This window comes from Ovis canadensis, chromosome 5, assembly GCF_042477335.2.
Source record: "Ovis canadensis isolate MfBH-ARS-UI-01 breed Bighorn chromosome 5, ARS-UI_OviCan_v2, whole genome shotgun sequence".
In the NCBI taxonomy this organism is placed as follows: domain Eukaryota; kingdom Metazoa; phylum Chordata; class Mammalia; order Artiodactyla; family Bovidae; genus Ovis; species Ovis canadensis.
The window spans coordinates 52,640,072-52,784,250 of record NC_091249.1 but is presented as its reverse complement, the minus strand read 5'-3'; the positions used below and the strand labels follow the sequence as shown (position 1 = coordinate 52,784,250).

Sequence of the window (144,179 nt, the reverse complement as noted above, 5' to 3'; positions counted from 1 at the left end):
ACAACCTGCTCTACTCAGTCTACCAATTCAAATCTCGTTCAGGGATAAAGAAAATGGGACATATAATTATAATGGAATGCTGCTGCTGCTGCTGCTGCTGCTGCTTAATTGCTTCAATTGTGACCAACTTAGTGTGACCCTATGGACTGCAGCCTGCCAGGTTCCTCTGTCCATGGGATTCTCTAGGCAAGAGTACTGGAGTGAGTTGCCATGACCTCCTCCAGGGGGTCTTCCCAACCCAGGGATCAAATCCTGGTCTTCTGCATTGCAGGCAGAGTCTTTACCACGGAGTCTCCAGGGAGGCCCAGTGGAATGCTGCTGCTGCTGCTGCTGCTGCTGCTGCTAAGTCGCTTCAATCATGTCCAACTCTGTGTGACCTATGGACAGCAGCCCACCAGGCTCCTCTGTCTATGGGATTCTCTAGTCAAGAATACTGGAGTGGGTTGCCATTTCCTTATCCAAATGGAATGCTACTCAGCCATAAAAATGAATAAAATGTTGCCATTTGCAATGACATGGATGGACTTGGAGGATATTAAGCTAAGTGAATTAAGTTAGACAAATACTATATGATATCGCTTATATGTAGAATCTAAAAAATAAAGCAAACTAGTGACTATAACAAAAAAAAAAGAGACTCACAGATATAGGGAACAAACTAGTGGTTACTAGTGGGAAAGGAGAACGGGGGAAAGACAGTATAAGGATAGGGAATTAAAAAGTATGAACTATTATGTATAAAATAAGCTACAAGAATATATTGTAGAGGGCTTCCCACGTGGCACTAGTGTTAAAGAACCTGCCTCCCAAAGCAGGATTCCTAAGAGATATGGGTTCAGTCCTTGGGTTGGGAAGATTCCCTGGCAGAGGGCATGGCAACCTACTCCAGCATTCTTGCTTGGAGAATCCCATGGACAGAGGAGCCTGGCAGGCTACCCCTGTCCATAGGGTTCCAAGCAGTCGGACACAACTGAAGTGACATAGCATGCATAGAATGTAAACCACCAAGAACGGACCCTAAATTAAACTATGGCCTCTGGATGATAATGATATATCAACATAGATTGTATAGAGACATATAACTAGAGTTAATCATGACGATCATTTTGAAATGTATAGCAATACCAGGGTTACACAGCTATGTAGAAACCCAGAGCCCAAAACTGATCCAAGAGAAATATCAATACCCTGGATCAGGGTTTTATTCCCTAAGAGTTGGCCCTCCAAATTAAGGAAGCACACAGCTCCTTTGATTTTTAACTCCCCCAAGGCCTTATGCTACTGTGAGTTAACACATATGTACAACAGGAAATCCAATTCTCTTATCTTTTAAAAACAATACCTGGGACTTCCTTGATGGCCCATGAGCAACAATTGGAGAAAAATAGTATCTCCAATAGGAGACTAGGCAGCTGGGCTTGGACCAGCAGGTGTCAAAGATGTTTTCAGGACAGAATGTCAAAGACCTTAGCTTCAGAACTGCCCAGCTATACATTCTTGGGTGATTTGCTTACTCTCTCTGTTTTCTCATCTAGAATATAGGGAGATATATACAGTGCCTTCATCGGTTGATGGGAAATTTTAATATATTAATGTATGTAAAGTACTTAGAACAGTACCTAGAACAAAAATACACACCATAAAAGTTCTCACTATTGTTGATTATCACTGAAGATACAAGTTTTAGCCAGGACTTCTAGAAAAAAAGACACATCTACTTTTGCCCCAAAATGAGAGTGGTGAGAGGGTTACTGTTGCTTCCAGATCTTTCCCCAGGGATTGTGAGTTATCCCTTAAGTCTCTGATATCTCAGGTTTCTGCAGATTCATCCCTGTCCTGCAGCTCCAAAGTACCACCTGCCACAAATGAAACTTCACATCCACTTAAAGCTTCCATGTGTGAAAGGAAATCATGTATATTAAAAGGCAAAAAGTGAAGACAACAGCAAAATGTATGGCAAATTCAAAAGGTACATTTCTTTAATACAGAACATATTCCTGCAACGTACAAAAATTCCACAAAGGGTGTCAAGATGATACTTGATCTAAGTAGGGCCAGTGGTCAGGGGAGGAAATGGTAAGGTACAATTACAATGGTAAAGGTAAAAAATTAAACAATATATGACTTTTTTTGCCTGAAAATTTAGAGGAAAAACAAACCTGCTAAAACCTAATCCTGGGGAGATGAGTGTGTAAATGACTCTGTATTTATGGTTGGGGGCTGCGTTAATTGAAATAATCCTTCCTGAAAGCAGTTTGGCAGTCTGATTCCATTTAGACTTCATTGTGCTTAAATTAAAATTTTAAATAAATAGTACACTCTCATAGTTCAAAATGTAACAAGTATACAAAGGATATGCACTGAAAATTCTCCTTCCCAACCTTCTCTGCCAGCAACCCAGTTACCTACCCACAAACAGCCAATGTTAGTGGTTTCTGGTGCAAATTTTCAGGGAAATTTTTATGAGCATATACTAATTTGTACATATTCTTTCCATCCTTTCTTAAACAAAGTATAGCATAAAATAACTTGAAACATTTACTTCTTTGCATCTTAGAGATTTTTCCCACACCATTTTATAAAGAGCTCTTCCTTTTTATGCATTAATGTTAGTTGTTTCTTGGTGCTACAGGTTGTATTGTATCCCCTTAAAAGTTCTAACCCTGAGTACCTCATAATGTAATGTTATTTGGAAATAGGGTCATTGCAGACAGAATTAAGATGGAGTCATATTGGAATGGGTGTTACCAAGTCCAAGCTCATACTGCTCACTGTACAACATGCCAGTAAATTGAGAGATGAGTTGTGGGGGCAAGGAATAGGGACTTTATTTGAAAAGCCATCAGAGCAAGAGGGGGTGGACTAGTGTCCCAAAGGACCATCTTAGAGATTTCAGACTTCCTTTATACTAAAAGGATGGAGTGTGGCTAATTGTTGCAAACTTCTTGGTGGTGAAATCCTTTGCTTTTGTACCTGTCCAAATAGGTCTGCTTACAATGTTCCTATAAACCTCCAATAAGACAAACGTTATCCTCTGTTCTGAAACTTTCTGGATGGAAAAGTGTTATACCTTTAAAGGTCAGAGCCTTGAGAATGGGCTATCCTGTATATGTCAGGCTATAGACAACATTCTTTTGCGAAAGGTGCAGGGCCAGCATGACTAAGAATGAAAGTCGCTCCGTCGTGTCCGATTCTTTGCAACCTCATGGGCGGTAGCCTGCCAGACTTCTCTGTACATGGAATTTTCCAGGCAAGAATACTGGAGTGGGTAGCCATTCCCTTCTCCAGGGACTCTTCCCAACCCAGGGATTGAACCCAGGTCTCCAGCATTGCAGGCAGATTCTTTACCATCTGAGCCACCAGGAGCACAAGGGTTAGAGCTAAAGCAATAGATTCAGTGTGGAAACAGATGTGTTCTGATGAAGGCAAAGAAAGAGTGATGTGCCTGCAAGCCAAGGAACACCAACTATTTACCAGAAAACCATGAGAAGCTAGGTGAGACACATGGAAGAGATTCTTTCACAGCTCATAGAAGGAATCAACCTTTTTGCTGACATTGATCTTGGACTTCTAGCCTCCAGAATTGTTGAGACAATAGATTTCTGTTGTTCAAGGCTCTCAGTTTGTGGTACTTTGTTATGGTAGCCCTAGCAAACTAGTACATGTGGAGGTACAAAAATTTATTTAATCGCTTTCCTATTTTGGACTTTTAAGGCCTTTCTTCAGTCTCTTACTTTTAAAAATGCTGCAGTGAATGCCTTTTGCACACACTATTCACTACTCTAGCATGGTGAATTTCTAGACCAAAACTGCCAAGGCAAAGGATGTATAATACTGTATGATATCACTTATATGTGGAATCTAAAAAGTAAAACAAACTAGTGAATATAACAAAAAGAAACAGACTTATACAAACTGAGAACAAACCAGTGGTTACCAGTGAGAGAAGAAAAGGGGAAGGGCAAAATATGGGTGGAGGATTGGAGGTACAAACTATTATATATATATATTTTTAGAAAGCTACATAATATATTGTATAGCACAAGGAATATAGTCAATATTTTATAATAACTGTAAATGGAATATGCAAGCATGCATGCTAAGTCGCTTCAGTTGTGTCCGACTCTTCAAGACCCTATGGACCATAGCCCACCAGACTGTTCTGTCAATGGGATTCTTCCAGGCAAGAATACTAGAGTGGGTTTCTATGTCCTCCTCCAGGGAATCTTCCTCAGCCAGGGCTCAAACCCTTGACTCTCGCAGCTCCTGCATTGGCAGGCAGGTTCTTTACCACTGGCACCACCTGGGAAGCGAATTGTGAATCACTATATTGTACACCTATGACATACAGTGTTGTACATGAGCTATAGTTTAATTAAAAGACTAAAAAGATGTATGTGTGGGGATCCATACTGCCAAGTGCCTTCCCTGGACTTGGGAGAGTCTGCATCCCCTCCAACATGCAGGAGAAGGGCTGCTTCCCCCATTTCCATCACCACAGTGTGTTATCAAAATTTTGAATCTTTGGGACTTTCCTGGTGTTCCAGTGGTTAGGGGACATGATTTCGATCCCTGATCCAGGAAGATTCCACATGCCTCAGAGTAACCAAGCCCATGTGCCCCCAACTACTGAGCCTGTGCTCTAGAGCCCATGATCTAGAGCCCATGTTCTGCAACGAGAGAAGCCACTGCAGTGAGAAGCCCATGCATATAAGTACACAGTGGCTCCACCTGCTCCCGCTAGAGAAAGCCCAGGCATAGCAATGAAGACTCAGCACAGCCAAATAATAAAGAAAAAACTCTTATAACATCGAAATGCAGAATTAAAAAAAATATTTTTGTTTAAAATTTTGGATCTTTGCCATTCTGATAAGAGAAAAATAGTATCTCTATGCAGTTTAGTTTCGTGTTTATTATTATGAATCACTTGTCCATACTTTCCTGTGAATCCATTTCTCTATCAGATTGTTGATCTTTCTTGCCAGTTTTGGAGGAGTTTTTTGTGTACCAGGGAAATTTACCCTTTGTGATATAAGATGCAAATACTTTTCCCAGTTAGCTGTTTGATTTTTCACTGTTCTCATGGTGGTTTTAAAAACAAAGTGTTTTTGTGTATTTGAATTGATCACTTTACTTTAATGGTTTCTGGGTTTTGTGTTAAACAACAGAGAATTGCTCATGCTGGAATTGCCCCATTCCAGTATGATCTAAGAAATATCCTGTGGTTCTTTCTTATGGAGATGATAGCAGCAGTGGTGGTGAAGGTTAGTGTGGGCATGTTTTATATTTAAGTCTTCGATGCATCTGGAGTTTATCTTGATATAAAGCAGTGGTTTGAATCCAAAGTTATGTTTTTCTAATACTTGACAGTTGTCCCCACACCGCGTTTTCCCCACTGATTTGAAGTGAAACCTTTGTCAGATACGAAGTACCCATGACTCTTTGTGTCTACTTTTAGACTTTATGTCTCATAATTACACCAGTTTAATTATTAATATATTATAATAGTGTTCTCTCATCACTTTTTTTTCAGGCATTTCCTGGTTAGAAACAAGCAAGAGCTTGTTCATTTTTTCACATGGACTTTAGAATCAATTGTGTGTTGCTAAAGAAAATTTTGTTGCTATTTTTAATTGGGATTATTAGTTACAGATAAATTTAAATAACATACATTTAGAAATAACATTGTTCTGATGCTGAATCCACACCAGTGAACTGTGCTTTGGAGAATCGTCCCATAAAGTGAGTTAATCTTTTGTGACCCCTGAAGCAATGTAACTATTCTTCTCATAGGGTCTTGTATGTATCTTGTTAATTTCTGGGTATTTGTCCTTTTGAGTATTTGTTTCTACTGTAAGTATATAATCTTTCCTTCCGCTATTCTAATTCTAGTTTGTATATAAGAAAACTATTGGTTTCTGTATGTTAATTTGGAATCACACCCCTTACAGAATTCTTTTACTATTTATTCTAGTTTAGTTTTTTTTTTTTAGCTGAATCTCTAGGGATTTCAAAAGTGAAATATTTTTATCTACAAATAGGATAATTATACCCCTGCTTTCCAACATTTATATTTTGCTTTTCTTTATCCAGCTGCAGTGGGAAATGATGGTAGGAGGGCTGACATGCTTCTCTGGTTCTCTTATCTGATTGCTTCCTATGTTTCTTGACTGTTCTTGCCAACTATTTCAAGAAAAAGATACAAAAAGCACACTACTATGTATTATAACACTGACTTTTTTTTTTTTTTAAGGAGGCTTAGTAAGAACTTAAATTATTAACAACAGAAAAGTTGAGGAGATTATAGTTCAAGGGGCTTCCCTGGTGGCTCAGATGGTAAAGAATGCGCCTGCAATGCAGGAGATCCAGGTTCAATCCCTGGGTTGGGAAGACCCCCTGGGAGAAGGAAATGGCTACCCACTCCAGTATTCTTGTCTGGAGAATCCCATGGACAGAAGATCCTGGAGGGCTACAGTCCATGGAGTCACAAAGAGTCTGACACAACTGAGGAACTAACACTTTCAGAATATCACAAATATCAACATGGAAATGATAATGTATAAAATCATTTGTGGGCTTCCCTGGTGGCTTGGCTGGTAAACAATTTGCCTGCAATCCAGGAGACCTGGGTTTGATCCCTGGGTTGGGAAGATACCCTGGAGAAGGGAACAGCTATCCACTCCAGTACTCTGACCTGGAGAATTCCATGGGCTGTATAGTCCATTGGGTTGCAAAGAGTCAGGCATGACTGAGTGACTTTCACTTTCAAAATTATCTGTAAAAAGCACTACCTAAAACTTGTAGATAGAATATTTATAACTATCTGAAAAATATCTGAAAAGTGGCAATAGAAAGAAAAAGAACTTTGCTAATATGTGATTAACAGTGATTGTCACTAGGTAACAAGATTAAAAGTGATTGCTTTTCCTAATTTTTCTATTTTCCAATTTCACATAATGAGCTGACATTATGTCATAGTGGGAGAAGGAGTTTTATTTTAAATTTTTGTAACCAAATTTAATGATTAAAAGTGTAATTGGAAGCCAGCCCCTTTGGGCATCAGTTCAGTTCAGTTCAGTCGCTCAGTCGTGTCTGACTCTTCGCGATCCCATGAATCGCAGCACGCCAGGCCTCCCTGTCCATCACCATCTCCCAGAGTTCACTCAGACTCATGTCCATCGAGTCCATGATGCCATCCAGCCATCTCATCCTCTGTCGTCCCCTTCTCCTCCTGCCCCCAATCCCTCCCAGCATCAGAGTCTTTTCCAATGAGTCAACTCTTCGCATCAGGTGGCCAAAGTACTGGAGCTTCAGCTTTAGCATCATTCCTTCCAAAGAAATCCCAGGGCTGATCTCCTTCAGAATGGACTGATTGGATCTCCTTGCAGTCCAAGGGACTCTCAAGAGTCTTCTCCAACACTACAGTTCAAAAGCATCAATTCGTCGGCACTCAGCCTTTTTCACAGTCCAACTCTCACATCCATACATGACCACAGGAAAAACCATAGCCTTGACTAGATGGATCTTAGTCGGCAAAGTAATGTCTCTGCTTTTGGATATACTACCTAGGTTGTTCATAACTTTCTTCCAAGCAGTAAGCGTCTTTTAATTTCATGGCTGCAGTCACCATTTGCAGTGATTTTGGAGCCCAAAAAAATAAAGTCTGACACTGTTTCTACTGTTTCCCCATCTATTTCCAATGAAGTGACAGGACCGGATGCCATGATCTTCGTTTTCTGAATGTTGAGCTTTAAGCCAACTTTTTCACTCTCCTCTTTCACTTTCATCAAGAGGCTTTTGAGTTCCTCTTCACTTTCTGCCATAAGGGTGGTGTCATCTGCATATCTGAGGTGATTGATATTTCTCCCGGCAGTCTTGATTCCAGCTTGTGTTTCTTCTAGTCCAGCGTTTCTCATGATGTACTCTGCATAGAAGTTAAATAAGCAGGGTGACAATATACAGCCTTGACATACACCTTTTCCTATTTGGAATCATTCTGTTGTTCCATGTCCAGTTCTAACTGTTGCTTCCTGACCTGCATATAGGTTTCTCAAGAGGCAGGTTAGGTGGTCTGGTATTCCCATCTCTTTCAGAATTTTCCACAGTTTATTGTGATCCACACAGTCAAAGGCTTTGGCATAGTCAATAAAGCAGAACTAGATGTTTTTCTGGAACTCTCTTGCTTTTTCCATGATCCAGCGGATGTTGGCAATTTGATCTCTGGTTCCTCTGCCTTTTCTAAAACCAGCTTGAATATCAGGGAGTTCACGGTTCACGTAAAACTACTCCAAAGGGGCAGATGAACCCTAAAAGGTGAATTCTGGGCAACATCAGCACTACATCTTTTGTCTTTCTAATGTGAGCAATAGGGAGCAGCTGTAAATACAGATGAAGCTCTGCTTGCTCTCCCGCTGCTCACCTCCTACTGTGAGGCCCAGTTCCTAACAGGACATGGACAGGTAATGGTCCATGAGCCCAGAGGTTGGGGACCCCGGTTCTTGGCTACTTTGTGGGGAAGCTCAAAAATCCCAATTTTCAACACATGTGTGTGCTTTTGCCTAAAACCACAAGACCTGAGAAAGTCCTGGGACTCTGTTCCTCCCTAGGGTTTGAAGCTGCCTGGTCTCCTCTATGAGAAATCACATCTCATACTAGTATGGTGCCAAATGGATCAAAAACCAATTGCTTCAAAGAAACCCCTTCTATTCCTTCTATTTACTTGCATCTATAAAAAATGTAAAGAAGTATAGAAATTATGCCAAACATTTTCTCACTCTGTTAGAACAGGCAGATATCTAGAAATGAGCAAAGAAAGGAGGGACATAGGCCAAATGGTAGGAAGCCACACATCCTGTAAACAATGAGGGTCCTTGGACAAACAAAGAAAAGCAAGAACCTCCAGACTGATAGGAAACCACACATTCTGGGGTGATAAGTGTAAGCAGATAAAGCTGGGAATCTCTGGGGGTACAAATATAACCTGTTTCTCATTATGCCTTCATTACAATAAAATTAGCCTTACAGGTAAGAAGTTCCCGTCATGCACCTATGCCATGACACTTCTGATCAAGGCTTCTGCATGCATGTATATGAAATTGCTTCAGTCATGTCCAACTCTTTGGGACCCTGTGGACTGTGGCCCACCAGACTCCTCTGTCCATGGGATTCTCCAGGCAAGGATACTGGAGTGAGTTCTGATCAAGGCTAAATAAGGACAAAAATCCCTCCTTTCCCTCTGGAAAATGGAGCTGTGATGAAAATCAGGAAATATGACCCCAAACCCCTTCCTCCCCAGTGAATATTCTGTCCATTCATTTTGCCACCCCATATCACGAGCTTAGTAAAGAAACTCGGCAGATACTCACCTAAGTCTGCCTGCTCTTCCTTTGAGCATGTACTGTGGCTTTGGCTCAGATGTAAGTATCTGCCTGCAATGCAGGAGACTGGGGGTTGATCCTTGGGTTGGGAAGATCCCCTGGATGAAGGGAATGGCTATCCATTCTCCAGTATTCTTGCCTGGAGAATTTCGTGGACAGAGGAACCCGGTGGACTACAGTCCATGGGGTTGCAAAAGCCTGGCACTCTATGGCTTAAATCCCTGCTTTGCTTTCTTGACTTCCTTATCTCATCTCTGAACTTTTTCTTCCAAAGGCAAGAAACCACTCTCCCATAACAACTCTAGATAAGTAAAATCCATCCAATTAATTTTCATATATCATTGAATTGTTTAAAAATCCATCTTAGTGTTTCCCTGGTGGCTCAGCGGTAAAGAATTTGCCTGCCAACATAGGAGATATGGTTCAATCCCTGGTCTGGGAAGATCCCACATGCCAGGGAGCAACTAAGTCCATGTGCCACAACTATTGAGTCTGCGCTCTGGAGCCTGGACCCACGCACCGCCAGCTACTAAAGCCCGCTCTCCTTAGAGCCCATTCTCCACAAGAGAAGACACCGAAATGAGAAAACCCAGGACTGCAACTAGAGATTAGCCCTGGCTCCCTGCAACTAAAGAAATGCCCAGGCAGAAAAGAAAATGGAGCACAGACAAAAAAAGCATTTCACTTTTTGTCCAAGAACTGATAGTAGTATTTTGCAATATGTATGCTTTTATTAATAATCCAGAAAATACTTAGCATGAGAAAAAATTGTAAATTTCTAATTTTGTTACAGAAATGCACAATAGGGTGAACAATAAAACTTGCAAAAAAATTTTTACAATAGGATCAAATTCAATGATGTACGTAGAATGAAAATATTTTAGATTAGGATAAAAACTGTGAGGGACATAAAAATACAAGTTCGAGAATAAAAACCAAAAAGACGTAAAATTTTTGATTGTTTAAAGTGGATGGTAGTATCAAGTCGTCAGTTGTCTAGAGTCCGATGGATGCCTCTTAAAGAACGGAAAGTAGTTTTGTGTGTATCAGTATTCACAATGTGGCCTCAAAAATGCCTTTTGTAATTACTTAAACTTAAGATAAAAGGTATTTAGATGTTACTGCAAAAAGAAAGCATCGCTTTTCAGTCATCTCAAGCTGGGGTTTCAGGAGCCGACATCAGGGGTCACTGCTCGGCTTGAGCCACTGAAGGGTTGGGATCAGGTTTGATTCAGGGCTGCCCAGCCGGTAGCGCTTCTCTGCGGGTCTCTGTGGGTAGGAGCACTCCGGCCACTGCGCCAGCCCCTCGAACATAGTCGGGCTCCTAAGTCCCCTTGTGCTCCTCCGCCCTCCCTCGTCCCTCCCCGCGGTACGTTAAGTACCCCCTGTGTACTTGAACCGACTTAACTTCAAGTACATAGGTTCTTAGGTGTTTTTTCTACTGAGTCACACATTTGCTTTATTGTCCGCCCTACGCCGCAAGTTGAAGTCCTAGAAAACTGTAATCTTCGTGGGTTCGTCTCCAACGCGCGCCACGATGAGCACTTCACATTAATTTATAAATTAAATATATATGTTATAACTGTAAAGGAACAAGTCCTCTCTAGCCGCGGATGCCGTCGCAGAGTACCACTGGTCACGTGCCCGAAAAAATAGCTATCAGCGAGTCAGTCCTCCAGCCTCGTAGAGAGGACTCGGAAGTGCCCCAGAGCGGACCTGGGTTTTTCCGGCCGGGCCGTCCGCGCTTTTGTCCCGCCGGCGGCCGGGCTCCCGCGGCGCCGCCACAACCAGTACGTGAGTCCGAGGCCGCCCGCGCTCCCGCCCTCGGCCCTAGCCTGCCACGCCCTTGCCTTCTTGGCCGGGTCTCGGCTATTCCTCGGATCTTGGGAGGGGTCGGGGAGGAAGCGCGCCCTCTCGCTACAGACCCCTTAGGAAGCGCATGGGGGACGTAGAGGGGAGGGAAGACCTCGGGTCGGCCTAGAGGTGTAGGGCCCACCCCTGGAACATATCGGGTTCCTTGTGGGCCCCAACTTCGGCTGTCCGAGCGGGCCAGGGTTGGGGTGGGGCTGCCAGGTGTGTGGAGGACTGGGGGCCCCATACCCGTGTTTCTCAGCTCTTCGCTGCTGTCTCGGGCGAAAGGGGAACCCAGAAAATCAGTGCTTTAAAGAAAGCCCCCAGTTCTGCGCCCGTGGCAGTTAAGTTTGTCCCTGGGATTTGAGAGTGAATACGAGCTTTGGAAGGATCCCGAGGGGTCATGTTATTTGACCTCCTCGCCCCACACCCTTTTTGTTTTGTTTGGTGGGGCCGTGATGTTGAGACTACTGCCGCAGGTGTTGATCGAATCGCTGGGAGGCGCTGCCCGGCCTTCGCCCTAGGAGAGTTCACCTTCTGTACAGACGAGAGATACGGGAAGAGGCTGTCTGTCGCTGCCTCTCACAAAGAGAAGGAATTGACTAGGTAGGGAGAAATAGGTCGAGGAGGCTTCTAGGGAATCCAGGCGTGGGGATGTGAAAGAGGAATGGAAGGCCTGGGCCGGGTGTGCTGCTCTAAAACGTTTGGATTAGGAGGCCGCAGGAGTGTTTCCTTTTTGAAAGCAGGAGGGTATTTCCTTAAATAAGTTTTTGACTATGTAATGTATTCATATGGTTCAGATATTAAAAATGTGAAAAGATATCAATGAAAAGATCTCCCTCTGTTCAGCCATCTTTCTAGGCCCAATCCCTTTAGAAAACCAACCGCATTTGATAGATAATTTGAGTGTATCCAGTTTCTTTATGCAAACATATTGGTAAATTTGAATGTACTCAGTCCCTCCTTTTTTTCATACAGGTAGTAAGGTACTGTTCAAAATTCTGCACCTTGCTTCTTTTACTTAATCTGTGTTAGAGGTCATCAGAACACAAAGCTTTCTTTCTTTCTTTCTTTCTCTTTTTAAATACAGCACTGCAGTATTGGAGTGGCATGGCCACTGTTTGGATGTTTTTGTTGTTGTTCAGTCACTCACTCTTGTCTCTTTGTGACCACATGGACTGCAGCACGCCAGGCTTCCCCGTCCTTCACCATCTCTGGAGCATGCTCAAACTTATGTCCATTGAATCAGTGATGCCATCCAACCATCTCATCCTCTGTCATCCTCTTCTCCTGCCTTCAATCTTCCCCAGCATCAGGGTCTTTTTTAATGAGTTGGCTCTTTCCATCAGGTGGCCAAAGTATTGGAGCTTCAGCATCAGTCCTTCCAATGAATATTCAGGACTGATTTCCTTTAGGATTGACTGGTTGGATCTCCTTGCAGTGCAAGGGATTCTCAAGAGTCTTCTTCAACACCACAGTTCAAAAGTAGCAGTTCTTCTGCATTCAGCCTTCGTGATCCAACTCTCACATCCACACATGACTATTGGAAAAACCATAGCTTTGACTAGACGAACCTTCGTCGGCAAAGTAATGTCTCTGCTTTTGAATATGCTGTCTAGGTTTCTCATAGTTTTTCTTCCAAGGAGCAATCATCTTTTAATTTCATGGCTGCAGTCACCATCTGCAGTGATTTTGGAGCCCCAAAAAATAAAGTCCGTCACTGTTTCCATTGTTTCCCCATCTATTTGCCATGAAGTAATGGGACTGGATGCTATGATCTTTGTTTTTTGAATGTTAAGTTTTAAGCCAGCTTTTTCACTCTTCTCTTTCACTTTCATCAAGAGACTCTTTAGTTCCTCTTTACTTTCTGCCATAAGGGTGGTGTCATCTGCATATCTGAGATTATTGGTATGTCTCCCAGCAATCTTGAGTCCAGCTTCTGGTTTATCTAGTCCAGTATTTCACATGATCTACTCTGCATATAAGTTAAATAAACAGGGTGACAATATACAGCCTTGATGTATTCCTTTCCCATTTTTGAACCAGTCCTTTGTTCCATGTCTGGTTCTAACTTGCTTCTTGACCTGCATACAGATTTCTCAGGAGGCAGGTCAGGTGGTCTGCTTTTCCCATCTCTTGAAGAATTTTCCACAGTTTGTTGTGATCCACATAGTCAAAGGCTTTAGCATAGTCAAAGGCACATAGCATAGTGAAGCAGAAGTAGATGTTTTTCTGGAATTCCCTTTTTCTATGATCTAACAGATGTTGGCAATTTGATCTCTGGTTCCTCTGCCTTTTCTAAATCAAGCTTGAACATCTGGAAGTTCTCGGTTCACGCACTCTTGAAGTCTAACTTGGAGAATTTTGAGCGTTACTTTGCTAGCATGTGAAATGAGTGCAGTTGTGTGGTAGTTTGAACATTCTTTATCATTGCCTTTCTTTGGAATTGGAATGAAAACTGACCTTTTCCGGTCCTGTGGCCTTGGATGTTTTGGATGTACCATCATTTTTTAAGATCTAGTTAGGCCATTTGGGTTGTTTCCAGTTTCTTTGTTAACTTCAAACTACGGAACACCCAGTGACTTTGTCCCAGGGCATATCTGAGCAAGAATTTTTAAAGAAGGGATTGACATGTCATACAGTGTTTGAAGAACAAATAAAACCAAGTAGCTTTTCTCTCCTGATACTTGTGTTTATGATACTTAGCCTTACAGTAGCACAAACAACTGTCTATTAATGATACTCTTCAAGCCAGTCTTGCCCTTTTAGCTTCAGAAAATCTCTCAGTCCCCCTTTCAAAATCTCCTTTGCTTACCTTATTCCTTAGGATGACTAGGATTCTCTTCCCCATTACTAGGTATGAGAATGTTCTATTTCATTTTTTACTTTAAGGAAAAAAATCACCCTTAATCATAAAGATTAAGCAGTAGAACCAACTTATGTTAACCATTTACAATTCCAATACTTAAAAACTAAATGCAGTAACTAAAGCAGAAACCATACTTTCTTCCCATCTGCATAACCCTTTTCTCACACACTCCTTAGTCTCATCTTTCATTTGTCCTATCCTTTCACTTCTGAGTCTGTAAGCATTTTGTGCTCATATTCGCTCTTATTTTCTCTGTTTCTTTCTTTTGTTCGTCACCTTCAAGTCCAGTATAATATCCAGCAACTTAAGACACAGAATCCAGATGGTAGATGGATTTGTGGAATATGGTTGGTACTCTGAAAATCCTCAGTAGCTGCAGATGTGTTGTACCTGTTGTTTGTTGAAGTCTGTTGTTAAGGCGGGAATTTTCAGCCAGAGTAAGCCACAATTCCTCTCTTCTGAGTTGTCTAGTCTCTTAAAGAAGTGGCTCCTGACTTTCTTGGGCAGGGATAGCAAAAATTAAGGACAGATTCTTACTCTCTGCGTGAGCTTTTCCAGGCATTGGTGGTAGAACATGAATAATGTGAAGCACAGAAGTGCCCAGATGTTGTGGGTCCTATGTAATTTAGAAGGAGTGAATGGCTTACTATTGCTTAAACTTTTAACTGATATAACTAGGCTATATGGATAGAACTAGTTTTCTCTCTGTTGAGAACTGATTCAAGAGGAGTTCCCCTATAGTGTTGAGAACTTTTAAGAAGTTAAACCCATCTGGCTTTCTTTCTGTGTAGGAATTGTGATTTTGAAGTGATTCCTTTCTTGTGTCATAGGGGACACATGAGTTAGCAACCACATCAGTATTGATTGGCTTATAATAATCTTCCAGACTCTAGTACTAAGTTCTCCTCCTCAATCCATTCTCCCATTGCAACTAGAATGAGTAATCTTTCTTTTAATTTTATATTATGAAAAAAATGTAAACATAATAGGAAAGTAGAATAGTATAATGAACTTGGTACATCCATCATTCAGATTCAACAATTATTAGGATTCTGCTATATTTGTTTCCTTTTCTCCATTTTATATTTCTTTGTTGAAGTATTTTAAAGGAAATTCCAGACATTATGCCATTTCACCTAGCATAGTCTTAAAAAAAAGACACTTCAAATGTAGCCAAAATGCCATTATCTCACACCATCCTAAATTAATTCTGATTCCTTGATTTTGTCTAGCAGGAATTGGCAGACTTCTGGATCTCTGATCTGTTTTTATATGGCCTGCAAGCAGAGAATGGTTTTTACATTTTAAAAGAAATGCTTAAAAGCAAGCCAAAAAGAAAAACAACTGATAGAATTGTATGTGCCCCACAAAGCCTAAAATGTTTCCTATCTAGCCCCTTTAACCTCCTGATTTGATAGAATAAGTGATCTTCCAAAATGTATATCTGAGTTTTCCACTCCACCTAAAACTCCTCTGAATCAAGCCTGGACTCCTTAGTATGATGGGCAGACCCTGCTGCAGCCCTTATTTTTGCCCACCTATCCAGTTGTGCCTGCCATCATCTGTTCCATATGTCCAGGGCATGGTGAACACCAACCCTTTGCATCTGCTCTTCTGTCCACTGGAACTAGACCTTTCTTCCTGAAGCTTTTCTTAGTTCTTTGAAGCAGAGTATGTCCCTTCCCCTTCTTCCCTCATCCATGCTTTATGTCTGCCATTATTATCATATATTGGCTATATTCCTGCTAGACCCTTCTACTAGTTTGCAAGTCTCCTAGTACTATCATTATGTTTTTTAGCTTTTCTGCTTCTGTTTTTGACTGACCTTTTCTTAGTCATCAGTTTTGTTTAGTCAATTCGTAATATGAATTCCATTGCCGACCATCTGCTTTCAGTGAAGATGCACATGTATATTGCCCTGTTTTGATTTCAGCCGTTAAGTGGATTGGGTGGACTACGTCAGATGATAGGAAAATCTGCTTCTCCCCAAACAGGTGGTTAAGCAGGGCTAGAACGGGGAGACTCCTGGAGTCTGTCTAGGCCAGAGGTGTAAACAGTGAAGTACTTACGATTTCATGCAGACCAGGCCAGGCCACAGCCAATCAAACAAGGAATCCCAGAGGACATGAAGGGAATTGAGAATTAGTCTATTAGAGGGGAAAGGGTCCAACCATCTGGGCCAAGGATTCTAAGTGTGGTGTCAGCAAGGGGTGAATTAGTATGGCCCCAGCAAGTTGCTCCAGCTGGTGAGATGCAGAAAGCTTCAGGCACCACACTGCTGCTGCTGCTGCTGCTGCTAAGTCACTTCAGTCGTGTCTGACTCTGTACGACCCCATAGATGGCAGCCCACCAGGCTCCCCCGTTCCTGGGATTCTCTAGGCAAGAACACTGGAGTGGGTTGCCATTTCCTTCTCCAATGCATGGAAGTGAAAAGTGAAAGTGAAGTCGCTCAGTCATGTCCAACTCTCAGTGACCCCATGGACTGCAGCCCACCAGGCTCCTCCATCCATGGAATTTTCCAGGCAAGAGTACTGGAGTGGGGTGCCATTGCCTTCTCTGCAAGCACCACACTAGATAGCCTTTAAACACTTATTGGGGAGGGCTCACAATTCTTGATAGTGTTGCAAGAAAAATTGCACAGGGTTAAGAATGAAGGTAGGGAGACTATGGCAGAAGTTTGGAAGGGAATTTAGGAGGGCTTAAACTAAATTCTTAGCAGTGGGAATGGGGTTGGGGATGAGAACTTGAGAACTGTATAGGTGGTCTTAAATGGTCTTTTGGATGTGGAGTGGTGAGGGAAAGGGGAGAGCCCACTTCTGATTTATTCAGAAGAAAAGATGGGTGGATATGAGACTCTGTAATTGAAGAGGGGGTCTGGGCCAGAGATGAGGCTCTGCAAGACAGCTTATAGGAGCCACACATATAGATGGGACTGCCTAGGAAGGTTATGTAGAGTCAGAAGAGGAGAGGTTTCAGATGCAACAGGGGGCCAGAACATCCAAGGGTCAGCAAACTCAGGAGTCAGCACCTGGCCCTGAAGAAGCTAATGCAGCATGGCCTGAGTGGCATAAATCAGATTGAATAGATGCGGCATGTGGGGAGATGGGACTTGAAGACCACTTTTTCAATATGCAACTGTGGACAGGAGGCAGGATGGCAAAAGCAGTATCTGAAGGGGAAGGAATAGTTGAGACAATTTTAAATTTACACTTTAACTTTTTTTTCGTTGGGAAGATCCCCTGGAGAAGGAAATGGCAACCCAATCCAGTATTCTTGCCTGGAAAAATTCCATAGACAGAGGAGCCTGGCAGGCTATCGTCCATGGAGTCACAAAGAGTCGGACACTAGTGAGCGCACACACACACACAAACTTTTTATTGGGACTAATTTCCAATATACAGAAAATTTTCAATAATAATGCAGCAGAAACAACATTTTAAATCAGCTGTATTCCAATAAAAATTTTTAAAAGGTAAAGAATGAAAAATAAATCCTAACAATTATCACATTTTTAATATATTTAAAACACTAAAAAATAGTGAAAAAAATACCCTTTATTCATTCACCTTTGGTTAACTTTTTACTTCATTTTACCTTCCTTCTCTTATGTTTCATGCATATCTATCTATTTTTCTAAACCATTTGAGGGTAACATACACATCATGGCCCTTTATCCATAACACTTCAGTGTGTATTTATAGGGATATTCTCTTGCATAATTACAGTGCAGTTGTCAGCTTCAGTAAACTTAAAAGTTGTTAATGACTTTTGCCTGACTTAACATGCGTATTCGAGTTCCATCCGTTGACACTGTTATTTTTTATAACAGTCTTTACCTGCAGTACAGATCCAGTTGATAGCACGTATTGAATTTAGTGGTCAAATCTCTTCAGCCTGCTTTAATATGAAGCATTTCTGTAGCTTTTGTATTTTATGACAATGATACTTTTGAAGAATATAAATACCTTTTAGTAGAATGTTCTTTTTTTGGATCTATCTGATCTACCTGATATTTATTTTTCAGTTCAGGTAATGCATTCTGTAGGTGATGTGTCCTTCTCAGGGTGTCACTTCTAGAATCACATGATGTTTATCTGCCCCCATTGGTGATACTAATTTAAGAGGACCAGCCAAGCCATGGTTTAATCTCTTTACTATGTGATTACTATTTTTTCCCTTGCAGTCTGTGAAGGAGTATTTTAAGACCTTGCATATATACTGCTTCTCGTGAGAATTCCCCTAGACTTAGAATCCTTTGATAATTCTCCCCTGATCCAATCTTTACTCTGATAATTGCAGAATGCTGATTTTTTTTTTTTCTTCCAACTCTGTTCCCTCCACATTTACCAACCAGCCCTGGCATTCTCCTGTAAACAGGAGGCCTCCCTTTCTCCCGTTTATACCTGTATGAACTCATGTAATCCTATTTTCAGTGGTTTATAATTCTTGACATAATTGCTATGGAGCATAAATTCAGTGTTGAAGCTGGCTCTTGTGGTCTTGTCATATGCTCACATCATCTTTTTGTCGTTGTTGAGCATTTTTTTAATTTGCTGTCATAACGATGTCTCAGCTCATCTTATACCTATCCTGGCCCCAGCCTGGAATCCTCCAGGTTCATTTTAGTAGATAATGGTAGTAGAGTCCAAGAACAAGGTGCTGGATTGTGCTCATTAACTCAGATATTTTTGATTCTTAGCTTTTCAGCAGACAAAGCTAGCAAGTATATGTACATTTACACATATATACATACAAATATTGGAGAAAGAAATGGCAACCCACTCCAGTATCCTTGCCTGGAAAATCCCATGGGCAGAAGAAGCTGGTGGGCTACAGTCCATGGGGTCTCAAGAGTCAGACATGACTTATTGACTACACCACCACCACCACATACAAATATACATACATATGAATGTACATTTATATAATGTGCACATTTGTATATAATTTAGAAACCATAAGTTCACAGTAATACCTCTGATTTGTCCCCACAGGGTCTTTCATGTCTTCCCCTATTCCATATTATTATGTTCCTTCTTCCTCTAGGAGAGCTCTGGCTCCCAACTAAATCAACACATTTACTCAGTCTAGTAATAGATCTAAAATTGTTTCTGAATTGCTTTGCCCATAACACTACAGGAAACAAACCTTCCCAAACTAGTTAAGTTGTTTGCAGCTCTTCCCCGCTGCTCACTCCAGCCTTCCCCAAACTGAGAGTATATATTACAAAGTTATATATTATGTACCCAAGTGACATGAGTTAGTTCTTCCTGTTTTTTTGTTTTAGTCTTACATTTACCAAATTCATGTAAAACACAAATGAGTTCATTGGTTCCCATTCACTTTATAGTTTAGTGGCTTTCCCCCTTTCCCAGTCTTATTGATGTAATTTTATTTTTTGAATCTGCAAAACATTATCATGCTTCCATGAGTAAAAGCTATACAGAAAGCTGTAATCAGAATGTCTCTCTCCCCTCTCTCTTCTGTTCTATTCCCCCACTCTATACTTAATAGGAAACAGCCTTCACTGTTTTGTGGATTTTCTCATTACTAAAAAGATAAATAGTTATATATGCTTATTTTTTATTTTCCTTCTTACATAAGATGTAGCATATATGCTCTCTTTTGCTTTACAGCATATCCTGGAAATTGCTCCCTAACAATTTATAGAAATGTTACTCTTCTTTTTAGTACTCCATTGTGTATATGTGCCATATACACCAGTCTTCTACGCTTGGACATGTAGATGATTTTCTAGATTCTGTAATTAAAAATAATGCTATGATGAATAACTTTGTGCACATATGCTTTTGTGTTGTTGGAAGTATATCTTCAGTGTAAATTCCTAGATGGGATTTCTGGATTGGAGTATAATGCATACATGTTTGTGTAGGTATTGGCAAACTTCCTTCAACAGAGGTTATGCCAATTTGCATTCTCAGTAATGTATGAGACTGTCTCCACAGCCTCGCCCAAAGAGTATATTTTTAAGCTTCCGAATATTTGCCAATCTAACATGTGAGAAAGGGGATCTCAGTATAGTTCTCATTTGCATTTCTCTTACTACGAGTGAAATTGAAAACATGTTTAAGGACCACTTTAGTATTTCTTTATATGAATTGTTTGTTCATATTCTTTACCCATTTTCTGTAGGATTCTTAGTCTCTTTAACTTTAAAACATTGTATATTAGAGATATTAGCCTTTGTATATAATATATGTTGCAGATATTTTCTTCCACTTTGTCATTTATTTTTTTGGTTTTGCTAATGGTATTTTTTGCCATGCAAGTTTACTTTTATTTCTATGTAATCAGCTTTGTTAATCTTTTATTGCATCTGGGTCATAAAAAACTTCTTCTGTACTCAGGTTGTAGAGGCATTCACCCATGTTTTTTTCTGGTGTCACTTTTTAATATTTAGAGTTCTGCTACATTTGGAGAGGGCTTCCCTGATAGCTCAGTTGGTGAAGAATCTGCCTACAATGCTGGAGACCCCAGTTTGATTCCTGGGTCAGGAAGATCGTCTGGAGAAGGGATTGGCTACCCACTCCAGTATTCTTGGGCTTCCCTTGTGGCTTAGCTGGTAAAAAATCCGCAATGCAGGAGATCTGGGTTTGATCCCTGGGTTGAGAAGATCCCCTAGAGAAGGGATAGGCTACCCACTCCAGTTTTCTGGCCTAGAGAATTCCATGGACTGTATAGTCCATGGGGTCGCAAAGAGCTGGACACGATTGAACAACTTTCACTTCACTTCACTTACATTTAGAGTTTATTCCTGTGAATGATGTAAAGAATGGATCTACTTCCAACACTGTTAAAGAGACCGTTTTTGCTTCATTAATTTGAAATACCACCTTTATTGTATACTTGATTCTGTGTATAATTGGAACTATTCTGGATTTTTATCCTATTCTGTTTTTTTATATATCAGTACCACACTGGGCTTCCCTGTTTGGCTGTTTGGTTCAGACAGTAGAGAATCCATCTGCAATGCCGCAGACCCAGGTTTGATCCCTTGGTCAGGAAGATCCCCTGGAGAAAGGAATGGCTACCCACTCCAGTATTCTTGCCTAGAGAATTCTGTGGACAGAAGAGCTTGGTGGGCTACAGTCCATGGGCTTCCAAAGAGTTGGACATAACTGAGCAATTAACACTTTCACTTTTCACCACACTATTTTAGTTATAACAGCCTTTGGAATATTTAAATAGTATGAGTAGTTCTCCTCCCTTACAGTTTTTCCTTTTCTCTTTTTCCACTCTGACAAATTTTGTGTTTCCCTGGCAATTTCTGGAGATTTGATTTTGTGTTGCAGAAAGTTGAACATATTTCTCTTCTCAGAGCTGAGGGTGAGTAGAGCTGGAAGGGCCCAGATCAAAGGGAATGGGTGGAGCAGGGTCCCTCATGTGATGGGAGCAGGATTCAGAGCACAGATAAAAGGTGTGTTGCTATTGATGGTCTGGATTTCCAGTGACCACTCAGTAGCCTTCACATTTTAAATGGCATGACTGTTCTGCCCAAGGTTGTTCATGCCCAAGAAAGGGAGCATGGAACTAGGGTTGTGCCACCATTCTTCAGTGACTTCTAATGATCTCCTACCTGATATTACTTAATAGTCATTTTGTGAAGCCTTCTCAGATGAACTACCTTTTCATCTTCATTTTTTAAAATGTCTACCAAGTGATTCTTTATTTTAGCTTCCTGGTGATATTCTGAGTTCCTAGCTCCTCCTGTTCTGTAAATGTTAATTCAGAGTACATTATTCACTCCTGTAAGCGTAAATTGGATCATGAGTGCAGGTGTTTATATGTGTCCACTCCAGAGTATATATCTTACTTTTCTGCTTTCTTATCACATGTTCACATAGAGTTTCTAAGTAGAATTACAGAGTATTGACCAAGGTGGGGTCTGATACCCAGGTAAGAGGGAGGTCTGAATTTTAACTAAGTCTAATTACAGATGTCTAATTGTCTAAGGCTGGGAGACAACTAAGTTAGAACTGTTGCTTCTGTTCTCAAGAGTCAGTCTTTTAGCAGGTGCATGCTGACAGAGTGCCAGCTGTGTGTAGAGTGCCTTCAAGGGAATAAGGAGTCACTGCCTGGGCCTTAAAATCTGCTTTGAGAAGGAGTTTGCCTTTCCTGAGTCCTGTGGTTTATCCCCAGGTTCCAACCCTTATCCGATAACTTGATCTTGATTAAATAATGAATTAGTTGCTATAGCATATAGAATTAACCAAGTGACTGGCAGTGTTCTCCATACCTTATATATGTTATTTAATACATCAGTTCACAGTATCATTTCCTTTGCTTGACAGTTTGTATTTTAGCTTCTGATCTTTGATATGCTCTGACTGCAGTTAGCCTGTTCATAAAGTGGGAATGAGTGCCTCTGCCTGGCAAGCCAGAGTGTGTTCTTCCATGTAGAGTTCTTCCCTGACTAAACCACTCTCCAGGGTCAGTGTTTTCCTTGGAGAGGAAATCCAGGAGGCTATACCAACAACAGGCATCTGCAGCTTGTTTTCTTTCTCATCTCTGGCATGACTGTCCTCATGATTTCATAACCAACTCCCCATTACCTCCACTCATGTACTGATTTCTCTTTTAGTTTTGCCAACCCTCTGCTGATTATGACTTCTTAGCTTTTGTCTTATTAATCTTTCTGTCTCCTATTCTTCAGAGACTCTTTCGACCCTCTGTTTGATTTTCAGAGACTAGGTGGCATTTTAACAAATGGTCAATGTTGCCCTTGATTCTGTGCATCATTCCAATCCATTTCAACTTGCCATCATGCTAAGCTGTTATGCAGGAATAGAAAACGTCTCTGTTCTATTGGCAACCCAGGGCTCTAGCATTTTAACATTACTTCACAGGGGTAGAAATTTTGGCATGTCCATGATTGTATCCCTAGCAGTTAAAAATGATATCTATCACACCATAAGTGGTCAGTAAACATTTGTGGAGTAAATGAGTGAATTTGGATATTAATTCCTTCAGTTTTTCTAAAGTGAAGGTATCATTTTCATTTTCTTGGTTTAGTGTCACATTTGAAGACGAGGGGCACTGAGGATGAGGAATCAACTGAAAAGTATGAAAATATTCGAAATGCACAATCTGTGTGGCCAAAAGTGGAAGGTCTTCACAAGGATCATATGCAGGAGTCTAAGGTTGGTGAAACTTGTGATTGGGATAGCAAGGTAGAAAATCAGATGGACAAGCCTGAGGGAAAAAGAATGAAGGAAGACAAAAGTGGCTTCAGGGAAAAGATTGGCAAAGCCAGGAATACAGCAAATATAAAGACAGAACAGGAAGATGAGGCATCTGAGAAAAGCTTACATCTGAGCTCAAAATATGTTACACACCAGACTGTCCCTATAGAACAGAAAAACAGTGAACAAGTCAAATGTGTGGAGAGCATTAATGGAAACTCTCATCCCAGTCTACAGCAAAAAGCCAGTGCTGTTAAGAAGTCACATAAATGTGATGACTGTGGGAAATCCTTCAAATATAATTCCCGACTTGTTCAACATAAAATTATGCACACTGGTGAAAAACGCTATGAGTGCGATGACTGTGGAGGGACTTTTCGAAGCAGCTCAAGCCTTCGAGTCCACAAGAGGATCCATACTGGGGAGAAGCCGTACAAATGTGAGGAATGTGGGAAAGCCTACATGTCCTATTCCAGCCTTATAAACCACAAAAGCACCCATTCTGGGGAAAAGAACTGTAAGTGTGATGAGTGTGGAAAATCCTTCAATTATAGCTCAGTTTTGGATCAGCATAAGAGAATTCACACTGGGGAGAAGCCCTATGAGTGTGGTGAGTGTGGGAAGGCCTTCAGGAACAGCTCTGGCCTCAGAGTCCACAAAAGGATCCACACAGGTGAGAAGCCCTATGAATGTGACATCTGTGGGAAAACCTTCAGTAATAGCTCTGGACTTAGAGTCCACAAAAGGATTCATACAGGAGAGAAACCCTATGAATGTGATGAGTGTGGGAAGGCCTTCATTACCTGCAGAACACTTCTAAATCATAAAAGCATCCACTTTGGAGATAAACCTTATAAATGTGATGAGTGTGAAAAATCATTTAATTATAGCTCTCTCCTCATTCAGCATAAAGTTATCCACACTGGAGAGAAACCTTATGAATGTGATGAATGTGGGAAGGCTTTTAGGAACAGTTCAGGCCTTATTGTGCATAAAAGGATCCACACAGGAGAGAAACCTTACAAGTGTGATGTCTGTGGCAAAGCATTCAGCTATAGCTCAGGCCTGGCAGTCCATAAAAGCATTCACCCTGGGAAGAAAGCCCATGAATGTAAGGAGTGTGGAAAATCATTTAGCTATAACTCACTTCTTCTTCAGCATAGAACAATTCACACTGGAGAGAGACCTTATGTATGTGATGTCTGTGGAAAAACTTTCAGAAACAATTCAGGACTCAAAGTCCACAGGCGACTCCATACTGGGGAAAAACCATATAAGTGTGATGTGTGTGGAAAAGCCTATATCTCACGCTCTAGCCTTAAAAATCACAAAGGAATCCATCTTGGGGAGAAGCCCTATAAATGTAGCTATTGTGAAAAATCCTTCAATTACAGCTCTGCCCTTGAACAACATAAAAGGATTCATACAAGGGAAAAACCCTTTGGGTGTGATGAGTGTGGAAAAGCCTTCAGAAATAATTCAGGCCTTAAAGTCCATAAACGAATCCACACTGGGGAGAGACCTTACAAATGTGAAGAATGTGGGAAGGCCTACATCTCACTTTCAAGCCTTATAAATCATAAAAGTGTACACCCTGGGGAAAAGCCCTATAAGTGTGATGAGTGTGAGAAAGCCTTTATCACATACCGAACCCTTGTAAATCACAAAAAAATTCATCTTGGGGAGAAGCCCTACAAATGTGATGTGTGTGAGAAATCTTTTAACTACACCTCACTTCTTTCTCAACACAGAAGGGTCCATACTAGAGAGAAACCCTATGAATGTGACAGGTGTGAAAAGGTCTTCAGAAACAACTCAAGCCTTAAAGTGCATAAAAGAATTCATACTGGTGAGAAGCCCTATAAATGTGATGTGTGTGGAAAAGCCTACATCTCACACTCAAGCCTTATCAACCATAAAAGTACCCACCCTGGCAAGACTCCCTACACATGTGATGAATGTGGAAAAGCTTTTTTCTCAAACAGAACTCTTATAAGCCATAAAAGAGTCCATCTTGGGGAGAAACCCTTCAAATGTGTTGAATGTGGGAAGTCTTTCAGTTATAGCTCGCTCCTTTCCCAACACAAGAGGATTCATACAGGGGAAAAACCCTATGTGTGTGATGGCTGTGGGAAGGCATTCAGGAACAGCTCAGGCCTCACAGTGCATAAAAGGATACACACAGGTGAGAAACCCTATGGATGTGATGAGTGTGGGAAAGCGTACATCTCACACTCGAGTCTTATCAACCATAAAAGTGTCCATAGTGGGCAGCAGCCCTATAATTGTGAATGTGGGAAATCCTTCAATTATAGATCAGTCCTTGACCAACACAAAAGGATCCATACTGGAAAGAAGCTATACCAATGTAACGAGTGTGGGAAGGCTTTCAATATCAGATCAAATCTCACCAAGCATAGAAGAATCCATACTGGAGGGGAATATTTAAATGTGACAAATATGGGAAGTCATAGTGGCACATCACAGAAGAGAACTCATGAGGGAGGGAATGCTCTGGATGGGACCAGGATGAGCATGTCTCTATAGGAGGCAGAGTTTACCAAGTATCAGGGAACGCAAATGGAAGAAAAACTTTATAAGAGTATTTGAGGTCCTTGTTCATGGCTTATAATTTACCCAGTATAAATGAAACCATGAGTAATTTCTTTTCTCTGTGATTTTCAGTCATAGGCAGCAAGGAAGGTTCCAGTGTTGAAGTAGGTGAGCCCTTTTGGAATATGAAATATTTAGTTCAGGCTGGGAATAAAACCTATCAAAGTGATGGAGTATGAAAAAAGCCTTCAAAATAAGTAGACATTTCTGGACATAAGAAATACAGATGAGAAAAAGACTTCATTTAGAAGTCACATAGTCACAACAGAAAGTTCATATATGGGTAAATTCTTTGAGTAGAAATGTAGGAAATTCAGGAATAGCTTTGAATTCCAGTTATCCGTTGGTCAGTGGACAAGATCCAAGAAGGACCTCCAATAGGCTAATTCAGGGAAAGGAAACAGGCTTCAGGGAATATAAATTAATATAGTAGTAGTCATGAAGAATAACTTTGATATAACTGATTTGGGGGAGTGATGGCAACTTGTGAAAATTTGGATTTCATTGTAGGAAATGTAAAACATATAGACTTATAAATCTTACAGAAAACAGGAGAGTCACTCATAAATAAATCAAGTTGAATGGACTGTACTGTTGTAATGTTGTGATATACACTATTGAATGGGTGAAACTTTAAAAATTTTCAAATACACTTAATGAATCATGAATGTGTGATAAGTGAAAATATCACACATTATGCTACAAATGAAGGTTCTACCATGGACAGAAATTTAGCACATTTAATAACTAATGGAACACATCCTCAACATGCAGAAAGAATTGATTCAGGGATTCCTATGAATAGGAATTCTGAGCAGGAGGGCATTTTATTGCAGGACCTGAAAAGCTAAGTAGCTACCTGTTATTGGGGGATAGGAGAAAATTCCTGCTTCTTAACAATCCTGTTAAATGATTGTTTGTGTTATTATTGTAACGATTTCATGCACTACATGTGTTTATTGTCTATTGTAAAATGTTATGAATTTCTGTCAGTGCTCATTCTCAGCCATGAAGAGCCAGATAGTTGTGGCAAGGTAAGGTGAAACTCCAATAAAGGAATTCTTCAAAAGTAAACAGGCTGTGACATACTTTAGGTGGAAGAACACACAGAGAGCCATTTGTGTGTCTTGTCTTGGTGGGGTAAGTTATACCAGATGCAGGCCAAGGAGGGCAGCAGGGGACTCATCCCTCAGGGCTAGTAACTCAGATTTCATGAGAAACTCGGTAGTACCTCCACCAGAAGTAAAGATTGGATTGATCCTCATACTGGGGCTGGATAATAACCACTAGGAGTGGACAGGTTGGGCGAGTGGTCAGTCACAAAATAGACTGTATGTTAACTATATGTAAGACTGGAGATTTCCCAGGTGGCACTAGTCATAAAGAACCCACCTGCCAATGCAGGAGACATGGGTTTGATCCCTAGGAAGATCCCCTGGAGGAGGGCATGGCAACCCACTCCAGTATTCTTGCCTAGAGAATCCCATGGACAGAGGAGCCTGGTGGGCTACAGTCTGAAGGGTTGCAAAGAGCTGGACACGACTGAAGCAACTTAGCATACATATATAAGACTATTAACTAGGTAACTCAAAGAATGAAAAGTGAGTCTTTTGAGAATTAAGTAACCTGTCGAGGAATTTTCCTGGTGGGGCTTATCAGTAGAGGCCAAATTCTAAGTCAAGTTTCTCTGGCTCCAAACTCCACTCTTTACAAGAGGACAGTGTTTAGTCAGATAGTTTCTTGGTTCTCTCTAGGATTCCTGTTTTTATACACATAGTTTCCATGCCTCTCTTTAGAAGTATTTCTTCTACTTGCTTCCAAACAAGGTAAGTTTTGATGGTGGTGGGAGGGAGGGATGGTGGTAGGAAAGGGAGAAGGAAAGAGCATTTATGTCACTCATTTCCACTTTGGAATGTCACAACCACACTTGCTTTTTGTCCTCTACCTGCAGCACTGACAAACCTGACCCTGTCCATAGACTTGGATTAGTTTATTCAGCAAATACTTGTTAAGGATCTGCTAGACACATCCATTGTCTCATGTGCTAGGCAGCAGTAGATAGAGGACAGTGGCCACAGCAAAACCACCCTAATGGATGCTGAACTAAACCTTGGGCTTTGCGAGGAAAGTGATCTCCACCTACTGGGAAACGAGGCACTAGTGACATCTGAGCAGGATATTGAGTTGGGTCTTTTATTTAAGAGAATGGGAGATAGGATGGCCTGGTCAGAAGCAGCATTGGAAATGCCTGCATTGTCCAGAGGGGGCCAGTCCCTAGAGGTCTGGTGTACGGTGGCAGAAAGGAAAGAGGCCATGGAGTATTGATTCCCAGTAGTCACTGAGCATCTACCAGTCTTTCATTTGCTGGATATAGGGCCAGCTCTGTTTGATCAGGTTACTTAAGGTGGCCAGGGCTGTTGGTGTGCCTGTGGCCTGAAGTTCCCAACCCCCTCACGCATACACACACACATACTCCTACATGAGTTCACGTGGACCTAATGCATCACCTACTTTCAAAAGAGACATGGGTTAAATAACAAGGGAGAAGACATGTAATGCACGAGTGGGGATTCTGAATGCCCCAGCCTACTGAGCACCGACGTGCTCCTGCTACAAACTCTGTTGACTCAGGCACATGGAGAATGAGCCACAGTCTACCTAGGGCCAGATATGTACTGCTTGGACTGATCCCAAAGAGAAGGGAGTCTTTGGGTCTCCAGCCATAACAGGCAGACTGTGTAGAACAGATCCAACAAGCTGGTGCAGCTGCATCTACTTAAGCCCACATCAGGACTTGAGCTAGTTTAGGGATCACTAACCCCCACTTCTCCCAAAGAACATCTGATATCCAAGAAGAAAAAATTGCCAATGTGTAGGTAAATTGAAACACTGTATTTTTAAAAGTGCCATGACTAATTCTCAAGGCTAAAAAATAAATGGAATTTGGACAATAGTAGGTAAATTGGAGGCTGGAACATCTGTGTGAAAGTGGGTTAAGCACTTGAATTATTTGACAGGGTGGTCAAGATGCTGTTTAAAATGGTAAAATGTCATGGGCAAGCACTAGAAGGATAGAAACAAAGTATAATTTGAAAAATCTGAACTGGAAAATGTCAAAGGCTAGAAAAGGAAAAATGATATCAAAGGTGAGACAGTACTTTGTTTATGGTGAAGATTGTCTAGGTTATTTGGATCAGTTTCCCAGAAAAAACACTGAAAAGTGATTTCTTACAAAAAATATATTTTTAGAATATTCAGCTGCCTCTGGTCCTGTTTGTAGCAAGTGGATCTCTGCTGCATCATGCAGAATCTTTCATTGCAGCATGTGGATTCTGGAGTATACTGGCTCAGTAGTTGCAGTGAGCAGGATTAGTTGCTCTGCAGCTTGTGGGATCTTAGTTCCTGACCAGGAATTGAACCCACGTCCTCTGCATGCCAAGGCAGATCCTTAACCACTAGACCACCAGGAAAGTCCCTAAAAAAGTTTTTAAAAATGCAGATGGCATGCCTTCCCTTCCCCTTAAAAGAGCCTGGAGTCTGAAAAGACTGCAGTTTAAACAGGCAGAGCTGTTTTAAGATGGGGTCTTGTCATCAGAGATAACACCAAAGCGGCTTAGGCCCCAGACTGTGCTGATGCTATAGAAGAGTTAGGCCCCACTTCACCAGCCACAAAGAGTGAGAGAAATAGAAGGATGATAGGGCCAGGCTCACCCAGGGTGATGAATTTTACAGGTGACTTCCAAAGTTAGGTTGGGTTACCAGAGTGCTACACCCTCTGGACCAGATAAACCAAATCTAGACCCATCCCCCTCCCCACCCCCAGGGTACTTTTGTTGCCAAGCACAGCAGTAGAAGAAAAAGAACATCCCTGGCAGATTGTGGTCCCTGACCAACCCTTACAACCCAGGTAAACACAACCAGAAGCAAACAAAACTTCATTGGAAGAGGACTCCTTCAATCTAGACCTCAGGTAACAATTTTTCAGGGGTAATAACCAGAAATAATAAACAGGCACAAGGGAAAAAGCATGACTGAAAACCAGCAGAAAAGAACAGACCCACGTAGACTTCACATTAGAATTAATGGGTACGTTTGTAAGAACAACTGCTTAAAATATTTAAAGATGTATTTGGCAACAGATGGTGAAATAGGGGGAATAAGAATTGGTGAGCTGGAAGATATGATTGAAGTTTTATCCAGAATGCACCATGGAGATAGAGGAATATGGGAAAACACAGAAAAATGGGAAGGTCTCACTGGAAAGTTTATATTTAATCACAATCTTAAAAGGCAAAGATGGAAGAAAGGCAAAGGTAATTGGGCTGAGGATATTCCAGAACTGATGAAAAATAACAAGTCTATAGATTTAAAGCCCAAAGAATACAAATTAGGATAAGTTTATCAAATCATATCTACATGCATCATAGTGCAACTGCAGGAAATCAAGAAAATTAACAAAGATCTAAAAATTACCTTCAAAGGAACAAACAGCAACAACAGAATCCAACAGCAACAACAGAATCCAAATGAGTAGAATGAAAATGTCAGTATAATGGTAGAAAATCACTGTCAAATTAGAATTTTGTACCCAATGAAGATACCTTTTATGAATGAGAACAAAATAAGCACATAAGACAATTTTGTTTCATTTATCCCCTGCTGACCCTTACTAAAGGAAATTTTAAAGAATGTACTATAGAAGGAAACTGATCTCAGATTGGACTTTTAGATGTGAAAAGGAATGAAGAGCAAAATATGTATAAAATGTAACAGTTTTATACCAAACAATAAAAATGTACAGTTGTTAAGATAGATGTAAAATACCAGAAAACAGTGATATATAAATCACAAGAGTAAAATGGATTGAAGTATTAGGGTGAAGGTTTCGGTTACTCTCATTAATATTGTAAAATCTAGAGGAATCATAAAAATAGAACATAAAAATTCAATGCTAGTAGAAAAATGTGTAATTAAAAATATGAATGAAAAAGAGACCAAAAAAAAAAAAGATGGTAAATCTTAAGCCATAAAAACCCCACAATATTTACATGTAATTTAATTCACTAAATGACAAAGATTGTCAGGGAGTGTCTTAGTTTGGGCTGCTACAACAAAACACCATATGCTAGGTGGCTTATAAATAACAAAAAATGTATTAATAGTTCTTAATTCTGGAGGCTGGAAGTCCAGAGTTATTAGAGATCAGCATGGTTCGGTGCAGACTTTCTTCAGGGTTATAACTTCTTGTATCCTCACATGGCAGAAAGGGATTAGGGAATCTTGTGGGGTGTCTTGTATAAGTGCACCAATCCTATTCATGAGAGCCCAACCCTGATGACCTAATCACCTTCAAAGGCCCCCACCTCCTAACACCATTACACTGGGCATTAGGATTCCAACCTGTAAATTCTGGGGGAACACACATAGACCTAAAACCCCACTATATTACTACTTACAAGACACTCAAATATAAGGACACTAAGTTTGAAAGTAAAAGAATGGAAAGAAGTTATATGAAGCCAAAATAAAATTGATGTGCTGCTGCTGCTAAGTCACTTCAGTCGTGTCCGACTCTGTGCGACTCAATAGAGGGCAGCCCACCAGGCTCCCCCATCCCTGGGATTCTCCAGGCAAGAACACTGGAGTGGGTTGCCATTTCCTTCTCCAATGCATGAAAGTGAAAGTGAAGTCGCTCAGTCGTGTCCGACTCTTAGCCACCCCATGGACTGCCGCCTACCAGGCTCCCCAGTCCATGGGATTTTCCAGGCAAGAGGACTGGAGTTGGGGGCCACTGCCTTCTCCATAAAACTGATGTAGCTCTACTAATATTAGATAAAGCAGGGACTTCAAGGCACAAACCATTCTTAGAGAACGATTAAGACAAAACGTTCAGGAAAGAAAAGACACTGAAAAGATAGAACAGTTATAAGTTAGTATCTACCTAAAAAGTATTCAGAACACAAAGAAAAAAAATAAGATCCACAGTTATGATTTTTTTTACCTCTCTAATTAATAGGACAAACAGACTAAAATTTGGTAAAAATACAGATTTAAACAATAAGGTTAAAAGCATTCTAATGCATATGTGTGGGACACTGCACCAGTGTATCAAGGATGCATATATTTTGTCAAGAACACATGAAATATTTTCAAAAATACCTACACAATGTTCTGTGTCAATTATACTTCGGTAAAGCTGGGGTGGGGAGCTTGACAAATATGCTGGACCAGAAAGTAAATCTGAACAAAATTTAAATAACTGAAATTAGAAATTAATTTAAAAAATGTATAAAGCATGTCTATTCAGAAATTTGCATAAACATTTTAAAATCACAGTTCAAAGAAGAAAGTATTTTCAACTGAATGATAATGAAAATACTACATATCAAAAACTGGAGAGATATTTCTTAGTGCTTAGAAATTTATAGCTTAAAAGATATTTCAGAAAATCAGAAAACCTGGTAATTAATCACCTAGGCAACACTTCAAAAAGAAAATCAAATCCTAATGGAAGTTACAACAAGGAAGTAATAAAAAGCAGAAACTAACAAAATAGAAAAACATTATAGAGACGAGCGGAGAAGACAATGGCACCCCACTCTAGTCCTCTTGCCTGGAAAATCCCATGGACGGAGGAGCCTGGTAGGCGGCAGTCCATGGGGTGGCTAAGAGTCGGACACGACTGAGCGACTTCACTTTCACTTTCATGCATTGGAGAAGGAAATGGCAACCCACTCCAGTGTTCTTGCCTGGAGAATCCCAGGGACGGGGGAGCCTGATGGGCTGCCGTCTACCGAGTCGCACAGAGTCGGACACGACTGAAGTGACTTGGCAGCAGCAGCAGCGTAGAGACCAGAGCCAAATGTCTGTGTGTTTTGTCAGTTTTAACTGACAAACCTCTGGGGAGACTGATCAAGAAAAAAAAGAGAAAGCCTGAATAAGCAAAGTCAGGGATAAAAAGAGAATACAGAGAACTGTAAATTTTTCTTCTCTGAACATACACTGACCTCCTTGCTCTCTGCTATTCTGAGAATAGCTCACTCCTAAATTCCTGACTCAACAATTCTGGGAACAGGAATGTAACAGTCATGATGAGCCAGATCAGAAAGAAACACAACTCATTTCTGTAAGACTGCAATACAAAAAAAAAAAAAGCGCAATACCTACCTTACAAAACCCACCAAAACTGCAGTATTCAGTGCTGCTTTTGTTTCTTTCCCCTATAAAACCTCTCTCATTCCTCATGTTTGGGGAGACATTCCCTTTAAATCTTTCCCTGTAACAACAGTGTGAATAAATTCCCTTGAAGTCTCAGCAGATTTCTAGTTTTGTGTTACAAATGCTACAGACATTAAAATAATAAGATATTATATCACAGTTTTGAGCCAATAAATTAGAAATTTTATTTGAACTGAGAAAATTCCTAGGGGGGAAGAAACAAAACTTACTAAAGGTCTCACAGTTGGGAGGAGTCTGGGAAAGATTCTGAAGTGAGTTCAGTCCTTATGGAACTCTTAGGAGGAGTGAGTGGAGAGAGAAGCAATAATAGAGAGGGAAGGGAAAACCTTAATAAACAGTGAGTTTGAAAAAGCTTTCCACAGGAGTACACTCCATTTCTAGCTAATTTGTCTGAAAGCAAAAGCCTGAAAAATAATTTCATCAGGGTTTATGTACAGAGACACTATGGGTAAGAAGTACTGAATATCAGTCATGAAATGCAAGGGAAATTTTCCCTCATGAGATTAAAAAACAAGAAATGGTCACCTAAGGATCAACTAGCTGAGGACAGACAGTTGGGACCCGAAGTCTGTCTGCATCAGGACCTTAAGGTTTCCTAGGGAATTCCCTGGCCTGGGAAGTCTCTCCATGCCTCTTCCCCAACCTCAGCGGAGGGCCTTGACTGGATACATGCAGAAGGAAGTCAGAATATTTAACTCCATTTTTCTTTCCATTGAGTGTTCCCATTTAGACCTGGCAGTTCTTCTCAGGCTGTGAATAGTATCAGTTATGCTCAGGAAGGAGTTTGTGTGAATCCCACGCAGAGAGGCAACACAGAATAGTAGCCAAGAGCAGTCTCTCCACCGTGAAGCTGGGGTTCAAGTAAGGACTCTCACTTATTCCCAGATGACTAAGCAAGTAACTAAACCTTCTGGGTTTTTTGCTCATGTGTCCTCATCTACCTCTTTTTGGGATAATAATGGTAACAACCTCAGAGGTTGTAATGAGGGTTGGGGAGGTTAGTGTTATTAGAGCCCTTAGAAATGTGCTTGGAATGAGAAGCATTTGTAGAAGGGTGTAGGGAGTAAGTCTGACAGTGTGGTGGCCCCTGTCCAAGGATTTATACATCTAGATGGACACTCAGGAATACAGCCCCATCTTTAAGCCAAGAAAATCCCCCAAGGACCACCCCACAAATTTGAGAAGAAATATTTTTTTGGATATGTTTACTCTGTGGTATTTGCTTCTAAGCAAGCAATCCATTGTTTCTAAGCAAATATGCTTTTTTCTGGAAAAGGGGTCAACAAGAAGAGCCTCCAGCTCTAGTCCAGTGACCCAGAGTGTTAGGTTGATCAAGGGCTGCTTCACACTTGCTTTTCTGGCTAGGCAGCCTGCCCACTCATGCTGTATACAGTTTTCTCCCCACTCCCTCCCCATCCCTCTGTTTTCTTGGTAATAGGCATGCTGGAGACTACTGAAGGAAGGATTGGTGAGAGCTAAGCTTCTACAATCTTAACCATGGCTGTTTTGGTTAAGTGTTCCTGAAGACCTCAGAGAATAAAAGGAGGCCCTGGAATGGCAGAAGTTCCTCTGATCTGGGGTCAGTATTCTGGTGAATGTGATGTTTATCTATAATTTCCCCATCTGTGAAAATAAAGGAAAAGACCCAGCTCACAAGGTTGCTTTGAGGATTAATGAGAAAGCACTTTGTATTTTATAAAACTTCACATAAACATTATTGTTAAGTTGATTAATATCTGTATTATTTTTAAAAGTTAAAGGAGATAAAGAAGATGAGAGTAAAAATCAATGAAACTGTAACACAACAGAGAGGATCAAAAGTCAAGGTTGGTACTTTGAAAAGAGAATTAAAATTCTCTTCTGGTATGATAAGAAAGAACAAAACACAGATAATTATAACAGATACCCTAGGTTATTTGGAAGTGTATTTTTATTTTTTTATTTATTTATTTTTTTTTATTTTTGCTCTTGTTTTATTTTGTTCAGTAATGATGATAACAAGAGTAACCTTTGTTTGAAGCATTCTCTGAGCATGGCAGTCTTCTCTCAGTGCCTTGGGACACAAGGATGCAAAAACAATTGTCCGTTAGAGCTCTCCTAGACGGCAACTCAGCAATATCTGTTTACATTTTGTTACAGTCTCTGCAGAAATATTTTATTTACATAATTTTATGTATTCCTTTCAACAGCTGTACAGTGTTTCTAATCATCTACCCTTCAAAGAGCACCAAGAGATAAAAGTCTGAGTATTGTCATGCCAGGACTTGAAATTTCCTAAGTTCTCAACTGTACACACATACAACTTCCTGATGTTGTATAAACATGCTTTTGTGATGTATTTTGAAAAAACAGTCTAAATCTATTCATAAGCATGAGAGCTAATATTTTATGCACTGGAAACTTTGTTAAACGACTTATATGCATCATCAGTTCTTTGAATTTTCCTAAACTATGAGATAGGAAGTCTCAATTTCATTTTAAGCAGGAGCAACCAATGATTAAATAGCATGATTCAGGAGAAATTTAGCTAGCAAAAGGCAGAACAAGGACCTGAACTAGAAGAATCTGCTTCCAAAGCATGCATGTTTAATAAGTGATGCAATTCTGCTTCTCTGGAAAAGTTCTAATTTCTGGGATGGACCACTTTTGGTTAATATGTAGAGACAAATCTTCAACAGCAATAAAACTCAATAAGTTCCATTCCAAACATCACTTCTTCCAAAAGAATGTTTAAGCAAATGATTTTCCAAGCTTTGACAGTTATCCTTTAAGAATCTAAATAAGTTTGCATACAGTTCTTTGTATATCCTCTACATACAAAGCCAAGCTCTCCCTGTTCTGATTTCCAACAAAACCTCAAGCTGACAGCTGCATTTAGAACTTAATCTCCATCTAAATAACATTGGCCCTGCTGGAACTTCCAATGCAACCAGGTCCAGAATTTGCCATGGAAAGCAGAAATCACACTTCTCTACCCAACCCTGGGAGCAGCCAGTGAAGTTCATGTTCTTGGTAAAATTGATTCCTGATCTTTTGCCCCAGAGAGCTGCCTATTCAGGCTTTGGCTTCACAGAAAAACTAATGCCTGTGATATGCAGTGTGTCCCATGTTAGTATGCGAGCCATTGGAGGGAAATTAGGTCTCTTCCAGGTTCGAGAAGGACACGTTTGACTACATATAGTAGTGCAACCAATCAGAATGCTCCATTTCTTTTGAAAGAGTCATAAAATTATTTTAAATCTACATTGTTGTCGTTGTTTTGTCACTAAACCATGTCCAACTCTTTGCTACTGCATGGACGCTAGCTTGGCAGGCACCTCTGTCCATGGGATTTTCCAGGCAAGAATACTGGAGTGGGTTGCCGTTTCCTTCTCCAGCAGGAAGTGTATTTTTAAATTTTGAAACATACAGGAAATTCCTAGTTATAATTTTGTTATTGCATTTTGGTTAGAAATCATACTGTATATGGTTGCTATCCTTTTATGTTTGTAGAGATTTGTTTATGGCCCAGTGTGTGTTTGACCTTAATGAAGATTCCACGAGCACTGGAAAAGAACATGTGTTCTGCAGACTCTGGGTGCAGTCACCTAGATAAAGACATTAGGTCAATTTTGTAATGTATTGTTCAAATCTTCTCTACTCCTTATGAATATTTATCCACTTGCCCTATCAATTAATAAGATAATTGTTATCTATTTCTACTTACAGTTATGTGGGTTTTGCATAATATATTTGAGGCCATGTCATTAGGTACATGCAATTACAGACTTGCTGCATCTTCCTTAACTAGAGAAGTAAAACTCTATCTGTAGTAATGCCTTTGGCTTACTTATTTTTTTCCTGGTATTAGTAACATCAGCTTTTTTTTGATTATTGTTATCTAGCATAGCTCTTCCCATCCTTTCACTTTCAACCTTTTCTGTATCCTTGGGTATTTTGTTTTGGGGGTGGGTGTTGGCCACTCTGTGCCACTTGTGGGATGGGATTGAACCCCCAGCCATGGCAGTGAAAGTACTGAGTCCAGTGGACTTTCACTGGACCACCAGAGAATTCCCTCTGTATCCTTGTTTTAAATGTGCCTCTTGGAAATAGCATATAGTTGTTGTTTTAAATCAGTTTGACAACTTTTTTATCATGGGTATTAGGTCTTTAATATATAACTTCTGATATGTTTGGGTTTCAGTCTTATTCACTGCTTACTATACTTTAAATAGTTTTATTCGTTTATTCACTTTGCTTTTGGCTGGGTTGGGTCTTTGCTGCTGTGTGGGCTTCTCTCTAGTTGCAGTGACAGGTGCTAATCTTCATTGCAGTGCACAGGCTTCTGCTTATAGTGACTTTTTGTGCTGCAGTGCATGGGCTCTAGAGTGCATGGGCTTTGGTAGTGCAACTCCTGGACTCTAGAGCACAGGCTCAATAGTCGTGGCACATGGACTTAGTTGCTCTGTGGCATGTGGGATTTTTCCCGATCAGGGATCGAACCAGTCTCCTGTTTGGCAGGTGGATTCTTTACTACTGAGCCACCAGGGAAGCCCCACACTGCTTATTATTTATCCCACCTGATTTAAATTCTGTTATCTCTTTTATTTCTTTTAGATTAGATTAGAATCATTCTATTTCCCTCTTTTGATTTGGAAGTTTGTGCCTTTCTTTTAATGGACAAGAAAATAAACAATCCATTCTTGACTTAATGAAAGCCTAGTTTTGTCTTCATCCTAGATAATGAAAGAATCTTAAATACTTTAACTATTTATCTCCTGTCTTATATGCTATTATTTTGTGATTATTAATTATGTGTATGTACATATATATAGATGAAACCATACTCACAGAAAACTAGTCAATCTTATCACACTAGGACCACAGCCTTGTCTAACCCAATGAAACCAAGCCATGCCTATGGGGCAACCCAAGAAGGGCGGGTCATGGTGGAGAGGCCTGACAGAATGCAGTCCACTGGAGAAGGGAATGGCAAGCCACTTCAGTATTCTTGCCTTGAGAACCCCATGAACAGTATGAAAAGGCAAAATGACAGGATACCAAAAGAGGAACTCCCTAGGTCAGTAGGTGCCCAATATGCTACTGGAGATCAGTGGAGAAATAACTCCAGAAAGAATGAAGGGATGGAGCCAAAGCAAAAACAATACCCAGTGGTGGATGTGACTGGTGATAGAAGCAAGGTCCAATGCTGTAAAGAGCAATATTGCATAGGAACCTGGAATGTCAGGTCCATGAATCAAGGCAAATTGGGAGTGGTCAAACGAGATGGCAAGGGTGAACATCGACATTCTAGGAATCAGTGAACTAAAATGGACTGGAATGGGTGAATTTAACTCAGATGACCATTACATCTACTACTGCGGGCAGGAATCCTTTAGAAGAAATGGAGTAGCCATCATGGTCAACAAAAGAGTCTGAAATGCAGTACTTGGATGCAATCTCAAAAATGACAGAATGATCTCTGTACATCTCCAAGGCAAACCATTCAATATCACAGTTATCCAAGTCTATGCCCCAACCAGTAACGCTGAAGAAACTGAAGTTGAACGGTTTTATGAAGACCTACAAGACCTTTTAGAACTAACACCCCCAAAATATGTCCTTTTCATTATAGGGGACTGGAATGCAAAAGCAGGAAGTCAAGAAACCCCTGGAGTAACAGGCAAATTTGGCCTTGGAATGCGGAATGAAGCAGGGCAAAGACTAATAGAGTTTTGCCAAGAAAATGCACTGGTCATAGCAAACACCCTCTTCCAGCAACACAAGAGAAGACTCTACACATGGACATCACCAGATGGTCAACACCAAAATCAGATTGATTATATTCTATGCAGCCAAAGATGGAGAAGCTCTATACAGTCAACAAAAACAAGACCAGGAGCTGACTGTGGCTCAGATCATGAGCTCCTTATTGCCAAATTCAGACTGAAATTGAAGAAAGTAGGGAAAACCGCTAGACCATTCAGGTATGACCTAAATCAAATCCCTTATGATTGTACAGTGGAAGTGAGAAATAGATTTAAGGGTCTAGATCTGATAGATAGAGTGCCTGATGAACTATGGAATGAGGTTCGTGACATTGTACAGGAGACAGGGATCAAGACCATCCCCATGGAAAAGAAATGCAAAAAAGCAAAATGGCTGTCTGGGGAGGCTTTACAAATAGCTGTGAAAAGAAGAGAGGCAAAAAGCAAAGGAGAAAAGGAAAGATATAAGCATCTGAATGCAGAGTTCCAGAGAATAGCAAGAAGAGATAAGAAAGCTTTCTTCAGCGATCAATGCAAAGAAATAGAGGGAAAAAACAGAATGGGAAAGACTAGAGATCTCTTCAAGAAAATTAGAGATACCAAGGGAACATTTCATGGAAAGATGGGCTCGATAAAGGACAGAAATGGTCTGGACCTAACAAAAGCAGAAGATATTAAGAAGAGGTGGCAAGAATACATGGAAGAACTGTACAAAAAAGATCTTCCTGACCCAGATAATCATGATGATGTGATCACTAATCTAGAGCCAGACATCTTGGAATGTGAAGTCAAGTGGGCCTTAGAAAGCATCACTATGAACAAAGCTAGTGGAGGTGATGGAATTCCAGTTGAGCTGTTTCAAATCCTGAAAGATGATGCTGTGAAAGTGCTGCACTCAATATGCCAACAAATTTGGAAAATTCAGCAGTGGCCACAGGACTGGAAAAGGTCAGTTTTCATTCCAATTCCAAAGAAAGGCAATGCCAAAGAATGCTCAAACTACCGCACAATTGCACTCATCTCACATGCTAGTAGAGTAATGCTCAAAATTCTCCAAGCCAGACTTCAGCAATATGTGAACCGTGAAGTTCCTGAGGTTCAAGCTGGTTTTTGAAAAGGCAGAGGAACCAGAGATCAAACTGCCAACATCCGCTGGATCATGGAAAAAGCAAAAGAGTTCCAGAAAAACATCTAGTTCTGCTTTATTGACTATGCCAAAGCCTCTGACTGTGTGGATCACAATAAACTGTGGAAAATTCTGAAAGAGATGGGAATACCAGACCACCTAACCTGCCTCTTGAGAAACCTATATGCAGGTCAGGAAGCAACAGTTAGAACTGGACATGGAACAACAGACTGGTTCCAAATAGGAAAAGGAGTACGTCAAGGCTGTATACTGTCACCCTGCTTATTTAACTTCTATGCAGAGTACATCATGAGAAACGCTGGACTGGAAGAAACACAAGCTGGAATCAAGATTGCTGGGAGAAATATCAATCACCTCAGATATGCAGATGACACCACCCTTATGGCAGAAAGTGAAGAGGAACTCAAAAGCCTCTTGATGAAAGTGAAAGGGGAGAGTGAAAAAGTTGGCTTAAAGCTCAACATTCAGAAAACTAAGATCATGGCATCTGGTCCCATCACTTCATGGGAAATAGATGGGGAAACAGTAGAAACAGTGTCAGACTTTATTTTTGGGAGGCTCCAAAATCACTGCAAATGGTGACTGCAGCCATGAAATTAAAAGACGCTTACTCCTTGGAAGAAAAGTTATGACCAACCTAGATAGTATATTCAAAAGCAGAGACATTACTTTGCCGACTAAGGTCCATCTAGTCAAGGCTATGGTTTTTCCTGTGGTCATGTATGGATGTGAGAGTTGGACTGTGAAGAAGGCTGAGCACCGAAGAATTGATGCTTTTGAACTGTGGTGTTGGAGAAGACTCTTGAGAGTCCCTTGGACTGCAAGGAGATCCAACCAGTCCATTCTGAAGGAGATCAACCCTGGGATTTCTTTGGAAGGAATGATGCTAAAGCTGAAGCTCCAGTACTTTGGCCACCTGATGCGAAGAGTTGACTCATTGGAAAAGACTCTGATGCTGGGAGGGATTGGGGGCAGGAGGAGAAGGGGACGACCCAGGATGAGATGGCTGGATGGCATCACGGACTCGATGGACGTGAGTCTGAGTGAGCTCCGGGAGATGGCGATGGACAGGGAGGCCTGGCGTGCTGCGATTCATGGGGTCGCAAAGAGTCGGACACGACTGAGCGACTGAACTGAACTGAACATATATAAAGATATGTAATAAAAATACATTATTTTCTACATCAAATGTTTATTTACATTTATCCACATATTTAGTTATTTTAATTACTTTCATATTGCTCTTCATTCTTCTTTCCCTCCCTCTTTCCTTGTGAGGTCATTTTCCTTATGTTTGAAAAACATCATTTAAAACATTCTGTCCTGTTAGTCTACCTTCATTCTTCTTTTCCCTTAAACTTTTTATTTTATATCAGAGTATTGGGCTTCCCTAATGGCTCAAACAGTAAAAAAAAAAAAATCTGCCTATAATAGGGGAGACCCAGGTTTGATCCTTGGGTTGGTAAGATCGCCTGGAGAAGGGAATGTCAACCCACACCCAGTATTGTTGCCTGGAGAATTCCATGGACAGGGGAGCCTGGCAGAACAGTCCAAGGGGTCACAAAGAGTAAGACATGACTGAGCAATAAATATGTATATATAGCTGATTAATGATGTTGTGATATTTTCAGTTTCCACCTTCATTTTTAAGAAACTTTTTTTTCTAGAAATAGAATTCTAGGTTGAGCATGATATGCTCTTGTCACACTGGAGGCACCAAGCCACCAGTTTCTGACTTGGTGAGAAGTCACCTGGTGAGCAGTCAACTGTTCATCTGTCTGTATAATATATTCGTTAATGGCTTAAGATTTTTTTCCTCTGTCTTTGGTTTATCCCAGTTTTACTATGATATGTATAGATATGGACTTTTTTTTTTTTAAGTAAGTAATCCTTGGGATTCTTTGGGCTGTTAAATTGGTAGATATGTGTCTTTCTTTACTTTTGGTAAATTTTCAGCCATTGTGTGCTCGAATATTAGTTATATATCATTTTCTTTCTAATTTCCTTCTGAGACTCCAACTAAAGGTATGTTAGACCTTCTCATTGCATCACTTATGCCTCTTAATCTCTTGTTCCCATCCCTTTGTCCCCTTACTTCGTACCTGGCTTCATTCTGGATATAACTTACCTTCCAATTCACTGTGTAATCTGCTTTTATGTGTATATCCTATTTTTAAGTTATAGAATTTCCATCTGCCTCCTTTCTTATAACATGCCAAATTCTCAAATTTGTCTTTTATGTCCTTGAGCATTGTTATTTTAAAAGCTGTATCTGTACCAGCTTTCTCTGATGCCGATCCCTGAGTATGTCACCAGTCTCTCGCATTAGATTCCCTCCATCCAAATACTTAAGAATGGTTTATATGTTCCTGATTGGAACCTGACTGTTACTGCAAAGGGGAAGTTGGTTCAAGACCTACAGAAGTTGTGGTCTAAAGCCAGGTAACTCATTGCATATGTTATACCATAATTTATTTAACCAATCACCTAATGATAAATACTTCAGTTGTTTCCAGTCTTTTTCTAGTATAAATACATTTCCTTATACATTTGCAATAAAATGTATTTCTTTACCCTCAGCACAATTTCTGAGACAAATTTTGCTTTTAAGTTTTTGATAGATATTGTAAAATTGCCCTCTCCAAATATTACAGCATATAATTCCAACAATGGTGTGTGAAACTGTTTCCCTATACCTTCACCACATTTTTCATGCTTGCCAAGCTGATATTTGAAAAATGATATCATGCTGGCTTTGTTTGTTTGTTTCAAAAACTTCTAAAAATCTTGAAATAGCCTCAAAGAAAAATGGAAAGTAGAGTTTAAAACTCCCCCCCAAAAAAGATCCAGCTTATAATCATGCCTTGTTAATTCATTTTTGCTTTTTAGTTTCTTTCAATCTAGAATAGTCCCTTAGTCCTAGAATAGTGGTTCCCAAACTTGAGCAAGTGTCTCAAACTGAACACAGCCTGCTGGGCCTCAGAGGGCTTGTTAAATACAGACTGCTGGACCCCATATTCTGTGATTTAGTAAGGCTGAGATGGCTGAGGATTTCCATTTCTACAAGTTCTTAGACAGATTATGTTGGTCTGGGGATCCCATTTTGAGAACTGCTGTTCTGGAACCTCTCCACGTTAAAGTTCTTCAGCCCTGACTAATCCCTGAGAGTTTATAAGGCAGTCAATAGGCTTCTGCAAAAAGTGGAAAATGAACATAGTCTTGTCTTAAATTTTAACATAATGCTTCATACCACTAATAAGTAATTTTTTAAAAAAGGAATTACCATATGTGGTTGTATTAGTTTCTGCTTGCTGCAGAAATCACCATAATTTGGTGGTTTAAAATGATATAAACATATTATCTTAGAGTTCTAGAGATCAAGAATCTGAAATGAGTCTCACTGGGCTAAAGTCAAGGTGTCAGCAGGAGTTGCATATATTCTGGAGGCTTTAGAGAAGAACCTGTTCTTTTGGGTTTTTTTCTGGCTTCTACAGGGTGCCCAAATTTCTTCGTTCATGGTTCTCTTCCATCTTCAAAGTCAACAGTGGCCATGCTAGTCTTTCTATGCTGCATCCGTCTGATACCGACTGATTCTCCTGCCTCCCTCTTTGATTTATAATGCCCCAGGGGAATAATGCAGAATAACTACCTCATTTCAAGATCGTAAATATCTTCAAAATCCCTTTTACCACATGAGGTAACATATTCACGGGTTCTAGAGATTAGGATGTGGACATCTTTGGGGTCCATTTTTCTGCCTACCACAGTGATGAAAACCACTAGCTGTCTACCAAACGCTGTTCTCTCCTGTGAGCACACAGCTAGAATAACATCTTCTAGTCCTTTTCACCGTTGGTTGACAGCACATGATCAATGTCCCTCCAAAGGGATGTGAGCAGAAATGTGTGTGTTCCTTCCATGCCAGATCTGTGAGAACCTCCTTTGCATGCTCTGCATGTTCCTCCCATTTTCTCCAGACTTTAGAGAATGGCAGAGCCTGTGTGCCTAAATGATCACCAAGGAAGGGAACTGCCCGCTGATCTGAACACCCATCCTGGACTGCTAAGGGTGGGTGCAAGAAATAAATTTCTATGGCTTAGAGATTATACTGTAGAGCCATTGCATTTTGAGTCTACCTGTTATAGCTCTTAGTCCTAACTAATACTGCGCTAACAAATGAGAATATATTTTGATTTTATTCCCAATGCCCATTTTTCATAAGACCTAACTTCCTATTTCCCTAAGAAGACTGAGGTCATCTGAAATAGCCAACCACAATTTTTCACCTCTCCCCTCTAAATGAAAAACAGTTACACAGGAGGTAGACTACTAAGACCTGTGATGCCTGCTTTTTGTTGTTGCTGTTGTCTCTTTGAGCATACTTCCCTTCCTTTCGTGTTGCCTTTTCTAAACCAGATCCCCTCCTTCAGCTCTGCTGCATCCTCACCTTCTCAAGTGCTCTTGCCACTGGCTCCTTAGCTTCCCCTTTTAAACATGCTGGCTTTTACCCCAGTGTTGAGTTGGCTTTCCTTTACTCTGTTGTACCCTGAAGCTTCCCTGGTGGCTCAGATGGTAAAGAATCTGTCTGCAAAGCAGGAGACCCAGGTTCAATCCCTGGGTCAGGAAGATCCCCTGGAGAAGGGACTGGCTATGCACTTCAGTATTCCTGCCTGGAAAATTCCATGGACAGAGGTGTTTGGGGGCTACAGCCTGGCTGGGGGGTCCCAAAGAGTTGGACATGAATGAGTGACTAACACTTTCACCTTCACTTTTTTTTACCCTGAAGCTACTTCTCTTTTTGTCTGCCTCTTTGTACTTCCTTCCTAGAAATCTGGAGGTAGAAGGGAGTGGAGACTGACCTGGTTTGGAAGTTCAGAAAGATAAAACGAAAAGGCAGTGTTCAAGCTGACAGCTGAGGGCTAAGGCCTGAGGCTGAGTAGGCATTAGCCAAGCAAAGGAGGAGGAAGACATTTACAGGGAGATAGACACACAGCTGGAAAAAGACTGAATTTGGAAGGCAAACACACGATAACTGGGGTCAAGGATGTATGTGAAACAGGAGAATGCTCTGGGGATGGGGTGCAAGATGGGAGTTAGGAGTTAGAGGTGGGCTAGGGAGAGGAGCTGTTAAGGAGCAAGGTGAGGCATGGAGGATGGGTGTGTGGAGGGTGTCTCCAAGGTCCTAGCTCAGACCCCAATCCTTGCCACTGCTCTGGAGTTGCCAGAAGTGTGACCTGGACCCCCCTGCTCCCTGCTGTATGGCTGTAGGAAGCAGGGGGACTCAGATTTTGACTAAAGGCCTATTGTAACTTATAAAAACATGAAAGAAACCAAAAAGTTGGATGACAACTGTGGCTCCTCTACTCCTGGCTTATTTTGCAATGATTTTTTCACCCTAGCTACCCTGTCTCCTGCAGAGGAGAGGGCCTGTGTGTACAGGGTTGCTAGCCAGAAAGTCCTGGATCTGATTCGTTCTCTTGTGGTCCTAAGGGCCAAGCTATCCTAGGCTGCCTCACAAAGATCCCAGATATTGGAGTGGGGTGGACTGTGAGCACTGCAGAGAGCTCTTGGCAAAGAACAACTCCACCCATGTCCTGCATTTAGAGATGTAAACAAACACTAGCATAGATTTTAACAGCTGAAGGCCACGTCCCCTAGGATGACTACTCCAGCCCACTGAAGTTCCTGCCTGGGAAAACTCAAAGGAATGTTTTGTTTGTTCCAGCCAACATTTGAAGATAGGATCCCTGTCTCCCAGTCTCTGTAGGAGGGTAGGAGCCTCGCTTCTATAAATGTCAGTTAGCAAATCCCAATAGCTCAATCACATTTTTTTATTTCTATTTCCCTGACTCTGCTCCCACTCCTCATTTCCTCCTCCCTACTCTCTCATTCTCCCTTTAAAAGGCTCAGGTTTATACAAATTGAATTAGAGTTTAGTTCACACTGGACCCTGTTCCCTACTGCAACAGTTATCCAATAAAATCTAATTAAAGCAGTAGTTTTAATTAGTGTCTAGCTTTACCTTTGACAGCTGGAAAGTAGTATTCCATCCACACCCACATCACCACCATTACGATGACTGATGCTTTAAGTGAGACCCTAAATGAAGGTAGCTTAGACAAGTTGAAAGTTGGAAACAGTAGCCCAGGGCTGCTATGGTGGCTCTGTAATTATCAGGGACTCAGGTTCCCATTATCTTGTTACTCAGCCTTCTCTTATGCTGCTTCCTTCCCATGGGCCAAGGAGGCTTCCCTAGATCCAGCCATCTGATCTGTGTTCCAGTCAACAGGAGCTTCTTGAAGGAGCATGATGTGACAGGCACACTTAGGATACATACCACTCAAGATATATACCACTGATCAGAACTTGACTTGAGGAAAGTCTGGAAACTGGGGTAGGGACAGCCATGTTTTATCAGGTAGACCTGACAAATACCATCTTCATGCCAGACGAGGCCAAATATCGAGATAACTAGCTCCCATTCCCATCCCACCTCACCTAGTACCTTCAAGAACTCTGGGTGAAAGGAGACTTTGGTGGTGATTACTGGAGGAGAGTGAAGAGGCAGCACAACCGTTGTGAAGACATTCCATGAGGAAATCTAGAAACTGCACTCAGAGCAAAATGGAGTTTTTCAATCTTGGGATTCTTATTTTCTCCTGAGATTGAGAACTATCAGGTATGAGTGTGGAAGAGGGACTTGGTGAGGGGAGGGTGGGAAAGCAGATGAACTTCTTATGTGAGGAGGCCTGGCCCCTCACCTCAAGCTCCCTTGTACCAGAATGGCCATGGCTAGGGGTTCAGGTATGACTCCAAGGTGTAACAAGTGCTTTTGACTGAGTCACCTCACTGATTTGAGCTTCTCTTTTTAAGCAGAAAAACTTATTTCTCAGAAATCGAGATGGAAACCTCAAATAAGGTGGAAAGTGGAGCTTCTCAGGTAGAGAATGGAAAATTGGGGTGTTGCCCACTGGATCAGACTCTCATGAGGGATTCGAATCACCTCCAAAGAACTAGCTAGGGCAGAGACTGCAAGCTATTCAGAGGATCCAGTCTTGCCTTCTTCCATTTAGTAATCAGACCCCTCCCAGCAGGTTTTGGCAGGGCATGTGCCCAGCTTCCCTTCAAGCCTCTGGACAAAGGAATATGAGTAGAAGTAAAGGAGAAACTTTCAGGTGATATCCTTTAAAAAAAAAAAAAAACAGCTCTTAGTTCTCTTCTTCTGCCCCTTCCACCTGCCTTGGAAAGGGGACAACTGGAGTGGCACTGAAGTGACATCTTGGATCCGTGAGTGGATATCTTGTTTTGACGATGATGACAATGCCAACCTTCCAGCCTTGGCACCCAATGACCTGTGGAGCAGTTCAACTATTGTTCTGTACAGTCCACCTGCTGACCTCTGTGCTGTTATCTAAAAGAGAAACAGAGGCCTATTTTTTTAAACCCAGTGCATTTGGGAATCTTTTTCTACAGCGACTTAGACAGTTGCCTAACTAGAAAACCAAGTTTTAAAGGAGCACCGTTTAATAACCTCTGCATTACCTACTTCAAGCCATTGGCAGCACTCATTTATGGAAGACCATTTTGCTTATGACATGTGTCCCCATATGGTTTTTGCCTGCATTAAAAGCTCTCTCAGTTCCACCCCAATGGAGGAATCTGTAGCCTGGCTGGCTGAGAGTATTCAGAAAAGCTGGTTAGTCTAGTCAGCCAGATGTGAATTTATGAACTGACACAGGAACATAAAGCAAATTAGTAGAAAATATGATTTCCGTTTCTTTTCCTCCTCCCATCATTTCCTGCTAGCTTTCACCTTTTCTTTATTCTTATTACTCTTTCTCACTTCTCTTTCTCCTTGGTTTTTCTCTGGATGCCTAAGTAAGTTGTTCAAACATGTGCCATTCCATGGGTTATCAGTGATGGCTCATGGAAAAGTAGGAAGGCAAAGCATCCAAGACACAGCTGACTGCTGGCAACTCAAGCACCAGGAAATGGTGAAGCCACATAAGAACAATACACTGTAGTAGGAAATTTTCTTCTTGTTGAAGGAGAATGAAAAGGGTGGAAGTCACCTGCAAAAAAAGCATCAGTAAGGGACTTCCCTGGCAGTTCAGTGGTTTTGTGTGTGTTTTAGTTGCTCAGTCGTGTCCAACTCTGCGACCCCATGGTCTGGAGCCCACCAGGGTCCTTTGTCCATGGGATTCTCCAGGCAAGAATACTGGAATGGGTTGCCATTTCCTTTTCCACAGTTCAGTGGTTAGGATTCCACAATCTCAATGCACGGGGCAGGGGTTTAAACCCTGGTTGAGGAACTAAGATCCCACATACTACATGGCATGGCCAAAAAAATTAAAAAGCATCAATAAAAATACTGATATGTAGTGTTCATGAACCTTTTTTTCTAGTTGAAAACTGAATAATTGCCACCATTTGTCAGGGATAAGTCTAGGTGTCTCAATATATGGTCTCTTAATTTTTACTGAATCACTCAAGATAACCATTCTTACTCCCATTTTACAAATTAGAAAACTTGAGTTCAGACTGGTGGGATTTGAACCTAACTTTAAAGGAAATAAGTCCTGAATATTCATTGGAAGGAATGATGCTGAAGCTGAAGCTCCAATTCTTTGGCCACGTGATGCGAAGATCTGACTCATTAGAAAAGACCCTGTTGCTGGGAAAGAATGAAGACAGGAGGAGATGGCATCACTAACTCGATGGACATGAGTTTGAGCAAGCTGCAAGAGCTGATGATGGACAGGGAAGCCTGATGTGCTGCAGTCCATGGGGTCACGAAGAGTTGGACACAACTGAATGACCGAATGGAAGGGAACTGAACTTGACTATTTTTCCCCTCATGTCACTCTGCCTCTCACTTTAGACAAGAAATATAAAGTGTTAAAAACTGGCTTTGGAAGATGTGTTTAATTTCATGTGTCAGCTTGGTTGAGCCATGGTCCCCAGATATTTGGTTAAACATTATTTTGGATGTTTCTGTTGGTCTTTCTGGATGAGGTTTACATTTAAATGGACTGACTTTGGGTAAAGCACATTGCCCTCCATAATATGGGTGCTCTTGTCCAATCAGTTGAAGGCCTACAGAGAACAGAAAGACTGACCTCCTCTGAGCTAGAAGGAATTGTGCCAGTTATGAGCCTTTGGACTTGAACTGCAACTTTTCTCTGCAGCTCTCCAGCCTGCTGGGCCACCCTGCTGATTTTGGACTGGCCAACCTCAAAAACTGCATGAGCCAATTCCTTAAAAATCAGTCTCTCACTCCCTTTCCTTTTCTCCTCTTCTCTCCTTTTCTTTCTCTTCCCAGTGCCTCCTCCTCCTTCTTCTTCCCCTTACAGTTCTCCTTTCTCCTCCTTTTCTTCTTCTTCTCCCTCTCTCTAAGAAGATAGAGACAGACAGACAGACACATCTTTATTCTGTCTCTCTGGAGAAGCCCAACTAATACGAGGAGGAGAGAGAATTATAAAATGGAGGGAAGAAAACAGTGTTCTCAGAAATGAATGGTAGTAGATTGCAACAGAAAAGAGCCAGAGAAGATAGTAAAGGAGGCTGATTTACTGCTGTACGCTGCTCTGAACTCTTTCCTGCCACCTTCAGGGATTACTCTGAGTGAGGCAACATGTATTAGTCTCTTTCTTATTTTTGCTGATTGTTACTTTCTCCAAGCCTTAGCACAATGCTTGGCACAGAGAAGACACTCAGTAGATACTTGTTGAATGAATGGATAGTGTACTAAATAACTATGGTTCTAAGATGCCATAACAGAGAGGCAAAAATCCAGCAGTGTAAATGACATATGTGTAACAGTCCAGAGGTAGGACTGGAAGGACAGCTGTGCCATCTGCCTCTGGGCTGGGTGACTGCTGCGATCCCACCATGCCCTCCAGGTGATGGGCAGGGGGAAGACAGGGTATGCCTAATCCTTACAAGGGCAAGGCCTGAAGGTTGTACACATTGCTCCTCCTCACATCCCATTGGGCATAACTTAGTTGCAAGGATGCGCCAAGCTGCACAGAAGACTGAGGTCAACTGAATTATCTGCCTTCAATTCTTCCTCTTCTCCCTGCCCTTGGCAAGGTTCACCAGGATGGAGAGTACTTCCCTATCCCATTGATTCTGGGCTTCAACCAGGGGCATATGTGGCACAAGTGACAGTATGTTAGTTCCAAGCCAAGGCTATGTGTTTCTGCTCACCCTACTGACACAGCTGCCACCCTACATGGAGAAGAGCCTGCCCAAGTAGCTATTGGTCCAGAGAACAAGAGACAAGTGGAACAGCCCTAAACCAGTGCATAGCCTGAAGAAGAGCTGCCTTTGCTGGCCTGAAAGAAAGATCAATGGCTTTTTTTTGAGATTTTTGGTCACTTGCTATGCAGCATTAATACAGCAGAAACCTAATGCAGTGGCTATGGACTCAGCCTTAACTGAGAAGTTCTGCTGTCCAGTAGGGGAAAAATGCACATTAGTATACTACAAGCATTCTACAGGTATAAGAAGGGCCCCTCCCTGGATACAGCAGAGATAACCCAACCTGTGGGGGACTCCTTTATGAGTCCAGAGCATTGTCAAGCCAGTTTAGTTAGCATGGCTTCCTGGGGCTGTCTTGGGTGGAAGCACTGAAGATCAGCTGACCTGGAGCCAGTCACCTTGATGAGAGCAGAAGCGGGTATGGGAGTAGCAACTGTGTTTGGAATGGAGGCATCTTGGGAATAAAGTGCAAGCTGTGGGTTAGAGGAATGATAATAATAGAAAACTCTCTGAAAATCAATTAAAATAGTTACATTACAACAAGAACAAAAAGCTTGGAAAGTTTTCCCCATGAGTCAAGAAGTAGTTTTAGTAACAGAAGCCTGAAATAACTGTATATTATCATATTAAAAAGTTAATTAGTGCTACCTGTTGCCAATACAGCTGTAGAGAATGAAGCCATTCCTATCTGAATCCTATACAAGATTTGTAAAGCATGGGAAAGATAACTGATGCCTCGATCAGATTAATCAAAATTTACTTCTAAAAAAACATTTTCTCCCTGGTGTCTCAGTGTCTGAATACTCAGTTTGCACACCAAAAAGATTTTCAAAGGAAGCGACTCTCTTTGCTACTTGCTGGTTATTTTGTCAACAAGAATTTAGGTGTACAGCAATGGTATCAACTTTTTTCTACTCGGGAAATTGCTGGAGACCTGCTAGAGGTAAATAAGTTTTGAAAGCATAGCAATTTGGGAGTGAACACACATTCTGAAGGGCTTCCCTGATAGCTTAATTGGTAAAGAATCTGCCTTAAATGCAGGAGACCCCAGTCGATTCCTGGGTTGGGAAGATCTACTGGAGAAGGAATAGGCTACCCACTCCAGTATTCTTGGGCTTCCCTATTTTGGCTCATCTGGTAAAGAATCCACCCACAATGTGGAGACCTGGGTTTGATCTCTGGGTTAGGAAGATCCCCTGGAGAAGGGAAAGGCTACCCATTCCAGTATTCTGGCCTGAAGAATTCCATGGACTCTATAGTCCATGGGGTCCAAAGAGTTGGACATGACTGAGCTACTTTCACATACATTTTGAGGTAAGTGAATTAACCCCTGATAAAGTATTGACTGCCTTTTGGAGACCAATTGAGGAAAATAAAAAACAGTTTAAAACATTTCTTCAAGTATGAATGTATCCTAAATTTTACCTAATTTTTTTCTGACAATTTAAAAAACTTTTAAGTTTTATTGTGAAAATTTTAAAACATTTTATGTTGAAAGAACCATGAAGGCCTTCCCTCTAAACAGAATGGTTAATACTTTACATTTGCTCTCTCTTCCCTGACCCCACCACACATACACTGACATACATAAATTTTGAAACTAAGCTGTCAATATGACATCATGATCCTTAAATATTTCAGCATGAAATCTCTAAAGAATAAAGACAATCACCTATATAAACAGAATGCCACTATCACACCTAAGAAAAGTAATAATCATTCTACAATCACAACTAATATCCAAGCCACATTTAAATTTTTTAAATTGTCCCCTGAAGATTTCTATGCAGTTTCCCCCATGATCTAATCAAGGTTTGTGAAGTCTTTCTGGAGGTTAACCTGGAAAATCTCCCCCGTCTTAACTTCTGTTTGGTTTTGACTTATAACATTGACTTTTGAAGAGTCCAGGCCAGGGGACTTATAGAGTTATACATTCTTAATTTGTCTGCTTTCTTCCTGATGGTGTTCTTTAACTTTTACTTTTAAGCCTAGGAAAGAAAGTTAGGTTGCTCAGTTGTGTCCGACTCTTTGCGACCCCATGGACCATAGCCTACCAGGGTCCTCTGTCCATGGGATTTTCCAGGCAAGAGTACTGGAGTGGGTTGCCATTTCCTTCTCCAGGGGATCTTCCCAACCCAGGGATCAAACCCAAGTCTCCCGCATTGCAGGCAGACTCTTTACCATCTGAGCCACCAGAGAAGCCTATGTTGCCCTTAAAATGGAAATTAGGTCTGGAAGCTTGATTAGTTTTGGGTTAAACGTTGTTTGCAAGAATGCTTCAGAGCATTCTGAAGAGTTCCACCTCATGAAGGTTCATCTTCATTCATCCTATGAAGAGGTCTGTATGTTGGGTTTTTGCACTACTGGTGACCCTAATGGTGACTGGGTGGAGATGGCGACTGCCGTACCTCTGCGGAGAAGCACCTGCCTGGGAACAAAGACTGAGGCAAAGTTTACATGCTAGTGTTTTATGATGAGTACAATCGCATGGGAGCAAAAAAAGGGAGGGGGGAAGAACTGAGGCAGAAACGGAGGGAACCAAATAGAAAGTGATTTATTGCTGAGCTGTCAATGACTTCACAAGTGGCCTGCTTGTCACTTTGTCATGTGGGACATCTTTGGAGTTGCTGCGTGACACCATCACATCCTGGAGGACTCCTCTGGGGAATCAACACTCCTATGGGGTGTTGATGCATTTGTACTTCTGGGCTGTGTTACCAGGTGCCTCTGGACAGCTCCTGGAAAAACCAGGGCCTCCATGGGTCCCACTGCTTTGGACCTAGGCATGGGAGCTGCTGCAGCTTTGACTCTGGTAGGTGTAACGACAGCCATGTCAAAGCAGGGACATCTGTTGTAGGAGGTGAGGTAACAAAGTGGAGGCTGGAGCTTTACAACTGTCACTGGGCCACTTTACCCAGCAATCTGGGCAAGTGGGTCCCCAGGGACAGGCAAGGCCACATGCATATGTGGGGGTGGGCATACATTGCATCGAGTATCAAAGGAACAACTTTCCCTTTGAAATTAGTAATGATCTGTGGAGTGGTACTCCACCCCTGTGGGAATAACCTATTGCCCAACTACCTTCCCTGTAGTGATTGTAGTACCATTTGATTATCCTTGCCTGTGGCAGTTACTTTATTGGGAAATGCAAAGTAAGGGGATGAGCTAGGCTCATTGCCACTAGAATATAATTTTTAGGATCTTTCAGGAACACAACTATTTCATATGTATATGTATGGAGAGCAAGGAGGTAGAATATGAATTATATGAGTTCATATTGCTACTGGTATTTAATATTTAACAGTGTTTTTCTTAAATTCTCCTTTATTTTTCCCCTTATACTGGAAATTCCTCGTTCCCAATAAAATGTATGTGGAGTCAGAATAAGAGTGTTTCAGTTCAGTTCAGTCGCTCAGTCGTGTCCAACTCTTTACGACTCCATGAATCGCAGCACGCCAGGCCTCCCTGTCCATCACCAACTCACAGAGTTCACTCAGACTCACGTCCATCGAGTCAGTGATGCCATGCAGCCATCTCATCCTCTGTCATTCCCTTCTCCTCCTGCCCCCAATCCCTCCCTGCATCAGAGTCTTTGCCAATGAATCAACTCTTCACATAAGAGTGTTTAGTTTATCCCAAATAAGCTTCTTTTTCATTGCTGGTTGAATGACCAATTTTATTTAGAGTTGGGCCATGTGTTTCTTTTAAGGTCCAACTTTACGGCATTTTCCTTTTATGATTTACTCTTATTTCTGAATACATAAACTTTATGGTTCAAAAATCAACACTGTATAAACACATTTAGTCTGAGAAGTCTCATTCCCATGAACATTATCTCCACTCTGTTCCAATCTACCCCTTATAGGTAATCATTTTTATCAGTTTCTGATTTCTCTTTTCCTATACTTTCTTTTGGGGGGGGGCGGAGCAAAAATAAGCAAATACATATGTACATCTTGATTTCCCCTTCTTTCTTACACAAAATGTGACATGGTATATACTCTGTCTTCTTTTTTACTCAATATATATCAAAGGACTCATACTATACTTTAAGGTTCATAGATACCTTAAATGCTAAAATTTACTGTTTTCTATCTGTATCTAAGTTTCTATGTCCAAGTATCTATATCTACCTACATTTAAGAAAAATACACTTAATATCTCAAATGCATTGGTTACAGTGTTTGCATGCATGCTAAATCGCTTCAATCATGTCTGACTCTTTGTGACCCTATGGATTGTAGTTTGCCAGGCTCCTCTACCCATGGGATTCTCCAGGCAAGAATACTGGAATGGGTTGCCATGTCCTCCTCTAGGAGACCTTCCCGACCCAGGGTCGGGAGTCTCTTACATCCTCCTACATTGGCGTGCAGGTTCTTTACCACTAGTGCCACCTGAGAATCCCCACTGGTCAGAGTTGGCTAGTCAATGCTGTAGTAACAAACTTCAAAATCTTAATGGCCTTAAAGAATAAAAACTGAAAGACTCACTCGGTCATATCTGACTCTTTGTGATCCCATTTACTGTACAGTCCATGGAATTTGGAATTCTCTAGGCTAGAATACTGGAGTAGGTACCTGTTCCCTTCTCCAGGGGATCGTCCCAACCCAGGGATCGAACCTAGGTCTCCCTCATTGCAGGCAGATTCTTTACTGTCTGAGCTACCAGGGAACCCCAAGAATACTGAAGTGGGTAGCCTATCCATTCTCCAGGGGATCTTCCCAACCCAAGAATCGAATTAGGGTCTTCTGCATTGCAGGCAGATTCTTTTCCAGCTGAGCTACCAGGGAAGAAAGAATCAAAGAAAGGTTGATTTCTTGCTTACACAGTCTTATGTGAGTTGAGCAGTCTTTGTCTTTCGCCACACGACCTAAAACGTGTGCTCTATGGGAGCCAGGTTAGGTAGCCAGGCCTAGAAACAGCCCACAGCATAACCCAGTGACATAGCCCCAGACTAATTAAAGGGAGGTTGAAAATGTACTGTCAAGTTCATAAAGAGGAAACAGAAATGGACTTTGCTGAATATATAGCATTATCTTTCCCATGCCAGTCTTTATATTTATTCTTTCCTATAAACTCCACAATAGCTCTTCCAGTTAGGTACTTACCCCCCATCTTACATTTAAGGATGTTGAGGCTCTAAGGCATTATGTGCCTTTCAAAATCATAGTGTGTTGTGTGTCACAGTATGCTGTGTGTCAGAATTAGTTTCATATCCTGGTGTATCTGCCTCCAAAGCCTGTATATTCTATGGCCAAACAGTATCTCCCTACTGAAAAGGCATGGCAAATCCACTTCATTCATATATAAACACAAAATTTGAAGAAACAGAGGTTGGAGCAATTGGTACAGAACAATAATTATTTAGACTTAATATTTATAAGCTATTTCTGACAAAGAGTGCAAGATAAAAATTAAATCTCTAAGAACAATAAAAACTAAAACATCACAGGACAAAATGTTTCAGTAACACTGATGATAAAATAGCTTTATTTATAATTTCTGAATCAAGAGCTAATTGTTATAGGAATTTTTAAAAATTCAAAGTACAACTGCAAATATTTCTTCTTCCTCTTTCTAAGTAAAAGCATCATATATTCTTTGTATGAGAGAAATTATGACTCTGTCAAAACCATTTAGGGTAGCTTTGGGGAATTATCCCAAGTAATCTCCATGGATTTTTTAGTGAAAAACCTTTCCTTTAGAGGAAGAAATAAAACAAATGTTAAAAACCACTATGGTTTTCTGTAAAGCAATTATCCTTCAAAAAAATAAATTAAAAAAACCCACTATGGCCATTTGGACAATGCCTTTAGTCCCACATTATAACTTATATTTAATGCCTAAGACCAGGTGCAACAATGTTCAATTTTAGTGTACATTTTTAATAAGTTATTACAGTATAGTAAACAAAGTGAACAAACCTGGGGACTTTAAATGATTTAAATTAAGCACTGGCCATTTATATGCAGGGACTGAAGATTCCAAGAAAAGATAAGATGGTTCCGGAGGGTGATTTTTCCAGAACAAGGCAAAGCTTACTCTAACCCATGGGTGTGAAACCAACTCATCCTGGCTGTTGATCCAGTAGTTTTCACAATAATGCCCTGCAAGCTTCAACATCATCATTAGTGTCTTTGGACCCTTTGGACATTTTGGACCCTGACCACAGTAAGAAATATTGTTAGCCATGTATACACACAATGACTCAGAGATACAAGATTCTTTTGAGATAAAATACAGGCAGTAGAGAAGGAAATGGCAACCCACTCCAATATTCTTGCCAGGGAAATCCCATGGACAGAGGAGCCTGGCGGGCTGTAGTCCACTGGGTCACTGAGTCACACAGGACTCAGCAACTAAACAACAACTGTGTGCAAGGCACTGGTGGGTGTGAGATAGGCAGTAATTTGATTTCACTTTCAGGAAAGAGGAATAGCTGTCCTTTGGCTGTTTCTTACCACACTTCCTCCCAGTACATAGTTTATATGAAGGATTGTGCATATAAAATCACACATAGGAAACCTTCAGTAGTCACGGATTATTACATAAAATTTACTAAACTAATGAATGTTAAATGTTCATGGAAATTCTGTGGAATTGTCTAATGAAAAAAATCAGTTTGCATTTTGTATTAATATTCTGCTTCTAGAGACAGTTAAGTAATAGAATTACAGATTGAAGATTGTCTTTGTAAAATTACCATTTTTAAAATCTAGCAAACATTTTGTTTTCTTTCTCTACTTTAGGTCGAATCTCAGCCAGTTACTGATTTCTCCTGCTTTATCTTTTTAAAAACCTGCTTACAAAAGCCTGTTTCGTTGTAAGAGGGTTAAGCTTTGCGAAGGATGGAAAATAGATGTGGATGTGATGCATGGGTTTTTCTTTCCCTAATGTGTCCTGGAAGCCTTTGTTTAATGTAGTCTTTCAATCTCTATGTTCCTGAGGTATGTAAGCGAGAGAACTAAAACCCGTCCCAGGCACTAACAAGGTCTAGCTCTGGCCATGGGAAGCTGTAGCTGACTGTGTGGGCTGGTGGGCATAGTTTCCCCATTGCATATCATGGGAATTCCATGGGCCAAGTGAAGGTCAACATTGTGAACTTTTAACAGTTCCTGTGGCTGATGAGATTGGATGTGAAAAAGGAAAGTAGGAACATACTTGCTCAGAACTGTTAGTGGATTGTGTAGAAGTGACAGAATCATTAGTGGACTCAGCTTCCTCCATTAATGTATGTACTAGACTTTTCTCTTTTATCTCCATTCCTGCTTTATTTTGTAAGGAAAAGTCTGCCCTCTGTTTAGTTCTTTTAACTCTAGCACATTTATTCTGTATGTAGTTGTCATACTTTGGGGGCGGAAATCAGAAACAATCTTTATGCAGCTCAAAGAATTTTTAGTGAGTAGATGAACAGTGGTGAGATATTTGAGATACCTTGCCAAAGATGCGTGAGAATGTTGCCAGATTAATAATCATATATTTTAGAATGTAGTTCACCCAAAGGAGTAGAGTGACCAGGAATAGTTTTATTACTCTTGAGAATATTTGGAGAAAGGAAGATATCCTTTGCTTGTGTCAAGGTTAGTCTGGTTGAGCTGTGGGGTCACTGGGAAGCTGCGAGTCCCACAGGCCTGTGCTCATCAAAGGTTAAATACCCGAGAGAGAAAGTCCCCTACACTTTGTTCATGGCAGACAGTGTGGGCAGGAGACAAACGCCTTAGGAATTCACCTCTGCTGAGCTGGTGTTCTGTCATGTCTACTGTATTCTTGGGCTTCACCTGTATTACCAAGTTTTGTACTGATAAAACCTTCTAAAAGCCTCAGTGAATGAGCTTGTACATCTTGTATGTGTACAGGAAACCCATCCTGTCTCTTACTGTGATTACTCATGTACAATATCATTGTGTAAAATTGATTAAAAAGGGAGAGCAGTTGAAAAAAAAAATACAGGCTATACACTCTGATCCCCTTCCCTAATCCACCCTATCCCCTACTCAAAATGCTGGCATGACCTAGGTTCACAACCTGCAGGAGTTGTGACCCAGTTTGAAACCCCTGAGTTATTGCTGGTTGCTTTGGCTGGCCCATCAAATCAGCTTGTATAGTATATTTCTTTTTTCTTTTCTCTCACAGCTCCCAGAGGGAAGAGGGGCCAAGTGCTTGGAAAGGGAATTGTCACCTGGGAGTCAGTAACCAAATCCCAGAGCCTGGAGAACTCAGCACCACTTCTGGAAGTTCCTACAATTGCCCAGACATGACAAGACCCCACTACTTTAATACCATCCTCAAAAATGTTGAGGTTCACTCAGCATGTTGTCCTGTTACTAGAAATACCAGATTTAGCAAAACAATTTAAAAAAATCAGGACAGCCAGTAAGATTTGAATTTCAGATAAAGAATAGTCTTTTTTTAGTGTATGTCTCATGCAATAACAATTATTCCTTGTTTGTCTGAAGTTCAAATTTAATTGGGTGTCCTGTGTTTCATCTGGCAATTCAACTGGCTGTACACTCTGTCTCTACTTTGAAGGTCCTAAATCTGATGGATGGATGTAGGCTGGACAGGATGTGGGCATCGTTGCTGAGAAGAAGGGGGAACATCTGGCTCAGCCTCCTTCCGCTCCCCTCAGTTTTAATTGCTGGCTACACACCCCACAGGCCCTTGATAGGCCTCATCTGGAGAGCAGCCTCTCAGACAGGGCAGTAGATTGGCAAGATGGCACAAACCCTGTTCCTGCTCTGTCCACTTGACCTTGGGGTCCTCCTGGAGCTTGGCATGCCAGACCTCTGGGATGCATGCTGCACTACCACTCTAGCTCTGTGGCAAAGGGACAGTCACCAGCCCATCCAGCTTTTGAACAGAATCCCCACCTCTCCTAATAGTCACTCCAGTCTGTGCTAGTGATCTGCCTGCTGAGGGAGAGCCCACTGGGAGGACAGAACTCACTTCCTACTTCCCTCCTCCAGAGCCTACATCCCCAACCTCCCTCCTTGCCTCCAATTCTAGATATCCCAGAGAAAAGTCTTGCCTTTCCATCAAAGCATACTCTCTGTCCCATGTAGGCCCTCAGAATTAAGACCACTGGACTTGGTTTTTCTTCTCATTTTCCCTCTCCCACTGCCCCAGCAGGAAATTGGTAAATTTGAAATGGCTCACAAATGGATGGTTTAGTGACATGATTCGATCCTTCCTGTGTCCTTGCTGTTCCAACAGTTCCCTTACATTTGGTTAATAGGAAGGACAAATGTCACATCCTGGTCAAAGCTTCAGGTCAAGTTCTGAGCTCTGGGGCCCTGCAAGGCCTTCTTCCATGGCCTGGGTTGTGTTGCGAGGCTGCTGACCTGTTTCTTCAATGGGCTGTGAGCAGCCTGAGGACAGGGGCCCAACATCTGTGGACAAACACATGAAAAGGAGCCTGCCATAGCTGGACAGAGGGGGCAATTGAAAAGTATGGGCCATGGTCCTTGTTATACCTTCTGTTTGCTTTCATAAAACTTTTCAGTAAACACATCTTATTTCCTCTATTGAGACCCAGCAAGATCTGCTGCCCCAGCCACATTTCCTTCTGGGGTCTTCTCTCCCTTTGTTAACACTTACTTATCCAGACCTTTCTACCAGGGACATCTGGGTCTTCCAAGATGACATTAAACAAGAAAGAAAGAACGAAGCTGGGACTTCCCTGGTGGTCCAGTGCCTTCGCCAAGACTCCATGCTCCCAATGCAGGCTTCCTGGGTTTGATCCCTGGTCTGGGAACTAGATCCTACATGCCACAGCTGAGTTTTCATGCCACAAGGAAGACTGAAGATCCTGAGTGCCACAACTAACACGTAGTGCAGCCAAATAAATACTTAAAAAGAAGGAAAGAAACTTATCATTGCTAATGTGTAAATGACTGTCATTGGGATACATTTGAAATGTTGCATTTTAAAGGAACTAACAGTTATTATTAAGCTCTGATATATGCGCCTCACATTGTGTTGCATAAGGTTAAGACAGAACTTCCTGCATTCAAGAGTCATACTGGAAGACAAGATTTAAATACATGAAGTCATTTAAAAATGACCTAAAGAGACTGGCAGATAATAAAATGCAATTCAAATGGCTTATAAAGGTCACATAATGACATTGTGTTTCATCATTTATGAAAAATTTGATAAGGTTATTCCTAAAGTTTATTGATTCCAAATAAATCACCAAGGAGAACTTTCAAATTTCATGTGTAATAAAATAACAGTACTTACTATGTACCAGGCACCATTGCTGGCAACTCCTCCAGTCTTTACAAGAATACCATGAGGTGGCCATTAATCATTTCCCATTTGGCAGGTGCAGGAACTTAGGTGTTGAGAGGTTAAAGAATTGCCCATGGGCACAGAACTTTGTGGCGGAGGTGGCAGGTGAACTCAAGGCATGAGGATCTGGAGTGTGCACACTATGAGATGCCATGGCGTCTCTCAACATAGGCCTAAACTTGCACTTTCCCATACTTTTCAGATTGTGCTTCCTTACTTTTGAAATGGGAAAACAATGTATTATTCTTGGAGTGCCTATTCTATTTTCCATTACCCTACAGACTTGGCCCTCTTGGTTCAATCTTGTAAAATCTACAACCAAGTTTCTAACATTTTCTTGGCTCTGTCTCTTCTCTAGGGATCTGGTTGAGTAGACTTTGTAAACTTCACTCAGATTTGAGCCCAAAGTTCTGCCTTATCCACTCTATCATGTTTCTTTCTTCTTTTGCTCAAAATTTATCAGGCTAAATCTTCAACATTTTACTTTTTTTCCTACCTTTCTTAATTGCGATTCCACAGCTTGCCTGGGTTTCCATATAGGCTTCCACTGAGACTGAGACTTCCTCTGTGGCTGCTCACATCTGCTGCATCCTGCAGCTGTGCTCCACTGGGGTCTCTCAAGATACTGCTGGGGGTGGTGAAGCTGGGAGATGAGGAAAGGAGTAACACTAGGGGCAGCTGTCCCACAATGGATTCCCAGGCAAAGACGGATCAGTGCTGACAGTGACTGAGGTTCCAATGAGGAAGAGGCATTTGAGCTGGTAATAGAAGACTTCTGAGGACTTTGGTGGGTGGATAAGGAAGATGTGGTACCCCAAGCTGAGGGAGGGGAAATCAATCTGGAATCTCTGTGCTCCTCAGACCAACCATCCGTGATCTCTTCCTTGGAACAAACTGCCTCTGGTTTTCAGGTATTAACAAAGCCCGGAACAGGATCCATTTCATACATCACACCCAGTTCTGTACAGAAATTCCAATTGTTTTTCGCCCACTCAAGAAGGCATGTGAGAATGCAAGCTTAATATTCCGCCAGACATGACCTCAAATGGATCTGATTTATTTAGAAGTGCCAGTCATCTGAAAAGGTCAGTCCTTTAACAGTTATCAGGAATGAAATCAGTGCAGGATACAATGCAGAGGTGACTGTCATATAGCAGTGAAATAACTGGGAGGCAGTAGGCAGAATGGATTATTAACTCCAAGAAGCTAGCGGCCCCTTAAAATTTTTGTGTTTTGCCTTTAACGGTTTCCAGGTGATACCTGATGAGTGTTTGCTGGGAGTGTAGGGTTGCCTTTAACTTCTGTTCTTCCACTATTCTAGAGGAGTCTAGTATTGCTTTGGGGGGCATGGGGGTGGGGAACATGAGTACCACACCTTTGTCACAAAATAAGGTGGAAAACAGCAACTCACATACTGAGCAAAAGATCAGAATTGTTACTTTCAAAAAGACTAACGTATGTGTTTCTCTTTTCATGATTATTAAATATTATTACTGACAATTATTTAAAATATTTCTAACAATTAGAAATAGTTGTTCTGGTTTAAAACCCATTTCAAAAGAGATAAAAGAATTATGATGAGGTTATAGTTTTGGGTTGGAGGTATTCATTATAAATTGTTTTCCCCAAAGTACTTCTCAACTGCTCCTACATGAGGAGATGCTTTAAAGGGTTTGATTGGGGTGTGTGAAACCTGGTCACTGCAATCAGAATCAGCATCCAAGCTCCTGGCACCAGGCTCAGTTTAGATGATAAAGATTAGAAATATTCCTATTTGAGCTTGGTTCCACTCCAAGTAGAGAAGGATATATGCCCCCTAAACCTGAAGTTCCTCTCTCCTGTTCCCTTCAAAACCTATCTTCAGGAAATATTCCAAATTTTACATACTTCTTGTACTCCTGCATTGTCCTCAGTGTTTTACTTGTAAGTTTTTTTGTTCTTTCTTGATAACCAGTCTCCTCTCTCCTGTGACCTGATACATCCTGAAGCCAAAAGACACTTCTATTTCAGACTGTTCTCTTGACTGCCCTTCTCCCTCTCCTCCCCTCTCTGCACCACTCCCCACTAGTGGAGGCCCTACAGGAAAACCTCAGCTTCCTGGCATCAGTATCTGAAGGTTCAAATATTTATTAGGTAACTGGACAACCCTTTCTGATGGAGCTGGTCTAAAGGAATACTGACTTAAGAATGCTGCTGGTTTAAAGGCAAATTCACAGATTTGAAAACCAACCAACCGATCTAGTGACAATCAGAACTTATAATATGGTTAAAGAAAGGTGTTTAAAAGCAGAGTGGATTTGTCTGACATGATCACACTCTGAGAGTCCTGAAAAAGGGAAAGGCCAGGTGAGAAATGGGAGCAGCTTCCTAAGGGAAGGGATGCTCAGGGCTTTCTCTGCTCTCAGATGGAAAGGGCATTAAGGGGTCCTCCCCTGAAAGCTCAAAACGACTAGCACCCTGGCATACTGATTGCTATCTGGAAACTTCTAAATGCCACAGATAGTTACATAGCTCTTTTCAGTTCTAAAAGGGTTCCCACAGCCTTGGTTTCATTTGATCCTCATGAATGCCTTGCCAAGAATGAAGGACAGATCTCACGACCTGAGCCTTGGAAAAGGAAACCGAATATTCCAAGTCCACAGAAATCAGGGGAGCCAGAATCTGAGCTGGCAGGTAAATGTTCACTGCATTGAACAAATTCAGAAACATATGAGTATTATGAGGTAAGCAGGGTCTCTTCTTGTAAGCAGCTCATAATCTAGTTGGGGAGAAATGCTCCAAATTAATATAATTAAAATAATACTAGGATTATCTCTTTAACAAGTGGTGCTGGGAAAACTGGTCAACCACTTGTAAAAGAATGAAACTAGATCACTTTCTAACACCGCACACAAAAATAAACTCAAAATGGATTAAAGATCTAAATGTAAGATCAGAAACTATAAAACTCCTAGAGGAGAACATAGGCAAAACACTCTCAGACATAAATCAGAGCAGGATCCTCTATGATCCACCTCCCAGAATTCTGGAAATAAAAGCAAAAATAAACAAATGGGATCTAATTAAAATTAAAAGCTTCTGCACAACAAAGGAAAATATAAGCAAGGTGAAAAGACAGCCTTCTGAATGGGAGAAAATAATAGCAAATGAAGCAACTGACAAACAACTAATCTCAAAAATATACAAGCAACTTATGCAGCTCAATTCCAGAAAAATAAACGACCCACTCAAAAAATGGGCCAAAGAACTAAATAGACATTTCTCCAAAGAAGACATACGGATGGCTAACAAACACATGAAAAGATGCTCAACATCACTCATGATTAGAGAAATGCAAATCAAAACCACAATGAGGTACCACTTCACACCAGTCAGAATGGCTGCGATCCAAAAATCTGCAAGCAATAAATGCTGGAGAGGGTGTGGAGAAAAGGGAACCCTCCTACACTGTTGGTGGGAATGCAAACTAGTACAGCCACTATGGAGAACAGTGTGGAGATTCCTTAAAAAATTGCAAATAGAACTACCTTATGACCCAGCAATCCCACTTCTGGGCATACACACCGAGGAAACCAGAATTGAAAGAGACACATGTACCCCAATGTTCATCGCAGCACTGTTTATAATAGCCAGGACATGGAAACAACCTAGATGTCCATCAGCAGATGAATGGATAAGAAAGCTGTGGTACATATACACAATGGAGTATTACGTAGCCGTTAAAAAGAATTCATTTGAATCAGTTCTGATGAGATGGATGAAACTGGAGCCGATTATACAGAGTGAAGTAAGCCAGAAAGAAAAACACCAATACAGTATACTAACACATATATATGGAATTTAGGAAGACGGCAATGACGACCCTGTATGCAAGACAGGGAAAGAGACACAGATGTGTATAACGGACTTTTGGACTCAGAGGGAGAGGGAGAGGGTGGGATGATTTGGGAGAATGACATTCTAACATGTATACTATCATGTGAATTGAATCGCCAGTCTATGTCTGACGCAGGATGCAGCATGCTTGGGGCTGGTGCATGGGGATGACCCAGAAAGATGTTATGGGGAGGGAGGTGGGAGGGGGGGGTTCATGTTTAGGAATGCATGTAAGAATTAAAGATTTTAAAATTTTAAAAATAAAAAAACTAAAATTAAAAAAAAAATAAAAAATAAAAAATAAATAAAAAAAAATAAAAAATAAATAAAATAAAATAATACTAGGATTAAATAAGGGAAGACCAGACACATGATAGTAAGTGCATCCTTCACTGTGAAACAAAGCAAGGCAGTGCTGATTTTAAGTGTACTTAAATAGCTTTCATCCCATGATTAAACTGAAATTCCCAAGTGTCCTCCATCTACCACCCCACCTTCATCCTAAGTCTCTGCTTAATATTCTGGGTTTCACTCGAATTCCCTATAGCACACTACACAGTCTTCAGCTTTACACATCAGCTACGGAGATGTCTGGGCTAGTCACATCCTCTTTAGTCCCATATTTGCAGTGTAACTCCAGGCCCCCACACCCAATTTTTAGTTATTTATTTTTAGCCACAAGAGACATAAAAAAGGGAGTGGGGGTTATCTGTCTTCAGTGTTCTAGAAAAGTTCACGCTCACCTCCTGGAAGTGCTAATGGGAACAGATTTTAGAAAATGGTATAATTATTAAGAAATCACACATGAAGAGAGACATACAGGTGGAGGGTATTTCAGGAATGAATACCAACCAGGCCAAGGACAGAGTGAGTGAGAAGACAGGAGAAAGTCAGAACGTGCCCATGGTCAGGACTGTCTCCATCTGACACAGAATATACATGGTGTGATGATTATGTGTATAACAAGAACAGGGTTAACAGATCATTTAAAATTGGGATTTCCCCAAATCTAGGGGGGCACTGGCCCACATCCACTGTTCTCCAGAAAACACAAATTTCTCCCAAATACCTTTCTTCATCTGAGGATTCTGTAGGCTTTTATGTGGAGGCTGCAGTTCAGTCTCCTTATATTCATTCCTTATATTACACTGGCAAAAACAGATACTAGAGTGGAAACAACTTAATACCTATCAACTGATGAATGAATAAATAACCTATATACAGTGAAAAGTTATTCAGCCATAAAAAGGAATGAAGTGCTAAGACATACTATAACATGGATGAAATCTTAAAAACTATGCTAAGCAGCAGACACATGTCTGATGATATTCATATGAAATGTTCAGAACAGGCTGATAGGGATGTACAGTAAATCAATGGTTCATAGGGGTGAGGGAGGCAGGAAAGGAGAGTGACTGCTAATGGACATGCAGTTTCTTACAAGGGTAATGAAAGTGTTTTGGATAAGTGGTGATGGTTGTGTAACTGTATCAAGTATACTGAAAAACCACTAAATCACACATTTTGGAAGGATTAAAAAAAACAAGTATATATTGTTAGAATTTTATTTTAAATTTAAGGAAAATTGGGGGAACTTAACTGTATTAACCTGATATTTGCCTAGGAACATTAGAAACATCAAAAATAAAATAAGTATAACTGAAAAAACTAGGGCCTTCCCAGGTAGCTCAGTGGTAAAGAATCGCTTGCCAATGCAGGAGATGCTGGTTCAAACCCTGGGTCAGGAAGATTCCCTACAGGAAGAAATGGTAACCCACTCCAGTATTCTCGCCTGGAAAATTCCTTGGACAGAGGAGCCTGGTGGGCTACAGTTCACATGATTGCAAAGAGCTGGACACAACTGAGCAAGCATGCATGCATGCACAAAAAACTATTCAAAAAACATGACAAATGGCAAAGAAACAAAGACCAAAAAATGAGGGAAGTGGAAGGTATTCGAATGAGTCACAACATATACAAAACTGGTATTCCTAAGATGGGAATAGAACAAATGAAACAAACAAAAAGTACTAGACTGAAACTTCAGAATTAATCCTAAGAATAGTAACCAACATTTACTGAGCACTTTCTATATATATTGCACATAGTTTGAGCATCAACTCATGTCAGAAGGTCAAAAGGTTGAGAAAGGCCCACAAATCTTGAGCAAGTGTCCTCCAAGACTTTTGTCCTTTAAACACAAAAGCTGAAACTATTTTCATCTGTGCTCGAGGTTTGCTATCTGACAGAAACCTTCTCCTAGTTCAGTAAATTCCAGGAAGGAACTGGCTGGCCAAGCTTGAGTCCTTTTTTACCCAGTTCCTATGGTTAGGGTATAAGCTGTAATGACTGGCCCAGGTTGGGAAGAGACAGAGAGCAGCACAGCATGAAGTAATTGGGAGATGAACCTTGAGGAACGTGTTGATTGATTAGAGGTGGAAACTCTTGTGAAGGACTTTGAATTCTGGCAGAAGTATTTCATGGGATGATGGAGCTGCTCACTGAGAAGGGGAATGCTGGGAGAGGAGCTGGGAGGAATACTGTGAGTCAGTTTTGGACACTTGCATTAGAGTTGTCTGTGAGGGGACCCAGTTGAGATATCCAAGCATGTAGCTGGATATATGGGCCTGGACGATGGAGGAGAAGGGGCCTGGGGGCTTATTTGTGGAGTTGATAATGGAAGCCAAGTGACTCATACTGGGGTTGAAAGCAGCTTCTGGCAGGAAAGAACTCTCCTGAGAGGTTCCTTTTGTCTTGACATTGATAGCTTATGGTGAACAATATGGGATTTGTGATCTCTGAAGGAGATGATTTAGCTTTGGGACCACGGACCAGGCTTGATCACTTAAGAGCTTTTGTGTAGCTGAGTTTTATTAAAGTGAAAAAGGGACAGAAAAAGCTTCTGACATAGACATCAGAAGTGGGAATGGAGAGAGCCTCCCGTTGCTAGTCTTAACAAGGGAGCCATATACTTTTTCAATTGGTTATTACAGTAAATCAAAAGAATATCTCAAGGTTGTAAAGGTCTTACCAGACCCACTCCCATAATGTACATCTTAAGATAACAGGATTCAGTTCGGTTCAGTTCAGTCGTTCAGTTGTGTCCAACTCTTTGTGATCCCACGGACTGCAGCATGCCAGGTTTTCCTGTCCATCACCAACTCCCAAAGCTTGCTCAAACCCATGTCCATCGAGTCGGTGATGTCATCCAATGATCTCATCCTCTCATCCCCTTCTACTCCTGCCTTCAATCTTTCCCAGCATCAAGGTCTTTTCCACTGAGTCAGTTCTTTGCATCAGGTGGCCAAAGTATTAGAGTTTCAGCTTCAGCATCAGTCTTTCCAGTGAATATTCAGGACTGATTTCCTTTAGGACTGACTGGTTGGATCTCCTTGCAGTCCAAGGGACTCTCAAGAGTCTTCTCTAACACCACAGTTCAAAAGCATCAATTCTTTGGCTCTCAGCTTTCTTTATATCGGGAACTGCAACAACTCTGTGCCCCCATTTCAATGATTAACTGATATTATTTCCTTTTTTCCCTTTACAAACTATCATGGCCGAGCAGAATCTTCAGAGATAGCTTTGCAGGGAAACTGAATTCACCGTCTCCTCAGATTGCCGGCACTCTGATTAAAAGCAACTTTACTTTTTCTCGAGTAACGATTTTTGGACGAGGATCCAGACCTGAGTTCGGTAACAGCATTATGTGTTGGGTACAGAATAAAAGGGAGAGGAAGAAGCTGGTTAGGAAGGTTGAGGAGTAGTCAGAGAGGGAGGAGGGCACCCAGAAGAGTGTGGTGGCAAGGGAATTAAAGGGGAATAGTGTTGGAAGAAGAGGTGCATAGTCCAGTGTCTTCCAAGTTGCTAAGAGGTAAAATAAGATAAGAGGAGAAAACGAATATGGCCATTTCCTTATGGGTCAGAGTTTTAAAATATATTCCAGAATAAAAGAACATGTCACAAATAGCAAATATACAAACTGACTTTTGTACCTATAGGGCTTTGGACTAAAATCAATACAAAGAATACTTGATAAGATGAGGAGTCCATTAAATTATAAAAGGGGATCTAGTTTCTAAAATGAATCCCAAATAATTATCATCTGAAAAATATATTTTGGAAAAAATTTACTTGTGAAAATATTCAAGAAAACATTGAAAAACAAGGTAATGTGGAAGACTTAAGATGGTGTTGGCACAATGTGAAAAAAAGGATCCTTCTGCCTGCTGGAGTGAAAGCAGTGACACCATTTGGTAGGTCTGCTGACATCATCACCAAAAGCCTTAAACATTGAGCACAACCTTTTAACAACTGTTCCAGGGGTTTTATCCTGAGGAAATAATTAGGGATGTGCACAGAGATTCATCTACAAATAACTCCACAAAAATGAAAAGCTGGAAACAAACCAAATGTACAAAATCAGGTAAAATAATTATGGTATATTTATACAATGGGAGACCACACAGTCATTAAAAATGCCATAGAAGTATATTTTCTGACATGAAAAAATGTTTGCAATACATAAAGCAATAAAAGCTAATTATAATATGAACTCAATATGCATATATATGAACAGAACAAATTATTTCTGCCTGCTGGCTTTACCTATGGTTTTTATTTTGCTTATTTGTGATTTACTATTTTAAGATGCTTACTCCTTGGAAAAATAGCTATAACAAACCTAGACAGTGTATTAAAAAGCAGAGAATCGCTTGGTCGACAAAAATCCTTATAGTCAAAACTATGGTTTTTCTAGGACTCATGCACGGATGTGAGAGTTGGACCATAAGGATGGTTGAACGCCAGAGAAGTGATGCTTTTGAACTGTGGTGTTGGAGAAGACTCTTGAGAGTCCCTTGGACTGCAAGGAGATCCAACTAGTCCCTCCTAAAGGAGATCAACAGTGACTGTTCACTGAAGGACTGATGCTGAAACTGAAGCTCCAGTACTTTGACCAGCAGATGCGAAGAGCTGACTCACTGGGGAAGACCTTGATGCTGGGAAAAACTGAGGACAAGAGAAGGCGGCAACAGAGGAGATGGCATCACTGACTCAATGGACATTAGTTTGAGCAAATTCAGGGAGATAGTGAAGGACAGAGAAGCCTGGCGTGCTGCAGTTAACAGGGTCTCCAAGAGTCTGACAGCTGTTGTTAGCAGCTGAACAACACAAAATTTTTCTGTAATGAATATATACTTTTATAATAACTTTAAAAAACTTGGTAATTATATAAAAGTGAAAGGAGAAAAGAACAAGTTCACTAGAATTAAACCATGCTGTGCTGTGTTTAGTCACTTAGTTGGGTCTGATTCTTTGCAACCCCATGGACTATAGCCTGCCAAGCTCCTCTGTCCATGGGGATTCTCCAGGCAAGAATACTGGAGTGGGTTGCCACGCCCTCCTCCAGGGGATCTTTCCAATCCAGGGATCAAACCCAGGTCTCCCACATTGCAGGCAGATTAAGCCTGAATTAACTGATCATTAATACATAAGCAAATCATGAAGTGTGAACATTTATTCTGAGTTAACTACACTTAGTTTTTCTGCTATCAGAGTGAATGAGGCCTAAAACAGAAACTGGCCTGTGTTACAGAAAACAAAGTTACATACTTGTCTTTGAACTGTGAAATCTGTACATGTTACATATTTGTATGTATGTACAGAGAAATTATTTGGAAAGATATCCACTAAATTTGAAAGTGGTTCCTTTCAGCAGGATAAGGTAACGTGGAGGTGGGAAATAATTAACTTTTCCTTTTAACAAGTCTATTGTCTGAAAAACAATAACAAGCATGCAAAAAGTTTAAGTACATTTAAAAAGAAAAAGTGGTTGTAATTTTGAAAATATTTAGATACATGATAGTATGTGTGGTATGATGACAAAAATATCATATACAAAATATGCATAGTATGCTTACCACTATGTTCATGTATCTGCAGGTAAGAAAGGCCTAAATAACAACACTCCATTGTGAAAATAATTGTTCAAGTTCATTCATTCATTCATTTCACAATGTTTGCTGAGCACCTACTAAGTGCTGAGCACATCCTTGTTCCAGGCTCTTGGGAAATAGCAAGGAACTGAACAGCCAAACATGCCTCCCCTCAGGGAACTGACATTCAAGCAGGCAGAGGCAGACAGGAAGTAGTAAAGCATAATAAATATGGAAGGAGTGGATAAGTGCTACTGAAAAAATGGAGCAGAGTAAGGGAGAGTAACTGTAGTGTTGAAGAAGACTCTTAAGAATCCCTTGGACTGCAAGGAGATCAAACCAGTCAATCCTAAAGGAAATCAATCCTGAATATTCATTTGGATGGACTGATGTTGAAGCTGAAGCTCCAATATTTTGGCCACCTGATTGAAAGAGCCAAGAAAAGACCCTGATGCTGGGAAAGATTGAAGGCAGGAGGAGAAGGGGACGACAAAGGATGCAATGGTTGGATGGCATCACTGACTCAATGGACATGAGTTTGAGCAAGCTCCGGGAGATGGTAAAGGACAAGGAAGCCTGATAGGCTGCAGTTGATGGGCTGCAAAGAGTCAGACACGATTGAGTGACTGAACAACAACAAAGGGATACTGGCAATGCTGTGGTAAGGGCCACGGTTTAAATAGGTTGGTCAGGTAAGGCCTCACTGAGAAGGCGACATTTGAGGAAATATTTGAGAGTAATGAAAATATCCAGAATACGAGCTTTATAAGCAGAGAGATCAAATTGCAACATCTGTTGGCTCATATAAAAAGCAAGAGTTCCAGAATAACATTTACTTCTGCTTTACTGACTACACCAAAGCCTTTAACTGTGTGGATCACAACAAACTGTGGAAAATTCTTCAAGAGATGGGAATACCCGACCACCTTACCTGCCTCCTGAGAAATCTGTATGCAGGTCAAGAAGCAACAGTTAGAACTGGACATGGAACAACAGACTGGTTCCAAATTGGGAAAGGAGTATGTCAAGGCTGTCTATTGTCACCCTGCTTATTTAACTTCCATGCAGAGTACATCATGCAAAATGCTGGGCTGGATGAAGCACAAGCAGGAATCAAGATTGCCGGGAGAAATATCAATAACCTCAGATATGCAGATGATACCACCCTTACGGCAGAAAGTGAAGAGGAACTGAAGAATCTCTTGATGAAAGTGAGAGGAGAGTGAAAAACCTGGCTTAAAACTCAACATTAAAAAAAACAAAGATCATGGCATCCTGTTCCATCACTTCACGGCAAATAGATGGGGAAACAATGGAAAACAGTGATAGACTTTATTTTCTTGGGCTCTAAAATCACTGCAGATGGTGAGTGCAGCCATGAAATTAAAAGACACTTCCTCCTTGGAAGAAAAGCTATGTCAAACATAGACAGCATATTAAAAAGCAGAGACATTACTTTGCCAACAATGGTCTGTCTAGTCAAAACTATGATTTTTCCAGTAGTCATGCATGGATGTAAGAATTGAACCATAAAGAAAGCTGAGCGCTGAAGAATTCATGCTTTTGAACTGTGGTGTTAGAGAAGATTCTTGCAAGTCCCTTGGACTACAGGGAGATCAAATCAGTCAATCTTAAAGGAAATCAGACCTGAACATTCATTGGAAGGGCTGATGCTGAAGCTCCAATGCTTTGGCCACCTGATTCAAAGAACTGACTCATTGGAAAAGACCCTGATGCTGGGAAAATTCAAAGGCAAGAGGAGAAGTGGCTGACAGAGGATGAAATGGTTGGATGGCATCACTGACTTGATCGACATGAGTTTGAGCAAGCTCCGGGAGTTGGTGATGAATAGGGAAGCCTGGCATGCTGCAGTCCGTGGGGTTGCAAAGAGTCGGATATGACTGAGCGACTGAACTGACTGATGAATTGATAAGCAGAGAGAACAGCTAGAGCTTTTGCACTAGAAATATTCCTCAAGGAATAGCAGTGAAGGTAGCGTGGCTGAGACAGAGTGAGCAAAGCCTGTTAGGAGTAAGCAGGCCAGTTGCTATCGAGCTCTGTAGTCTACTGAAAGGACTGGCTTTTTATTCCAATTGAACTGGGGATACACTGTGGGGTTTTAAACAGAAAAATGCCAGGATCACTCTGACTGCTGTGTGAAGACCAGGCTACTGGAGGAGGGAAGTAAGGACAGAGGGACCTGGGTTATCCAGGTGTGGGATGAAGGTGGCTGTGAGAATACTGAGCTATTGAACCTGAGACACGGTTTGAAGACAGAGCCAAGAGGATTTTCAGACAGACTGACACGGGATGTACGAGAGGAGTATGAGGATGGCTCTCAGCATTATGGCCTGAACAAACGATGTTGGCATTACCATTAATTCCAATGAGAAAGCCAGCTGAGTGGAGTAAATTTGGGGTTGTGAAAGTATCAGGAAGTTATTTGTAGAACTGTATTATGTGAGGGTGACAGCAATATAAATTTCGTCTTAAGACTGTTTCTAATATTACAACATCTTTCCAAATAAAAAAATCATTTCAAGACTCCTGACTTAGTAATTATTACATTCCCAGTACTGTAAATAGGCAACTTGGTCACTGCTAATATTCTGGAGAAATTGTGTGGGTAGAAGATATTCCAGGAAACTGGAACCTAGGTTACAATTTTCAAAAGGGTGGTGGGGTGGGGTGGGAAACAGAGGCTGTAAATCTTTCCATAATCTTGGCAAGATTCTAGAACATGTCATTAAATGGATGACATATGATTGCCTAAAATTAGCAGCAGTTCCTACTGGATTCAGTCTGATGTTAACAGCAAGTCAGATTAACGAATGTACTAAAAAAAACCCAGTCTTCTTCCTACATGTCTTCATTACTACTCATACAGAATACTTTACCTCTGACACCAAATGCATGGGCGTTTTCTCCCACCAAGCAGTCCTCTGGGATACCAGCTGGTTGTCCTACAATCTAACTCAATTCTGACACAATCTGAAATAACATCAGATAACACAGGTTACGGACCAGTATAATGAGACTGCCTCTGCTTCAGATGCCAATTACAAGTAGTAAGTCACCAAGTTACTCCTAACTTCTGTTCTACCTGGAGGTTCCTGTGACCTCGTACCCAGAGGATTCAGTAATTTGCTAGAACAACTCACAGAACTCTGGGAAACACTTACCTATGTTTATTAGTTTATTAAAGGATATAGATGAATGCCAGATGATATACAGAGGTAGAGGCCTGGGGTGGGGGATATGGGGGTGGGGGAAAGGCATGGGGGGGCAGGTCCCAAGCACAGGAGCTTCAGTCTTCCTGAGTTGAGGGTGTGGCACCCTCCCAGTGTGTGGATGTGTTCACCAACCTGGAAGCTCTCTGAACCCCATTTTGTTGGAATTTTAAAGGATGCTTCATCATCTCAGCATGATTTATCATTAGCTTCATTTTCAACCCTTCTCTCAATCTCAATACAATGGCAAGCGTAGGGGGTGGCATGAGAGTGAAGTCAAAGTCGCTCAGTAACGTCTGACTCTTTGTAACCCCATGGACTACATAGTCCATGGAATTCTCCATGCCAGAATACTGGAGTGGGTAGCCTTTCCCTTCTCCAGGGGATCAAATCCAGGTCTCCGGCATTGCAGGTGGATTCTTTACCAGCTGAGCCACAGGGAAGCCTTCCCACAAAGAAAGGCACAGGAGGGAGATGCTAAAAAATTCCAACTTTCTAATCGTGGCTTGATCTTTCCAAAGATCAGCTCCCATTCAGAAGCTGTCTAGGAGCCCAAAGTTGCTCCTTAGAACAAATGACATTCCTATCACCCAGGAAACGCCAAGGGTTTTTGTAGCCTTGTGGCAAGAACTAAGGTCAAAGGTCAAATATTATAACAAAAGAGCCTCCTAGTACTCTCATCACATGTGAAAATTCAAAGGATTTTAGCAGCTCAGTATCAAAGAAGATATTCCAGAAGACTACAGACTAAGTTCCAGTTTTCAATAAAAGGGGAAAAAAACAAAGGTTGCAAAGTCATCCACAGCCCTGGCAAAATTTTAGAACATGTCATTAAGTAGACGACATATGAACAAAAATTAGTAGTAGCTCCTTTTGCATGCAGTTTTAAGGCAAGAACAGGTCTGACCAATACATTTAGAAAAAAATCAACCAGGGCAATTTTGGAAACTGGAAGTCTAATGTTTCAAGGTGTGGAAAGGTTCAAGAGGAGACTGTTTGCATAAGATAGTGGCAACACAGGTTAGTGTCACAGACTGCAAGGTTCGCGATCAGCCCTTATCACTTTCTAGCCATCTAACCAGTGCAAGACTTCTGTGCTGCTCAGGGAACGGTAACCATGGTCCAGACTTGCGCGTACTAACACTAATACTTGACAAGGGCTCCGCGCAATACGTGTAAAACAGTTGTCCTGGGGGTAGGAGGGGGAGGAGAGCTTACTGTATGAGTAGTCTCTTTTCAGACCCAAGGAAGGTCCTGCCTCCGTTAGAGATACAGCGAGAAAAGTAAGCAATAAACAAAGCAGCTTTCTTCTAGTACTGCTACAGAGCTCTCAGCGCAGGAACGGGTGAACACAGGCCTTGGTGCTTCCAGAATTGCTTCTCAAGAGGACTCGAATCCAGAGAGTGGGCCAGCTTAACCCTTCTTCAGTACCCCAAAGAGGCAGGTTGTTGCGACAGTAAAACCGAGGGGAATGGGCGAGACTGCCCCTGGCCGACTCCGCCCTCACTTCCGGGCTCTCGCTCCGCCCCCTTCCCGCCCAAGTCCAGCCTGGCCAAGCGGTCCAAGCACCAAACTTCACCACCCGGCCGAGGTGTCATGCGCATGCGCTCTTCTTTCCGCGAGGCTCGACGTGACGCAAGCTCCGGCTTTCCGCCACACTCTGCCCCGCCCCCTCCTTGCACAGCCGTTACTCTTGTCCCCATGTCCTTTGTCACCCGCACTCTCTCCTGCCCACACCTCGTCTGCAGTTCTGTGAATAGTAACTGCAAAACAACCTCAAGTCCTGCAGAGTCACGTTCCGTGCTCCCTTGGTGGCGGTGGTGATAGGCAGGGGGAGATAAGGCGGGATGACGGGAGGTGGCACTTGCCGCGGACCCACTTCCGGAGGACGGACGGAAGTGGCTGTGGTAGATGGTGGGAGGGGGAAAGGAGTGCGAGGGGAGGGCCGGGCGCCGGGGGTCGAGGGGGTGGGGCCTGGGCCGGTAGTGGGGACCCGGCCTGGGGCCTGGAGTCCGACCAGGGGTGGGCTGCGGATACCTGCCGAGTCTGGGTGGGCGGGACCCAGGTAAAGAACTAGCGCAGATAGGGCGAGGGTCGTCTGGGCCGCAGAGGGGTGCGGGGATCAGAATCTAGAGAGGGTCGCGTTGTTACCCTCTTTCCCAGTGAACACAGAGCAAGGGGTTCCGGCGAGAAGGGTGGGAGGAGTCAAATTCTTGGCTGGGTGGGGGGGCGTTCTTGTGGACGCCACGCCCCTACAGGAAGGAAAGGCGCGTGCGTGTGTGTGTGTGTCTGTATGTGTCTCTGTGTGTGTGTGTGTGTGTGTGTGTGTAGGAATAAACTTAGAAGGGAGGGGGCGGCCGGGGTGGGCCACTGGATTGAAAAAATTGGAACATCACTGGGGCTGTTGGTGGTAGCATTCGGGCCTCTAGCATTTCAGGAAAGTGCTCTCGGGAGTCGCCCCAGGAAGGAGTTTGACGAAGATTGGGAATTACATCTTTGGCACAGTTTTGGAGGGGGGGCTGCCAGTGAAGGGAAGGGGGCAAAGAATGCTTGTAGAAGGTGCCAGCGTCTAGGTCTGGTATGGATTTAATTCAGACTGGGAGAGTTGGCCGATTAAAACACTGCACACCCTAAGAAGCTTGGGAGATGTAGGGCGATTAGTGTGTGGCACAAACAAGAAGAGAACAGGAGGAGAATGTTCTTTTCTGTATTTCTTAGAAGTCAGTCTCCACACAGCAGTGGTTTTAGGTGCTGTCTTTCCTTTACCTTGAGTCATATTTGTATACATATTGTTGAGGTGACTGTTTTGGGGTGGAATATGTGAGTGAGGTAGGTACTTTGAATAACCTTGTGGAGTGTTTAAGGAAGGGTTTTTGATGATAATCTCATTTAGGTAAGAGGTATTAGGGATTCCTTTGGGTATATAATAGATTAGAGAGTGTCATGATGTTTAAATATTCTTCAGGTTAACACAGAAATCAGCTTCCTGGGCCATGCCGGTTCTAAGGCCTGTTTCCTCTCATGAGCTTCAACAGAAGACGGACTCTCCAGCCCTCACAGTGGATGACTTTCCTTCCCTGAACAGGAGATGGAATAGTACCTGGGATCTGCCTATCACAGACTCTGGGCTTAATAAACCAGCTGAATGAAGGGATGTAATAGACCTCTGGGAGGAACACTGAAGCCTGCAAGGGGGGGAGGGACCTGGACATACTCCTTCCCCCCCAGACTCCTCCCACTCAGAGTCCACTCAGCCATGGACTTTGGACCTGGACCAGAGGAGAGAAGCTGCACTTCGGTGTTTCTAATCTGGGATTCTCAGTTTTGGAAATGGAGTACTGAATGGGGGTTTGATGATCTTCAGGGGAGCAGCTGAGAGAAGAAAGGTAAGGTTCCTGTCTCATTTCCCACTTGGTGTCTTGCTGCTCCTGTGCAGATAGTGTTGAGTGGGGCGAGTCCGGGGACACTGCCATTCAGAAAATACCCTGATGAGAACTCTTACCCTGATGGGTACACAGGAAACTTCACCTCTCCTTTCCTCTCAGGGTGCAGGCTTGTTCCCAGTAGCTCCTTACCCAGATAGAGTACCTTGAAAGGAGTTGTGAGCAATGGCAGTGGTGAGGTTAGACCAAGGAGAACATAAAAAGACTTTAGGCCTCTTTAGGGAGGTTGTATTAGATTACTTGTCAGGGCTTTTTCCCCACTTGGGTAATAGGATTCCAAGTCAGTTTGGGCTAAATACAACTCTGGAATGGATTATCCAGGCTGAGGCAGACTGCTGTGTTTTGGAGAGCTAACTAAATAGAGCTGCAGGTAGGGGCTAATAGAGCTAATAGGTGGGGGCAGGTAGCAGATGGTCTGGAATACCTCCTAAGTTGCCTCTCGTCCTTCCCCTTTAAGGAAATGTAGGCTGTGAAACCTCACTGTAAGAGCAGAGGAACAGAACATAGGTTTGGGAATCAGGATTTGTGTCCTAACTCTGCCATTCTTAGTGTACAACCACTAGATATGTCAGTTAAGCTATGCCATGTTCTCTTCACTTGCAAAATGGGGACAACTAACTTTCCAAGTCCCTCACAGGTTGTTTGCAAGGAACAAATGAAATGATAGATTTTTCAGAATCTAGATTTTTCATCCAGGGCCATGTACATGTGGCAGAGTGACATTGTTATTGCTTGATATGCTTGTATAGTTGCATGGAGAAAAACTGAATTAGGACTTCTGTTCATTTATTGAATTAGTGTTCTGGCAAAAGTCTTATTTGTGCTTAATTAAAAGTCTGTCCTGAATTTGTCTCATCCCTTTGCTACTAGCCAATACCTCCTATCATGAAGTGGTGGCAAAGGTGCATGGGTTCAAAGAGAGCTCAGATTGAGGGATTCTGCCAGATACCTTGTTGGCTCTCAGAGCTCTCCAGTCTGCTAGGCATGTGTGCCTCTTTGGGGTAGCAGACCAAAGAGAGGTGGAGAGAAGTGTAAGTCTCAAGGACCAAGTGTCTGTTAGTAGATGGAGCTCCATTTCTTGGAGTGAGGGCCTTTCCTTTCTATGCCACATCCTGGTCATCTGTCCTGCTCTTTGAAGTGACAGTGTTTTTCAGACTGCCATTGTTTAGCCTTCTATATTTTTGCAGGCTCTATTCCCATATAAAGCAGAAGCTGTTCATCTTACCTTCTTGCCTTCCGTTCCTTCCTTGAATTCCAATTTACCTATCCCAAGATGCCTGCTTTTCTGAGTGACAACAACAGCAGAAAGGAGAGGTGATGGAAATTTTGATAGACAGGATACAGCGGACTGGGCAAAGGGTAGGAAGCTTGGCTTCTAGCATCTCTTTGCCTCTCACTAGCTGTGTAACACCTAGGCCTCATATTCAGTGGGCATTTGCAAGCTGAAAAGCGTGTATTTATGACTTGGTTTCTTTCTTTCTCCCTTCCTTCTTTTCCATAGGAGTCTGTGAGGCCCCCAGTGGCCTGAGGGCTGGGCAGGCAGACCTAGGTGGCTTCCTGGTCCTAGGTATTTCTTCTCTAGTCTGATGTCTGAGATAGCTCGTTTGAGGCTGGGCTTCTACTATAGGGTGGGTCTGTCACCTTCCCTAGCTTTGCCCACCAAATTCCTGGTGCTATTCTTTGCTTAGACACTGGGATCACAGTGATCCCTCAGGGATATGTGGCCCCAGGCCCTCATCCTGCCTAGGAGGCCTGTGAGTGCTTCGAAGCACTTGAAGTACCACAGAGTCATGCTGTATTTGTACAGTGCTTACATTATGTGAAGTGTCCAGGCTGTTGTGTTGTGTCAGCTTTTCATCACCACATTGTTGTGAGGAGAACAGAGCAGGGATTATTCTCCCAGTTTGATGCGTGAGGGGAAGCTACAGAAGCCCTGAGCAGGCAGGGCTCGCCTAAGTATGAAGTGGCAGATGCTGTGATCGCCTGCCCAGTTCTGTGCTGCCTCTATAGTATCTGACCTGACAAGGGCCATTGGGATTCTGCTGCAAACCTCCAGGGAGGAGAACTCGAGGGCCCTGTCAGACAGCCTCTCTGGTAAGATGTTTCCTTCTTAGAGTGAGCCAAAATTCCTCTCCCCTATTGTTTCCAGCAAAAGCAGTAGTCCTTCCCTCAGCCTGACCCTTTGACAAGACAGTCCTCTTGACACAGCCATCAGCCTTCTCAAAGGGCACCATGATGCCAGGGCACAGCACTCACTGGGTGTTCAGCCACTTAGCCAGGACCAGTAAACCACATGTTGTGTGTATGTTGTAACTAAATTTATTTATACCCTTTTTTCCAAAAGGAATTGTAGGTGACTAATCAAAGTTCCATTTAATAGCCGTTGCTCAGTGATTATTGTGTTAATCTTTTCTCTTTTCTTTGATTTTGGTGAGCTGAGTTTCTGTGTTGTCGAGGGGAGTAGAGGTATTGGGAGGAAGTAAGAGGGGTAAAATAGATACATCATTGATTTAAAACTTTGCTTTTATTTCTGCTTATGGTTTCAAGCTAAGATCTGTCTTATGTCCAGAGCATGAATTCTTTGCAAATTATACAAAAACTCAGGATATCTTGGGCATTGTTTATGGGAGGGCAGTTTCCTGAGAAAAGTTTCACTTCCTTCTTGTCTATCCTCTCCTTTTTTGGGAGTAGTGACTAGGACCAGAACTTCCTATTCTTCCATTTTCACAGAATCCAATCCCAGTTTCATCCCCAGAATTCAGGCACTTGGCTCCTTGTTTCTGCCCTTCTTCCCCTATAACCCTTCTCCATGAAATATCCATCAGGAGCCCAGGGCCTCTTCCCAGGTCAGTTTGGCACTCATCACCCTGGCTTCTTGCCTCTCAGAACAAATGTTTTCTTTTGCTTCCATCCAAGAATTCAGCTCATCCTGCCTCTCTAACCAGGTCCTTTGTTTGGGGACAGTCAGGAAATTTCTACTCTTAGATCTTCTGTGAGCCTTGAAATTTAAACAGAGGGTTATAGTGATGGGATGTGAGTTTTGGTACACAGTTATCTTTCCTCTTTCCCACTGAACAGCCTTAGATAGAGGAGGATGATTGATAGAGATGGGAATCTGACATATTCTGCACTAATTGGTTTCCTCACCTTTCAGCACTCTACTCTGGCCTTTGTCCTGGGACAGTGATCTTAGCTTCTGATATCTTGGATACACAGTGTTTCCCAACTTTTCCCAGTTTTAGGAAACTATGGTTTTCCCTCTTGCTTTGACATGGAGTATTAGTATGTAATAATCCCATGTTCCCCTCGTGAGGAAAAGCTTAGAGAGAGGGCAGAGATACAGAAACATTGGCTGCTGACTGGCCCGTAAGTGTGGACTCCCATCTCTTGCCACAGTCCACACAATCAACTAAACTAGAGACCCTGGACACACACAGAGTCCAGCGCCACTGAGGTGTCAGCTCTTCTTTCACTCTTCTCCTTTAGGACCAGGCTCCAACTGCAGGATTTCCCTGCTGCCCCACTATGTGCTTGTCATGCTGGACACACAGCTATCTCAAACACTCAAGGCTGCATGAGAAGAGGGAATGAGTGCCATCTTGGAAGTAGGACTGCCTGGGTCTAAAACCTAGCCATGAGCCTCATTAGGTCTTGTGACCTTCAGCAAATTGGGACTTAGCTTGAGCCTCAGACTATACTACATCTGTAGAGTGAGATGACAGTGTATATTCTGCAGAGCTGCTAGGGTTAAAGGAGAGGCTGGGGGTGGGGTAGGGTGTAGGTGCATGTGAAGGCCACTGCAGGTGCATGTAAAGGCCACTGCAATTTTGTTTTAGCTCCTTACCCCCATGCAGGGAATTTTAGGTCATATCCTGCCTTTGTTTCTTTAAACCGCCACACAATTCCTAGTTTCACTTAGAAACAAGTTAGTGAGTGATGTCAGTAACCACACACCACGAAGTTCCAGACTGCTCTGTGCTCTGAAACACAGGGGAGGGATGTGGATGGGGGCAGGTGCTGGTGCCAGAACAGTGTGTCTTGGTCACATGGTAGTGCTGGCTCTGGGCCCAGTCCTTCTCAGGAAAGTTATCTGCCTGAGTAACCGGTAGTTCTTAGCGTCCCACCTTCACTTCTTAGGGTCAGATACAGGTATCTAGGCTTTGCCAGGGTTCCCCCTACCCCCTTTCACAGGTCTACCCCAAAGCCTGCTTGAGGCCTTCATTTCCTCTTTGGGTCTAATGGTTCTCCCGTAGGGAAAGGTCTGTCTGTTTCTTTTTTACTTCGAATTAACAGCATTATCTACCCCGAAAGAAAAAACAAAAGCAAGGGTGGGTGAGGGAAGCCAGCTTGCTCTTTCTCAATTTTGACTGGAAGTGTTTCCTCCCTGGGGTTCTTGTTCTCACTTCCCTGTAAGCTGCAGCCTCTGTGATGCCCTGGACTCCTCCCTCCCGGAAGCCAGCGGCTGGGGGAGCAGGCCCCCAGATTCTTGGCTTTGGGTTTGGCAAACGCACTACTGAGGTAAACTGCTCGGCCTACCTCTGGCAGGGCTGTTCCCCTAAGTTCCACGAGATTCTGCTCTGTGGCTGGGGCTGGGCGGGGAGACTCGAGAAGTCTGGACTGGAATGGATTAAGCCTAATTGGTTTGGTGGGTATTGACCCGTGGAGTTGCGATTGTGAGCAGCGAAGGGCCCAATAGTAACAGTTATCTCCACTACATCTCCCGAAGTTGGGGACCCCGGAAAACTTGGGGTGTCCAGACCTCGAGTCGTTCTGAGAGATCGGGCGGTGGAGACGACCTGGGGAGAAGGGGCCCTGGGCGAGTTAGGGCAGACAGCTCCGCCCCTCGGCCCGCCTCGGCCCGCCCCGCCCCGCCCTCCCCGGGGAAGGGCCACGTTGCCCGCCCGGCTCTCCGGGCCCGGCGCGCTGCGAGAAGGGCCGGCCGGGCGGAAGGCGCCCGCAGCCGCGCGAGCTCCTTGAACGCGCCGGGACACCCGGCTCGCTCCCCACGCTTCGGGGCGGGCCAAGTTCAGGGCCGGGAAGTTGGAAGGACCTGGTAAGTGGGAGCCAGGGAACGCCGGCATCCGTCAGTTCTGGGGTTTGTTCCCGGAAGGGGATTGAGGTCTGACTGAAGGAGGCCCCGCCGGAGGGGAGAGGGCGCTTCGGGACTCGGGTCCCGACTTGAGAGGCTGCCGCTTTCCAATCCCTCTGTGTCCCGCGACAGCTTCGGTGCCTGAGAGCCCCAGCAAGAGGAAATTGGCCCGGGCCACCCGGGGTCATGGCCGCGCGCCCCTCCTGAGCCGGGAAGTGGAACTCTTGCGTTCCGTTTGCGGAATCCCGGGCCCCCAGCTGTTGGAGAGAGGGCGGGCTCCGCGAGGAGGGGGCCGGTTGTGAAATTCATCCTCCGGGCGGACTTGGGTGCGGGGCTTGGAGGAGCTGATGTTGCTGGAGAGGGTTGGGGAGAGGAATCCGAGATGGCTTTTCCTCAGACTCCACCCCAGAGTCCTTTCCAAAAGTTATTAGGGGTTCTTTCTCAACAGCTCGGAGGAAGAATTGACTCAATGTGGAAATAAGTAAATTGTCAAGAAAATTTGCTCCTACTTGTTTGCTAATGTGTGTGAAGTAGGGGGCCCTGAGGCGTGCAGGGCCCCCATCTTACAAACTCCCGAGCAGAAGGGCTGGGGCCAGCTAGTCTGTGTTTCCTGAGGACAGTGAGCCGCGGAGTAAAAGGCTCTACCTTGGTTAACATTTGCCCCTGTAATGTATTTAATTAGTCTTTGCTGTACGAACATCAACTGGCTAAGATTGTCCAGCTTTCTCTTCTGTCGTTTCAGACCATGTAGCCTTTTCTCTTAGATGCTTACACCCCCCGCCCCACCCCGCGTCTGCGTCTATTCCGAGACTATTGAGCTCTCTTGGATTCCCCACCAGGTCCTTTTCTAAGATTAGAAAGCAAAGTAGTGTGTTTAACCTCAGTGGCGGATGTGACAGGTTAAACTCATTTCCTGTTTGGGACATTGAGGAAGTTAGTACTGTTCTTTTTGTCATCAGATCCCAGAGACCTTGGAGATGATCCACATCAAGCCTCTCCCTGTACAAATGCAGGACCGAAGGCACAAGCGACTACTCAGGGTTACTTGGTTTCCCAAGGCTTTGTGCTTTTTTGCTGCACTAGCATCATATATCCCGTTAGCCTTTTCCAGGACGAATAACCTGTATCCCTTCTCTCTAGGTCTCATTCTCTTAAGTCCTTGAATTATTTAGTGTATCTTCTCTGACTCCCTTTCAGTTCTTCCATCCTTTTGAAATTATGGAGCCTGGTGCAAGATACAGGAGGATACATTATTAGAGGAGGTCTAATAATGAACAAAAAAGTAATTCAATTAAGTCTCCATTATCTCTGGCGTGTATATACTTTCTTGGTTTTTTTTATGCAGTGCTTTTTAACATGCTAAGCAAGACAGATAGGAAGGTCTGTCAACATTCATTTCCATGCTTTCTAAAAAATAAGTAAGACTTATCCATTTTTGCTCATTTTTGACTATCTGGTGTTCTCTTGCTGTTTAAAAAACACCTTTTTTTAATTTTTTTTTTTTTTTTTTTTGCTATAGAGAGAGGACTGGCTAGAGAATACTATAGGAATCAGAGTGTTAGAAAGGGTTCTTACAGCTCCGAGGCAGTTCTTCAGAAGAAAAAAAACTGAGACTTACAGGAGTTGGTGGGACCTGCCCAGAGCCTTCAGGGTTTTGATTGAGCGTCTTATTCACTAAAAAGGCTCATTCCTCATTCCCACCACAGTGTACTTGGTCTTTGTACTTGGTGGTATGGACCAGCTGTGTCACTTCCCTGAAGGAGCAGTGAAAACTCTGGCAAAACAAAGTTTGAGTTTGAGTTTGTGCTTTGTAGGCAAATGTCATTGATAACAGAACATCAGGTATTCAGGTCAAGGTTAAGGACTGTTCTATTTTAGAAAAGGAAGGTGTGTCCGATTGTATTTTCCCCAACGGCCACAACCTTAAACATCCCATTCTCCAGTTGTTACCGTAGGACACTGCCCTCCTGCCACCTGGCTGTGGCAGCTGCATTTCTATTTCCCTTGAATGTAGGCAGGACTCATGATACCCCTGACCAGTGAATGAGTCAGGAGTGATGCAAGGTTGGGTCATGGAAAGGATGCACTTTTACTCGCGCTCTTTCTTCAGACAGTCACTGTTTGGAGTTCAGCCTCATGCTCAGAGGAAGTCCACACCATGCAGAGAGGCCACATGGAGGTGACTCCAGCTGACATCTCCGCCAACACCAACAGCAACCTGCCAACATATGAGAAACTAAGCCGTTAGAGGAGTCTTCTAGCTGAAGTCGCAGACATCATGGTGCAGAGGCAGGTCATCTCCTTTGTGCCCCAGTGTCCAAATTCCTTACTCGTAGAAACCAACAGAGAAGAAATGATTGCTCTTGTTTTAAGCCATTAGGTATTTTTTATTATTCATCAGTAAATATCTAATGTATATCTAATATACATATAGGGGCAGGACCTCAAAATTTGGACTCTCGTGTACAGATGGCAGAAGGAACACTTGCCCTTTGTATCAAGGCTACTTGAAGATTCTGCTTCACTCATCGTTTCAGATACTCATTGCTACATAACAAATCACCCTAAAACCTAGTGGCTTAAAACAGCTGAATCATTTTATTCCCGTCTCAGCTATGTCATTTTGCTTCTGGTCTTTTGTGTAGTTGCAGTTAGATGTGGCTGGGGCTGGAATCATCTGGAAGGCTTCCTCTCATGTCTACTATCTGTTGCTGACTGTCAGCTGACCTTAGCTGTGGCTGTCAGCCAGAATACTTGGAAGGTATCTAGTCCATGTGGTTGGGCTTCCTCTTACCTTAGTGGCTGGGTTCCAACAATAGGCATCAAGGAGCATCAAGTAGCAACTGTGTTGACTTTCATGAACTGGTCTTAAGAAGTCACATAATCATCACTTCCTCTGTAGTCACAGCTCAGAGAGAGGGAACATTGATCCCACCTGCTATCCCTGCCCGCCCCCCTCCCCCCCAGCCCCCAGCTCTGGAGGGAGGCATGTCATTGTCACTTTGTAAGAAGAGCATGTAGAATGGGATGTTTTGTAATCAACTTTGAAAAATGTAATCCTTCACTGTTAGGCTTCTAATTTGGTCTTTCTCCCCAGTTTAGTTAATAATGTCCTCCATCTAACTACTTGAACTTCATACATGTGCCAAGCACTGTAATAGGTTTAGAGGTCACAGAGCCTTTTTTTCTGAGGAGTAAGGTGAGAGTCAGGTAAGTACAGCCACAGATTCTATTACAGTGTGGGGACGGAAGGCAGGAGGTGTGGAGAGAGTATGGTGGAAGTATAGCTGTGGGAAGCCTGAGTCTGCCTGGATGTTAAAGAAGTACTCACCCAGACTGGGTTCTTAGGAGGTATAGTGCTTGTCGATGGGGCTTTAGATGATTTCAGCATGCAGGACCAGCCAGAGCAGAGACAACAGTGTGTAAAGTGTACTTACTGGGGGAGGTAAGTAGCCTGTTGAGGCCAGAGTATGCAGTTCATGGAGTTAGTGGTTGGAGGTGAGATTGAAAGGGATGTTTGAGTCAGTTTGTTGTGAAGGCCCTGTGTATCATAATAATGATTTTGAATTTTATTCTGTGGGTAGTGGCAGTATGGTTTTTAAGGCAGGTGAGTGTTGTGACCAGGTGTGTACTTTAAGAAGTATGCTCTGTTGCTATTGGGAAGGTTGCTTAAAGGGAAGCAAAGTTAGTGATAGGTGGACCAGCTGAGAAACCCAGTCAGGTTAAAGGGTTTGAGATCTTGAAATGGGATGATGGCAGTAAAAGAATAAACTCTCTCTTCCACTTTAATAATTCTGAAATTCTTGGGGCTGGATAGGTTTCAGAATTCAGAAATTTTTGGATTAAAAAAGATGACCTGGTACATTTATGATATAGTCCGAGATCTGGAGCAGCATACTGTAGTCCAGCATGTTTATTTCTGTAGCAAAATATATGAATGGGATATATAAAGGCTATAAGTAGCCTCACATTAGATTAGATTTCTCCAAATGAGGTTATGCCAAACAAGTGTGGAAAACTTCTGTTTTTCAACACTTTCTGGACTTAGGAATTACAGTTAAGTGATTGTAGGTGTGTGACATACACATGAAAGTCACTTTTTTGCTACAGGCATATCTCTTGAATGTTGAGGATCCTAGCATAGCAGCTTGGCAGCACTGGGGAAGCTGGTCCGCCTCAAGTAGCATGTAGCTGAGAGGATTTGACAGATACTGAGCACAGGGTTGTGCTGGTGCTGATGGTTGTGAAGGGGAGGTGGACCTCACATGGGCCGACGGTATCTGGGAAGGTGTCCGGCGAGATGTGAGTCAGAACCCACTAGGTGAAGGAGAGGGAAGAACAGACCAGGCATACAGGCACATGCAAAGGCCCTGAGGCAGGCTTGGGGGTTTGGACCCTGGAAGGAATCTAGTAGAGTGGTGCAGAGGCGGGAACCACCAAGAGAGGAGACAGACAAGTGATGGGCTAGCACTTACCTTGTCATATGCCAGGCACTGTTTAAACACTTAATGAGAATTATCTCACCCAATCCTCAGAGCAACCCAATGAGGTATTCTACCACCATTTCCAACTTAGAGGCGGGAAAATTGAGTCTCAGCAATGAGAAAAAACTCAGGGTGATGCGCAAGCATTGCCCTGGGCTGTTTGACTTGCTCTTATTACTGCCATACCCTCCAAACGGTAGGACTTGGAGCAGCAGCGCTTCCTGGATGAGTGCATGGGCTCTGTTGGCCAAAAGCTGGACTGTCTCATCCCATGGGCACAGCCATTTGCTGGAGAGTGTGTGCGTTTGTGTATTCACACACCACTAACTTCTAGACAGAGTAGAGGATCATGCTCTGGAGAATAAGGGGAGAAGTAGTAGGAAATGGCACTGGGACTGTGGGAGAGTCTGTGTGGAAAACAGGTGGGCCTGGGAATAGTTATGTCCTGTACTCAGATGGCAAGAGAAGCAAGTTCTGTTTGAGAATTTAGAGGAAAGGGTTGTGGAGTGGAGAACAAAGGCCTGAGCGCTAAGTTGGAGGCCTGGTGGCTTGGGGCAACTGTTTGCTATGGGCTGTCGAGCCATTCACAAGGTTTATAGACTTGCTAAGGATACAATCTGAGGGGCTGAGAAGATTGCTTTGATCTGCCTGGCTTAGAAGGGTGGTGGGGAGGTCTTCTAGGCCTCGGGGTAGTGGGTGTGGGCCGCCTAGTTCTAATGTCCGGAAAAGAGTGAGGATGGAGACGATACAGTCCCTGGGGTTTTGTCACCATTCTGAGAGCCTCTTGGCCTGAGGTGGCTCATTGATGAGTCTGAGACAGGCTTGTTCCTCCAGCCCTGAAACCAACACTTGAGCTGATGGAGTTCAGTTTCTCTTTTCTTTCCCCTATCCTTCTGCCTGAAGTCTTTTCCTATCCAGTCAGTTGGGAGGCAGGACATGGAGGGTTAGGGATTCCAACATTGACCACATCCTCAGGCAGAGGGAGGAAAAACTGGGAATCTTTGTGTGTTTCTTTTCTGGGAAACCCTGATTGGTGAATGAGCACTGATAAAATGAAAATTTAATGACAAAATGAAACAGAGGCTTCTAAGAAGACTGGTGCTATGGCGCTGTGAGTGTGGATGGTTTCTGGAAGGAAGATAAGGAGGTGGTGGTGCTTGCAGGGGCTGGAGGGGTCTCAGAGGAGGGACAGGATCCATTCGCTCTAGAGACTCTTAAAGATGAGCCCTTTGATTGGATACTGGATCGGCCTGCTTGAGAGCCCAGGAGCACAGAGATGAAATCTGGGACCCGAGATTTTGGTTAGCTTAGTGAACTGGGCTGTGAGGCAGAGGGTAGCTGGCAGAGCAGCCAGCACAAGAGAGTGCAGACCTGCAACTTGTGGGTGTGCAGTGTTGAGACCAGAGACAGGAATGCCAGGGTGAAAGTTACATGGTCCAGAATGGCAGCTGTCCTGGCATTGAAGGGTGTGGTAGAGAGAGGGGCCTGGCAGGACCATGCCTTTTTCTTGGCTGTGTGTCACAGTCCCTTCCCAGAGCCTGGCAGAGAGCAGGTCGTGTCATGGCAGACCGTGGAATGGTTGAAGAGTTCAGGACAAATAGATCGTCCCCAGTTCTTCTGATGTGTCCAGCTGGGGCCATATTGGACAAAGCTAGTCAGAGCTGTGGGCTATGTCCCTGTTTGATTTTATTTGAAAATAACTTCAAAATTTAAAAAGTTGCAAGAATAAAAATGGTATAAAGATTCTCAATTCCCTTTACTCAGATCTGCCTATTAACATTTTGCTCCATTTTCTCTTCATATTTATACTTGATATTTTTGTTCTGAACCATTTGAGAAGTTGCATCTACCATGGCTCTCTGTACCTAATTACTTCATCATGTATTATATAAGCATTGGGATATTCTTTTATATAACCACAGTGTGGTTATCACCTAGTCAACACTGATATTTTGATCTACTGTCTACATTCTAATTTTGTCATTTGATGTAATAATATCTTTTTAAAAAGTTTTATTGAGGTATAAATGATATACAGTAAGCCTTAGGTATTTGAAGTGGGCATTTTCAGAAGTTTGTTCATCTGTATGCAGCCTGAAACTATCACCCCCATGAATTTTCCTAGTGTCCCTTTGAAACACCTCCCCTGATGGTCTCACTGCCAGGCAGACACTGATCTGTATGGATTCCTTCATGTGTTGCAGCATTATCTTGAGATTTGTCTATGTGTTGTATGTATCAGTAGTTTGTTTCATTCATTTTATTTATTTTTTATGTTTCATTTTAATTGCTGAATATTATTCCATTCCATGGATAAGCCACAGTATTCCAATGCTGATGGGTGTTTGGGTTGTTTCCACTTTTTGGCACTTATGAAGAAAGCTCCCTCAAACATTCTATATTGCTTTTTGTATAGATATTTGTTTTCATTTCTCTTGGATGTATATGTAGGAGTGGACTTACTGGGTCACATGGTATCTCTGTTTAGCATTTTGACAAACTGCCAAAGTACTCTAAAAGGGCTTCAGTTCTTTATGTCACACCATATAGGAAAACTAATTCAAAATGAATCATAAATGTAAATGTAAAACTTAAAACTGTAAAACATAAAAAAGAAAACATAGGGAAAAAAATCTCTGTGACTTTAACAAAGATTTCTTACATACAACACTAAAAACATGATTCATTTCAAAAAAAAAAAAAACCCTGAAAATTAGAAATCATCAAAATTAGAACTTCTATTCTTAAACTGATTCTATTATGAGAATTGGACAAATTTTTGATATTTGCTAGTGTGATGGGTCAGAAATGTTACCTTCAGTTCAGTTCAGTTCAGTTCAGTTGCTCAGTCGTGTCTGACTCTTTGCAACCCCATGAATCGCAGCACGCCAGGCCTCCCTGTCCATCACCAGCTCCCGGAATTCACTCAGATTCATGTCCATCGAGTCAGTGATGCCATCCAGCCATCTCATCCTCTGTCGTCCCCTTCTCCTCCTGCCCCCAACCCCTCCCAGCATCAGAGTCTTTTCCAATGAGTCAACTCTTCACATGAGGTGGCCAAAGTACTGGAGTTTCAGCTTTAGCATCATTCCTTCCAAAGAAATCCCAGGGCTGATCTCCTTCAGAATGGACTGGTTGGATCTCCTTGCAGTCCAAGGGACTCTCAAGAGTCTTCTCCAACACCACAGTTCAAAAGCATCAATTCTTCAGTGCTCAGCCTTCTTCACAGTCCAACTCTCGCATCAATACATGACTACTGGGAAAACCATAGCCTTGACTGGACGGACCTTACTCAGCAAAGTAATGTCTCTGCTTTTGGATATACTATCTAGGTTGGTCATAACTTTTCTTCCAAGGAATAAGCGTCTTTTAATTTCATGGCTGCAGTCACCATCTGCAATGATTTTGGAGCCCAAAAAAATAAAGTCTGATAATGTTTCCACTGTTTTCTCATCTATTTCCCATGAGGTGATGAGACCAGATGCCATGATCTTCGTTTTTTGAATGTTGAGCTTTAAGCCAACTTTTTCACTCTCCCCTTTCACTTTTATCAAGAGGCTTTTTAGTTCCTCTTCGCTTTCTGCCATAAGGGTGGTGTCATCTGCATATCTGAGGTTATTGATATTTCTCCTGGCAATCTTGATTCCAGCTTGTGTTTCTTCCAGTCCAGCGTTTCTCATGATGTACTCTCCATATAAGTTAAATAAGCAGAATGACAATATACAGCCTAGATGTACTCCTTTTCCTATTTGGAACTAGTCTGTTGTTCCATGTCTATTTCTAACTGTTGCTTCCTGACCTGCATACAGATTTCTCAAGAGGTAGGTTAGGTGGTCTGGTATTCCCATCTCTTTCAGAATTTTCCACAGTTTATTGTGATCTACACAGTCAAAGGCATTGGCATGTCAATAAAGCAGAAATAGATGTTTTTCTGGAACTCTTTTGCTTTTTCCATGATCCAGCGGATGTTGGCAATTTGATCTCTGGTTCCTTTGCCTTTTCTAAAACCACCTTGAACATCAGGAAGTTCACGGTTCACGTATTGCTGAAGCCTGGCTTGGAGAATTTTGAGCATTACTTTACTAGCATGTGAGACGAGTGCAATTGTGCGGTAGTTTGAGCATTCTTTGGCATTAGCATAGTTTTAATTAGAATTTTTCTTATCATGAGTGAAATTGAACAACTTTCCAGACATCTATGGGCCATTTTAGTACTTTTTTGTGTGAGTTATGCTAGTGTTTTAGACAGGGAATTTTTGGCTTTTTTTTTTCCCCTCAGTTTTTAAGAACTTTGTCTTTTAGGGTATTGGCTTTTTATTTGTGATGTGTGTTTCAAATATTCTCTTCCAGTTTGTTATTCTTCTTTTGACTTGGTTATGGTGTTTTTGGAGAAGAAAGTGGCAACCCACTCCAGTATTCTTGCCTAGAAAATTCCATGGATAGAGGAGCCTGGGGGGCTACAGTCCACAGGGTCGAAAAGAGTCAGACACAACTTAGCAACTGAGCACACATGGTATTTTTAGCCATGCAAAAACATTTTATTTATCACTGCATCTGTATTTTAAGTCATACTTAGAAAGCCTTTCCCTATGCTAAGCTATAGAGGGATTGACATAAATCTTCTTTTAGCACTTGTATGTTTTTAGTTTTCTACTTAAATATCTAGTCCACTTGAAATTTATTCTTGTATACAGATCTTATTTTTGTTTGCAAATACCTGTATAGTTGTTATAACAATATTAATAAGACCATTTTTTTGCCCCAGTAATTCTAATTATCCTCTTTATCATCCATTAGATTTCTATATGTATTTGAGTCTGTTTCTGTAGTTGAAATTCTGTTCCTTTGCATCTGTTTAATTTCCATTCCTTGAATGATCTGTTTGTTTACATATCAGCACCACGTTGTTGCTGTTCATTCACTCAGTTGTGTCCGACTCTTTGCGACCCCCATGGACTGCAGCACGCTAGGCTTCCCTCTGCTTCACCATCTCCCATAGCTTGCTCAAACTCATGTCCATTGAGTTGGTGATGCCATCCAACCATCTCATCCTGTCATCCCCTTCTCCTCCTGACTTCTGGCTTTCCCAGCATAAGGATCTTTTCCAGTGACTTGGCTTTTTGCATCAGGTGGAAAAACTATTGGCGTTTCAGCTTTAGCACCAGTCCTTCCAGTGACTATTCAGGGTTGATTTCCTTTAGGATTGACTGATTTGATCTGATCAGCGTCACACACTTTTAATTATAGAGGCTTTGTAATGTGTAGTATATCTGGTAGAGCTAGTCCCTCTTCACAGCTTGTTCATTTTCATCATTTTCCTAGGTGTTCTGTTTGAACTTCAGTGCCAGTTTGACTAGCTGTACAAAAACTATTTTTATTGAGACTTTTGATGAAGCTGAGGTGTCCTAACCAAGAACAAGGGATATTTAAGTCATCTTTTGTCTTTTCAGGAATTATAAGTTCCGGTAGGTTTTTGCATATTTCTTGTTTATTCCTGAATAGTGTATCATTTCATATCATTTCATAGCTATTATAAATAAGGTTTTCTCATTTGTTGTTTATTTAGTGAGTTATTATTTGTGGATATGAAGGCTATTGATATTTGCACATTAATTTTTATCTACCACTACGTGACTCAATTTTTTGATTGTTTGGGTTGGACTTACATTGTTTCTCGTAGAGTTTTCAGTCATATTCTCATAGCATCAGCACATTTGTACTTCTGCCTGTAATTGTATTCTGCAGTCGAATTGCATTGGCTGATCCCTCCAACAGAATGTTAAACAGTCATGTAGATCTGGTCCCTGACCTTCATGGGAATGCCTCTGGTGCTTCCTTATTAGGTATGGTGCTGGCTTTAGTCCTGAGGTGTAATACTAAGAATTTTAAAATCAGTAATCTTTGGGCAGTTTGATTTGAGGAACGGGAGGCAGATGGTCTTACCCCCCCCACCTCTCCTAAGGTCTGGATGGAAGATGGTAAACAAAATCTGTCAGGTAGAGAAGGGGTGGGTGGGGTTCCTTTGCTTCCTCTCTTCCACCAACATCATTCTCTACATATCCTGCTCCCCCACTCCCCCCCAAAAAAACCCCACATTTCTTTTCAGAGGATTCATTAAACTCATTTTGGAGCCGGGGAGCATGCTATCCTAATCCTGTTCTTCCATGCAGATTGACCCTCCGAATTAGGGAATGGGTAGCTCTTTTCTAAGAGAGGTCTGGAGTTAACCTCCCGGCCTTCCTTGTCCTGAACTTTTTCATCTGTTTCTGCCCCCTCTTCTGCTCTAGAGCAGCCCCATGCCTTGTGATGATGGTTGTTTTTCTCCTCTCCTCAGGTGCATGGCTGCTTCCTAATCCTGGAGCCCAGAGGAAGCATATCTAGAACCGTGGGGGCGTGAGCCAGGCAGGCTGAGGGCAGCCTTGAGCCCTACCCTTCCCGCCTCCCTTGCGGGGGCCAGGATGCTGAAGAAGCAGTCTGCAGGGCTTGTGCTGTGGGGCGCCATCCTCTTTGTGGCCTGGAACGCCCTGCTGCTCCTCTTCTTTTGGACTCGCCCAGCGCCTGGCAGGCTACCCTCAGACAGTGCTCTTGATGATGACCCCGCCAGCCTCACCCGAGAGGTGATCCGCCTGGCCCAGGACGCCGAGGTGGAGTTGGAGCGGCAGCGGGGCCTGTTGCAACAGATCAGGGAGCACCATGCTAGGTGGAGCCAGCGGTGGAGGGTACCCACCGTGGCCCCGCCTGTCCCGCCACGAGTGCCTGTGACCACTCCACCAGCTGTAATCCCCATCCTGGTCATCGCCTGTGACCGCAGCACTGTTCGGCGCTGCCTGGACAAGCTGCTGAATTACCGGCCTTCGGCTGAGCACTTTCCCATCATTGTCAGCCAGGACTGCGGGCATGAGGAGACAGCCCAGGTTATCGCCTCCTACGGCAGCGCTGTCATGCACATCCGGCAGCCCGACCTGAGCACCATTGCAGTGCCACCTGACCACCGAAAGTTCCAGGGCTACTACAAGATTGCTCGGCACTACCGCTGGGCACTGGGCCAGGTCTTTCACGAGTTCAAGTTCCCAGCAGCCGTGGTGGTAGAGGATGATCTGGAGGTGGCTCCAGACTTCTTCGAGTACTTTCAGGCCACTTACCCATTGCTGAGGGCCGACCCCTCCCTCTGGTGTGTGTCTGCCTGGAATGACAATGGCAAGGAGCAGATGGTAGACTCCAGCAAGCCCGAACTGCTGTACCGCACAGACTTTTTCCCTGGCCTGGGCTGGTTGCTGTTGGCTGAGCTCTGGGCTGAGCTGGAGCCCAAGTGGCCCAAGGCCTTTTGGGACGACTGGATGCGCCGGCCAGAGCAGCGGCAGGGCCGGGCCTGCGTGCGGCCCGAAATCTCCAGAACAATGACCTTTGGCCGCAAAGGTGTGAGCCACGGGCAGTTCTTTGACCAGCACCTCAAGTTTATCAAGCTGAACCAGCACTTCGTGCCCTTCACCCAGCTGGACCTGTCGTACTTGCGACAGGAGACCTACGACAGGGATTTCCTTGCGCGTGTCTATGGTGCTCCCCTGCTGCAGGTGGAGAAAGTGAGGACCAGTGAGCGGAGCGAGCTGCAGGAGGTGCGAGTGCAGTACACGAGCAGGGACAGCTTCAAGGCCTTTGCCAAGGCCCTGGGAGTCATGGATGACCTCAAGTCTGGTGTCCCCAGGGCCGGCTACCGGGGCATCGTCAGCTTCCTGTACCGGGGCCGCCGTGTCCACCTGGCCCCACCCCAGACCTGGGATGGTTATGATCCTAGCTGGAATTAGCAGCACCTGCGTGTCCATCGTGGGCCCCCTCCTTGCCATCTCATGGCCTAAGATGGGACCGCAGTCCCTGGGCTTCATCGTCCTCTCTGTGTTTCTCTCTTGGGTCCATTTATCTTTTTTTTTCTTTTTCCGAGTGGCATTCAAGTGCACAGATGATGAGATGAGGGTTATTCTCTCATTCTCAAGGGGGTCAGATCAAGGGACCCTTTCTGGGATATGTTGGGGGAGTTATTAAGCAAGAAACCACTGTGTGGTAGGAGGGACTTGGGCTTATCATGGCCACCCACATCCACATTCCAGGTTTTCTCCTAGGGCATCAGTGGAGAGGTTGGCAACTTTAGTTCTCTTGATCAGGCCTCTTTTTCCTGTCCTGGCTCTTCTAGCCAGAGTATGAGCCCTCCTCCTGTACCTGTCCCCGACCATCTCCGCTTTCTCCCAATTGGAGTAGGGTTAGGGGGCTGTATTGAGAAGGGGATGTATCTGTGCCGGAATGAGACTAACCAAAGGGGTTTCATCATCGTCAGGGTCCGGATAGAGCTGTTAGGTTGTCAGGGTTTACTGCCTCCTGCCTGTATTTCTCTTCCCCTCTCCTCCATCTCTGACCTCCTCTCAGCTCTTCTTTCTATGCAGCCCAGCAGTTCATGATTCTAAGATGAAATGGTGAAGGGAAAAAGCAGAACATTCCCTCAGCTCGTCCACTGTGGTGGGGAGAAAGCCTTGGATGCTGGGGCACCCCTCCCTCATTCTTCCTCTAAGAAACAGACTGCCCCTCCCTCCTCTCCATCCAGTCCTTTCCAAAAACCAGTCCTTTCCCTGTTGCTCTACGACAGTTCATGCTAGCCTGGCTTCTGGAGGCCCTCTTAGTGTGAGGTACAGCAGCCAAGACCATTCGACCCAACCTCCCTCCCTTCTCTCCCAAACATCCCCGGGTGCACAGATCAGGATGCAGATGGGTTGGAGAGCAACGTGTGTGTGTTTGTTTCTTGCCTGACCTCAGTTCATGGAGAAGAGTTTAAGCTACAGAATTATTTTCAAAAATAAAGGCTGAATTGTCTGAAAAACTGTGTGTTCATGTGTCCTGGAAAAGGAGGTGGGAATGGAAAAGGGAGGTGAAGTGTGGAGGAAGAAAGGAAAAGAATGAGGATTGAAGGAAGGGGCTGCACAGAGAGGAAGAAAAGCAGATGACAGGAAGGTAAGAGCAGGGAGTGGGGAAAAAAGGCATAGGAGAGATGAGGAGGGGCCTGGGCGTGAAAGGCCAGGCTTGGAGGTGGAGAGGACCTAAGGCTTTACTCCCCTACTGCTAATCTCTGTAGAGGTGGGCTGTGGCCCCTCAAGGCCTGAGAGAACATGGGCCTCCTCTCCTGCAGTGGGTACATTGTGTGGGCACCCTCTGCTAGCCCAGGCACCATTTCCTAGGCATCCTCCAGCACTGTCCCTGAGCTCCAAGATGTAGAGCTGACAGCTGGATCAACTCTGGCAGTAGCACATGGAGCGTGAGAATGGCTTTTACACTGCCACCCAGAACACCCACACATAAATGACAAACTTTGCCTGAAACTATTCCTGAGAGTTTCTGTTATCCACTTTTTTTTTTTTTCCAGTGCTGCTTGTGACCCATCAACTTGATTTCATTAGTGGGTTTGAAAACCCTGGATTAGGTGTCTTTGTTGACAGTAACCACCTTTGAGCATCACACCAGATGGAAGAGCTGTGGAAAAGCGGTGTAACCAGGTCACTGAGGGAGCAACTCTGGCTTCCCTACTGGGCTCAGGAATTTCCTCTGTGTTAAGGGATGTTGAAGCTGAAACTCCAATACTTTGGCCAACGGATGCAAAGAGCTGACTCATTTGAAAAGACCCTGATGCTGGAAAAGATTGAGAGCAGGAGAAGGGGATGAGAGAGATGAGATGGTTGGATGGCATCACCAACTCAATAGACATGAGTTTGAGTAAACTCCTGGAGTTGGTGATGGACAGGGAAGCCTGGCGTGCTGCAGTCCATGGGGTCGCAAAGAGTCGGACACAACTGAGTGACTGAACTGAAGGGAACCAGTGTTCAGACATTCATTTTAACCTTTTAGATTCTTGCAGAGCTAGTTTTGTCTTCCCACGTCCTCTTAGATGGATTATTTAATGTTGTTCTAGGTTAGGGACATGGTCGTTGTCCATGGTTTGCAAGGTTCTCTATCTCACCTGACACAACAGGGCAAGGTGTACTTTGGCCTTGGCACTAAATTAACAGTTGCTTAGTGTTGCTTTAGTGTTCCACAACTAAAAGCAATGCACTTGGTAAGCAACTGTTAATTTAGTGCCAAGGCCAAATTAAAACTAATCCTCAAAAAGATCATGGGTGGTAATTAATGCTCTGATTTTACAGGTGGGGAAATGGCACAGAGAGGTTCCTTTGGCCAAGGCCACACACCTAGTTGGGGTGGATGGATGTTTGCTCCTTTAAAGAAAGTAATGACAGACCTTCAGTTCAGTTCAGTTCAGTCGCTAGTCGTGTCCGACTGCGACCCCATGAATCGCAGCATGCCAGGCCTCCCTGTCCATCACCAACTCCTAGAGTTTCCCAAACTCATGTCCATCGAGTCAGTGATGCCATCCAGCCATCTCATCCTCTGTTGTCCCCTTCTCCTGCCCCCAATCCCTCCTGGCATCAGGGTCTTTTCTACTGAGTCATCTCTTCACATGAGATGGCCAAAGTATTGGAGTTTCAGCTTCAGCATCAGTCCTTCCAATGAACCCCCAGGACTAATCTTTAGGATGGACTGGTTGGATCTCCTTGCAGTCCAAGGGACTCTCAAGAGTCTTCTCCAGCACCACAGTTCAAAAGCATCAATTCTTCAGCACTCAGCTTCTTCACAGTCCAACCCTCACATCCATACATGACTACTGGAAAAACATAGTCTTGACTAGACAGACCTTTCTTGGCAAAGTAACATCTCTGCTTTTCAATATGCTATCTAGGTTGGTCATAACTTTCCTTCCAAGGAGTAAGCGTCTTTTAATTTCATGGCTGTAGTAACCATCTGCAGTGATTTTGGAGCCCAAAAAAATAAAGTCTGACACTGTTTCCACTGTTTGCTCATCTATTTCCCATAAAGTGATGGGACTGGATGCCATGATCTTCATTTTCTGAATGTTGAGCTTTAAGCCAACTTTTTCACTCTTCTCTTTCACTTTCATCAAGAGGCTTTTTAGTTCTTCACTTTCTGCCATAAGGGTGGTATCATCTGCATATCTGAGGTGATTGATATTTCTCCCGGCAATCTTGATTCCAGCTTGTGTTTCTTCCAGTCCAGCGTTTCTCATGATGTACTCTCCATATAAGTTAAACAAGCAGAGTGACAATATACAGCCTTGACGTACTCGTTTTCTTATTTGGAACCAGTCTGTTGTTCCATGTCCAGTTCTAACTGTTGCTTCCTGACCTGCATACAGATTTCTCAGGAGGCAGGTCAGGTGGTCTGGTATTCCCATCTCTTTCAGAATTTTCCACAGTTTATTGTGATCCACACAGTCAAAGGCTTTGGCATAGTCAATAAAGCAGAAATAGATGTTTTTCTGGAACTCTCTTGCTTTTTCAATGATCCAGCGGATTTGGCAGTTTGATCTCTGGTTCCTCTGGCTTTTCTAAAACCAGCGTGAACATCTGAAAGATCACGGTTCACATATTGCTGAAGCCTGGCTTAAAGAATTTTGAGCATTACTTTACTGGTGTGTGAGAAGAGTGCAATTGTGCGGTAGTTTGAGCATTCTTTGGCATTGCCTTTCTTTGGGATTGGAATGAAAACTGACCTTTTCCAGTCCTGTGGCCACTGCTGAGTTTTCTAAATTTGCTGACATATTGAGTGCAGCACTTTCACAGCATCATCCTTCAGGATTTGAAATAGCTCCACTGGAATTCCATCACCTCCACTAGCTTTGTTCGTAGTGATGCTTTCTAAGGCCCACTTGACTTCACATTCTAGGATGTCTGGCTCTTGGTGAGTGATCACACCATCATGATTATCTGGGATGTGAAGATCTTTTCTGTACAGTTCTGTGTATTCTTGCCACCTCTTCTTAATATCTTCTGCTTCTGTTAGGTCCATACAATTTCTGTCCTTTATCGAGCCCAACTTTGCATGAAATGTTCCCTTGGTATCTCGAATTTTCTTTTTTCTTTTTAATATAAATATTTATTTTAATTGGAGGCTAATTACCTTAAATATGGTATTGGTTTTGCCATACATTGACATGAATCTACCATGGGTGTACATGTGTTCCCCATCCTGAACCCCCTCCCACCTCCCTTCCCATCCTGTCCCTCTGGATCATCCCAGTGCACCAGCTCTGAGCATCCTGTATCATGCATCAAACCTGGACTGGCAATTCATTTCACATATGATAATATACATGTTTCAATGCTATTCTCCCAAATCATCCCACCCTCGCTCTCTCCCACAGAGTCCAAAAGACTGTTCTATACATTTGTGTCTCTTTTGCTGTCTTGCATACAGGGCTATCGATACCATCTTTCTAAATTCCATATATATGTGTTAGTATACTGTATTGGTGTTTCTCTTTCTGGCTTACTTCACTGTGTATAATAGGCTCCAGTTTCATCCACCTCATTAGAACTGATTCAAATGTATTCTTTTTAATGGCTGAGTAATACTCCATTGTGTATATGTACCACAGCTTTCTTATCCATTCGTCTGCTGGTGGACATCTAGGTTGCTTCCATGTCCTGGCTATTATAAACAGTGCTGCAATGAACATTGGGGTACATGTGTCTCTTTCAATTCTGGTTTCTTCGGTGTGTATGCCCAGAGAGGGATTGCTGGGTCATATGGCAGTTCTATTTCCAGTTTTTTAAGGAATCTCCACACTGTTCTCCATAGTGACTGTACTAGTTTGCATTCCCACCAAGAGTGTAAGAGGGTTCCCTTTTCTCCACCCCCTCTCCAGCATTTATTGCTTGTAGACTTTTGGATCACAGCCATTCTGACTGGTGTGAAATGGTACCTCATTGTGGTTTTGATTTGCATTTCTCTGATAATGAATGATGTTGAGCATCTTTTCATGTGTTTGTTAGCCATCTTTATGTCTTTGGAGAAATGTCTGTTTAGTTCTTTGGCCCATTTTTTGATTGGGTCATTTATTTTTCTGGAATTGAGCTGCAGGAGTTGCTTATATATTTTTGAGAATAATTCTTTATCAGTTGCTTCATTTGCTATTATTTTCTCCCATTCTGGAGGCTGTCTTTTCACCTTGCTTATAGTTTTCTGTGTTGTGCAGAAGCTTATAATTTTAATTAGGTAGGTCCCATTTGTTTATTTTGCTTTTATTTCCAATATTCTGGGAGGTGGGTCATAGAAGATCCTGCTGTGAGTTATGTCAGAGAGTGTTTTGCCTATGTTCTCCTCTAGGAGTTTTATAGTTTCTGGTTTAATGTTTAGATCTTTAATCCATTTTGAGTTTATTTTTGTGTATGGTGTTAGAAAGTGTTCTAGTATCATTCTTTTACAAGTGGTTGACCAGTTTTCCCAGCACCACTTGTTAAAGATATGGTCTTTTCTCCATTGTATATTCTTGCCTCCTTTGTCAAAGATAAGGTGTCCATAGGTGTGTGGATTTATCTCTGGGCTTTCTATTTTGTTCCATTGATCTATATTTCTGTCTTTGTGCCAGTACCATATTGTCTTGATGACTGTGGCTTTGTAATAGAGCCTGAAGTCAGGCAGGTTCATTCCTCCAGTTCCAATCTTCTTTCTCAAGATTGCTTTGGCTATTCGAGGTTTTTGTATTTCCATACAAATTGTGAGATTATTTGTTCTAGCTCTGTGAAAAATACCATTGGTAGCTTCATAGGGATTGCATTGAATCTATAGATTCCTTTGGGTAGTATACTCATTTTCACTATATTGATTCTTCTGATCTATGAATACGGTATATTTCTCCATCTATTAGTGTCTTCTTTGATTTCTTTCACCAGTGTTTTATAGTTTTCTATATATAAGTCTTTTGTTTCTTTAGGTAGATATATTCCTAAGTATTTTATTCTTTTCATTGCAATGGTGAATGGAATTGTTTCCTTAATTTCTCTTTCTACTTTCTCATTATAGTGGTTAGGAATGCAAGGGATTTCTATTTGTTGATTTTATATCCTGCAACTTTACTATATTCATTGATTAGCTCTAGTAATTTTCTGGTGGACTCTTTAGGGTTTTCTATGTAGAGGATCATGTCATCTGCAAACAGTGAGAGTTTTACTTCTTCTTTTTCAGTTTGGATTCCTTTTATTTCTTTTTCTGCTCTGAATGCTGTGGCGAAACTTCCAAAACTATGTTGAATAGTAGTGGTGAGAGTGGGCACCCTTGTCTTGTTCCTGACTTTAGGGGAAATGCTTTCAATTTTTCACCATTGTCGATGTTTGCTATGGGTTTGTCATATATAGCTTTTATTATGTTGAGGTATCTTCCTTCTATTCCTGCTTTCTGGAGGTTTTTTTTAATCATAAATGGATGTTGAATTTTGTCAAAGGCTTTCTCTGCGTCTATTGAGATAATCATATGGCTTTTACTTTTCATTTTGTTAATGTGGTGTATTACATTGATTGATTTGCGGATATTGAAGAATCTTTGTATCCCTGGGATAAAGCCCACTTCGTCATGATGCATGATCTTTTTAATGTGTTGTTGGATTCTGATTGCTAGAATTTTGTTAAGGATTTTTGCATCTATGTTCATCAGTGATATTGGCTTGTAGTTTTCTTTTTTGGTGGCATCTTTGTCAGGTTTTGGTATTAGGGTGATGATGGCCTCATAGAATGAGTTTGGAAGTTTACCTTCCTCTGCAATTTTCTGGAGGACTTTGAGTAGGATAGGTGTTAGCTCTTTAAATATTTGGGAGAATTCAGCTGTGAAGCCGTCTGGACCTGGGCTTTTGTTTGCTGGAAGATTTCTGATTACAGTTTCAATTTCTGTGCTTTTGATGAGTCTGTTAAGATTTTCTATTTCTTCCTGGTTCAGATTTGGAAAGCTATACTTTTCTAAGAATTTGTCCATTTCTTCCAAGCTGTCCATTTTATTGGCATATAATTGCTGATAGTAGTCTCTTCTGATCCTTTGTATTTCTGTGTTGTCTGTTGTGATCTCTCCATTTTCATTTCTAATTTTGTTGATTTGATCTTTCTCCCTTTGTTTTTTGATGAGTCTGGCTAATGGTTTGTCAATTTTATTTATCTTCTCGAAGAACCAGCTTTTGGCTTTGTTGATTTTTGCTATGGTCTCTTTTGTTTCTTTTGCATTTATTTCTGCCCTAATTTTTAAGATTTCTTTCCTTCTACTAACTATGGGGTTCTTCATTTCTTCCTTTTCTAGTTGCTTTAGGTGTAGAATTAGATTATTTATTTTACTTTTTTCTCGTTTCTTAAGATGTGCCTGTATTGCTATGAACCTTCCCCTTAGCACTGCTTTTCCACTGTCCCACAGGTTTTGGGTTGTTGTGTTTTCATTTTCATTTGTTTCTATTCATATTTTGATTTCTTTTTTGTTTTCTTCTCTAATTTGTTGGTTATTCAGCAGCGTGTTTTTCAGACTGCATGTGTTGGAATTTTTAATAGTTTTTCTCCTGTAATTGAGATCTAATTTTACTGCATTGTGGTCAGAAAAGATGCTTGGAATGATTTCAGTTTTTCTGAATTTACCAAGGCTCAATTTATGGCCCAGGATGTGATCTATCCTGGAGAAGGTTCCGTGTGTGCTTGAGAAAAAGGTGAAATTCATTGTTTTGGGGTGAATGTCCTATAGATATCAATTACGTCTAACTGGTCTATTGTATCATTGAAAGTTTATGTTCCCTTGTTAATTTTCTGTTTCATTCATCTATCTATAGGTGTGAGTGGGGTTTTAAAGTCTCCCAGTATTATTGTGTTATTGTTAATTTCCCCTTTCATACTTGTTAGCATTTGTCTTACGTATTGTGGTGCTCCTATGTTGGGTGCATATATATTTATAATTGTTATATCTCCTTCTTGGATTGATCCTTTGATCATTATGTAGTGTCCTTCTTTGTCTCTTTTCACAGCCTTTGTTTTAAAGTCTATTTTATCTGATATGAGTATTACTACTCCTGCTTTCTTTTGGTCTCTATTTGCATGGAATATCTTTTTCCAGCCCTTCACTTTCAATCTGTATGTGTCCTTCGTTTCGAGGTGGGTCTCTTGTAGACAACATATACAGGGGTCTTGTTTTTGTATCCATTCAGCCAGTCGTTGTCTTTTGGTTGGAGCATTCAGCCCATTTACATTTAAGGTAATTATTGACAAGTATGATCCCGTTGCCATTTACTTTATTGTTTTGGATTCGAGTTTATACACCCTTTCTGTGTTTCATGTCTAGAGAAGATCCTTTAGCATTTGTTGGAGAGCTGGTTTGGTGGTGCTGAATTCTCTCAGCTTTTGCTTGTCTGTAAAGCTTTTGACTTCTCCTTCTTATTTGAATGAGATCCTTGCTGGGTACAGTAATCTGGGCTGTAGGTTATTTTCTTTTATCGCTTGCCATTCTCTCCTGGCCTGAAGAGTTTCTATTGAAAGATCAGCTGTTATCCTTATGGGAATCCCCTTGTGTATTATTTGTTGTTTTTCCCTTGCTGCTTTTAATATTTGTTCTTTGTTTTGATCTTTGTTAATTTAACTAATATGTGCCTTGGGGGTGTTTCACCTTGAGTTTATCCTGTTTGGGACTCTCTGGGTTTCTTGGACTTAGGTGATTATTTCCTTCCCCATTTTAGGGAATTTTTCAACTATCATCTCCTCAAGTATTTTCTCATGGTCTTTCTTTTTATCTTCTTCTTCTGGGACTCCTATGATTCGAATGTTGGGGCGTTTAACATTGTCCCAGAGGTCTCTGAGATTGTCCTCATTTCTTTTAATTCGTTTTTCTTTTTTCCTCTCTGTTTCATTTATTTTCACCATTTCATCTTCTACCTCACTTGTCCTATCTTCTGCCTCTGTTATTCTACTGTTGGTTCCCTCCAGAGTGTTTTTTTTATATCATTTATTGCATTATTCATTATATATTGACTCTTTTTTATTTCTTCCAGGTCCTTGTTAAACCTTTCTTGCATCTTCTAGATCCTTGTCTCCAGGCTATTTATCTGTAACTCCAATTTGTTGTCAAGATTTTGGGTCATTTTCACTATCATTATTTGGAATTCTTTATCAGGTAGATTCCCTATCTCTTCCTCTTTTGTTTGGTTTGGTGGGCATTTATCCTGTTCCTTTCAGTTCCGTTCAGTCACTCAGTCATGTCCGACTCTTTGCAACTCCATGAATTGCAGCATGCCAGGCCTCCCTGTCCATCACCAACTCCCGGAGTTCCCTCAGACTCACGTCCATCGAGTCCGTGATGCCATCCAACATCTCATCCTCTATTGTCCCCTTCTCCTCCTGCCCCCAATCCCTCCCAGCATCCGAGTCTTTTCCAATGAGTCAACTCTTCACATGAGGTGCCCAAAGTACTGGAGTTTCAGCTTCAGCATCATTCCCTCCAAAGAAATCCCAGGGTTGATCTCCTTCAAAATGGACTTGTTGGATCTCCTTGCAGTCCAAGGGACTCTCAAGAGTCTTCTCCAACACCACAGTTCAAAAGCATCAATTCTTCTGTGCTCAGCTTTCTTCACAGTCCAACTCTCACATCCATACATGACCACTGGAAAAACCATAGCCTTGACTAGATGGACCTTTGTTGGCAAAGTAATGTCTCTGCTTTTGAATATACTATCTAGGTTGGTCATAACTTTCCTTCCAAGGAGTAAGCGTCTTTTAATTTCATGGCTGCATCACCATCCACAGTGATTTTGGAGCCCCCCAAAATAAAATCTGACACTGTTTCCACTGTTTCCCCATCTATTTGCCATGAAGTGATGGGACCATCCTATTCCTTTACCCACTGGGTATTTCTCTGCCTTTTCATCTTGTTTATATTTCTGTGTTTGGTGTGGGCTTTCCGTATTCTGGCAGTTTGTGGAGTTATCTTTATTGTGGAGTGTCCTCATTGTGTGTGGGGTTGGACGGGTGGCTTGTCTAGGTTTCCTGGTTAGGGAAGCTTGTGTCAGTGTTCTGGTGGGTGGAGCTGGATTTCTTCTCTCTGGAGTGCAATGAAGTGTCCAGTAATGAGTTATGAGATGTCAGTGGGTTTGGAGTGACTTTGGGCAGCCTGTATATTGAAGCTCAGGGCTATGTTCCTGTGTTGCTGGAGAATTTGCATGATATGTCTTGCTCTGGAACTTGTTGGCCCTTGGGCGGTGCTTGGTTTTAGTGTAGGTATGGAGGCGTTTGATAGGCTCCTATTGATTACTGTCCCCTGGAATCAGGAGTTCTCTGGTGTTCTCAGGATTTGGACTTAAGCCTCCTGCCTCTGGTTTTCAGTCTTATTCTTACAGTAGCCTCAAGACTTCTCCATCTATACAGCACCGATGATAAAACATGTAGGTTAGACATGAAAAGTTTCTCCACAGTGAGGGACACCCAGAGAGGTTCACAGAGTTACATGGAGAAGAGAAAAGGGAGGAGGGAAATAGAGGTGACCAGGAGAAGAGGGGGAATCAAAAAAGAGAGAGCAAACTAGCTAGTAATCACTTCCCTATGTGCTCTCAACAGTCTGGATCCCTCAGAGATGTTCACAGAGTTACACAGAGAAGAGAAGCTGGAGGAAGGAGACAGAGGTGGCCAAGAGGATAAAGGGGGGAATCAAAAGGAGAGAGACAGATCCAGCCAGTAATCAGTTCCCTAAGCATTCTTCTCAGTCGGGAACACACAAAGAGATTCACAGAATTGGGTAGAGAAGAGAATGGGGAGGGAGGAGATAGAGGCAACCTGGTGGAGAAAAAGGAGAGTCCAAAGGGGGAGAGAGCAGTCAAGCCAGTAATCTCGTTCCCAAGTAAAAATGGGTACTGAAGACTGGGTTCTTAAAGGTACAAAATTGATGACAAATACCAAAAAGCAAAGATTAAAAATCTAGAGTAGAGGTTGGATTCTCAAAAATACAATATTAAAGAAAAAAGTCACAAAAATTATATATATATATATATATATATATGAAGTTTGCTTTAAAAAATAGGGTCTTTTTTTTTTTGCAAAGTAATAGTAGGTTATAAAAATGAAAATTAAAGGAATAATAGAGGACTTAAAATTTTTTTTAATTTAAATAATGAAAATAATAAAAATATATCTTGGACTTTCTCTGGTGGTGTTGTGGACAATGTGGGGTCAGTTCATTTTCAGATAGATCCTTGATCCAGTTTATACTTCTCAAGATCTATAGGCCCCTTCCTATGTAGTCAGTGCTAACTACAGGGTTTTAATCTATTGCACCTGTCACTTCCAAGGCAGTTTCCTCTGTTGTAGCTTCTTCTGTTTGCTGGTCTCTTCAGTGTCTAATTTCCATCCTGACACAAGGGGACAGTGGTGGACACTTTTAGGCTCACTGGTTCAGTCGTGCTGTAGGGAGGGAAGAACTCCACAAACAATTAACACTGGCATGTGCTCGCAGTGTCTCGGCCACACTGGGCTTGCCCCTGCTCCTGGCGTGTGTCCTTTCCCTGTCTGCACTGTTTAGGCTCTAGGTTGCTCTGCTGGGAACTGTCTGAGGCTGGCCCTGGGTTATATGCACTTCCCAGGTCTAGCTGCTCAGGTTCAGGTACTCGGGTACTTCTCACAGGCACAGACAGTTGGGCCTGTGTTTCGCCCTTCCCAGGTCAGAGCAGCTCAGGTGACCAGGTGTCTGGCAAGCGCGGTCGCTGTGACTTATCACCTCCCCCATCCCTGCCACTGGGTTTTCTGGGTGTACAACCGGTGCACCTTCTCAGGTGTGCCTTGTGTCTCTTCTGGGGAGCTAATCTCTGGCTGCGACCCTCCCGGCGGATGTCCACAGTCCAGAATCCCAAGAAGTCTTGGTTAGCAATGAAGCCTGCTTGCAGTTTGGTAGATGATGCCTCTCTGGGGCTGCGATTGCCCCCTTCCGGCTCTGGCTGCCCTCTCCTGCCTGTCTCCAGCAGGGGATGGGCCGATCCGCAGCCGGCTAGCTCTGCTCAGTCCTTTGTTCTGTGAGTGGGCCTGGTGGTGTCTTAGGTTAGGGCTTTTCAAGGGATAGCTATCCTACAGTCTGGTTTGCTATCTCAAGTTAGTTCCCTCAGATTCCCCTCAGGGCATTCAGGCCCGTCCTTACTCTAAGCAATGCAGCCCGCACTTCCCTGGCCAGCCCCCACTTGCCAGTGGTGGATGCGGGTGTCTGCACTGCTTCTCCAGTTGGAGTTACCGTTGGGCATGTAATCTGTGAGTTTTAATTATTTATTTGTTTTTCCTCCTGGTTATGCTGCCCTATCAGATTCCAAGGCTCACCACAGACTCACCAGTGAGAGTGTTTCCTGGTTGGAAACTTCTCTCTCTTTTAAGGCTCCCTTCCTAGGACGGATCTCTGTCCCTACCTCTTTTGTCTCTCTTTTTATCTTTTATATTTTTTCCTACCTCCTTTAGAAGACAATGGGCTACTTTTCTGGGTGCCTGATGTCCTCTGCCGACTTTCAGAAGTTGTTTTGTGGAATTTACTCAGCATTCAAATGTTCTTTCGATGAATTTGTGGGGGAGAAAGTGGTCTCTCCGTCCTATTCCTCTGCCATCTTAGGACCGCCCCTCTAATTTTCTTGAAGAGGTCTCTAGTCTTTCCCATTCTGCTGTTTTCCTCTATTTCTTTGCATTGATTGCTGAGGAAGGCTTTCTTATCTCTCCTTGCTATTCTTTGGAACTCTGGATTCAGCTACTTATATCTTTACTTTTCTCCTTTGCTTTTCGCTTCTCTTCTTCTCACAGCTATTTTTAAGGCCTCCCCAGACAGCCATTTGGCTTTTTTGCATTTCTTTTCCATGGGGATGGTCTTGATCCCTGTCTCCAGTACAATGTCATGAACCTCCATCCATAGTTCATCAGGCACTCTGTCTATCAGATCTAGTCCCTTAAATCTATTTCTGACTTCCACTGTATAATCATAAGGGCTTTGATTAGGTCATACCTGAATGGTCTAGTGATTTTCCCTACTTTCTTCCATTTAAGTCTGAATTTGGCAATAAGGAGTTCATGATCTGAGCCACAGTCAGCTCCTGGTCTTGTTCTTGTTGACTCTATAGAACTTCTCCATCTTTGGCTGCAAAGAGTATAATCAATCTGATTTCAGTGTTGACCATGTGGTGATGTCCATGTGTAGAGTCTTCTCTTGTGTTGTTGGAAGAGGGTGTTTGCATGACCAGTGCATTCTCTTGGCAAAACTCTGTTAGCCTTTGCCCTACTTCATTCTGTACTCCATGGCCAAATTTGCCTGTTACTCCAGGTGTTTCTTGACTTCCTACTTTTGCATTCCAGTTCCCTATAATGAAAAGGACATCTTTTTTGGGTGTTAGTTCTAAAAGGTCTTGTAGGTCTTCATGGAACCATTCAACTTCAGCTTCTTCAGCATTACTGGTTGGGGCATAGGCTTGGATTACCATGATATTGAATGGTTTGCCTTGGAAACAAACAGAGATCATTCTGTCATTTTTGAGATTGCATCCAAGTACTGCATTTCAGACTCTTTTGTTGCCCATGATGGCTACTCCGTTTCTTCTGAGGGATTCCTGCCCGCAGTAGTAGATATAATGGTCATCTGAGTTAAATTCACCCATTCCAGTCCATTTTAGTTCGCTGATTCCTAGAATGTCGACGTTCACTCTTGCTATCTCCTTTTTGACCACTTCCAATTTGCCTTGATTCGTGGACCTGACATTCCTGGTTCCTATGCAATATTGCTTTTTACAGCATCGGACCTTGCTTCTATCACCAGTCATATCCGCAACTGGGTATTGTTTTTGCTTTGGCTCCGTCCCTTCATTCTTCTGGAGTTATTTCTCCACTGATCTCCAGTAGCATATTGGGCACTTACCAACTTGGGGAGTTCCTCTTTCAGTATCCTATCATTTTGCCTTTTCATACTGTTCATGGGGTTCTCAAGGCAAGAATACTGAGGTGGTTTGCCATTCCCTTCACCAGTGGACCACGTTCTGACAGACCTAGTTCAGTTCAATTCAGTCACTCAGTTGTGTCTGACTCTTTAAGACCACATGGACTGCAGCATGCCAAGCTTCCCTGTCCATCACCAACTCCCAGAGCTTACTCAGATTCATGTCTGTTGTGTCAGTGACACCATTCAACTATCTCATCCTCTGTCATCCCCTTCTCCTGCCTTCAATCTTTCCTAGCATCAGGGTCTTGTCCATTGAGTCAGTTCTTCGCATCAGGTGGCCAAAGTATTGGAGTTTCAGCCTCAGCATTAGTCCTTCCAATGAATACTGAGGGCTGATTTCTTTAGGGTTGACTGCTTTGATCTCTTTGCAGTCCAAGGGACTCTCAAGAGTCTTTCCCAACATCACAGTTCAAAAGCATCAATTCTTCAGTGCTCAACTTTCTTTATGGTTCAAATCCACATCCATACATGACTGCTAGGAAAACCATAGCTTTGACTAGATGGACCTTTGTTGGCAAAGTAATGTCTCTGCTTTTTAACGTGTTGTCTAGGTTGGTCATAGCTTCTTCCAAGGAGTAAACGTCTTTTAATTTCATAGCTACAGTCACCATCTGCAGTGATTTTGGAGCCCAAGAAAATAAAAATCTCTCACCGTTTCCATTGTTTCCTCATCTATTTGTCATGAAGTGATGGGACAGGATGCCATGGTCTTCATTTTTTGAATATTGAGTTTTAAGCCAGTTTTTTCACTCTCCTCTTTAACTCTTCAAGAGGACAGCCCAAGGCAGAGTATAAAGAGCTGAGACATCACTTTAAGTCCGTATAGTCAAAGCTACGGTTTTTCCAGTAGTCATGTATGGATGTGAGAGTTGGACCATAAAGAAGGCTGAGCACCCAAGAATTGATTCATTTGAGTTGTGGTGCTGGACAAGACTCTTGCGGGTCCCTTGGACTCCAACTGAAACTGTTTACCACAGATTGGGACTTGAACCCACACGGCTGGGACTCTAACCCAGCCAAAACCTACAGTGCCTGGCTTCAGGACCTAATGAAGCTCAGGTTCTTGATGTCCCATCATAGAAAGAATTCAGTGAGAGAAAAAGTGAGAGGTAAGAAGTGGTTGTATTCAGATACAGATTAAAACACACTCCACAGAGTGTGTGCCATTGCAGAGGGTGAGTGCAGCAGTGAAATGTAGCTTGGTTAGTTTTCATAAACTGGGTAATTTCATATGCTAATGAGTGGGAGGATTATTCCAACTATTTTTGGGAAGGGGCAGAAGTTTCCAGGATTTGGGCCGCCGCCAACTCCATGGTCTTTTGACAGTGCTTTGGAACTGTCACGGCACCTCTGGGTGTATCATTTCACTTGCTGATTTGGGATCAAGGTCTAGTCTGTCTGCCATCTTGGTCCCATTTGATTCTAAGCAGTTTATGTCTTGTGCTTGGGCTATGTCATTCTTTCAAAAGTTGTGCCCTGCCCTTTTCTCTCCTGTTACATAAGGAGATCAATCCACTCAATCCTAAAGGAAATCAACTCTGAATATTCATTGGAAAGACTGATGCTGAAGCTGAAACTCCAATACTTTGGCCACGTGATGCGAATAGCCAACTCATTGGAAAAAGACCCTGATGCTGGGAAAAATTGAATGCGGGAGGAGAAGGGGACGACAGAGGATGAGATGGCTGGATGGCATCACTGACTCAATAGACATGAGTTTGACTAAACTCTGGGAGTTGGTGATGGACGGGGAGGCCTGGCATGTTGCAGTCCACGGGGTCACAAAGAGTTGGACACGACTGAGTGACTGAACTGAACTTAATCAGGACCATCTCCTTTCTATCTTTTACCTCATTTCCCCCAAGGCCATCTCAGCCTTCCTTGTACTCTGGTCTCCTCTCCCTCAGGCCCCTGGGTGGTGGGTGAGGCTGGGCTGCCAGGTCAAATAGCAGGTGGGGGTGGGAGGGCAGCCATCCCAGAGAGATTGCAGAGGAGGAGACAGAAGATTCAGGCTGGTTTCTCCTCAAGTGAGAAGCACTTTCCGGGGTCTCTGTGTTCTGTTTGTCTTTCTTTTGATGTGGGTCCCCAGAGAGGCCAAGTGATTCATGTGTGCCTGGCTGCCACCCCTCAGACAGTGATCCTCCTGTGGATAACAAAGCAAGTGGAAGTCCTGAATGGAGAAAGCATGGTGTCATTAAACCTGCAGAGCTATGCTAACCTTGAGTCCAGAGATTAAAGATAATTTAGGAGCTGACAGGAGCTGGGTATTGAACTCACCCAGCTCAACATGGCTCCCAGGTGAGGTGGGCCTGATCTCGGGAGACAGCAGAGAGCAGGGATTTGAGTAGAATCTCAGTTCCCTACGTAGGAATTGAATTTGGGTAGCCTGGGTGAAAAATCAGGAATCCTAGCTACCAGACCACCAGAGGGTATGTTTGAGAATGGCTAGAAGCTAGAAGCAAAGTTCCCCTGGCTCTTGCCCCATTTGAAAAATGAATTTCTCAAGGAGGCAAGAACTGTAAAAACAAGTATAAAGTTTATTATTAGAGACACAATATAATGTGTGGGAGAGCACACAGAGAAACAGTTGATTTAAATAAGACAGAAGCAAGGCAGAAATACACAAGTGGAGAGAAAGGGTGCCCTCCCTAATGTGGAGGAGAGCAGCAAAGAGGTGATTAAATCATCTGTATAGGGCAGTTCTTCCAGGTGTTTGTTTACTTTTGGCCAATTATCTCATTTCTTTTCTCACTCCTGATCTGTTCTAGGTCCCTCCCCATATGCACGTGCAACTTTTTGCCAAGATGGATTCTGGTGCAGAGGCCTATGGGAGTTTTAGCACTACCTATTATGGGGTGGCACCCCCTCCTTTTTGAACCCCAAGGAGCATTCCTGTGCACGGGCAGTCAGGAGGGTTTCCTTGACCCCAGAAATCATCATCTTATCTGTTTACTCTAGCAGGGCTCAGCTCCTGCCATTAACTTTGTCCTTTGAAAACAAAGCTTCAATTTTACTCTGCTTGACAAACACCCACTGTCCAGCCCTGGGACCCACCTACCTCCTACCTCAGTCCCTCCCTGGAACCTTGGTGACTGACTGGTATGGTGCTTGCAGGTCCCAAGTTCCCGAGGGTGGAGGGTTTGTCTGTGAGATGTGCAGGGTACAGCTGCCCACAGGTGGCCTTGTGGGGACCTGAGGTGTTTGTGGGCCTGGAAGTGGCTTGGACAGCCCACCGCTCCTCTGCCTTGGCTTTGGAGTTTCAGCCTCTGCCAGTGACCCACAGCCCTTCCTCCTCCACTTCCTGCCATTCTCTTCAACCACTGCTATTTCCGCCTTCCATCCACTCCAGAAGTTTCTCAGCCTTCGTCCTCTTATCTGGGTCATCCTGGTGGGATCTCATTCGTGGGCCCAGTTACCCCCAGCGTACACAAATGTGTTGGGTAGAGTCTCTGACCAGGGTTCCCCTGAACCTTTGTTTGGTACATTAGGGTTTGTTTAAAACTAGACCAAGGCTGGGGGTTGCAGCTGGGGGTGTGGTAGGCAACCAGGGATGGGCTGCAAGCAGAGGATTTGAGGATAGGGGTTAGGGCCAGTGGAAGCTGGTTAGGGAGAGGTGGGAACTGTTAGATGGTTAGCTACAATGACTTGTAATCTGTTGTAGTTTTTTTTTACAATAACCTTTTAAAGTGAAAGGTATCATTCACTAACACTTTTTTTTCATATTACAAACGCAAAACATGTTCATTTTAGAAAACAGAAAGCAAAGAATAAAACATTCACACTTACAATCCACCACCCTCATCTCTATTTACTGTCAGACTTCTTTCTCATATAGTAGATAAGTAGATAAATCACCTATAAAGTCATAAAGTTACATAAATATTTATTTAGCTTTATATAAGTTAAACATTTATATATATCCTATATATTGTTTTATAACCATATTCACCTTCACCATAATTATGATCATTTACCCTTTTCCTTAAATATCTTTAACAAACACTTGGAGTTTCAGGCTTCCTGAAAGGATTTCCTTAGAGATAAGTGGTTTGCCTCCAGCCCAGTTGGGGCCTTGAGTTTCTGTCGGTTCTCCCATACACCTCCATCTAGGGTCAAAGGTTAGGGCCCTTCCTGATGTGGGAATATGCACCACATTTCCTGTCTTTTGAAAGAAGTATATTTGACTTCTTCTGTTTCATCTTTTTTTCCTATTTATTAAGCATTCTGAAAAATATTTATTTTATTCATTTGTCTGGGCTTCCCCAGTGGCTTAGCAGTAAAGAATTCACCTTCAGTCTCTCAATCAGGAAGATCCCCTGGAGAAGGCAATGGCAACCCACTTCAGTATTCTTGCCTGGACAGTCCCACGGACAGAGGCATGTGGTGGACTACAGTCCATGGCATTGCAAAGAGCTGGACACAACTGAATGACTCAGCACATGTTTATTTGGCTGCACTGGGTCTTGGCTGCAGCACGAAGGCTCTTCCATCTTCGTTGTGGCATGAGGGATCTTTAGTTGTGGTAGGCAAACTCTTTAGCTGCAGCTTTGGAATCTAGTTCCCTGACTGTTGCAGGAAGGAAGCCAATTCTGACTCCATGTTGGAACTGTTTCTTTGACTTGCTTTTCATTGCTTTTATTATAATCACTCATAATGGCCCACGTCAGAGAATCCTGCCTCTCTGCCTGACTATTTAACTAAAGGGCCTTTGTTCAGAACCCTGTCCACCTGTGGATGGCGGGAAGGAAGAACTCAACACATCCCCTGCCTGAGACTTGCCATTCTAGGAGATGTTTGCAAAATTAATGGCCTTTTTACTTTGCTTCCTCACCTCCCCCATCTCTGATCTATAAAATAATCTGGCATCCAGACCCCATAAGATGGTTACTTTAAGGCACTAGCCTGTCATCTTCTCCATCTGCCAGCTCCCTGAGTAAATTCTCTTCCTTGCCTCAACACCTTGTCTCTCAGATTCATTGGCCTGTCGTGCAATGAGCAGAGTAAGCTTGGACTCAGTAACATGACCAGGGGTCAAACCTGAGCTCCCTACATTGGGAGTGTGAAATCTAAGCTACTGGACTACCATGGAAATCCCCCCATCGCCTGTCTCAAGGCACAGAATCTTGCTTAACTGCTTTCCATTGTTTCTGCATTTTGTTGTTGTTGTTGTTTAGTCATAAATCGTGTCCAACTCTTTTGGAGCCCCATGGATGTAGCCCACCAGGCTCCTCTGTCCATGGGATATCGCAGGCAAGAATACTGGAGTGGGTTGCCATTTGCTTCTCCAGAGGATCTTCCTGACTCAGGGACTGAACCCCTGTCTCCTGCATTGCAGGTAGATTCTTCTCTGATTAAATTTACTATTTGGAACTCAGGGAAGGCCTAGGAAGCTAGAGGTTTCTTACAAGGAGGGGTGGTGGTGGGAGTGGTGGGGATCTGCTCCCAGAAAGGCCCCACAGGGTCCTACTCTGTTTCACAGGGGTCTGTGTGTCCCTTCCAGGAGATGCACTTGTATTAAAAGCAGAGGACCTTTGCTTTATAAGGTATCAGTCTGGTTGCTGAAACAGAGACACCCAACAAGATCTGATGTTGGGCGAAATAAGATGTTTTATTTCTCATCCACTCAGAAGTTCAGGTGGGTGGTCTTTGAGGCTGCTACAGCAGACTCACACCCACCAAGAACTCAGTCTTCCATTTCGTCATTCCTACCATCTTCAACACATGGTTCCCAGCTCCCAAAGATGGTGCCCTGGCTCTAGCTAGAAAGGAGGAAAAGAGAAGGGGAAGACAAGCCTCTTTCTTTTTAGAATGAAACCTAGAATTTGTACATATCTTCTTTCCTCATTCTCCACTCACCAGAACTTGGTCTAGTTCCCCTATTTGCAAGGGAGCCAGGGAAATGGAGTGGCAGCCTTATGTTCAGCTAAACTTTTCTTACCACTTGGGACCAGCCACCTTAGCCTATAGGAAGCTATGCAGTGGGTGGGAATGAGGTCCCAGGTCATGAAAGGGGACCTGGCTTCTGCTTCACTTGCTGGCCCGCACACACTCTGAGCCTTGAGTGGGGCTCAAGCTCAAGCCCTTGTGTGGGGCTGCCATGTAAGAAGTCTGATGACCCCTAAACCGCTTTGCTGGAAAGGGTTCAACCATGTGAGTCAGTCACTTTGCATAACCGGTCTGGGAGCCTTTAGGTGTCTGCTGCCCTGCTGACACCTACCTGCAACTGCATGGGACACCCTACGTGACAAACACCCAGACAAACCCTTCCTGAATTTATGACCCATTGTAAGCAAAGTGGTTGTATTATGATGCTAAGTTTTGGGGCAATTTGTTAAGCAACAGTAGTACCTGGTACTTGTCTTGTTTTCATCCTCAAACTTTTTTTTTTCCATTTTATATTCAAAATATGCCCCAAGTTTTTATTATGAAAAATTTCAAACCCAGAGAGAAGTTGAATTACTAGTACCAAGAAGACATAGTCCACTGAGATGGTATGACAAATAGTGTTTTGTCAGATGGCAGACATATAAAATTTTCTATACCATTTGAGAGAAAGTTCTTGCAGTTGAAGCAAAGAATTTTAACCAATAGACCATCAGCGAAGTCCCACATTTTTCTGATAATATAAGTAATATTTGCTCATTGTATAACTTATAAAATATATAAAAATAAAAAGAAAATAAGGTTCATCTATTAACTGTCCTGAAGCAAGTTTTTGATTTGAATTGTCTTCATAGAGAAGGCGCGCCCTCTGCTGACAGTAGGGTGAATTGTCAGGTAGTGGAATTTTTATTTATTGTACACCATCTCTTGGGGATTTTGTTGAATTGATTCTTTAGACTTATGAATGAATCAGGAAAGCTGAGTTTCTGAAATTGCAGACCTGAGCCCCAGAGCCACCTACCTGGGGATTTTATCAAAGTCTTAGGTGACGCCTCACCTGAAACAAGTAGTCTGACATACCATTCCTTGCTAAATTGCTTCCTTTTATTGTCCAGAGATAGACTTCCATCCCCAATCCACACCCTGCCAGTTCTACGTCCAATTACATGGTACAGACACGTGGTTCTGAGGTAGGAGGGTTCTGGGTCCCTGGGATGGACAGCTGGTGTTTGTCAAGTACAGTAGATTTTAAGCTTTGTTCTCACCCAGACACTCCAAGGACAAAGCTAGTGGTGAAAGCTGACATCTGCTGAAGTAAAGAGATAACCTCTTATCTCTTCCTGAACTCATGGAAGACTTTCCTGTCTGCACATGAGCAAGAAAGCTTCTTAGGGGTCAGAAAGGGGGGACCCACCCCTTAATAAGTGTGGATATGCACCCACAGGCCTCTTCAGTGGAATCCCTCTTAGCAAAAAGTTGCACACACATCTTCGGGAGGGTCCAAAGGCCAGTCAGGTGTGAAGAAAGAACCAAACTAGGTGGCCAAAGGAAGCAAAGACCCAGAAGGACTGTCCTACATAAGTGATTTCAATCACCTCTTTACTACTCTTCTCATTCAGGACACCCACACTCCTCTCCGCGTGTATATTTCTACCTGGCTTCTGACTTACGGCTCTCCTCCTCATTAGAGAGGATGCCCATTCCCTTTCCCGCTGGGTGTGTATTTCCTGCCATGCTTCTGTCTTAAATAAACAGCTTCTCTGTGTGCTCTCACTCTGTTGTGCTGTGTTTCTAATAATGAACTTTGTACCGATTTTACAATTTTTGTCTCCTTCAAACATTCTTGCTTTCAAAGAGGTTAAAGAGCTGGGCCACTTTGCTTCTAGCCTCTAGCCCTTGCTGGCCTAATGGCTAGGATTCCAGGTTTTTACCCCGTGCTCAGTTCCTTGGTAGGAACTAAAATACCTCTTCAGGATCACTCACTGCTGTCTCTCTGAAGTCAGTTTCAGTACCTCTCTCTCCAAACTGAACTAATGACTGTTTCTTCCTAGATTCTTTTTTTTTTCCACTATTATTCCCTTGATCCATCCTTCCTATCCCCTTTTCTCCAACCACATCTTTTCTTCTTTACACTTTCCACCTTCTAGGGCCTTTGGTGTAAGTTCACTGCACTTTTGTTCTTTTTTTTTTTTTTTTTCTATCAACTTCCGCCTTACTGAAAAATAGCAAATTCATGTATTCACATTTATACAGCAAGGCCTCTGTAAGCTTTATGAAAAGAATATCCTTGGACTTCCTTAGTGGTGCAGTGGATAGGAATCTGCCTGCTAATGCGGGGGACATGGGTTCCATCCCTGGTCCAGGAAGATTACAGATGCTGTGGAGCAGCAAAACGCAAGAGCCACGACAACGAAAGCCCACGCACTCTCGGGCGGTGAGACACAGCTACCGAGCCTATGTGCCAATACTCCTGCAGTCCATGTGCCCGGAGAGCCACACACTGAAACTACCGATCCTGCTCGCTGCAACTAAGGAAGCCCGCATGCCTAGAGCCTGTGCTTTGCAACAAGAGAAGCCGCCACGGTGACACCACAGTGAATAATAGCCACTGCTCACCACAAGTAAAGAAAGCACGGATGCAGCAATGAACACCCAGTGCAGCCAAAAAAAAAATTTAATTAATTAAGAAAAGAATATTCTCTTTCTCTCCCTTTCTATTCCCACCTCCTCTTTCCCTCCCTCCCTCCTCAGAGGAAGTCACACTTTCCCTGGAAATAGTAGTATGCCTGCAACCTTCAGGAGTTGCGAATAGCCATCACAGTAGCTCCTACTCAATTACCTTGATGTCTGACTCCACTGCACAGTAGGTAGGAACTAAAGTGATTTTAGTTACAGCGAATTAATAAAGTACTCATTTTCAAGGTTGATTGACATACCCCTTCTATCAGGAGATATTTGAGGAAGATAGTTGGCTTTGTGGTAAGAGTACTGTAGGGAGAATGAAGGAGGGAGTGAAGCATTTGAACATTCCAAACACTGGAAGCATCAATGTAGAGCGGACTGATGTGCAATGAAGAGATGGGGCCCGGTCGCTCTCAGCTCTTTTGGCCAAGAGTCTTGCCTTGTTGCCTTATTTTGCCTAAGTCCCACAGCCTCTTCTCAATGGGCTACAGAGCCTAATGCTATGGAATGTGAAACAGTCTCAAGTCCTCTGCTTGTTCGGCACATGGCGATCCATGACATGACCTCTAGAGGAGACCCAACTCTCTTAGTGTCTCCATTTAAGCTAACCTCAACCTGTTCTCATCTTAGCTCCACTTGCAGGTGGGGAGCCTTCTTGAAATACCTGATCTCTGCCACTGCTCATGATGTCAGACCCAGACCATTGCTCTGCTGCAGGCCATACAGCATTCTTGTGCAACAAACATATGGAAATAGATAAGCTCCATCTAGACAGGTCTCAGATTGTAGTTGTTTTTCAAAATACTCTCCTTCCTAGTATCCTCCAATGTTTGGCAAAGTGACATAGACAGGGCACACGTTTTTATTTTGCAAATTGAAGTATAGATCATTTATAGTATTATGCTGGTTTTAGGTGTCCAACATAGTTATTCAATATTTATGTAGGTTATACTCCATTTGAATTTGTTGTAAAATATTGGTTATATTCCCTGTGTGACACATTACATCTTTGTATCTAATTTATTTTATATCTAGTAGTTTGTACCTCTTAATCTCCTACCCCATAAAGCCCCTCCCTCCACCACTTTTCCTACTGGTAACCACTATTCTCTATATTTATGAGTCTGTTACTGCTTTGTTGACTGTACTACTGTTACAGTCATTTGTTTGTTTCATTTTTTAGATTCCCCAGATGAGTGAAAACATATATTATCTGTCTTTCTCTGACATATTTCACTTGGAATAAAACTCTCCAGATCCATCCATGTTGTTACAAATGGCAAATGTCATTCTTTTTATATCTATCTTAACCTATATCTACAATTAGATATATAATTTTATATACTCCTAGTTGTATCTCTCTCTCTTTACATATATATATATCTTACATATTTATTGATCAATCATTAATGGACACAGGTTGCTTCTAAATATTGGAATTACAAATAATGCTGCTATGGACATTGGAATGCATGTATCTTTTTGAGTTATGGTTTTTATTTTCTTCAGATATATACCCATCATGGAATAACCACATTTTAAGCTTTTTGGGTAACCTCCACACTATTTCCCATAGTGGCTGCATTTATTTTTAATTGAAGAATAATTGCTTTGCAATTTTCTGTTGGCTTTTGCTGTACAACAATGTGAATCAGCCGTAAGTATACATATGTCCCTCCCTCTGGAACCTCCCCTCCACCACACCCTACCTCACCCCACCCTTCTTGGGGTTGTCACAGAGTCTCGAGTGGAGCTCCCTGTGTTATACAGCAACTACCCACTGGCCATCTGTTTTACATATGGTAATGTGTATGTTTCAGTGCTACCCTCTCAATTGCCCCACCCTCTCCCTCCTCTGCTGTGTCCACAAGTCTGTTCTCAATGTCTGCATCTCAGTTTCTGCCCTGCAAATAGATTCATCAGTACCATTTTTCTAAATTCCGTATATATGTGTTAATATATGAGTTTTTTTCACTTTCTGACTTACTTCACTCTGTATAACAGGCTCTAGGTTCATCCACCTCACTAGAACTGACTAAAATCTATTTTTTTAATGGCTGAGTAATAGTCCATTGTTTATATATACCACTACTTCTTTATCCATTCATCTAGTCAGTGGACATCCAGGTTGCTTCCAAAATTTTGGAGATTTAGCCTCAGCATCAGTCCTTCCAAAGAATATTCAGGACTGATTTCCTTTAGGATTGACTGGTTTGATCTCCTTGCAGTCCAAGGGACTCTCAAGAGTCTTCTCCAACACCTAAGTTCAAAGGCATCAATTCTTTGACACTCAGACTTCTTTATGGTCCAGCTTTCACATCCATACATGACTACTGGAAAAACCAAAGCTTTGACTGGATGGACCTTTGTCAGCAAAGTAATGTCTCTGCTTTTTAATATGCTATCTAGGCTTGTCAGCTTTTCTTTCAAGGAGCACATGTCTTTTAATTTCATGGCTGCAGTCACCATCTGCAGTGATTTTGGAGCCCAAGAAAATAAAGTCTTTCACTGTTTCCATTGTTTCCCCATCTCTTTGTTGTCATGAAGTGATGGGACCAGATGCCATGGTCTTAATTTTTTGAACGTTGAGCTTTAGTCAGCTTTTTCATTCTCCTCTTTCATCTTCATCAAGGGACTTCTTTAAGTCCTCTTCACTTTGTGGATATCTGAGGTTGCTGCTATTTCTCCCAGCAATCTGGATTCCAACTTGTGATTCATCCAGCCCAGCATTTCGCATGATGTACTCTGCATAAAAGTTAAATAAGCGGGGTGACAATATACAGCCTTGACAAATTCCTTTCCCAGTTTTGAACCAGTCCATTGTTCCATGCCTGGTTCTAACTGTTGCTTCTACATCTGCATACAGGTTTCCAAGGAGGAAGGTAAGGTGGTCTGGTATTCCCATCTCTTGAAGAATTTTCCACAATTTGTTGTGATCCACACAGTCAAAGGCTTTAGCGTAGGCAATGAAGAAGAAGTAGATGTTTTTATGGAATTCTCTTGCTTTTTCAATGATCCAGCAGATGTTGGCAATTTAATCTCTGGTTCCTCTGCCTTTTTAAAGTACAACTTGAACATCTGGAAGGTCTCAGTTCGTGTACTGATGAAGCCTAACTTGGAGAGTTTTGAGCATTACTTTGCCAGCATGTGAAATGAGTGCAATTATGTGGTAGTTTGAGCATTCTTTGACATTGCCTTTCTTTGGGATTGGAATGAAAACTGACCATTTCCAGTTCTATGGCTACTGCTGAGTTTTCCAAATTTGTTGGCATATTGAATGCAGCACTTTCACAGCATCATCTTTTAGGATTTGAAATAGCTCAGCTGGAATTCCATTACCTCCACTAGCTTTGTTTGTAGTGATGCTTTCTAAGGTCCACTTGACTTCACACTCCAAGATGTCTGGCTCTAGATGAGTGATCAAACCACCATGGTTATCTGGGTCATTGAGATCTTCTTTGTATAGTTCTTCTGTGTATTCTTGCCACCTCTTCTTAATCTCTTCTGCTTCTGTTAGGTCCATACAACTTCTGTCCTTTATTGTGCCTATCTTCACATGAAATATTCACTTGGTATCTCTAATCTTCTTGAAGAGATCTCTAGTCTTTCCCATTCTATTGTTTTCCCCTATTTCTTAGGAAGGTTTTCTTATCTTTCCTTGTTATTCTTTGGAACTCTGCATTCTAATGGGTATATCTTTTTCCTCCTTTGCCTTTTGCTTCTCTTCTTTTCTCAGCTATTTGTAAGGCTTCCTCAGACAGCCATTTTGACTTTTTGAGGTTTTTTTTTTTCCTTGGGAATGGTTTTGAGTACCACCCCTTGTACAGTATTACAAACTGCCATCCATAGTTCTTCAGGCATTCTGTCTAGCAGATCTAATCCCTTGACTCTATTTGTCCCTTCCACTGTATAATCATAAGGGACTTGATTTGGTCATATCTGAATGGTCTAGTGGTTTTCCCTATGTTCTTCAATTTGAGTCTGAATTTTGCAATGAGGAATTCATGATTTGAGCCACAGTCATCTCCTGGTCTTGTTTTTGTTGATTGTTTAGAGCTTCTCCATTTTCGGCTGCAAATAATATAATCAATCTGATTTTGGTATTGACCATCTGGTGACGTCCATCTGTAGAGTCATCTCTCGTGTTGGAAGAGGGTATTTTCTATGACCAGTATATTCTCTTGGCAAAATTCTGTCAGCCTTTTCCCTGCTTCATTTTGTACACTACTCCAGGTATCTCTTGAATTCCTACTTTTGCATTCCAGTCCTCTGTGATGAAAAGAACATGTTTTTTGTGTGTGTGTTAGTTCTAGAAGGTCTCGCACGTTCATAGCACTGTTCAGTTTCAGCTCCTTCAGCATTAGTGGTTGGGGCATAGACTTGGATTACTGTGATATTGAATGGCCTACTTTGGAAACAAACACAGATCATTTTATTGTTTTTGAGACTGTACCCACGTACTGCATTTTGGACCCTTTGTTGACTATGAAGGCTACTCCATTTCTTCCAAGGGATTCTTGCCCACAGTAGTAGATATAATGGTCATCAGAATCAAATTCTTCCATTCTGGTCATTTTGGTTCACCGTGTCCTAAAATGTTGATGTGCACTCTTTCCATCCCTTATTTGACCACTTCCAATTTACCTTGATTCATGGACCTAATATTCCAGGTTCCTATGCAATATTGCTCTTTACAACATTGGACTTTACTCCCACCACCAGATATATCCACAACTGGGCATTGTTTTCACTTTGGCTCAGCCTCTTCACTCCTTCTGAAGCTGCTTTCAGCTCTTCTCTAGTAGAATATTGGGCACCTACCAACCTGGAGAGTTCATCCTTCAGTGTGACATCGTTTTGCCTTTTCATAGTGTTCGTCGGGTTTTCAAAGAATACTGAAATGGTCTGCCATTCCCTTCTCTTACAGACCACATTTTGTCAGAACACTCCACCATGACCCATCTGTCTTGGGTAGCCTTACATGGCACAAAGCAGTGTATATATGACTTCCCCAAAGTCCCTAACTATCCCTTCCCTCTAGCAATCATGAGTTCATTTTCTAAGTCACTGAGTCTCTTTCTGTTTTGTAAGTAAGTTTATTTGTATGATTTCTTTTTAGATTCCACATATAAAGGGTGTTATACAATATTTCTCCTTCTCAGTATGACTTACTGTATTTAGTATGACACTCTCTAGGTCCATCCATGTTGCTGCAAATGGCATTGCTTCATTCTTTTTGATAGCTGACTAATATTATGCTAAATGATCACATGGACCACAGACTTGTATAACTCAATGAAACTATGAACCATGGAATGTAGAGCCACCCAAAATGGTTGGGTCATCGTGGAGAGCTCTGACAAAATGCGGTCCGCAGATGAAACAAATGGCAAAGCGCTGCAGTATTCTTGCCTTGAGTACCCTAAGAACTATGAAAAGGCAAAAAGATGACACTGGAAGATGAGCCCCCCAGGTTGGTAAGTGTCCAATATGCTACTGGGGAAGAGTGGGGAAATAACTCCAAGAAGAATGATGAGGCTGAGCCAGAGTGGAAATGACACCCAGTTGCGGATGTGTCTGGTGGTGAAAGTGAAGTCCAATTCTATAAAGAACAATATGGCATAGGAACATGGAATGTTAGGTTCATGAATCAAGGTAAATTAGATGTGGTCAAGCAGTAGATGGCAAGAGTAATCATTAGCATTTTAGGAATCAGTGAACTAAAATGGACAGGAATGGGCAAATTTAATTCAGATGACCATTATATCTACTGCTGTGGGCAAGAATCCCTTACAAAAAATAGAGTATCCCTCATAGTCAACAAAAGAGTTGACAAAAGAGTTCAACAAAAGAGTTGAAATGCAGTACTTAGGTGTAGTCTCAAAAATGACAGAATTATCTCTTTCATGAGCAGATAATTGGATTAAAGCTTTATTGAGCAAGGCCATGCTCACCAGAGCAAGACCCAGTTTTTCCCACCGCCAGTCCCTCCAATCAAGAAGCTTATACAAGCTTCTTTGCTTCATCCATCAGAAGGCAGACAGAAGAAGCAAGAAGAAGCACAGTTCCACAGCACCTAAAACAAAAACCTTATTACAGAAAGTTAATTGTGTAAAAAGCAGAAAGTTATGTCCCAGATGAAAGGACAAGATAAAATCCCAGAAAAGCAATGAAATGAAGTGGAGATAGGCAACCTTCCAGAAAAATAATTCAGAATAATGATAGTGAAGATGATTCAGGATCTTGGGAAGATGATGGAGGCAAAAATTGAGAAAATACAAAAAGTGGCTACCAAAAATCTACAAGGACTAAGGAGCAAACAAACAGAGGTGAATGATACACTAGAAGAAATCAACAGCAGAATAACTGAGGGAGAAGAACAGGTAAATGACCTGGAGGACAGAATGGTGGAAATCACTGCCACAGAACAGAATATAGACAAAAAAATGAAAAGAAATGAAGACAGCCCAAGAGACCTGTGGGACAACATTAAACACACCAACATTCACATTATAGGGGTCCCAGAAGGGGAGGAGAGAAAGGACCCAATAAAATATTTGAAGAGATAATAGCTGAAAACTTCCCTAACGTGGGAAAGGAAATAACCAAGTACAGAAAGCACAGAGTCCCAGGCAAGATAAATCCAAGGAAGAACACACCAAGACACATAGTAGTCATACTGACAAAAATTAAAGACAAAGATAAAATATTAAAAGCAAAAAGGGGAAAATGACAAATAACATACAAGGAACTCCCATCAGGCTATCAGCTGATTTATCAACAGAAACTCTACAAGCCAGAAAGGAATGGCACAAGATATTTTAAATGATGAAAGGGAAGAACCTACAACCAAGAATACTCTACCCATCAAGACTCTCATTCAGATTTGATGGAGAAAACAAAAACTTTCCAGACAAGAAAAATTAAGAGAATTCAGCAGCACCAAACCAGCTTTACAACAAATGTTAGAGGAACTTGTCTAGGTAGGAAACACAAGACAAGGAAAAGACCTACAGAGAATAAAGCCAAAACCATTAAATGATAATAAGATCATACATATCAATAAAATTACCTTAAATGTATATGGATTGAATGCCTCAATCAAAAGACATACACTGGGTGGGGGGATGAAAGCATGTGCCTGCATGCACTTCCCCTTACCACATCACTCTGCTTGACACCACCCCCCCAATCATATGTAATTATTTTATATTGTTAAGTTAATCATGCTCCCATGATGGCTTGTAATTATAATTATCTTTTATATTCTGTGTTTATTGATTGCAAAAACTGATACACATCTTTCACTATTGTCATTATGTAAATATTACTCACTTAATACCATCATTTCATGATTGGTCAACAGAAAAATAATAGGACTCTATATCATCAAAACTACAATTTAATAGAAACACTTGTAATCACTGTTTAAAATCCAGATGCATCAGAATTGTCTTAAAATAGTTTGAAAAATACAAATTTTTGCCCCTAGGTATTGCTTTTCCTCTACAGAGCTCCAGATATGTTTCTAATGAGTAGCCATGTTTAAAAACAGCTGGACTATATGATGATCTTTTACTTTTACCTAGCTTATTTCACATTTTCTATTTCATATTCAGTGCTCCCATTTAATTTAGTTTATGTTTTCCAATTTTTTCATCTCTTTTTTTTTTTGATGTTCTTTCTCTAGCGTTTATCAAATGTTGTAGAAAAGCTTTTGTATACATATGTAAATAATTTATACAATGTATATATTTTAGAAAACATATACATTTTTGCCTAACTAAAAAATTTATGACATTTTGATTTCACTTGTTTGACTTAGTATGAGAAGAATGCTAGATTTCTAACTTAAAAATTAGGTATGCACAAGTAACAAAGATTTACTGTACAGCGCAGGGAACTATAGTCAATATCTTATAATAACCTATAATGGAAAATAATTTCAAAAATAGTATACATGTATAACAGAGAAGGCAATGGCACCCCACTCCAGCACTCTTGCCTGGAAAATCCCATGGACGGAGGAGCCTGGTAGGCTGCAGTCCATGGGGTCGCTAAGGGTCAGACACGACTGAGCGACTTCACTTTCACTTTTCACTTTCATGCTTTGGAGAAGGAAATGGCAACCCACTCCAGTGTTCTTGCCTGGAGAATCCCAGGGATGGGGGAGCCTGGTGGGCTGCCGTCTATGGGGTCACACAGAGTCGGACACGACTGAAGCGACTTAGCATACATGTATATGTATAACTGAGTCACATTGCTGTGCACCTGAAACATTTAAAGTCAACTATGTTTCAATAAAATATGCATATTAAGACCAAAAAAATTGTATTAAAGGCATATGTACTTGCATATGTGTGCACATGTGCCTCATAAATAAAGTGAGAAATCAACATAGAGATTAGGAGACTTTTGTAATGTACATAACATAAAAGTAATGAAAAATATATTTGCAGATAAATCCTGAAGCAAGTTGAATAGCTGATGACATGCAAGAAGATGCTCAACTTTGCTAATAATCAGTAAAGTGTAAATTAAAATGACAATGAAATGAAATTTCATATCCATCTGATGAGGAAACATTTAAAGGTTTTTATAAAGATAGAAATAAGATAAACTCCTTAAAAATGCAATTTGTGAATACCTTTTGATGTTGATGATCATCATCTCCTATGACTCAGGAATTTTATGCTGTGATAACTATCTAGAGAAATTTCTGCAGGCAGGCACAAGAGTTATGAACAAATATGCTCTCTGCCTCACTGTTTGATGTAGCAAAATACTTGACACAATACTTCTTTCTTCAAAATTAGTGATTAAACAGTTTGTACTATGAAATTCTATGTAGCAATTAAAATGAATAAACTCCGTATACCCTTCCCCTTAGCAGAGAATCATCTCCAGAGACCTGTTTTTGCTCACTCATTTATATTTATCTTCATTGCTACATATTTTTAGTAGATTGTATGGCATATCTATGTAGTCAGTGGAAAGTTATTCTGCCCTAAAAAAAACCATAAAGTGCTGATACATGCCATGTATAAACCTTGAATGCATGATACTAAGGGAAAGAAGCTAGACAGAGAAAAGATTACATGTTTTAGGAGTCTATCTATATGAAATATTCAGAAAAGGTTAATCTGTATATAGAGAAATATATTAGTGCTTGCCTGGAGCAGAAGGTGACAACAGGGAGTGATAACAAATGGGCACGAATTTTCTTTTTGGACTAATGAAAATGTTCTAAAATGATGGATGCACAACTGTATGAATGTGTGAAAAGCCACTGAATTATATACTTTAATTGGTTGAATTGTATGGTATGTATATTATATCTCAATAAAGATTTTAAAGGACTTCCCTGGTGTCTCAGCGGTAAAGAATCCACCTGCAATGCAGGAGGCTTAAGAGATGTGACTTTGATCCCTGGGTTGGGAAGATTCTTGCCTGAAGAATCCCATGGACAGAGGAGTCTGGCGGGCTACAGTCTATAGCGTTGCAGAGTCTGACACGGATGAAGCGGCTGAGCAAGCACAAAGATGTTAAAAGTAATATATGCTAACTGAAGCAAATAAAATTCTGTTGTCTAATAAAGAAAAATCCATCAGTATTCCTCTACTTTGATTCCCATGTGCAACATCCTTCTACTAAGCAGCATAATCACGATCAGTTCGAGATGAATCTTTTCACATTTTTCTTCATGTTTACATAAGACTTTTGAGAGTCCCTTGTACTTCAAGGAGCTCAAACCTGTCAATTCTAAAGGAAATCAAAATCATGAATATTCATTGGAAGGAATGATGCTGAAACTGAAGCTCCAATCTTTTCTGCTGGGAAAGATTGAAGGCCAGAGGGGAAGGGGTCGACAGAGGATGAGATGGTTGGATGGCATCACCAACTCAATGGACATGAGTTTAAGAAAGCTCCGGAAGATGGTGAAGGACAGGGAAGCATGGTGTGCTGCAGCCCACGGGGTCACAAAGAGTTACCTGGGTCAGAAAGATCCCCTGGAGAAGGAGATGGCTATCCATTCCAGTATTCTTTCCTGGAGAATTCCATGGACTGAGGAGCCTGGCAGGTTATAGTCCATGGGATGGCAAAGAGTAAGTGACAAACACTTTCATTTTTTTCACTATGTGTATCACCAGATACCTGCTTTGCTCATTTATACCTAGATTTAGATTCTGGCACAGCCATGGGATATCTGAACAACTTGAACCCTCTGTGCCCCAGCATCTTCTTCTGCAGAATAACAGTGAGATTGGTAACTACCAGGCAAGGTTACTGTGAGTACTAATTGGGTTAATACGTGGAGTGCTTAGAAGAGTGTTTGGCAAATGGTAAATCTGTATATGTTTTAGCTGTGGTTTTTTTTTCTTTCATGGATAGTTATCTAAGAAGATTTTCCCCATCTACTCAGAAAGTAATCTTTTCCATAACTGTACATAGTACATTTTGTACATTTGTACAATTGTACATAATTTGTACAGCTGACTCATTGGAAAAGTCCCTGATACTGGGAAAGATTGAGGGCAGACGGAGAAGAGAGCTTCAGAGGATGAGACGGCTGGATGGCATCACCAGTGCAATGGACATGAACTTGGGCAAACTTCAGGAGATGGTGAGGGACAGAGAGGCCTGGCATGCTGCCGTCCATGGGGTCACAAAGAGTCGGACACAGCTGGGCAACTGAACAACAACAACAGCAACAACATAGTTTTTACTGACATTAATACTAATTAACTAATAGTAAAATGATACTCAGTAAAGTAATAGTGTTTAAATATTTTAATGTTTCCCTAAATGATGTTAAGCTCTCTGAGCGAGGGGAGAGACTATTGCACTTATCACTCAGATTGCAATTATTTTATGTGATATCTGTCTTGTGTTAGACAGTAGACTCAAGTACAGTCATTTTCTGCATTTATTTTTTCAGACAAAGAGAAGACACAGAACAAGTGTTTGTATTACAGTAATGTTTCCCAGGTGACTCTGATGGTGAAGAATCTGCCTGCTAATGCAGGAGATGCAAAAGACACAAGTTTGATCCTTGGGTTGGGAAGCTGCCCTTGAGTAGGAAATGGTAACCAGCTCCAGTATTCTTGCCTGGAAAATTTCATGGACAGAGGAGCCTGATGAGCTATAATCCATGAGGCCACAGAGAATCGGACACAACTGGGTGATTGAGCACGTACCATTGAATGAATGTCTACCATAGGCTGGCACTTTGTTTACAATGTATCATTAATCCACAAATAGTGCTACAAGATAGGTCATACTAACAACATCAACAACTTTTATTTTCTGAGACTCCAAAATCAATGGAGACTGTGACTGTAGCCATGAAATTAAAAGATCCTTGCTCCTTGGAAGGGAAGTTATGACAAGCCTCGAGAGCAGCATATTAAAAAGCACAGACATCACTTTGCTGACAAAGGTCTGTATAGTCAAGGCTATGGTTTTTTCAGTAGTCATATACGGTAGTGGGAATTCATCCATAAAGAAGGCTGAACACCAAAGAACTGTTGCTTTTGAATTGCGGTGCTGGAAAAGACTCCCAGGAATCCCTGGAACTGCAAGAAGATCAAACCAGTCAATCCAAAAGAGATCAACCCTGAATATTCATTAGGACTGATGCTGAAGCTGAAGCTCCAATACTTTGGCCACCTGATGCGAAGAGCTGACTCACTGGAAGAGACCCTGATGCTGAGAAAGAGTAAAGGCAGAAGGAGAAGGGGGCACAGAGGATGAGATGGTTGGATAGCATCACTGACTCAGTGGACCAATATTTGAGCAAACTCTGGGAGACAGTGAAGGACGGGGAACCTGTCATTTTACAGTCTGTGGGGTCTCAGAGTCAGACACGATTTAGCAACTGAACAACAACTCACAGGGAAACTGAGGCTTCAGTGCATCAGGAAATCTTTTAAAAATTGTTTTTTTAGTATATTTCAAAAACTATATCTCAGTTTTATTGAGATATAGTTGGCATAGAACATTGTGTAAGTTTAAGGTGTGAAAGTGAAAAGTAAAAGTGAAGTCGCTCAGTTGTGTCCAACTCTTTGTGACCCCATGGACTGTAGCCCACCAGGATCCTCCGTCCATGGGATTCTCCAGGCAAGAATACTGGAGTGGGTTGCCATTTCTGATAATTCGATAAACATATATATTATGGAATGATTACCACAATAAGGTTAGTTAACACATCTATCACCATATGTAGTTACCATTTTTATGTGGGTAGTGAGAATTATTAATATCTATTCTCATAGCAACTTTCAAGTGTGCAATATAGTATTGTTAACTATAGTCAACATGCTGCACACTAGGTTCCCGCAACTTATTCATCTTATACTGAGAAATTTGTACTCTTTAACAACATTCATCCATTTCTGCCCACCCCCACCTGGCAATGACCATGCTACTTTCTATAAAAAAGCTTTTCAAGATCCCAAAGCTAGTCATGGCAGAGAAATTTTCTCTATGTTACATTACGATGCCTTAAATAAACACAAATAATTTTCATTGTTGAATTTCTTATTTACCACAGTATCTAGAACAGGGTTAATTGCTTAATAATTTTTGAGTGAATTAACAAAATGAACACATTTTACTTTAAAATTTTGTGTATTAAAGCTGAATATAAGAAGCTAAATACTAATACTTTAAATATTGTGTATGAGAGAGAAATGTAGAACAATAAACTTGTTGTTAAGGAAATTAATATTAAATTGGATGGATGATGTGCATAAATGAGAATATATGAGCATTCTTTGAGGAGCCCAGGGGAGGAAAATATCTGGGGTATATGTTGAACACAGTAAACTTCAAGTGAGACATGAAACTTAGTCTGAGTGGTGAGGGGCAGGTAGCATTTGGGTCAAAATAGGAGAAGTATGAAGTATCCAAGTAGCATGAGCCAAGTGAGAAGGTGTAATCTGAGGACACTATGTAGATCAGCTTGGTTGGGGCAGCGTAAGGGGGATAGAGAGAATTGAGATTTCAAGGCAGATCATGAAGCACCAGAGAGTTGATCATAATTGCCACATTGGGGCCCAAAGTTCTCCAAGGTCTCACCTGGCAACAGTTCTCTCTTCATTGCTCTAAGGAGAACTTGGCAGTGCCCATGGGGCAGAATTGGAGCACTCAGCCTTGTGGTCAGGAGATGGTCTGATAATACACCAGCTCCCTCCTGGTCTGAGTCGGTAGGGTAAGCAAGTGGGATACAGTGGCGGTGGTGGGGTGGGGGTGGGGGGCGTGGTATTCCCAGCTCCTGGCATATGTGCCCTGCTCAGGGAGGAAACATATGCAATCATCAGTTCTCCAGGAAAGGGACTCTGACCTAAGCCTTCCATCCCACAGACGGAGTTAGGATCAAAGTGGAACGCATCTTCTCCAGACATCTCTAGACGCCACCAGTCTTAAATGTGCCTCACATCACCTTAGAATCCAAAGAACTGAGAGGAGTAAATGCAGTAGTTGTCTTCCCTAGATCTCTGGGTGAGTACTGAGTTCCTTTGGCCTTACAATTAAAATTCATATAACTCTGGAAATATTCCATTAGGCAATTAGTATTGAGTTCCATTGTGTTGAGTCCTGGGTTTAAGGATATAGAAGTATTGAATTCATTTTTAAACCTATTTTATCACTGATGGAATCTTTACCTCTTTACCTACTCACCCACTACACACAGCAGGTAAAATAGTCTCACCTGCATCACTTATAACTGCATAAACTTAGGGAAATCATTGAACAATGATAAGGCTTTCAGTTTCTTTATATAAAGTATAAGGTTTGGCTTAAAATAATTTTGAAGTCCCTTCTAACACTCAAATCCTATAATATCAATGGCTATAATATGTAAAGTAAACTGTGTACATCAGAGGCAGGAGACAAAGTATAGAAGCATGGTCAGAGATGTTGAAGAGAAATCAAGGAAGTCTTCTTGGAGGAGTAGACAGCAAGACAGAATCCCTCCTATTTGGAGACAGTGTTCTGTGTAGGGAAACAGAGTTGAAAAAAGCAATTTGTTAATTCAACCTTTGAATGTGAATTAAACAGACTGGACCCTCACTGTAGTTTTCTGACCTTATAATAGAAAATATTGTTGGGTTATTATTGAGTATTTAATAAAAGAGTCTTGAAGATCACTGCACAGACTTGTGGGATGAGATGGGATTTGTGTGTGAGAGTAGTGGGGTCAGGATAAGAGAATGGCCAAGTGAGACTATGGGAAGGAGAATGCATAGAAGGATGTTTTAATATCTAGTAAGGTTTGATAATTTAATCTTCCAAAAATGAACAAGAGAGCTATTATGCAGGTATAATAGGAGGAAATAAAATTAGATTAGGTTCATATTTAAGGATGGATATTCTAACAGTGAAGGTTAGGACGGAGTTTGTGGGATCTCTCTCTCTCTCTCTCTCTCTTTTTTTTTTGCCTAGAATAGAAGATTAAAATTTTCTGGTTTGAATCTGGCTCCACTGTAGTCAGATAACATTGTTAAATTAGTGTATTGGCATTAAGGATGTATTACTGCATGCTGTTGAATAAAAACTATAAATATAATTTCTGTTCTCAAGAAGTCTGTTATTTATAGAGATAATGCACACACACAGATGCATGTACACACAGACACAAATACAAAGATAAACACAAAATTTGATATATGTACTGCAGAAAATCAACAGTCTCATATGCAGATATCAAAATGCTTTGTGTGTGCCCAGGAAATTAAGAGTAAGAGTAAAAAAAATTTTAACATAATTTAAGATTAGAAAAATATAAATCAGAACTGGGTTAGATCATCTGGGTCAGATCATCTAGCCCAATCTTCCAGTTAGTGCAGGAACATTTTTACAACATGCTGAAATGTCAGCTTTCAGCCTCTGAATGAGGAAGCTTTCAATTGACAAGAAAGTCACTACGTTTCCAGGCAGGGTATTTTTAGACTGCTTCATTTTATCCCCCCAAGCTTTTCTTTCTATTGAGCCACAGTCTCAGACACAGTCACAGCCACAGTGTAAGTTTCACCAGTTGGTTATACTTCTGCCTTTGGAGGAGTACAAAGCAAATTCAATACCTTTTCCATATGATAGATCTTTGAACATGTATACATGCTATCATGTTTGTCTTTAAGTGAACTCATTTCTAATCTGAAAAACACAATTAAAATCTCTGTTTCTAATGCAGGATATTTTTGGTGCCTTATTGATTTTACTGCCCTTAGGTTCTATGTATTTTGTCAAGGTTTTAATCCCAGTCGATTGCCATGAGCTTGTAAAATACTCAAAATTCTATCTGGCTAGGGCAGAGTATTGGGTACTGTTCAGTTCAGTTCAGTTGCTCAGTTGTGTCTGACTCTTTGTGACCCCATGAATTGCAGCACGCCAGGCCTCCCTGTCCATCACCAACCCCTGGAGTTCACTCAGATTCATGTCCATCGAGTCCGTGATGCCATCCAGCCATCTCATCTTCTGTCGTCCCCTTCTCCTCCTACCCCCAATCCCTCCCAGCATCAGAGTCTTTTCCAATGAGTCAACTCTTCTCATGAGGTGGCCAAAGTACTGGAGTTTCAGCTTTAGCATCATTCCTTCCAAAGAAATCCCAGGGTTGATCTCCTTCAGAATGGACTGGTTGGATCTCCTTGCAGTCCAAGGGACTCCCAAGAGTCTTCTCCAACACTGTACTTTTATTTAAATGCAAAGATGCACAAGGGTCATTTGTTAAAACCTAGATATGGATGGGATGAAAACACATGTTTTTAGGAACTAGTTAAATCAGCCTAATATCATTTTCTTCTTTTATTGGAATGATAGATTTGGGAAATATGAAAGGAAATGGATATTTGGAAGCTATCACCTTCACTTGAGGAACATGGAATCCAGAAAAGTGTGCATATCATGATTATTTCTTCAACGTTTGGAGGATTGTCTGTTGGAGGAAGGTTTGTGTTTGCTCTGTGTGCTCCCCTAATGAGACTTTCCCTATCCTCAGCTGTACACACTGGGACTTTTCACATGAAGGCTCTGTGATGCCCAATCCGTGAGTCAGTTTGAACAGAACAGAGCTTGCATTATGGTCAAGCCCAGCTGGGTTTTGAGATGTAGGACTAGGAGTAATGCGTGGGATCTACCAGGGGCCCAACCTTAGGTCAGCGTGAGGAATAACTTGTTACTGTTATTGAAAGATGGAAAAGACTCCCAGGAGTTCGTGAGTAACTATAGTTTTTCTTTTCATAAGTACCAACCAGATATGAGCATGAAACAGATCCCAGCCACTGAGACCAGAGAGAGTGGAGAAGTGAAGCTCTGTGAGGGCTGGGAATGTTTAACTGGATCCTGAGTGGTAAATACGTGACCAATGTATGATGAACTGTGCTGAATAAAAGGGTTCACTGGCATGAGCCTAGTGAAAGATTTAATGTGGTACTTGAGAAGACACATACGCTGTAGTTCTGGGAAATCAGCTTATTCTCAGCAGGGCTCTAAGGGTTAGGAAGCAGGAAATATCCCCTTAGGAAGGCAGCTCACAAGAGGTCAGGCAGGTGCCAAGGCTACGGCTGGTCAGAGGCAGGTTAACAGGATGAAGTAAGGATATAAAAACTTTGATTTGGAGGCTATGTAAACATTGATTCTTTCTCTCATCTCATCAGATTTCAGATAAAATGTACACATCCCAAGAGAACAGAACTATTGCATCTCACTTTTTAAGTGAGGCTGAAATGCAGTAAGACTTCAGGGTTTTTTTTTTTTTTTCTATTTATTTATTTATTTTACTTTACTTTACAATATTGTATTGGTTTTGCCATACATTGACTTGAATCCACCATGGGTGTACATGTGTTTCCCATCCAACTTCAGGTCTTTTAAAATACCTATCAAATACGGTACAAGTGAATGCCTGCAGGCATCAGGGATTTAATTATTGCAGACTTATGTGCTTATCACTGCTTGAGGTATTAAAACTGTAATTGTGAACGAGATAGATAGAGCTCTGACCTCTGTAAGCTCTAATGTGGTGGGATAGAGCAATGATTAAATCAGAAACTGAAGCTGAATGTGATAAATTGTATATGAGAAGGTACAACACTTTACAGGGCCGTGTGTGTGTGTGTGTGTGTGTGTGTGTGTGTGTGCATCGTAGGACATTCAGCAGCATCTTTGGTCTCAATCCACTAGATGCCAATTTTATCAACTAAAAATGTCCCCTGAGGGGTAAAACTGGCCTGGTTGAGAACTGCTGTCTTAGAAGAAGTGAAATCTAAGCTGTGATCTGAATCCAACATGAGGGTGTAGAGACTGATGACTACTTTTCTAGTTTGGCAAGCTCTGTAGCTTGGTAGTGCCCATTCCTGAGATGGGACACACAAGATAAGAACCAGTTTTATTCTTATGATGAATTCAGTATTAGACATTGCTGAGTTTTAAGTGCTTAGGGGACATCCAAGGGAAGATTCACAGCAAGAAGATGGACTAGAGCAATTTGAAGTTCAGAACAGAGATCAGGGGATGGAGAGATATACTTGGGTGTTATTACCATTGATTTAAGCCTGGAGCGGATGGCATTTTTCAGAAACCCTCTGCAAAGTGGTAAAAAAAAGAAGATCTTGGGTGGGACCTTGAGGAGGAATACCAACATGCAAGAAATGCATAGAAAAATAGGATTATACCTAAGAGATTAAAGAATGGGCAGAGAAGATAGAAAGACATCCAGGAAAGCAAGGGTAGAATTTTCATATAGAAGGAGACAGTAGTCAACACATAAAATGCTGAGACAAAGGTAAGAACTGACAATGTCCCTGAATTTTCTCATAAAGACTTGTGAGGATAAAACCCCTATTGCAGTGGGTTGAAGGAAAAATGGGAAGGAGGTAGCTGAAACATTGTACATAGACAACTCTTTTAATAAACTAATCTATGAAGGAGGAGAAAAGATGGCAGTAACTAGAAGGGGACACAGGGTGAAAAGAGGCTTTTTAAATTAGAGAAGCTTGATCGGATGTCATTTCTGTTGGGGAAGAGATAGTAGAGAGGGGGATGTTAATGGTGCATTAGAAAGGCTACAAATTTTTAGTAGCATTGAGATGGGCATTTGAATTATTCTTTTTAGCAGAATTTATTAGTCTGAGTTTAGTCTATAGAGAATTGCATTCTTCCAAAATTGGGTGCATGGGTCAAAGAGATAATAAATTAAGAATATTAGTAAGCAAATAGTTGACATGACATATTAAGAAATCCGAGACGCACAGAGATGGGAGTAAGGAACTGATAGGAGAAAATAAAAAAGCAAAAGACCATAAGTGAGGAAATGAGGCAGGACCTTCATTTAAAAAGTTCTGGGTCTGAGATTCCATGGCAATCATGCATCAGATGGTGCAAGGACATTTGCGGAAATGACTTTTAGGTTTCCTTCCAAGCTACAAAAGCCAGTCTAGACTGGATTTTTATCTAGTCTGAGCTCACATTTGGTAAAATTCAGCAATCAAGTGGGCTCTGTTAGCTTGCGTTGTTTTCGGTCAGGATATTCCTACATCATCTTTGTTTTCTACCTTTTTAGTGAACAGCTGTCACGTTTAATCTCCCCCATTCAACATTTGTGTAAGGTTTTGAAGCTAAGTTCAATATTACCTTATTATCTTATCTATTGGTTTAGAGCCCCTTGTTTCATCATTGTGAGATCCCTTTGAATTATGGTTTTATCATACATCATATTACTTGTGTGTGTGTTTTTTATTTTTTAAATTTTAAAATCTTTAATTCGTACATGCGTTCCCAAACATGAACCCCCCTCCCACCTCCCTCCCCACAACATCTCTCTGGGTCATCCCCATGCACCAGCCCCAGGCATGCTGCACCCTGCCTCAGACATAGACTGGTGATTCAATTCTTACATGATAGTATACATGTTAGAATGCCATTCTCCCAAATCATCCCACCCTCTCCCTCTCCCTCTGAGTCCAAAAGTCCGTTATACACATCTGTGTCTTTTTTCCTGTCTTGCATACAGGGTCATCATTGCCATTGAAAATATATTTATCTCTCTGCCATCATAGAAATCCTTGACAAAATACACTGTAGAAGTGGTTAAAAACCTTTGCACTACATGATGACAAAGCAGGAATTGTTAAACCTTCGCCACATTGCAGACGAGTTAATTCTTTTGTGTTGCACAGGAAATATATATTTCTGGAACATTTATGTTCACCAAGCATGATGCATACTTTGGAAATACACTCGTTGATTCATTCAACAACAGCTATTAAACACCTTTTATTCACCAGGAACTTCACTGAGAGATGGAGGCAAAATGGTGAACAAAAGCAAAGCTAGTTTCATAAAACTTAAAAATTAGTGGTTGAGAACAACAAGTGTTAAAAATGTGTATGCAATATTCTTTGCAGCTCACAGAATGTATCATACCATTTAATACCAATCAAAATCCTATGAAATAAAGTTATTTTCCCTATTTCAAAGCTAAGTAGGTTGAGACTCACAGAAGTAAAATTTCCAGAACAGGTAGCACAGGCAGAGTGGGTTGGTGATAGAGCTAATCTGTAGGAACCTGACTATGGCCTTTCAAGTCTATTGCACTACACTATGGTGACCATTTGAAAAACATAGTTGATCAGAAAGAATTATGTAGAGTATTTTAAGGCATTTGGATAGGCCCCTGATACTAAAGAGCAGCATGAGTCAAGAATTCTGAGCAGTGAAGAGACATGATCTTATTTGCAATTTAAGAAAGTCATTCTGACAATAGTGTTCAGAGTTGATTCATAAATAGTCTCTAAACAAGATATTTTGGAACATTATAGAAATATTGAGCCATCAATCAAGTCATTGAAAAAACAAGATGACAAGGAGAAAGAAGTAAAAGATATTTAGGCTATAGATTCAATAGGACATATTGAGCAATCAGTTTTAGGATGGGGTGAGGAGAGATCTGAGATAACCACAACATTTTTTAAGGGGGAAGAGGCTATCACTTACCGAGTAAGGGAATGCAACAGAAGCATATATGGAGGGAAGATATGAGACTTGAACATGCTAAACTTGAGATGCCTATGGATTATCTTAGCAGTGTCCAAAAAGAAGAGATACTTGATTTTGAAGTTCTGAAGAGCAGTCTTGGCTGCAAACCAATACTTAGAAGTCATTATTGGTAACTGAAGCCATGAGTGGGATCACCAGAAAGAGTGTGTAGGGTGAGGAGAGAGCCAGGTAAAGTTTCCAGGGAATGATAATATTTAAGACCTTATTGAAAGAAGAGGCACCATCAGAGGAGAATACACTGAGTTGACAAGGAGAAGAATGTGTATTTATGGAAGCCAGTGGAGAAGTTTCCAAAAGGAAATATGATCAACAGTAAATAGGAAGATGGGAGAAGTCTGTACCTTACATGCATTGTCATTTTTTGACCAATTAAATTTTTATTTATATTTATGTTATGGGGATTTGATGGATATATTTATCAGTTAGAGAAGGGGGAAATTATTCTAGGCATCATAACTCATCACAAGAAGCATACTTGTTGCTAATTTTTTTTTTTCCCAAAAGGATGGACCTAACTTTTCTTGATTCTTTTTGACAGATGGTCTCTGCTTTCACACAAGGAAACATCAGGTCCCAAGGATTTAGTGGCCTGGCTGAAATCATAGAGCAAGCACATAACAGGACTGGAGTTCAAATGAAAGTCACATCATTCTTCATCTAGTAATCTTCACTCTCAAAGTAGGAGAAGACTGGACAGAATGGAGCTGAATAGCAAAACAGATAAGACAATGCATGAGTTAGGATTATCTAGGGAAAATTGTGAAATAATTTTAAAATCCTTCTTCATAAGAGTCATTACATTGTTTTCTGCTATTTGAACAGGCAAAAAGCCATGGGAAGTTTCAACACAAGTTCTAGAGAAGGCTTCATTTTAATGGGCTTCTCAGATTGGTCTCAACTGGAGCCCATCCTTTTTGTCTTTATTTCAGTTTTCTATTCCTTAACTATCTTTGGCAACACCACCATCATCACTCTTTCCCTCCTGGAACATCAGTTGCACACGCCCATGTACTTCTTTCTTAGACATCTTTCCTTCTTGGACCTCTGCTATACCACCAGCACTGTGCCCCAGCTTCTGATCAACCTTCATGGACTCGACCGGACCATCAGCTATGAAGGGTGTGTGGTCCAGCTCTTCAGCTCCCTTGCCCTAGGCTCCACTGAATGTGTGCTCCTGGTGGTGATGGCCTTTGACCGCTATGCTGCTGTCTGTCATCCACTCCGCTACACAGCCATTATGCATCCCCACCTCTGCCAGACGCTGGCTATTGCCTCCTGGGTAGGAGGCTGCATGAACTCTCTGGTTCAGACAGGCCTCATGATGGCTATGCCTCTCTGTGGTCTCCACCTCCTGAATCACTTCTTCTGTGAGATGACTGTTCTCCTGAAGCTGGCTTGTGAGGACACAGAAGGGACAGAGACCAAGATGTTTGTGGCTCGAGCCATAATCTTGGTTGTTCCTGCAGTACTAATTCTAGGCTCCTATGTATACATTGTTCAGACAGTGCTGAAAGTCAGGTCAGTGGCTGGGAGAAGAAAGGCTTTTGGGACTTGTGGGTCCCATCTCTTGGTGGTTTCCCTTTTTTATGGCTCAGCCATCTATACGTACCTGCAACCCATGCACAGTTATTCTGAGAGTGAGGGAAAGTTTGTAGCCCTTTTTTATACCATAGTTACCCCTATGCTCAATCCTCTAATTTATACCCTAAGGAACAAGGATGTGACGGGGGCTGTGAGGAAGGTACTAGGGAGAGGCAGATACTTAGTGTAGGAGAGAAAAGCAGGAATAATATAGTCATCTGTCATAGCTCTCACACCTTGGAGACTATCTGATCCCTGGAGGGGAGTTCAGTTCAGTTCAGTCGCTCAGTCGTGTCTGACTCTTTGCAACCCCATGAACCACAGCATGCCAGGCCTCCCTGTCCATCACCAACTCCCAGAGTCCACCCAAACCCATGTCCATTGAGTCGGTGATGCCATCCAACCATCTCATCCTCTGTCGTCCCCTTCTCCTCCTGCCCTCAATCTTTGCCAGCATCAAGGTCTTTTCCAATGAGTCAGGAGAGGAGTTAGTCATTAGAAAATAGTCCTTTATAGGCCAGAGCTTTACTGTGTTCCTTGTTTGGAAGTTGGAAGTGGATATTTCTTATGACTCTTTCTAGTTCAGTGTCTATTATTATGCAAAAGAGAGTAAGTGTTGATTCGTATCAGAACTTTCCAAAGGAATGAAGTTGGAAAAAAGGTATACTGTGTCTACTTATGGAGAGTGGGCGGGGTTCTCAGCAAATCTGTGAGAGAAGACTTGATTGGAATGACTGCAAGTTTTCCAAAGTCCATGGTACAATATAGATGGCACTGTCCTCACAGGGAGAAGACATGAATTCACTCCTCTTCTTCTAATTAACCATCGCCTTCATATCTCTTGGGCCTCACTCTTGGCTAAGCTGGTAAAGAATCCACCTGCAATGTGGGAGACCTGGGTTTGATCCCTGGGTTTGGAAGATCCCCTGGAGAAGGGAAAGGCTACCCACTCCAGTATTCTGGCCTGGACAATTCCATGGACTGTATAGTCCATGGGGTCACAAAGAGCTGGACACAACTGAGAGACCTTCACTTTCACTTCACTTGCATATTGCAGGACCATTTCTAAGATCTCCTTTGGTGGTTACCAGTCTATGAAACTTGGCACAAGTAGAGATCATGAACAGAGGTTCTTCATGGAGCATATATAGTCTCAGACATGAATATCATTTACCTATTTGAAGAAAAGACAAAATTATTAGGACATCACTGAGTAATGGGAAGCACCAACATCTCATCAGCTGTATTAACAGCGTTATCATGCTGATTTGGGTTATGGGCAAGGTCTTTTCCATGGAAGAGAAGAATAGAGATGAAATGAGTATAAAAATAATGAGAAAGTGATATAGGAAAAGAAGAAAGAGCAGAAGTGAAAGAATAAAGAAAAAAGAAAGAGAGAGAGATTCCTGTGGTAGGCAGTGGTGGGCAGGTCAGGAGACTCTAGGGCAAGGGGGGAAAGCAGTGGACACTTGAAATTCCAGTACTGTCTTTCCAATCTACATACTGAAATGATGCTTTCATGTCAAAGGCAGATATCATTGTTGATAATCTTTTACAATAAGTCTCAGTGATTTTCACATTGGGTTAATCTTGTTTTATTCCAGTAACAGCAACTAATATTTGTTTGCTATTCTAAAAACATTTTGCATAAATTGTCATTTATCTTTACAATAGCCTTATGAAAGTTTTGTCATTTTCCCTATTGATGATTAAACTGAAGTTTCAAAGTTTTAAGTAACTTTTCCAGGTTCAGTGAGCCTGAGGTCCAGATTTATGTCATCCTAAATCCAACCTTTGTTACTACATCTTACCAATTCTGCTTTAAAAAGAAATAGAAAGTGTACTGTCACATCTTTTAAATTTTTTAAATCAATTAATTAAATCCTATCAACTTATCCACTACTTAAGTAGCTCAAGAAACTAACCAACAATCTTCCTGGAATGAATAGTTTTCCTCTTAAGTGTTAGGCATGTGAGTTCCTAGTAAATCAAGGTTCAAACTCTTCAGACATATGAATTAACCTAATAGAGAAAAAAAGATTATTTGAATCATCAATGCAGAATTTAATAAACTTATTTTTGGTTAATGTGTTATTCTTTCAGTTGATATGCAGAAAAATAGCCTCTCAATTGTATTGAGGGGAGCATATCATTAAAGAAATTTGTGAAGATTAATTAATTAATTTTAATTGGAGAATAATTACTTTACAATATTGTGATATTTCTTGCTAAACATTGACATGAATTGGCCACAGGTATACATGTTTAAGAGGCCACTGGAACAGCTGGGTACATACAGCCATTGTGTTTGCAAGTCAGTTCATACTGGAGGCAAATGCTATCTCCATAGGAACCTACACCCTTGGGTCTCCTTAGATCTTCTTATCCATGGCAGTGGCTAATTGATCATCAGAGGGCATGCATCCCAGTAGCCACACCAGAGTCACTGAGTGATTCAAAGTTACCCTAACCTATTCAAGAGAGGAAGTCAGAGGGGAATTCCATTAGAGAAACAGAATAGTACCACCTTGGCACTGTCTCCCTTATCTGATTCTTTGTGACCTCATGGACTTCAGCCTGCCAGGTTCCTCTATCCTTGGGATTTCTCAGGCAAGAATACTTGAGTGGGTAGCCGTTTCCTTCTCCTGGGGATCTTTCCAATCCAGGGATCGAACACAGGTCTCTTGCTTGTCAGGGAATTCTTTACCACTGAGTCACCAGGGAAGCTTCCTTTTAGAGCCCAAAGGGATGCAGTTAGAAATTTTGCCATTTGTCCTTAGCCTGCTGAACCTTCAAAGTGGAGTTTTGGGTTGGAAATAATGTTACCTGAAATACTTAAAATGAGGGCTTATCTGTTGAAAAGAAAGGGAGACTTGAGAGAGAAAAGACTGTATAGGATTGGCTCTCAAGTGAAAAATTAAAGGGTGATTTAAAAAATAAAGGAGAAACTATAAGAACTTAGATATATTTCAGTAAATACCAGGAAAAACTGTTACTACAGATTTAAAAAACATTTTTGGACTTTATAACCTGTTATATCTTTTTAAATTTCATTGGTTTTACTGGTATTACCTTTAATTGATATTAATAGGAAATTCCTCAATGAGTTGAGTGCTTACTAAGGAGATACTTCATGTTGGGAAGGTGCTTTAACTGCAGAAAGGAAGGATCAGATACACCCATCTCAGAACCAACATCAAAAGAGAATACTGCTATCCTCAGGGAGGTAGTAGTGAGCGTGTGTGTGTGCGTGCGTGTGTGCGTGTGCGTGTGCATGTGTGCGTGCGCGCGTTTGTGTGTGTGTGTGCATGTGCGCATGTGTGTGTGTACGTGTGTGTGTGTGTGTGTGTGTGTGTTGTGGGTGTAGAGATGAGCCTGTGTGATGCGTACATGTGCTGGGGTGAGGGTGATCCTTCAGAGACTTGATGTGACACCAGCAGACTGAACAGCAGGAAGAGGCCATAGGGAATGTTCAGCACTGATCACGTGCATCTTTGTCCAGTCTCCATTCTTTTACATGCACAAGAGGATGGATAATCCTTTCTCCTTAACCTTATTCTTGCATCTCAATGCTCAGATGTGCCTCGTGAACCATGATCTGAGTCAGAAGCATAGTAGAGAGCTAGGAGATGCATTTCGGCATGAAGTCTTTACCCATGTCAAACACTCCTATGAATTTTTGCAGATTTTTATGTCCCTTTCTAGCTCTTTGTGGGGTTAATGTGAAAGGTCTGAGCTATGACACTTCCTTTATTATAGCCAAATCCAGGGCTTTTTCTTAGTTATATTAATATTTTAACTTGAAGACTGGGACTAATAGAGGGACAATTCTTTTTTTCTTTTGATTTTACTGAGGTATTCACATACAACACTGTACAAATTTAGAGTGTATAGCATAATGACTTAACTTATATGTATTACAAAACAATTGTCATAATATATTTGGTTAACATCCATTATCTCATATAGACAAAGGAAAAGAAAAAAAATTTCCTTGTAATGAGAACTTTTAGGATGTACCGAACAACTTTCAACTATACTATATAGCAATGTTAACTACAGTCATTATGTTGCCCATTACATCCTCAGAATTTGTCTTCTAAGTGAAAGTTCATACCGTCACACTACGTTCCTCAGTTCTCCCACACCCTTCATTTGCCTCTAGGAAGCACAAATATGATTTCTTTCTCTGAGTTTTTTTTTTTTTAAGGTTCTCACATATAAGTGAGATTTGTCTTTTTCTGACTTGTCTTTCTCTGTCTCACTTATTTCACTTAGCATAATGCCCTCAAAATCCATTTGATCCAGTAATCCCACTTCTGAAAATACATCCAAAGGAAAACCAAATCACTTTTCAAACAGATATCTGCACCCCTACATTCATTCCAGCATTGTTCACAATAGCCTAGACATGGAAACCATCTAACTGTCCATAGACAGATGGATGAATTAAAAAATGTAGTGTTAAGTTGGCTGGACAAGTTTGAGACACTCTAGACTCTGCAGGCAGCCATGTCAGGAACGTGTCCTGCTCACCAGTGGGCTGATACCAGTCCTGGGTCCCCAAGGGCCCTGTAGTCAAAGATCCTAGGATGTGGTTCCACCAACCAGCAAGCTGATGCCAGCTCCAAGACATCTTGGACACTTCAGGTAGCTGCCCTTGGATCCAGGTCCACTCACCAACCTTGGGACACCATGGACCCCACAGCCAGCCATATCAGGGGCTGGCCCTGACCACTAGCAAACTGACTCTAGATCTGAGACCACTGGCTCTGTTACTACTCACCCCAGAACCTAGCTCTCCCCACTAGGGGTTAATAACTAGCCCTGGCAATCTTTGGGGTTCTGCAGGCAGCCACCTCATGACCAGGCCCTAGCAGTGGTCAGTAGCTCCCACACAAAGAGGGCCTAGCAACCAACTGGGCCAGAGGGATCAGCCACACCTACAGACTACCCATAGTAGTCAGTCGGCCACAATAGAAGGGCCCATGCAGCCCACACTGGGGGCATCCCTAGAGCAAATAGCTTTGGTGATCAGAGGGGAGTGCATTTCTAGGGTGCATAGGACAAGTTCTATAAAAGGTCACTTCTCCAAGGTTGGGAAATGTACTATTTGCTGTTAAGTCACCAAGTCATGTCCAACTCTCTTGCAGCCCCATGAACTTGTAGCCAGCCAGGCTCTTCTGTCCATAGGATTTTTCAGGCAAGAATACTGGAATTAATTACCATTTACTTCATATATATGCACCTGATTAAGTTGCTGATCTCTTAATGTCAAATACATTTAAAATACAATGCAGTTGTACTTTCCTTGCCTCTTTGATGACTGCTTTTGATATCATATTTTACATCCAATTGTTTTGTATATTGCTTAACTGCTTATTGTAGATACAGGTGATTTTACTACTTTTGTTTTTAAACTTCCCTGCTATCTTTGTGTGTGGATGATTTCCTATCTTTGCTGTATGTTTGCCTC

The 144,179-nt window shown here is 42.0% G+C and overlaps 3 protein-coding genes and 1 long non-coding RNA gene across 9 annotated transcripts; 3 read left to right on the top strand and 1 right to left on the bottom strand.

Moving 5' to 3' along the window:
• Positions 1 to 11,062: 11,062 nt before the first annotated feature.
• Positions 11,063 to 26,987, top strand: ZFP62 (ZFP62 zinc finger protein). 2 transcript variants are annotated; one of them, XM_069591810.1, is made up of 3 exons: positions 11,063 to 11,167; positions 11,708 to 11,834; positions 23,131 to 26,987. In XM_069591810.1, the coding sequence occupies exon 3, from the start codon at positions 23,244 to 23,246 to the stop codon at positions 25,845 to 25,847; it is 2,604 nt and encodes an 867-aa protein (XP_069447911.1). In that variant the 5' UTR covers positions 11,063 to 11,167; positions 11,708 to 11,834; positions 23,131 to 23,243; the 3' UTR covers positions 25,848 to 26,987. The 2 variants fall into 2 exon arrangements, with proteins under 2 accessions (XP_069447911.1, XP_069447910.1); XM_069591809.1 differs by lacking the exon at positions 11,708 to 11,834 and having other exon boundaries at positions 11,067 to 11,167.
• Positions 26,988 to 67,331: 40,344 nt separating this feature from the next.
• LOC138441229 (uncharacterized) lies at positions 67,332 to 75,531 on the bottom strand. The gene is made up of 3 exons (XR_011257282.1): positions 74,860 to 75,531; positions 73,309 to 73,402; positions 67,332 to 69,485 (listed from the first exon to the last, which is right to left on the bottom strand). It is a non-coding gene; the product is annotated as an uncharacterized lncRNA (long non-coding RNA).
• Positions 75,514 to 95,519, top strand: MGAT1 (alpha-1,3-mannosyl-glycoprotein 2-beta-N-acetylglucosaminyltransferase). Of its 5 annotated transcripts, none has more exons than XM_069591847.1 (4): positions 75,533 to 75,706; positions 76,607 to 77,027; positions 84,284 to 84,462; positions 92,991 to 95,519. In XM_069591847.1, the coding sequence occupies exon 4, from the start codon at positions 93,115 to 93,117 to the stop codon at positions 94,456 to 94,458; it is 1,344 nt and encodes a 447-aa protein (XP_069447948.1). In that variant the 5' UTR covers positions 75,533 to 75,706; positions 76,607 to 77,027; positions 84,284 to 84,462; positions 92,991 to 93,114; the 3' UTR covers positions 94,459 to 95,519. The 5 variants fall into 5 exon arrangements, with proteins under 5 accessions (XP_069447947.1, XP_069447948.1, XP_069447951.1 ...); XM_069591850.1 differs by lacking the exon at positions 84,284 to 84,462 and adding an exon at positions 91,979 to 92,121 and having other exon boundaries at positions 75,540 to 75,706; XM_069591846.1 differs by lacking the exon at positions 84,284 to 84,462 and having other exon boundaries at positions 75,514 to 75,706.
• On the top strand, positions 76,944 to 140,790 carry LOC138441214 (olfactory receptor 2Y1-like). Its single transcript, XM_069591866.1, has 4 exons — positions 76,944 to 77,027; positions 130,430 to 130,567; positions 132,887 to 133,014; positions 137,661 to 140,790. Exon 4 carries the CDS (start codon positions 137,955 to 137,957, stop codon positions 138,891 to 138,893), a length of 939 nt encoding a protein of 312 aa, XP_069447967.1. The 5' UTR covers positions 76,944 to 77,027; positions 130,430 to 130,567; positions 132,887 to 133,014; positions 137,661 to 137,954; the 3' UTR covers positions 138,894 to 140,790.
• The last annotated feature ends 3,389 nt before the right edge of the window (positions 140,791 to 144,179 follow it).

What these genes read in the sequence shown, in the direction of transcription:
- MGAT1 (XM_069591846.1), top strand. Translation starts at nt 93,115, where the DNA reads ATGCTGAAGAAGCAGTCTGCAGGGCTTGTGCTGTGGGGCGCCATCCTC.
- LOC138441214 (XM_069591866.1), top strand. Translation starts at nt 137,955, where the DNA reads ATGGGAAGTTTCAACACAAGTTCTAGAGAAGGCTTCATTTTAATGGGC.